Source organism: Eleutherodactylus coqui, chromosome 7 (assembly GCF_035609145.1).
Source record: "Eleutherodactylus coqui strain aEleCoq1 chromosome 7, aEleCoq1.hap1, whole genome shotgun sequence".
Classification (NCBI taxonomy): domain Eukaryota; kingdom Metazoa; phylum Chordata; class Amphibia; order Anura; family Eleutherodactylidae; genus Eleutherodactylus; species Eleutherodactylus coqui.
In genome coordinates, this window is record NC_089843.1 from 27,769,934 (window position 1) to 27,914,112 (window position 144,179).

The window sequence follows — 144,179 nt, forward strand, 5'->3', positions numbered from 1 at the left end:
AATGCTGTTTCATGTCTTTTACTGAATTTAGAAAGTTGAGAGGAGGGGCAGCAGGTGCAGACCATGACATTAAATAGCAGGCACATGATAATGATTGTCGGAAGATTAATGAAAAGAGAAACTAGGGGTCCTAACCATAATGTTGTAACTGCCATGATTAATGTAAATCTTGAGTTTTACCCATAGATGGTTCCAAATATTGTGAAAATGGACAAGCAAAACAGGCTATGCAGTGGTAACCGACAGAAAGAGGTAATTATACAAAAACCACTCTTTTCCTCCTGAGACACTCAGTTACTCAGGAAATAGAGGTGATGGCGCTCACTGAAATATGTAAGCTGGCTGCAGGTAAGACTGTTTGTGTCTGCACCGACTTAAGGTACACATTGGGAATCGTACACGATTTCACATCTTATATGGCACAGTGGAAGTTCCATGGTGTCCTTGAGTACGCCAATCCAGAATGCAGAAGCAGTGTCTTTGTTCTACCAGGTTTTAGCTCTTTCCGCACAGGTGACTTATCATCAGAGTCCAGGCTTATGCCACAGAGACAACTACTGAGGCTGGAAGGAACCAGAGAGCAGGCACCGCAGCACCCTGACTTCCCTTGAATGAGGTAACGGCTGGTAACCTGCTTGCACCTGAAACAGGTGTAGATATTTCTCTGTTGCTTGAATTACAGGAACAGGCCTCAAAAGAAGAAAAAGGAGGAGTGGAAAAGCGAGCGGAATGCTACTGGGGTCTGGCAGAAAGGTAAATGCCTGTGCCTCCCCTGCACGCTGTACTCCATGATGTCACACCTGATCCCTGAGCTAACCCATTCATCCAAGGAGGTAATGTGTGGTATGGTGTCTTCTGCTTGGCTTACCCCAGGGTTCAACACTGCTGCAATAGGGTTTGTACAGGGATGCACGATATGCGCCCGTTACAATCCAGGCCAATTGGTCAAGGTACCTTCTCGGTGCAAGCCAGACTATCTGTATCAGTGACTGCAGAATGATAGCATACAGCTACCACAGGTAGGTGTTTAGAGTTGTTGGTTTGCATAGACCTCTTTTCATGTTATTTGGAGGCGTGGCTTGAGAAATAAAAATAAATAAAATAAAAAAAAAATTGTTTAACACGCTTAAAATATGACCTAAGAATATGTATTATGAAAGTAATTTTGAATATTTGGGTACACCAGAAATAATAGTAAATAATAAAGGTAAACATTTTATTAGTCATCTACTTGGTTAGAACCACGCCTGATTGTAAAACTTAAGTTGAGTCCTTATAAACGTTTTGTTGCGTAGGGCTCCTGTAATAGGCCTATGCTTATTCCAGGCCAAAAAGGAGGGCCTTACCTCCCATGTGAGTGCCTAACATCAGGAGTTATATTATCTGTCACTCATAAATGTGTATTCTCCGTGTTTCCAGATCAAAATGCAAAGAATCCTTTCAAGTACTGTTAACCACTACGATCAAAGTGAAACCTCAAGAAAAGCTAATTTGGGTTCATGTCAGACATTGAATAAAGATAATCAAGGAAGGAGACAAATGTGGCCCATAATCCTTTGTTATATGTAGGACCCCTGCGGTCATTGGGCTGTCATTTCTCTTCTTCCTCATAAGGGATGTGGTAAATACATAACTACTGATGAAGAGGATCATGACAAATCTGGGAATATTGTGTTATAAAATTTGCTTAACTTGGTTCGCAGTGTTTGATAACGTGAAAAATAAGTAACTGTGCTGATGATGATATTGATAAATCTAAGATTATTGTATTGTAAACTTGATTGATTTGCAATGTTTGATATTATATTGTTTGTTTACATAGTAAGAATTCTTGAGTTATATGTCTACTGTATGTAGAAGGTATTTGTGCCGTAATGTAGGAAGATTAGGAATATTAAAAATATTCATTTGCTACAGCAGAAAACTCATCAGGTCCCTCTGGGCAGAGTTTGCTTTATTGATAAATTTGACCTACAGATTTTTGTTTCATCTATTTTTATGAAGGGGTGAAGAAAAGCACACAAGACCCCAGATTGTGATTTTGTTTTTGTTTTGTTTGATTTGCCATGGACTGAATTATTCTGGATCAAGTTTATTTGGGACTGAGTAAGTGTATGAACTGAGTTATTTCCACCAGGACATTGGGACTTTCTAAGTGTGATTTGAAATTTCATCTTCTCTAAGTGAATGCTGCACCTATCCACACGCTATGACTATTCAACTGAGCCTGAAGAACTGACAAGTGTGCCTGACTGCTGCTAAATTGCCACTGGGGTGATCCTCATACTCTGCATAATAACCGCCAGCAGATGACGTCAAAGGAGGGCAAAGCATCACAGCTCCTCCCTGAAGGCCTTGGGCAACAAAATGCTGTACAGAGGCAGCTGCTACATTGGAATAAAGGGACTCTATAGTCAGCTGTGGATACTTCTGGATATGGAGAATGGAGAAGATTGTTTGATATCAATGTAATGGGCAGGACAGATTCCTACTTAGGGTCTGTTCTTTGGCTAACCAGGGAAAGCAGTGAGGGCACAATAATCCCCCTGCTTCCCTGCATCGGAGATCCTATAGGTTTAGGCTCCAAAGAAGATCAAGAGAAGAAAAAACAATTTTACAGGAAGAGACATTTGTATTCAACATCTAACGGTTTTTGAATTTTTTGTTTTTCGTTATTTTCACGAGCCCAGATTTGACAAGATTGGTTTTATGTTGATAGCAAATGGATATATATAGGGAACAGGTATTTGGTTGTTTATGTAATATATTTCAGAAGTTGATTAATAGAACTTGAAGATCAAACCATGATATGTCAAAGTACATATTCCAACCCTAAATTGTATGCTAATTTTATGTATCTTGATGAAATAGTTGTATGGTGGCTACAAATAGCCAAAGGGTGGATTGTGGTGCAAATATAATTGGCTATTTGTAGCCCTCCATTTTGTCCTTCATCCTCCATTTTGTATTTTCCTTTATTCTCCATTTTGTATCTTACATACGAATAGCTATGAACATTCATGTGGACTTCAAACCTGTTTGGTGTAGGAAGCTTTGATGTAACTGTGAAATGTGTATGTGACTTGTTAGTTCTTTGTATAAGATAGAGGTCTAACATATGTATATTGGTCTTACTTATACAGAACAATGCTACCTGCTTTTACTACAATTCCATTTGTATAGGTTTGTTTGAGCTCTGTCCATATACATTGTATGGCCAGGAATCTGTTGTCTTGTTAATCCTGTGATACCATCATCATTGTCTAGGGAATTGAGTTGCTGATTCTGAACCTTTGATCAATGAAACTGGCTCCTTCAGATGGTGGGGGGGTCTCAGACTGATAACATCTTGGTTTGCAAAGCTTGGAGAATATGGCCTATGACTCAGCAAGTTATACTAGTATAAAGGACAGGAGAGGGTCTAGGGAGTAGGGGGAATGAAGGAGTAGAAGCTTTTAGAAACTAAGAAGGAGTAGCTTTTGGAATCTAGGAGGAGAAGCTCTTGGAATTTTTGATGGAAGGATGAGAAGCTTTGAGTAGTAGATGAGTATGTCATCTGCTGAACCCCTAGAAGTGAGGGAACCTTTGGTGATGGTTATATGTGATCTGTAATCTTTTAGGTAATAATGTAACTTGCTATCTTTATACTTTGTTATGTAACATCTGCAACCTTTATGTTTTGTACATAGCTATTATCACTTGTATATAGACATTATCCTTTGTGTATAGATCCAATAGTTGACAAACGTAGGACAATTAGTCACCACTATGCTCAATTATCATTTGGTTTTAATAAATTCTTATTGTTAGACCTTTTATAGTGTCTTACTCTTTTTAAAGCGTAATCTGAACTAAGTCTTGCTCCTTGCAGCAATACATAAATGGCGCTGTGAACAGGATTACGCAGAGAGTAATATACTAGTTTGTTTTAAAGGAAAATTGTGATAAACTCATATTTGAAGAATATCTGGCATAGTGTGAAAATGTTGCTGTTTAAAAAAAAAAAAAAAAAAATCCGCAATAGTACAAAAAAATGTCAATAGATACAATAAGGTAGCAGTAAGTGTACCAATGTTTCAGCCATATTGTGTAATCAGACCAATGTTAACATGTAACAAACAATATAACCTGAAATCACACTTGGAAAGCCAGTCACATTCAACATGTTGTATGTCATCTAAACTATGAACAAGGTGGCTTATGCAGAAAACGTGAAAAAGATCAATCTTTCAGGAGCCATCTACCTAGAATACCGTTGGGAAACTGTAACGTGTTGTGTGGTATTTTCCTTATCCTGGATATCACCCAGCAGTAGGCAGGAATAAGGAAGGTGACAGCTAGGGTCCCCTGTAGGTGGTAGGGAAAGGCCCGAGAACACAAATAGGAAGAAAAAAAAACATCCAGGAGAATGAAAATACGCACAACAAAGGAGGGAATTGTGGGAGATATCCTATATGTTCACCATTTTGTATGTATTTTCTGTTATCAACTGTGAATATACTGTATTTTGTCTATAATGGTCTGAACTTCTGGGGAAGGGAACATCACCTTCCCCCCCCCCCCCCCCCACCTCCACAAGAATTGGAGGAGCTAGTGCTGTGTGCTCAAGAACTGGAAAAACCAGTTCTAACTGGCCAAACCTTTTTAGGAGTGCTTTGTCTTGGACAGCAGAGAGGAGAAACAGGATGTTCTTCTCATGAAGCTAAATTCAAGAATGAACTGAGCGTGCTCACTGAAGTTCCTCCCAGATGGATGACATCACAAGCTACCTCACAAATACCTCCCTCTGAGAATGACCAATCGGCTCCCTAAATACTGTAACTGCTAAATTGCCTGACTTCCTGTGTTGAAACTTATTTAAGTTTTACGGGGGCATAATAAAGGAAGACTCTTTTGGGAACACATGATGTAGGCTTGTGATCTTTGAAAGGCCTCCAGGCCTGTACACATATTATTTAATTTGGAACACACGGTATAATAGCGAATTTTGCGCTAACAGTCTGACCAGGTGATGTCTCTTATTTCGCACTCTGTTACCATTGGTAAAAGCCATTTTGTTGTTAGAAACATATCGATGCGGGAGTAGGTGTTGTGTCTATTGGAGAAAAAGGTGAAATCTCTCTTTGATGCGTGTTTACATCTCCACACATCATACAGATCTTCTTTTCGAAGCCAATCGTAAAGGTAAGGGGGAGCTCTGTCTCTTTTTGATGTTGAGTCCAAGTCTGGGCTATCGATGGTATTAAAGTCCCCGCATATTATAAGTTTGCCTTTAATTATATGCGACATCTGTTTACACAAATCATTTAAAAACGCAAGTTGTGCAGTATTTGGGGCATAGACGTTTACTATAGTAAAGATCATGTTATTAATTTTACAAACCAAAGCCACATATCTTCCCCTCTCATCTAGAATCTCCTTTTGTAGCTGGAAAGCAACCGTTCTTTTTATTGCAATAAAAACGCCTGCTTTTTTCTTTGGGCCATTGGCGTAGAAGACTTGGGGAAAGTCCCTGTTAGTTAGTCTGATGGGGTCGCTTTTTTGAAAGTGGGACTCCTGAACGCAAACCACCTCCGCTTTTGATCTCTTAACCTCTCTCCACAAAAGAGATCTTTTGAACGGGCTATTCAATCCCTTTGCATTGAGAGATATAATTTTCAATGCCATCTTGGTTGAGGTGGTTCTGCGCTAAGGAAACCGTGCATAGACGACAACCTCTTCACACAGCAATAAACATTATCAAACGGCAACAAAGCTATGTAGTTTGTAAAGGATAAACAATTAGGTATCTTGTGGGAAATAACAAACATTTGGATAAGTAAAAGTAAGAGCAAAAACAGAATCGTGCAGTGGGTTAGACTGCGCAAACTTGGGGAAAGTCTGCAGAAATATGGTGGTATAACCTGTTCTTGTAGAGCCGGTGATCAGCGACGTGAGAATTCTAGGTTGCTTCTCTCCACTCCTGCGCAATCTTGGGAGATTGGTTGTTCCTCCTGGTCTGGGTTTGGTCCCTTTCCGTTGGACGAGGAATATTCCATTCCTCCAGTAGCTCAAGACCCTTGTCTAGTGTGGTAATGACATGGGTTTTTCCATTCTTTGTGACAATGATTTTTGTTGGGAAGCCCCATTTGTATCTTACTTCATGGTTGCGAAGCGCTGAAGTTATGGGAGACAATTTCTTCCTAGCTGCAATTGTTGCTTGGGAGAGGTCAGCGTAGAGTGTAATGTTCTGGAACGGGGCTGGTAGCGTAGTTATTTGTCTTGAGACTCGCATAAGTTGCTCTTTGATATGGAAGAAATGTATTCTTGCGATTGTGTCTCGCGGAAAGGATGGAGGAACGCATTGGGCTCTTGGTAGTCCGTGTGCCCGGTCTATTATGAGGTCCGAGGCTGAGCATTGTGGGATGATCGCTTGGATTAGTCTTTTCAGAAATGCAACCAGTTCAGAGGGAGGTGTTGATTCAGGAATACCTCTGAACTTGATATTGTTTCTACGATTTCTGTCCTCCATGTCCGCTAGTTTGTTACGTAGGGATTCTACTTCCTCCTCCAAGTTGTTATGAGAGTCCGCTAATGAGTTATGGGCTGCTGCAAATTCTCCCATTTTACGCTCTGTATGGTCCACTCTTTCTCCTAGTTCGTCCACAGTTGCAGTTATGCCCGCCAGGCTGTTGGCGATTTCTTTTTGTATTGAGGTCTGAAGCGCCAGCATTGCATCTTTCATGAATATTTCAGAAGCAGCATAGTTATGAGCTGGCATATCTTTTAGTGTCAGTTCAGTTGTGTGGTCAGAGTCAGATGAGTAGCGGGGTCGCTGCTTTTGCGGGCTAGAGGCGTTTGAATTGATCTCAATCCCTCTTGCGTCAAGTGAGGAGTGTTGGGCGCCCCTTTTGATACATGTTGTTGCTATGTCGGCAAGGGAAGTACTGTTTTGGCTCTCGCGAGTTTGGTCTAGGAGATTTTTGGTAGTCGGAGGAAGCCTTTTTAACGGAAGTTTGCTAGTGGGCAATGCCCGCGGGGAAGTACATGGGTCTGTGAGATCCTCATTATTTCCTGTATCGCTATGCAAGCTGGCAGTGCGAAAAAGATCTCTAGTGCCTTCTAGGATAGAACTCCCTGAGATAGTACGGGCTTCAGCCCTTGATTCTGGAGAGGCATTCTTTGGAGATTGATATCTGTCTTGTGGTGTGACATGGTGGAAGGGCTCCTTGGCAGCATGAGCCGAGGAGCTGGGGAGGAGCACCCACGGGTGCTTGGGGCATTGGATGCCTGGTCAGAGAGGATCTTAGCTGGGGCAGGGCATGGGAGAAGGGTTTCACCCACCTGTGAATTCTGTGCTGTTTTCTGCAGGGCATCAGCGCTTGTGATGAGGAGTGCAGGGAAGCGCTCCACAGGCAGCTCCATGAAAGCAGCGGAGCCGCGGTGAGCGCCGATCCAGCCTTCATCCTCCCCTCCTCTCCGCAGCACCGCCGGAGGTCCCTCAGATAAGTCTGCGTCGGCAGGGCAGGCTCCGGAGACCTCAGTCCGAGCGGTCCCCAGTAGCAGCGGTCGGGGCACTCTGCAGGGAGCCTGTGACAGGAGAAGCAGGTAAGCTCTGCGCTCTCCCGTTGCTTGTAGCGAGTAGTACAGGGGAGCGCTCCACAGCCGGCTCCACGGAAGCAGAGTAGCCGCGGTGAGCGCCGCTCCAGCCTTCTTTCCCCCTCTCTCCCCGCTGCGCCGTCGGAGGTCCCTCAGGTGAGCCTGGATCGGCTGAGCAGGCTCCGGGAACCCTGTCCGAACGGTCCCCCGCAACATCGATTGGAGCGCTCCGCAGGGAGCCTGTGGCAGAAGAGGCGGGTGAAGACCCGGAGCTCCGGCTCATGCGGTCAGCCGTGCCGTTACCTCGGGACAGGCTTGCAGGCAGCTTCCGTGGGGAATCAGCAGTAATGTTTCTTTTGCCCGTAGGCAGTTTAGGCAGGCTTCGTCCTCCGCCGCTGTTTCTGTCCTCTTCGGCTGCTTTCTCCCTCAAGCGTGGGAATGCAGGGCCGCCATCTTTTGACTCCTCTCCCCGGCCTCTTGTGGAGTAAAAGTCAGTTAGCTTTTTCGGGGACATCTTTCTCACCCTTCTGGGCATGCTGGTGTGTGTTCGCCTTCTTCAGGGGTGGAATGTAGTCTTTAGAGCTGATTTTTTTGCTGTTTTAGTTGTCGCTGTGCAGGTTAAGAGAGAAGCTGTACTAGGATGCGACCATCTAGCTCTCCTCCTTGGCCACGCCCCCTTCATAACAACTTTTGACACTGAATACTGGGTTAAATTATTCCCCAGGATTTATGCGTGAATGGGAAGTGTGAGACATTTATTGCATAGATAAGACCCCCATCAACAGTAATTCAGGGACCATAAACTTTCACTCCCTTATCAGTGTTTAGCTAAACATGTTTGTGCACCTCTTGTAGCATTTCTAGCCTGAAGACCCCCCCCCCTCCCCAATGGTAATTTAGGGACCATAAAACTTTCACTCCTCTATCAGTGCCTAGACAAAAAAGTTTGTTTGCTGTTGCAGAATGCCTTTTAAGTGCCAACCAATCACATCCATATATGTGCCTTGTCATAAGTATGTATGTTATAAGTATGTATACACATCCATGCCTCTTCAGACGGTTCGGAAGCTTGGCATTACATCATGTATTTTTGTTAGCCATTAAAAGGTATCATATCTACAAGATTACTTGGTTTCTCTTGCTGGGAACAATCACATTTTGCTTTACTGGCTAACACAGTACCAAACCTTTGTTTTCATTATACAGTTCACCTGTCATATGCGGAGCATGGTTTTCTCAAGGTGCCCATATTTTGAGGAAGAAAGCGTGAGAGAAATTTGACCGGCTAAGTAATTTCTCAAAATGGTAAATTTGATTTAATTTGTCTCTCCACATCTCTATGGATGGGGAGTTTGATCCTCCCCAGAAAAGGGGGATTAGTACTTTTGCTGCTGCAATCATGAATGACAGAAGCTTGTCTTTTTTGGGGTTGTATGACTCTTGTGGTCTATTTAGAATAACTTTATCGGGGGTTAGCTGTATTTTTCTTTGGAGGATCTTTTCCATTTCTCCCTTCACTTCCATCCAGAAGGGTCTGATTTTATTACAGTTCCACCAAATGTGTAGATACGAACCTGTTTGCTCTTGGCATCTCTAGCATTTGTCTGATTCTGCTAACTTATACGTAAATAGCCACTCAGGGGTTTTATACCATCTGGATAGTAATTTATAATGACTCTCCTGTAGACATACGCAAGGGGAGATCCCATATGAGGTTTTAAAAATCGTCTTGATTTCTGTGTCTGATATCTTTATCTTTAATTCCTTTTCCCAGGAGGATATGAAGGCAGGTCTGGTTAGAGCATAATGCGCCGTAAGCATTTTAGTCAGGTGAGATATTTTCCTGGTGGTTTTATTTTTGTTGATCATTAATTTTTCAAAATCAGTCATCAGCCTTGTAGACAGATGTTTTATTTTAAAGTTAGATATTACTGCCGAAAGATGTGCGATATGTAGATCCCGAAAATCTCTTTGCGGGACCAGAGTATGTATTACGGTGATGGGGTCCTTATGAATAATCCTCTGTATGTCCTGAATTGAATACTCCTCAAATATGTTCCATAGATTATCCGGTGTCCGAATCTCCTGCTGTTTGCTAATGAATGGGAGTAGGTTTAGAGGTGTATTTGATGAGGGTGTATGTGCTAATAGTTGATGAGCAGAGTCCCAGGTCTCGCAGATGCCCTGCAACAGGATGTTAAAGTCTCTAGAACTGTAAAATCCCCAACTTGGAAACCACATGTCCCTTAAAAAGTCTTTCCCATATGACAACTGTACTAATCTTCTCAATTTATGATTGTTTATCGAAAACATCAGATCAAGCCATCTATTTAAATTTATTGCTTTATAATATTCAGTGATATCTGGTAACCCCACCCCTCCTCACTATTTTCTTCTAGTCATTAGTGAGTACTCCAGCCTGGGTCATTTGTATTTCCAAAAGAAACCTGAAAGTAGTGAGTTACATTTTTTAAAGAAGGATTTTGGTATGTGAATTGGTAGCATTTGCAATTGATAAAGAATCTTGCGTAATATATAGGTTTTGATGAGATTCTTTCTGCCAAACCAAGCTATGATAGGGATGTTATAAGAAGATAGTAACATAGTAACATAGTAACATAGTATGTAAGGCCGAATGAAGACATTGTCCATCTAGTCCAGCCTGTCTATCCTACTGTGTTGATCCAGAGGAAGGCAAAAAACCCCAAGGCCAGAAGTCAATTAGCCCTTTTGGGGAAAAAATTCCTTCCCGACTCCCTAGTGGCAATCAGACTGTTCCCTGGATCAACCCCTAATAGTTCCTACCTGCCTATATTCCAGGATTGACACTTAACCTAATATTTATATCCTGTAATATCCTTCTTCTCCAGAAAGACATCAAGTCCCCTTTTAAACTCCTTTATGGATTTTGCCATCACCACTTCCTCCGGTAGAGAGTTCCACAGTCTAACTGCTCTTACAGTAAAGAACCCCTTTCTATGTTGGTGATGAAACCTACTTTCCTCTAATCGTAGCGGATGTCCTCTTGTTACCGTCGAGGTCCTGGGTGTAAACAGATCGCGGGAGAGATCCATGTGTTGTCCCCTCATGTACTTATACATGGTTATTTGGTCGCCTCTTAACCTTCTTTTTTCTAGAGTAAATAGTCCCAATTTGGATAGCCTCTCTGGGTATTCCAGTCCCGTCATTCCATGTATTAGTTTAGTCGCTCTTCTTTGAACCCCCTCAAGCACTGTGACATTTGTTTTTATTGACTTTGAGATTAGAATGACAGGCAAGCAGCATGGGTACCTTTTGCTGTGTGCCCAGCTGTCTCTTCCCCCTCCGCCTCCTACTCCAAAACGCGCTGAGATATAGACATGGGGGTAAAAGAACTGAAAGTTTCAGCAGCAATCCAAATAGCAGCAAAAGTCTTCACTTAGTCAGTCATTGCTTTAATGATCACAGGACATAGGTTACAACAGCAACGTTTCGATCCCAACATAAGGATCTTTTTCAAGACGTGAGGGTAGTCTGGCTATCAAGCGACATACTCTCATCCCCCATCTCCTCTTCCAACAGCAAAGCATCAGCCTTCATGCCTTGCAGCAAACTCCTCAGCAGGCATAGCAGCGGGATGCTTACGCTAATGATTGCAGTGTCGCCGCTCACTATCTGGGTAGACTCCTCAAAGTTTCCGAGGACCTGGCAGATGTCTGCCATCCAGGCCCACTCCTCGGTAAAGAATTGGGGAGGCTGACTACCACTACGCCGCCCATGTTGGAGTTGGTATACCACAAGTGCTCTACGCTACTCATAGAGCCTGGCCAACATGTGCAGCATAGAATTCCACCGTGTGGGCACATCGCACAGCAGTCGGTGCTTTGGCAGATTAAACCGATGTTGCAGGGTCCTCAGGGTGGCGGCATCCGTGGTGGACTTGTGGAAATGTGCACAGACGCGGCGCACCTTGCCGAGCAGGTCAGACAAGTGCGGGTAGTTTTTCAGAAACCGCTGAACCACCAGATTGAAGACATGGGCCAGAAATGGCACGTGTGTGAGGCTGCCAAGCTGCAGAGCTGCCACCAGTTTGCGGCCGTTGTCACAAACGACCCTGCCTGGTTGGAGGCTCAGCGGCGAAAGCCAGAGGTCGATCTGCTCTGTCGGACACTGCAACAGTTCGGGGGCATTGTGCCTCTTGTCACCCAGGCTGAGTAGTTTCAGCACGGCCTGCTGACGCTTGCCCACCGCTGTGCTGCCGCGCCGCGCCACACCGACTGCTGGCGACGTGCTGCTTACATTTCTTAATAGAGAGGTAGAGGTTGTGTAGGAGGAGGAGGAGGGGAGGGTTTAGAGGAGGTGGCATAGACCGCCGCAGATACCATAACCGAGGTAGGACCCGCTATTTTGGGTGTGGGTATGACGTATGCGGTCCCAGGCTCTGACCCGGTCCCAGCCTCCACCAAATTCACCCAATGTGCCGTCAGGGAGATATAGGGGCCCTGCCCGCCAGTACTTGTCACCGTGTCCGTGGTTAAGTGGACCTTCCCAGTAACCGTGTTGGTGAGGGCACGATTGATGTTGCGGGAAACGTGCTGGTGTAGGGCTGGGACGGCACATCCAGAAAAATAGTGGCGATTGGGGACCGAGTAGCGTGGGACCGCCTCCACCATAATGTTTTTGAAAGCCTCAGTTTCCACAAGCCTGTATGGCAGCATCTCCAGGCTGATCAATTTGGCAATGTGCACGTTTAAAGCTTGAGCGTGCGGGTGCGTGGCGGCGTATTTGCACTTGCCCTCTAATGCTTGCGCTAGCGACAGCTGGACGCTGCGCTGTGAGAAATTGCTGGATTGGGCCGAGGACATCGGAGGTGAGGGTGTGGGAGCAGGCCAGGAGGTGCTTGTGCCTGTGTCCTGAGAGGGGGGTTGGATCTGAGTGGCAGGTTGGGGCACAGGGGGAGAGGCAGTGGTACGACCTGGAGGTGGTGAACAGCCTTCGTCCCACCTTGTGGGGTGCTTGGCCATCATATGCCTCTGCATGCTGGTAGTGGTGAGGCTGGTACTGGTGGCTCCCCGGCTGATCTTGGAGCGACAAAGGTTGCACACCACTCTTCTTCGTCGTCTGTGCTCTCACTGAAAAACATCCACACCTTTGAAGACATAGACCTCTGCACGGTGGCTTGGCGCGAGGGGGTGCTTTGGGAAACAGTTGGGGGAGTCTTCACTCTGGCCCTGCCTCTACCCTTGGCCACCGCACTGCTTCTTCCAACCTGTGCTGCGGCTGCACTTGCATCCCCCTCTGAAGACCTGTCCTCAGTTGGCTTAGCGAACCAGGTGGGGTCAATTACATCATCTTCCTCTTAATCCTCTGTGCACTCCTCCCTCGGACTTACTGCCCTTACTACTACCTCACAGATAGACAACTGTGTCTCATCATCATCATCCTCTTCACCCACTGAAAGCTGTTGAGACAGTTGCCGTAAGTCCCCAGCCTCATCCCCCGGACCCAGGGAACTTTCCAAAGGTTGGGCATCGGTCACGACAAACTCCTCAGGTGGGAGAGGAACCATTTTTTCCCAATCAAGTCAGGGGCCTGAGAACAGTTCCTGGGAGTCTGTCTGCTCATCAGAATGTGTCTGTTACCATGCAGCGCGGCACGGGGTCCCGCGGTCGGCGCGTGGCACTCCGGCGTCGGCTCCGGCGGCCTGGAGCCCTGTGTCGGGGTTATTCCAGCGGCTTGGGGCGGCCGGTGGTCGGCGGCGTGGGCGTGTCCGCCCGTAGGGTGCCGCCCGCACCCCTTCGTTCTTCTTATACAGCAGTGGGTGGAGTGGCCTCCTCCCACTCTCCGCCCCTGGGCGGAGCCTTGTGGTTAAAAGACTGGCAGTGAATTGAGCTCACTGCCAGTTATTGGTTCTGCTTGCACCTAGCCAGTCTGTCTGCGGTTATCCTCAGCCAGTCCCTAGTTGCCGGTCAGCTCCTTCTGGTTCCCTATTGCTCTGTCTGTTCTTGTTGGTTCTGTTGGCCTCTAGTCTAGTCTGGCTCAGTCAGCACTAGTTGCTATCCAGTATCCTTCCAGTTTGCCTGTGAGCGCCATCTCCAGCCTTGTAAGTTTTGTTGGTCTGTTCCATCTGCCTCCCCTGTCGGCACTCTGTTCCCCCATTAGGTAGCTTTCTTCTTGTCAGTCGCCAGGTCCCTAGCTAGGGCAGGGACCGCCGTCCAGTTGTCCGCCTGGGGTTAGCCAGGGCCGAGGCAAGTAGGCAGGGACAGTGGGGTGCGGGAAGATCAGGGCACCCCACCTGGTGCTCGGGGGGCAGAGTGCCGTAACAGTGTCATTTTCATGCAGTGAGGAGGCTGGGAGGAAGGAGGAGCAGCAGCGAGAGGATTCAGAGTTGCAGCAGTGGACTGCGTAGAAGACTGGGTGGTCGATACATTGCTGGATGCATTTTCTGCCATCCACGACAGGACCTGCTCACACTGCTCGGTTTTTAATAAAGGTCTACGACGTGGACCCAAAAATTGTGATATGAAGCTGGGGACCCCAGAAACTTGCCTCTCTCCTAATCCCACAGCAGCCGGCTGCGATTCACCTGGACCAGGAACTTGGCCTATGCCCACACCCTCACTTCGACCTCTGCGTCCACGTCCTCTAGCCCTAACCCTACCCCTCAGCATGGTGAATTACGAATAGAGCAGACACAGAGCGGTGTGAATAATTATGGAAATATTAGCGTACACTTACACGCTGACAGCGGTTATGTAACGCTAACTCCAGGCAGAAACAAAGAATAACGAAGGCTGCAAACAGGCCTAGCCTTGCAATAGTGATTCACTACAACTCCCAGCAGCCAGGCTGTAAAATGCATACGGTCACAGGTAGCCGTAAGAAGGAGTTTTTTCTTAAATTTTATTGAAAAAGAATAAAGCTTATGTAGCGTGTATATGACTTTCCCCTCTATCAGGGGCTGTCGCCGCACGTTGTGCGTGAAGTTGACGGCACACACAGAGCGGTGTAAAAAATTATGCAATTATTGGCATGCAGTTGGAGGCTGACAGCGGTTATGTAATGCAAACTGCAGTCCGAAAAAAAATATAAGCAAGGCTGCAAAAAGGCCTAGCTGGGTAATAGTGAGGCACTACAACTCCCAGCAGCCAGGCAGTAAAATGCACTCAGTCACAGGTAGCCCTAAGAAGGACTGTTGGGGTTCTTGTAGACAGGATTCTACACTACCACTGTCCCTGCTTCACCAGTACTGCCCCTATACTCTGTATAATAGACTGCAGACTGAGAACGCTATAGCCTGCACAGCCCAAGATGAAAAAAAAAATTGTGCAAAACTGCTACCTGATTTTATATCAGGGCTCAGTCAGACGAACAGAGATCTGTGCGTTTTTCCACACGGAAGAAAACACACCGCATGTGCGGGAAAAAATCTGCATGACCACATGCATTGCCACCCCTATGTTCTATCCTAGGTAGGTGTGGATTTTCGCCCGTACATGCAGTGCATTTTTTTTTCCACGCGTATATCCGCTTGTCTAACTGAGCCCTCATGAAGATGATACCATTTTAACAAAAAACCTTTTTTAAACCAACAGACACAAATATTTATCTCAATTTTAAAAGTGTGCATAACAAAAAGTAGAAAACCGGGGGCGTGACCTGGCCGAGAGAGAAGATGGCGGCGTAATCTGCAAGCTCCGCTAACCTCAAACACCCACCGCTACTCCACAACAACTCCGGGGACCCTTACCGCTCCGAAACAGCTCCTCTACCTTCCCTGCATCTCGCCGCAGACCATCCCACTCGCAGCCGCGGCGCCAGGAGGAGTTTTTCTCGGCGCCCGAGATCCCGCGCGCTCACAGCCCGACCAGCTCAGCTACAACCGCGGAGGAAGAAGAACTTGCCAGCGCTCTTCCAGATCCGACGGCTGGCTCACCTCCGGAGAAGGGAGAAGAAGAAGGGGTGAGTGTACAACTGAACACCCAGACACATGGCCACATAGAACGGCTACTCCGCAGCGTACACTCACCTAATGTAAGCCCCAAGATGGCGACCCCTGCAGATCCTCGTGGTGAGGTTAGCAGCTCCCCATCAAAAAATAAAGCAGGAGAGAGGGCAGATGGTCACCCCGACGTCCTAACTCAGGGATACACAGGAGGGAAACGCCATAACCCACGCTCACCCTCAGCAATTCCTAAACTAGGATCCTCCTGCAATAGAGGTGCTCCCTCTCCATCAGATAGCCCTCTCAAACAAAAATCCAGAAAGGGAGATGTGAACCACTCACCCCCTCATACTCCATTTATGAAGGACTATATCAAAGCTTTACCGTCTTCAGCCCAGCCGGCATCTGAAGCTTTCATAAAGAAAATGATGGTGGCTCTAAGTGAATCAATCTATACTAGCTTTACCACTCTCAACTCCTCTCTCACAGCCACAATAGAGTCCATTGGAGAAAGAGTGGCTCATACAGAAAATAAAATGGGCGAACTCACACAATCTCATAACTCCCTTATAGATGCCCACTATGATTTGGCGGATGAAGTCACCCAACTTAGATCAAAACTGGCAGACTTAGAAGATAGAAGCAAGCGTAATAACATAAAGTTTCGTGGCATCCCAGAATCTATCACAACACCTGAAATCCCTAAATATTTAAACCAACTAATGCGTACACTTCTGCCGGAAGCTCCTTTACAAGATCTTATTACCGACAGGGCACACAGACTTCCGAGACCTAAATTTATTGCCGAGACGACTCCAAGGGATATAATAGCCCGAATCCACTTCTACCACACTAAGGATGCGCTCATGACCGCTGCCAGAAAATTAAAACAACTTCCATCTCCCTATTCAGACATACGTCTATATGCAGATTTATCTCAAACCACCATGTCTGAAAGAAGAAAATTCTCAGAAATTACTTCTGCACTGAGACAAGCCAATATCCCATACAGATGGGGATTTCCTATCAAACTCCTGATTCACAAAGATGGCTCTACCCATGCTTTGTTTAAACCAGAAGACGCAGCTCACCTACTAAAAACATGGGGAATTGGTATGCCTCCTGCTCCCCGTACGCAGAGAACCTCCAAAACTCCAAGAAAACATCCCAAAGATTGAATGCAGAGATGAACCTTACCCCCAGAATCACTCTCAAGGCTAAAATACATGGGTGAATGAGAGGACTTCCTCACAGGCGAACTTTTCGTCCCCCCTCCTTTACTAGACGAAACGGGTCTGACAATCCGTCACTCCTTCTGTTTCTCTACTTCACAGTTTTACCTATATGCGCTCAACAGTTTCTAAACTTCAACTGTTCATACCCCCCCTACCCCCCCCCCCCCGCACCAAGACCGAGCCATAAGAAAAAGTTAAAGGGGTTGTCCCGCGAAAGCAAGTGGGTCTATACACTTCTGTATGGCCATATTAATGCACTTTGTAATGTACATTGTGCATTAATTATGAGCCATACAGAAGTTATTAGAAGTTATTCACTTACCTGTTCCGTTGCTGGCATCCTCGTCTCCACGGTGCCGTCTAATTTTCAGCGTCTAATCGCCAGATTAGACGCGCTTGCGCAGTCCGGGTCTTCTTCTTTTCTGAATGGGGCCGCTCGTGCCGGAGAGCGGCTCCGTGTAGCTCTGCCCCGTCACGTGCCGATTCCAGCCAATCAGGAGGCTGGAATCGGCAATGGACCGCACAGAAGAGCTGCGGTCCACCGAGGGAGAAGATCCCGGCGGCCATCTTCAACCGGTAAGTAAGAAGTCACCGGAGCGCAGGGATTCAGGTAAGCGCTGTGCGGATTTTTTTTTAGGTCCCTGCATCGGGTTTGTCTCACGCCGAACGGGGGGGCTGTTGAAAAAAAAAAAAACCCGTTTCGGCGCGGGACAACCCCTTTAAGTCTACTGCAAGAGACAAATCTCAGTTCACCTCTGGTCTTGAAGCAAAACCTCCTGAAATCCAAGTTACTTCTTGTTGACCCAGAAACCTCCACAGATCCGTACTCCGACAAAAACCATCAGAATGACGACTAGAATATTGTCTTTGAACACCAACGGACTAAATGCACCGTATAAGAGATCCTCCTTGTGGAAAGAAGCCATGGGATCCAAAGCGGACATTATATGTGTTCAGGAGACCCACTTCGCATCTTCAGCCACCCCAAAACTAACCCACAAAAATTTTCCCAAAATTTTCTAGCCTCTTCAACTAAAAAACAAGCAGGTGTACTGATCGCTTTTAAAGATACAGTACAATTTGATATCAAACATCAAGAGACAGACTCGAAGGGCAGGTACTTGATATTGACTGGCCTTTTGAATCAAAAACCAACTATGCTGGTAAATCTATATACCCTCAATAGGGGCCAAATATGTTTCTTGAACAAAATAATCAAAAAGATTAGAAGATGCGAGGTGGGTAACCTTATTGTATGTGAGGACTTCAATAGCACTCCCGACAACTTACTAGACTCCACAAGGGGTTCCCTGAGATCGACTCCTCCCCTAGCGCCATGGCTACACAGAGAAGCACTACTAGACTCTTTTAGGTGTCTTAACGCCTCTTCTAGGGAATTTTCTTTTTATTCACACAGATATAGGTCATTTTCTAGAATAGACTTAATTCTAGTTAATAAATCTACAATTTCCTCGGTCAGAGCAGCCAAGATTGGCAAAATTACATGGTCTGACCATGCACCAGTTGAGATTACTATCTCACTAACCGAAATGCCACAACAACCCACAAAATGGAAAAACAACGTTTTTCTACTGAAAAATCCTAAATACTCCAGCATTATATCATCAGCTCTGGAAGACTATTTTAAAAACAACTACACTACTGATGTCTCTCCCTTAACTATCTGGAATGCCCACAAGGCAGTTATTAGGGGAATCCTAATTAAAATAAGCGCCCAACACAAAAAAGAAAAAAAATCTACTTATCAACAAGTTGATAAATCAAATAACCACCTTGGAATCTCAGATCATGGCAAACCCTTCTGACTCTTTACATAAACAACTATTTAACCTGAGACAATCTTTAAGACACACTCTAATAGATAACTATGATAATGAGTTAAGGTCCTCTCGAGCTACATTCTACGCCTCCAACAACAAACCATCCCGCATGCTGGCCAAAATGACAAAAAAAAGGGTACAAAAATCCAAAATTCCTTATATCCTAGATCCTCAAAACCCCTGAATTAAAATATCTCACCCCACTCAGATCGTAGACTCCTTTAGACAGTATTACGAAAATTTATACAATCTGAAAAATGACGAGTCAACCCCCCAACCTTCCACCGCCTCTATTGAAAATTTCTTGAAAGATATAGAACTCCCATCTCTCTCCCAAACCCACTTGAACTCCTTAAGTTCTCCAATACTCTACTCTGAAGTCATAAAAACCATCAAAACCCTTAAGCCACAAGAAGCTCCTGGACCCGATGGATTTTCAAATGACTATTATAAAATATTTTCTACCCTGCTTGCCCCCCATATGGCCCAAGCATTTAATCAAGGAATTGTGGAAGGCTTCTTCCCTAAAGAGACACTGGAAGCAACAATTGTAACAATCCCCAAACTGGGGAAAGAACCCACTACCCCATCCAATTTTAGACCCATCTCTCTTCTAAATTGTGACATTAAAATTTACGCCAAAACCTTAGCACAAAGACTCTTGGAGATCCTGCCAGAGATAATCCATTCTGACCAGGTCGGATTTACGAGGGGTAGGCAAGCCTTTGACGCAACCAGAAGAATTCTAAATCTTCTATACAAACTTGAACAGGATAGAAACCCGGCAGTATTGGTCACACTTGATGCTGAAAAAGCATTTGACCGTTTGCACTGGGAGTATGCATTTGCCACCCTCCGTAAATTTGGTTTCTCAGGGAACATTCTTAATGCAATCAAAGCGCTTTACACCAACCCATCGGCAAGGGTCTTGCTGGATGGCATGCTTTCTAACCCTTTCCCAATAACAAATGGAACTCGGCAGGGGTGTCCACTTTCCCTCCTATTATTCACACTAATAATGGAACCTCTAGCAGAAAAAATAAGAACTGAAACAAACATTTATGGCATCTCAGCAGCACATAGACAACACAAGATCAGTCTGTTTGCTGATGATCTACTTATACTAGCCAAACCCCTTCACTCACTAAGATCCACCCAAAGCATTCTGACCAAATTCGCACAAATCTCGTACTATAAACTAAACACAAGCAAATCCCAAATTCTTGGAATACATTTGAACGAAAACTTAAAAAAAGACATACAAACTGAATTCTCATTCCAATGGCAAACAAAAACCATCCCCTACCTAGGAATTAATCTCTCCTTTCCAATTTCAGAATTGATACAAGCTAACTTCCCCCAACTCCTTGCTGATATTCAAAAAGACCTAGATCAATACCAGTCATACTCGCTATCCTGGCTAGGAAGAGTTGCATTATATAAGATGATAATTCTACCAAAGATCCTCCACTACTTTCGCACACTCCCTATATCCATACCAAAGCAAACTCTACATAGCTTTCAGAAACAATTGTCAAAATATATTTGGCAAAACAAAAGACAGAGATTGGCTCTATCTATACTGACTCTAAACAGATATCAAGGAGGCCTGGGACTTCCTAATATAGAATCCTACCATAAATCCACTATACTAAGCCACCTGCTCCCATGGACAAGCCAAAATCCAAAACTTAGTTGGCTATCAATAGAAACGGAATTAAATAAACAAAAGCCATTAAGGTCACTCCTTATGGCAGCTACTATAGGCACCTATATACCCTCTCTGTCAGGGCCTTTGAAGACCTTGTCTATATCACCGCCAATGAAGGCTTCGGTGGAAGCATGGACAGACCTAATACGTAACATAAATCAAGACCCACAAAACAACTCTTTAAACATTCCCTTGGAAACCTTGGAATATTTTATTCCGAATTTAAACTTAAATTCATGGTTAAAAAACAATATAAAATACATCTCTGACCTATACTCAAAAAAAGAACTTCACACCTTCAACTCATTAGCGTCAAAATTCCAATTACCAAAAAGCGAACTTTTCAGGTTCACCCAAGTGACCTTCTTTTTACGTACTCAAAATCTCTTAAACTTTAAACTTCCTGAAGTGATATATTCATTCTTAAATCCCTCCAACAAAAAATTTCCAACTAGACTATTTTACGACAATTTTTCGGGTAACTTAAAAACCCCGGGAAAGTGTCACCTTATCAGCTGGGAGAAAGACTTAAAACAAAAAATTCCTATTGTAAACTGGCTACAAGCTTTCAGATGGGTGGGACGAGCCTCACAGGGAGTCTCACTGGTAGAAACACACATAAAAATTCTGACACGGTGGTACTATACCCCAACGACCCTAGCTAGAAGAGGCCTATCAACAAGTGATCTCTGCTGGAGAGGATGTGGAATGACAGGATCTATACTCCATATATTTTGGTCGTGCCCAATGATCAGCCCATTCTGGACAGACATATATAGTCTCATCCACAAGTTATCAGGCATCAAATTACCGTTCACACCAAAACTGGCCCTACTACTACTGGATCCAGGGGAAATACACCCACCTCTTAAAAAGCTCATAGGACACATATTACTAGGAGCCAAAAATCTAATAGCCAGAAGGTGGAAATCAACCACAACCCCAAATTTAACAGAATTGACCCAATTAATATCAGAACACAGTATGTTTGAAAAGATTCTGACACTTCGAAACAATGATATCCAACTTTACTACGATGTGTGGAGTCCGTGGTTAAATATGTTTCCATGTTAATCATTTATTCGACAATTATATAAAAAATGTTGGACCTCGTTAGGGTCCTACAATTTAGATTTTCTTCTGTAGAAAATGTACCCCCTCCACCCTCCCCCCTTTCACCCTATTCTTTTCCTAAATCTACCCCCCCTTCCTTACCAACCCCCTTCTTCCCTCTACAACCTTCCTCATCCCACTTTTCATTATGTTCTGTTCAATGTAAATCAAAAACTATGACATGTGCTTTTAGTTAAAATGTACTTCCTTCATCCTAATCTCAATCTACAAATCTGAATGTATAAGATCCACCTCCTTGGAAATGTATCTGGATGTTGATAATGAATGTACCTTAGCACATTTTCAATAAAAAAAAATCTAATGATTTAAAAAAAAAAAAAAAAAAAAAAGGAAAACCAACCTGTCTTAATTTAAACGACTGAAATGTAACTGTACAAGAATTGAGGAAATTATGAAAAGAAGCAATATTGTAAGAAAAAGATTAAGACAAAGGTTATCCTGCAGAGCTAATCTCCTAACCGTTAAATAGAGCAAAACAAGAAATCCAGGAAGAAGCATTAAAAAAGAGCACACGAACTTATCCAGATCCACCCAACCAATATTTTAACCTTAGTTTCATAACCACGTATAACTCCACACACTCCACCCTTAAAAAATATTGGCCCATCCGTCAGCAAGACCCCTATCTTGTGAAAATCATTATTTCGCTCAAATCTTTGATCAGATTCAGACAGGCACGGACCCTAAGGAACATTTTGGCACCGAGTAACCTAGAGAACCACCCAAAAACCCCAAACGTTTGTGATCATTTTTTATCCAAAAATCTGGAAAGTTTCAGGTGTAAAAATCCAAAATGTAAATGCTATTTGAACATGGAGAATAAGAAAATGGAATTTGTAAGCTCTGTCTCAAAAGAAACCTTCAAAATTTGCTCACACATTGATTGTTTCTAGACCTTCATTACATTCCTTCTACAATGTACTCGGCTTTTTTTTTTTTTTTCAAAATAAAGCAACACTTTCTTCTAAATATCCAAGCATGTGCACAATTTTCTAAAGAGGTGGTGGCACTCAATCAGCATCTGTTTCTTCTCTACCTATATGATGTGCATGCAAGTGTGATATGATGCTTACCACTGAGATCAATGGCAAACACATGCGATCCTTAGACGCCCGTGAAACATCTGCTTGAGAATCGCAACTTCCCAGAAGGGATGCAAGACATTTTTTAATCAAAACACTTCATGTAGATGAGAAAATGAGTTTCTCCACTTGATATTTTGCTCGCTCATGTGAATGTAGCCTCAGTTAAATAACTTGAGACAAATAAGGTCTCTTGTTGTCCTTCAGTTGTATGTCCATGTCCTTGTTATGCGTATTACACAGCCCCAGCGCCCACCAACGGACCCCCTAACACCTGCTCAAGCACATTATATAGTAAACAGTAGGTGGGTCCTTTATATGAGATCTTCATATATAGATAGCCATGAGAGATACATTTCCCGACTCCCCTTAGAGCCTTAGTGTACCAATATAGATATATGCATCACTAATGTGTGAAGTTAACCCTTTCACTTATCATTTTCATTACATTTCAAATAAATACATTTAACACAATTGTGGGAACAAGAATGCAGCTGCCAAAATAAAACCATTGCCTGCAGCTGTTATATATGGACCCCATGCTTATTACTGTGTGCAGCGACTTCATCAGCTTCACATGACAGATTTGATACAGAAGTTCCAATCCTTTCATCTAAATGTGGCACGCTCATGTAGAAACAATTCCATTCCACTCTATGGGAGAGATATTCATCTGCATCCTGTTCTACAACAAGTCTCCAGCATGTGAGCGCACTCTTAGGTCGGCTTATTTCGGGCATATTTGTGTGCGTAATTACAAACACAAAATTTGCACGAGGGATATGCAGTGACTAGATCCCATTCATTTCAATGTAACATATACATAGTAACATAGTTTGTAAGGCCGAATGAAGAAAATGTCCATCTAGTCCAGCCTGCTTTATCCTCCTGTGTTATTGATCCAGAGGAAGGCAAAAAAAACCCCCCAAAAGGCAGGAGCCAATTAGCCCTTTTGGGGGAAAATTCCTTCCCGACTCCCTAACGGCAATCAGACTAATCCCTGGATCAACCCCTAATAGTTCTGTTAAGGACCGCTGCCTGGTCACATAACCTTACAGGTCTTGAGCTCCAAATTAGCCTTGTACCAGGGTGCACCCCGGAAACCAAGAACTAGACACTGAGAGAGTTATCAGTTTCCTCAGATACGTAGAGAAAAGCCACAGCAGGTAACAAGTGACTCTCTCTGGGGAGGGCGAGCACGTATGTACTGAGCGTTTATTACCCTTCTGTAGTTTTTTTTATACAGGAAAGGAATGGTTGATAGTCACAACAAACATCTCATTGGATTAGGCAGAGATTATGAATCCTGCATTGTTCGGCAATCGCATAGCGTGAGAGTCTATGAAATGTCCTTCAAAGTATCTGTTTATTCCAGGTTGTCTAGTTCTCCCTTGTGATTTAGAGGGTCGTAGTGTCTTTGTCAGCACAGTCAGTTCTTTGTCCAAATCTCATGGCGTGGGTGAGCTTCTTCTGATAACAATTGTACATCAGGCACCCAGACTTGGTTTCTCGGAAGAAATATAAACAAATCATTGGACACTGTACTGTACCTGCTGCTCTAAACTTATTTCTGCTTTGAATTGTTGTTTTACTAAACACAAGCTTATTTACATCTTATAATGCTCCATTTTGTATCTAGCATCCATTTTGTACCTAGCGGCCATTTTGAGACAGATTCTTCCATATTATGAGCATGTACCTTCTCACCCCCCACCCCCACCCCCTAGAAACTGTCTCAAAATAAACAATACCTTTATAACTTCTACAGGACGGGTAAGGTTTGCTTTCCCTATTTTTAACTTATGATTAGAGATGAGCGAGTGCACTCGTCCGAGCTTGATGCTCGTTCGAGTATTAGGGTGTTCGAGATGCTCATTACTCGAGGCGAGCACCACGCAGCACTCGACTCCATTAAATTTCCTTCCCAGAGAAATTTGCGCCCTTTTCTGGCCAATTGAAAGACAGGGAAGGCATTACAACTTCCTCCTGTGATGTTCCAGCCCTATCCCACCCCCCTGCAGTGAGTGGCTGGCGAGATCAAGTGACCCCCGAGTATTTAAATCAGCCCCGCCCGCGGCTCGCCACAGTCACACACTAAGAGAGATCAGGGAAAGTGCTGCTGATGCTGCTGCTGCTATAGGGACAGTGTTAGCGTCTTCAAGAACCACAACGGCCCTTCCTAGGGCCACAGCTCACCTAGTGCATTACTGTTTGTGGCTGCTGTGAGCAGTTTTGCACTTTTTTTTTTAATGTATATCGGGCGTGCAGGCTGTAGCGTTCTCAGGCTGCAGTCTGTACTTCAGTATAGGGGCACTATTGGTCAGGCAGGGACAGTGGTAGTGTAGAATCCTGTCTACAAGTACCCCAACGGTTCTTCTTAGGGCAACCTGCGACCGTGTGCATTGAACTCCGTGGTTGCTGGGAGTTGTAGTACATCTTAATTGCACAGCCTAGCCTGTGTGCAGCCTTAATTTAGAAATATTTTTCTGTCCGCACTTCGCGTAGTCATTGCAGTCTGCCTCTGTACGCCAAGAAACCGCACATTTTCTACAACGCTCTGTTATACGTGTGCTGTCTCAGACGTTCACGGTCTGCCCGACGCCCATAGATTGAAAGTGCAATACACACTGCCTAGCCTCAGCCTGCATTGCAGAGTAAAATAAGGAGATTTTAAAAAAATTCCTTTTTACGGCTAATGGTTACCCAGTGCTTGTGCCTGCGTGGCCTGTGGGACTTTACGTCCATCCAAACTGCATAATTTACAGCCTAGCCTGCGTGCAGCCTTCATTTAGAAATATTTTTCTGTCCGCACTTCGCGTAGCGTCACTGCAGTCTGCCTCTGTACGCCAAGAAACTGCACTTTTTCTACAACGCTCTGTTATACGTGTGCTGTCTTAGACGTTCACGGTCTGCCCGACGCCCATAGATTGAAAGTGCAATACACACTGCATAGCCTCAGGCTGCATTGCAGAGTAAAATAAGGAGATTTAAACAAAAATTCCTTTTTACGGCTACCGGTGACCCAGTGCATTTGCCTGCGTGGCCTGTGGGACTTCATGCCCATCCAAACTTTATAGTTCACAGCCTAGCCTGCGTGCAGCCTTCCTTATAATTTATCTCTGGCTTCATTTAGCATTATATTACCACTGGCAGCCAGCAACTCCGCGGCAATAATTCGCAAACATTTTTACACCGCTCTGTCTCTGCACGATTCTTAATCCAGCATGCTGAGGGGTAGGGGCAGAGGACGCGGTCGCGGTCGAGGACGTGGAGTCCCAAGTGAGGGTGTGGGCACAGGACGAGTTCCTGGTCCAGGTGAATCGCAGCCGGCTGCTGCGGGAGTAGGAGAGAGGACAGTTTCTGGGGTCCCCAGCTTCATATCGCAATTTTTGGGTCCACGTCGTAGACCTTTATTAAAAACCGAGCAGTGTGAGCAGGTCCTGTCGTGGATGGCAGAAAGTGCATCCAGCAATCTATAGACCACCCAGTCTTCTACGCCGTCCACTGCTGCAACTCTGAATCCTCTGGCTGCTGCTCCTCCTTCCTCCCAGCCTCCTCACTCCATGACAATGACACATTCTGAGGAGCAGGCAGACTCCCAGGAACTGTTCTCGGGCCCCTGCCCAGATTGGGCAGCAATGGTTCCTCTCCCACCGGAGGAGTTTGTCGTGACCGATGCCCAACCTTTGGAAAGTTCCCGGGGTCCGGGGGATGAGGCTGGGGACTTCTGGCAACTGTCTCAAGAGCTTTCAGTGGGTGAGGAGGACGATGACGATGAGACAAAGTTGTCTATCAGTGACGTAGTAGTAAGGGCAGTAAGTCCGAGGGAGGAGCGCACAGAGGATTCGGAGGAAGAGCCGCTGGATGATGAGGTGACTGACCCCACCTGGTGTGATAAGCCAACTGAGGACCGGTCTTCAGAGGGGAAGGCAATTGCAGCCACAGGACAGGTTGGAAGAGGCAGTGGGGTGGCCAGGGGTAGAGGCAGGGCACGAGCGAATAATGCACCAGCTATTTCCCAAAGCACCCCCTCGCGCCTAGCCACCGTGCAGAGGCCAAGCTGCTCTAAGGTGTGGCAGTTTTTCACGGAGACGCCGGACGACCGACGAACAGTGGTGTGCAACCTTTGTCGCGCCAAGATCAGCCAGGGAGCCACCACCACCAGCATGCGCAGGGATATGATGGCCAAGCACCCCACAAGGTGGGACATGGGCCGTTCACCGCCTCAAGCTTGCGCCACTGCCTCTCCCCCGGGGCCCCAACCTGCCACTGAGATCCAACCCCCCTCTCAGGACACAGGCACGACCGTCTCCTGGCCTGGACCCACACCCTCACCTCCGCTGTCCTCGGCCCCATCCAGCAATGTCTCTCAACGCAGAGTCCAGCTGTCGCTAAGAGAATCGTTGGAGCAAAAGCGCAAATACGCCGCCACGCACCCGCACGCTCAAGCTTTAAATGTCCACATAGCCAAATTGATCAGCCTGGAGATGCTCCCCTACAGGCTGGTGGAAACTGAGGCGTTCAAAAACATGATGGCGGCGGCTGCCCCGCGCTACTCTGTCCCCAGTCGCCACTATTTTTCACGGTGTGCCGTCCCAGCCCTGCACGACCACGTCTCACGCAACATCGTACGCGCCCTCACCTACTCGGTTACTGCCAAGGTCCACTTTACAACGGACAGGTGGACAAGCACAGGCGGGCAGGGCCACTATATCTCCCTGATGGCACATTGGGTAAATTTAGTGGAGGCTGGGACCGAGTCAGAGCCTGGGACCGCTCATGTACTACCCACCCCCAGAATTGCGGGCCCCAGATCAGTGCTGGTATCTGCGACGGTGTATGCCACCTCCACTAAACCTTCCTCCGCCGCCTCCTCCTCCAACGCAAGCGCTACCTCGCAATCAAGACTTGTCAGCAGCAGCACGTTGCCAGCAGTCGGTGTCGCGCGGCAGCACAGCGGTGGGCTAGCGTCAGCAGGCCGTGCTGAAACTACTCAGCTTAGGAGAGAAGAGGCACACGGGCCACGAACTGTTGCACGGTCTGACAGAGCAGACCGCCTGCTGGCTTTCGCCACTGAGCCTCCAACCGGGCATGGTCGTGTGTGACAACGGCCGTAACCTGGTGGCGGCTCTGCAGCTCGGCAGCCTCATGTCTGGCCCACGTCTTTAATTTGGTGGTTCAGCGGTTTCTGAAAGGCTAGCCACACTTGTCAGACCTCCTGGGCAAGGTGCGCCGGGTCAGCGCACATTTCCGCAAGTCCAACACGGACGCTGCCACCCTGCGCACCCTGCAACATCGGTTTAATCTGCCAGTGCACCGACTGCTTTGAGATGTCCCCACATGGTGGAACTCTACTCTTCACATGTCCCGGCTGTATGAGCATCGTAGAGCTATAGTGAAATACCAACTCCAACATGGGCGGCGAAGTGGGAGTCAGCCTCCTCAATTCTTTACAGAGGAGTGGGCCTGGATGGCAGATATCTGCCAGGTCCTTGGAAACTTTGAGGAGTCCACCCTGATGGTGAGCAGCGCTGCTGCAATCATTAGCGTCACCATTCCCCTGCTATGCCTGTTGAGAAGTTCCCTGCAAAGCATAAAGGCTGATGCTTTGCGGGCGGAAACGGAGGCGTGGGAAGACAGTATGTCGCTGGATAGTCAGAGCACCCTCATGTCTATATCTCAGCGCGTGGAGGAGGAGGAGGAGGGGGAGGAGCCTGAGGAGGAAGAGACAGCTGGGCCCACTGCAGAGGGTACCATGCTGCTTGCCTCTCATCCATTCAGCGTGTATGGCCTGAGGAGGAGGAGGATACTCAAAGTGATCGTCCTAGTGAGGACAGCCATATGTTGCGTACAGGTACCCTGGCACAAATGGCTGACTTTATGTTAGCATGCCTTTCTCGTGACCTTCGTGTTAGATGCATTCTGGCCACTACTGATTACTGGGTGTACACACTGCTTGACCCACGGTATAAGGAGAACCTTTCCACTCTCATTCCCGAAGAGGAAAGGGGTTTGAGAGTGATCCAATACCACAGGGCCCTGGTGGACAAGCTGATGGTAAACTTCCCATCTGACAGTGCTAGTGGCAGAAGGCGCAGTTCCGAGGGCCACATAGAAGGAGAGGCGCGGAGATCAGGCAGCATGTTCAGCGCAGGCAGGGGAACACTCTCCAAGGCCTTTGCCAGCTTTATGGCTCCCCAGCAAGACTGTCTCACACCTCCCCAGTCCAGGCTGAGTCAGAGGGAGTACTGTAAGAAGATGGTGAGGGAGTATGCAGCCGATCGTACCACCGTCCACTGTGACGCCTCTGCTCCATACAACTACTGGGTGTCAAAGCTGGACACGTGGCCCGAACTCGCGCTGTAGGCCCTGGAGGTGTTGGCGTGCCCTGCCGCTAGCGTCTTGTCAGAGCGGGTGTTTAGTGCAGCTGGGGGAATCAAGGACAAGCATACCCGCCTGTCAACTGACAGCGCCGACAGGCTTACACTCATAAAGATGAACAAAGCCTGGATTTCCCCAGACTTCTCTTCTCCACCAGCGGACAGCAGCGCTACCTAAAGAACTTTGTCAATCTGTGTATGGTATTCGTCCTCCTCCTCCGGCTCCTCCTCCTGAAACCTCTCGTAATCACCACGAATGGGCAATTTTTCTGTGGGCCAAAAGGCTCATATAACTTTTTTAAATAATATTTATCTGTTTCAATTCTCATTAAAGCATGGAAACTTCCACCTGAACCAATTAATTTTTAGACTGGGCTGCCTCCAGGCCTAGTTAAAAATTAAGCCACAGTACGCTAAGCGATTAATGGGTTTCACCTGCCCTCTGTGTTGGGCATGGGCAATTTTTCTGGGGTACATTTGTACTGTCGGTACAACAATTTTTTGGGCCCTTGCCTACAATGTAATCCAAGTAATTTTTATGGGCTTCACTTGCACTCATGGTACACCACTGTGTCTGGGGTTGGCCTACACATTTGCTACAGAAATGTAACTCTGTTCTGCCTACCTATACTTCTGCCACAGTAATACTACAGGGGTCTGACTATACTTCAGCAACAGAAATGTTACTTCGGTCTGCCGATACTTCTGCTCCTGAAATTTTACCTTGGTTGGTGTATATTGTTACTACTGTAATTTTACTAATACTGGGCTCTGCCCATAATGCTTCAACGGAAATGTTACTGGGGCAGGTCTATACTGCTATAACAGAAATGTAACTAATTATGGGCTTTGCCCATACTGCTTCTACGTTACTGTTGCTGGGGCCTGTCTATACTCCTACTACTGAAATCCTACCAATACTACACTCTCCCTACACTGCTGCCAGGGAAATGTGAATCTGCTGCTTTGTCTCTACTGCTTCAACGTTACTGTTACTGGGGCCTGTCTATACTCCTACTACTGAAATCTTACCAATACTATGCTCTCCCTACACTGCTGCAAGGGAAATGTTTTTCTGCTGCTTTGCCCATACTGCTTCAACGTTACTGTTGCTGGGGCCTGACTATACTCCTACTACTACTGAAATCTTACCAATACTATGCTCTCCCTACACTGCTGCCAGGGAAATGTGAATCTGCTGCTTTGCCCATACTGCTTCTATGTTACTGTTACTGGGGTCTGTCTATACTGATACTACTGAAATGTTACTGGGGTCTGTGTATGCTGCTGCAAATGAAATGTTAGTGGGGATCTGTTGTCACTGATGCCAATGAAATGTTACAGGGGTTTGTGCATACTCTTACCGCTGAAATGTTACTAATTCTCGGCTCTGCCTATACTGCTGCTACTGCAATATTACAGGGTGGTGGAAACGGAGGCTTCCCAAAGACATGATGGTGGCGAGGCCATGCTACTAGGTTCCACAGGCGCGACAACTTTTCAGCGACACAGTCACTGGGAAGGTGCATATAACCACGGACACTGGGACAGGACACGTACTGCCTCAAAAACTTTCCCGTCCTCCTCCTCCAACAATGAAAACATTCTTGGCCGAAGCTCACCTGCATTTAATCTGACGTTACCTCAGCTGTGCTGGGCAATGCAATAGGATTTATTTCTGTACCGCCGGTGGCTTCCTGGGACCCACCCATGCTGTCGGTCCACACGGAATTGTAACTGCATGTGTCTATTTATAAAGAACCCCAGACTGACTGGGGCATGCAGTGTGGGCCGAAGCCCACCTGCATTAAATCTGACGTTACCTCAGCTGTGCTGGGCAATGCAATAGGATTTATTTATGTACCGCCGGTGGCTTCCTGGGACCCACCCATGCTGTCAGTCCACACGGAGTTGTAACTGCATGTGTCTACTTATAAAAAAACACAGTCTGACTGGGGCATGCAGTGTGGGCTGAAGCCTACCTGTATTTAATCAGACGTTAGCTCTGCTGTCCAGGGCACTGCAATGGGATTTACTTATGTACCGCCGGTGGGTTCCAGGGAGCCACCCATGCTGTCGGTCCACACGGACTTCACATTAGCAAGTTGTACCTGCCTGTGTCTATGTATTAAAAACCCCGGTCAGGCTGGGGCATGCAGTGTGGGCCGAAGCCCATCTGCATTTAATCTGACGTTACCTCAGCTGTGCTGGGCAATGCAATGGGATTTATTTATGTACCGCCGGTGGGTTCCAGGGAGCCACCCATGCTGTCGGTCCACAGGGACTTCACATAGGGGATTTGTACCTGCCTGTGTCTATGAATTAAAAACCTCGGTCAGGTTGGGGCATGCAGTGTGGGCCGAAGCCCACCTGCATTTAATCTGACGTTACCTCAGCTGTGCGGGGCACTGCAATGGGATTTGTTTATGTACCGCCGGTGGCTTCATGGGACCCACCCATGCTGTTGGTCCACACGAACTTCAGAATAGAGAGTTGTACCTGCCTGTGTCTACTTATAAAAAAACGCAGTCTGACTGGGGCATGCAGTGTGGGCCGAAGCCCACCTGCATAAAATCTGACGTTACCTCAGCTCTGCTGGGCACTGCAATGGAATATATTTATGTACCGCCGGTGGGTTCCAGGGAGCCACCCATGCTGTGGGTGCACATGGAATTCCCATTGCGGAGTTGTACATGCCTATGACTATTTATAAAAAACCCCGGTCAGACTGGGACGTGCAGTGTGGGCCGAAGCCCACCTGTATTTAATCTTACGTTAGCTCTAATATCCATGGCACTGCAATGGGACAAACTACAGGAGCAATACACGCTAATGAGACATGCACAGCTACGCTAGCATAGGAGTCCGCTGTAGGCCCGCGATTGCTGAGGGTTTGTGCAGAGGCCTATGTCCTGGGTGCAGTGAAAGTCCGCTTCCTACCTAGGATTGCTGAAGCTGTGGGCCGAGGCCTATGTTGTGGGCGCGGTGCAAGTCTGCCATGTTTGGCAGCTCAGATCAATTTTTTTGTTTATATCTTGGGGTTCCTAGGACCCACCTATGCTGTTGGTGCAAACTTAGTTCCCATCGCGGTGTTTGACCTGTCTGGCACAAAGACACTGACTGACTTGGGTAGAGGGCAGAGCGCTGACGGCTTTCCCCTTGCAGTGTGGATTGAGCTATGCAACACCTTGACAGAATGAATACTGTGTGGCACATGGATTCCCCATTGTTATGCCCACGTGTGCAGCTCCTGACGGAGGTGGCACAGGATTGGATGTCTCATTGCTTCTGTACAGCATTGTGGGCTATTGCCCCGCCCCTTTTAAAGAGGGTCGCTGCCTGGCCCTGCAAACCCTCTGCAGTGTGTGCCTCTGGTTCCTCCTCATGGCTGACACACTTATACATAGATATGAGAGTGGTGTGGCTATGAGGCCAGCGTGTGGCATGAGGGCAGCTGAAGGCTGCGCAGGGACACTTTGATGTGCGCTGTGGACACTGGGTCGTGCGGGGGGGGGGGGGGGGGTTGGGCAGCATGTAACCCAGGGGAAGAGGCAGGGGTGTGTCCCGCAGGCAGTGCTTGTGCTTAGTTGGAGGTAGTGTGGTGCTTAGCTAAGGTGTGCCTTGCTAATGAGGGTTTGTCCAAAGTAAAAATTTGTTAGGGGGGGGGCACTCTTGCCGCTATTGTGGCTGAATAGTGGGACCTGGGAACCTGAAATGCAGCCCAGCATGTTGCTCCTCGCCTGCCCTATCCGTTTCTGTGTCTTTTCTATCACTTTCTTGGGTTTTGCATATTTTCACCAATGAAAACCTTAGAGAGCATCGGCGATATACAAAAATGCTCGAGTCGCCCATTGACATCAATGGGGTTCGTTACTCGAAACGAACCCTCGAGCATCGCTTAAAGTTCGACTCGAGCAACGAGCACCTGAGCATTTTGGTGCTCGCTCATCTCTACTTATGATCTATGCCCTACCTATCATTGTTGGTCAGCTATTCAAAGGCCAATCCCTTCCCCCACAACTAATCCTAACTAACTAAACGCGAAGACCTGATGGACACAGAATGGATCTACAACACAAATGCTATTCTATTCTAATGGCTGGGAGACTAGAGTGGTCACCCCTGTTTCTGTTGAGACAGATCCATAAGGGGGTACATTGCTCTGTTGTATTATAGGCATGTAAAGGATATGCAGGAGCATGAGTTCTGTGCTCCGGGACCCAGGGCCTTTTTGCAGTACGAAGTGTGGATCCAAGTTGGCTTTCCTTCGAGCTTGAATGCAGTTGGTGTGGTAAGCAACATCTGGTAGGGACCTTCAAACTGGGTTTCTCTCTCAAACCTTTTCACATAGACCCTGTCACCTGGTTTCAGATTGTGACACTCGTCTGTAGGACCTGGGAGAGAAGCAGAGACTGCAGAATGCGTTATTGACAATTCCTTGGAGAGACCTATGACAAAATTAACAAGAGAATCATTTCCCAAACTAGGCTACTGTGGTATATACCCTCCTGAGGAAAAACTAATGGAAGACACTCAATTCAACCTTTGCCCATTTCCTCCATTGCGATTTGGATCTACTTTCCCACTACTCTGTGGATGGTAGAGTGTGTAAAAGGCCTGGCATATACCCAGAGCAGACATGATGTATTGCATTATTATTTCACCTGTGAAGTGTGTACCTTTGTTTGACTCAATCACTTCCGGTACCCCGTACCTGCAGATTACCTCATTCATGAGCTTCTGTGCGGTTACCTGCTTATTTACTTTGGTAACAGAGTACAACAACAACAACAACAACAAGCACATATTCACACTTCCCAGCAAGTGGGAGCTGAATGTAGTCAATTTGCAATCCCTGAAATGGGTAGAGTGGCCCCAGCAAGTGTTATGGGGCAAATTTACTTCTGCCCTGTGGCTCAAGGCAAAGATCATGCAAAATTGGACAAATGATGCAGCAGCTACAGAAAACCCAGGAGCCCCCCGTCCTTCTTCAAGCGCCGACATCATTGCTGCTTTGATAACTGCGTCTTTCCGTGCATCAGCTGGGCCATCATGGGGCACAGGGACGGTGGTAGGCAAGTTCTGTTGACTGTTCGCCATACACCGTCCTGTTTCTGCTGCTCCCATATTTAGTCCATTTTTCTTTTTCTTCCTTGCTGGCTTGTAACTGTAAACTCTTTAGCATATCAAAATCCAAGTTTTTCAAAGTTTTGTCAATGTCCAAAATTTAGTCAATGTCTAAAGTTTTTGTCAATGTCTTCTTTTCTTCCACGGCTTGAGGGCCGCTGCCTTTGCTGTGTGGTCTGCGAGGGCGTTGCCTCTTGCTTCTCCAGTGTAGGAATTGGTGTGAGCTCTCCACTTTCTCAGGTAGAAGTAGGGTCTTCATGAGACTCTGCACCACTCAAACCATTCTTAATTGGCTGTCCTGCTGAAGTGAGAAACTGTCCTGCTGAAGTGAGAAACTGTAATCATGAGCTATGCCAAATGCATACCGGGAATCAGTGTAAATGTTTGCTGTCTTACCTTCTGCCTCTCTACACGCCTCAGTGAAGGCCTTCAGTTCCGCTTCTTGTGCAGAGACATGCGGAGGCAGAGCTTTTGCTTTTAGGACATCTTGTTGTGTGACCACTGCATATCCGGTGTGGAGTCGTCAATCACCCTGGGACCATCTACAAAAGGCTCAAAATATGCATTGTTAACAAGGGGTTTCAGTAACTTTTTTAAAACTTAAATTTTCTTGTTGCATCACTGCTAGACAATCATGCTGATATTCTCTTTCAAATAGATCTGAATCTTTGCTGGAAAAAAATTTAAAATAGCTGATCTGCAATACCTAGATCACCTATGCCTTCCCCTCCCCCCTTTGAACCAGGATACTCAATTGGAGAAGAGTAGCCGGGTTCAAAGTAGTAGCAACATCTAGTAAGAATTTGATGGATACAGATAAGGCCTGTAGCATGTTAGCGCCAATAACAGAGACATGAGTTACATCAGGGCAGAATAATCTACAAACATCTATTAATATTTGAAATGTGATATTGTTTAATTCATTATTTATCTGATCCTGCCTACAATGTCTCATCAAATTTGAGGAAGCAAAAAACTTTTACTTCCTGCTCAAGATTCTCACCCCCTCCTTTGTGGACAAGAGAGGGATGACCCATTATGTATTTTTACATTGTCTAGATCCACCCCTTCGATACTGGCCGTTTGCGTCTTTCTTCACACTTTCATTCAAACTCCATAGTCTGCCCATTCACATCACAGACAAATAAAGTCCCATGCAGAGGGGGAAGGAACACTTCTATCCCCAGTCAATATCTACATCACACATTTTACATTCATCACAGTCCGAACACGGGTCACTAACTCTCATCCATCCATGCGGTCAAGTCTGGCTCTCTCATTCAAATGTTAATAAGCCTATGATTCACCACACACACAATATTTACGCTGTTACAGAGTTCAGGAAAATGTGGATACATTGCACTAACCAGACCATCTGAAAACAGTCCCTGAACAGTTAGTAGCCGACTCCTCAGATAGATGGACTTTAGACAGAGAAAGTGGAACTGACCCTTGGCTGCAGAGAGAATGGCAGACCCCCTACCTGTAAGCAGAGTGACCACCCTCATAACAGCAGCCCTGCGCTGGAACCTTGGGTCTGACTAACACACATATATAGACAAAACTGGTGACCATGCCAGCTCAAAAAGCCTATAGGAGAAGCTGAGACAAAGTATGGCATAGTTCACACAGGACACAGTAGGATGCACATCGTTCACACCAGGACATAACGCGTATGGTGCAACTGTCCTCATCTTGCATACAAATGCATTCAATCGCTACCACCTCTCTCTGGAATCAATCAAACTTTAACTTTTTGTAATACTAGAGATGTACAACAGATTCCACAGCAACCACGATGTCCCTAATATTTTCCCATAAAAGTAACACACATTTAGCAATTACACACACGTGCAACCAATCACAGAACTGACATTTAGGCCGTCTGCACACGGGCGGAAATCCCGCGGTGGTATTTCCCGCAGGATTTCCGCCACTGAAAGACTGCATAGGAGTGCATTACAATACGCAGATGGCCGCGGTTTGGCCGCGCAAAATGTCGCGCGGCAAACAAACCGCAGCATGTCCTATTTCTGTGCGGGGCTCGCCGGCTCCGGTCTGCGCATGCGCCGGCTGCCCGGCAGCTGGCACATGAAAGAGCCGGGGCCGCCAAGCGCGGGTGAGTACATGCTCGTCCCTGCAGGCGCTGGGGTCGGGTCCCGCGGCGAGAATTCTCGCCGCCGGAACCGATCCGCCCGTCTGCAGGCAGCCTTACACAAATAACAGCAAGAATATAGCTTAAAATTCCTATCTTTCCTATTTTTAAGACAGTATGATTCACTGGATTCATTACGGGTTCTATTCAAATCACGCAATCAGATGCAAAATTTAGAGTCAGTCTCAAACACTAGCCTTTGTGCTGGCTATCTTATCTATGCAGCACGCATTCCTTCTCTGCAAAAGCAAGGATTCGCTTCAATCTCACTAAACTCTGTTCACTATACCCCCCTTCAGAGACAAGGGGGGAAACTTGCAGCTTCGGCTTTTCACAGATCAAGCACTAACCCTTAATCTATTCCTATATATATATATCTATTACCACGTATTGACCCTCTCCCTCTTCTCTGTAAGTTTTTCTACTGCCATCTGCGATCCTAGCACCTATAGTGACCTTTCTCCTCAGCAGTATCTGACTAATGAGGAATGGACAACACATCAACGACACAGTGTTAGGACATTAAAATATACAGGACAAACAGTATGGTGGTTAATTGTCACATAGTTGTTCACAGATTCTGCATGAACTTGAACAAGGGGGGATTTGAATGTTTCTATGCAAAATTCAGAAAAGGCACTCATCATTGCAGCGCAAAGAATTGGTATGCCAGGTAAAAACATACATAGACGGGAGATGAGAAGCCAGCTCATTTCTGCTGAGGAGCTAAGATGACGCCTGAGTGGCAACTGAAGGTATTGTTACAGCAGATGCTAAAATGGCCGCTGGGCCATGGCTGGCACTGAAATGGCCACCAAAGGTGTGGCCTGACTGGGCCATGGTGACGGGAGGGTCCAGGAATACTACATACTAGACAAGTATCAAGATATACCAACTGGTATTGGACCCAATAACAACACGGCCGTCTAGGGGCAGGGCAAAAGGGAGAAAAACATCATCCATGACAAGGCCAGGGCGGTGCCCTCAGATGGTGAAGAAGGGCTGGCCTTCCTTTGTCTTCAACTCAAAACACATGAACAAAAGCCATCTTGTAACTGTAACTATCTTACTTCAACTTTACGTCACTTTACTGAACCAGGATCCAAAGACCATAATCTACAGTCTTCTTCTTTAAAAAAATAAATAAATAAACATTGTGTATCACGACGGCCTAATTAACTCTATCAAACTACTTATACACCTGAGACGGCAGTCTCTAGTCCGACAGGAACAATTATTGGACTCGTCTAGTAACGCTGTATATGGATACACACCTAGGATACTTGTCCCTAGTCCGACAGGAACTATTACTAGGAATATCCAACAACGCTGTATACAGAAAATTTGCACATCCTAAAAGGACCTAATTACTTTTACAACTCACATACCTTGGACGGCCGACCTCAGCCCGACAGGAACTATTATCACGTCTGATAATGCTGTATACGGGTGACTTAACAACAATCCTGTCTAGTTAATAATATACACAAAACACTCAAGACCTGAGGTAAACGTCTCTATCAACGGTAACTTAATAACAGGACATCAGACACCTGACTGACCAGAAAGACTGACAATCAACTGCGCCAGAACAGACCAGCGGTAGACATCATATAATAAATATGACACTTACCGGGCTGTGTGTATGGGTGATCAGTTCTTGATTCTAGCACAATGGATATAAGAATTCCTCGTCCAACGTCACTGTCCAATATCTGTTAATAGTCCCGACTGATAAAGATCCTGCCGACTACACCAATTGTTAAGGACCGCTGCCCGGTCACATAACCTTTCAGGTCTTGAAATTAGCTCCAAATTAGCCTCGTATCAAGGTGCATCTCGGAAACCAAGAACTAGACACTGAGACAGTTATCAGTTTCCTCAGATACGTAGAGAAAAGCCACGGCAGGTAACAAGTGACTCTCTCTGGGGAGGGCGAGCACGTACGTACTGAGCGTTTATTACCCTTGTATAGTTTTTTATACAGGAAAGGAATGGTTGATTAGTCACAACAAACATCTCATTGGATTAGGCAGAGATTATGAATTATGCATTGTTCGGCAATCGCATAGCGTGAGAGTCTATGAAATGTCCTTCAAAGTATCTGTTTATTCCAGGTGGTCTGGTTCTCCCTTGTGATTTAGAGGGTCGTAGTGTCTTTGTCAGCACAGTCAGTTTTTTGTCCAAACCTCATGGCATGGGTGAGCTTCTTCTGATAACAATTGTACATCAGGCACCCAGACTTGGTTTCTCTGAAGAAATAGAAACAAATCATTAGACACTGTACCGTACCTCCTGCTCTAAACTTATTTCTGCTTTGAATTAGTGTTTTACTACACACAAGCTTATTTACATCTTATAATGCTCCATTTTGTATCTAGCGACCATTTTGAGACAGATTCTTCCATATTATGAGCCTGTACCTTCTCAGTTCCTACCTGCCTGTATACCCGGATTAACAATTAACCTAAGATTTATATCCTGTAATATCCTTCCTCTCCAGAAAGACATCAAGTCCCCTTTTAAACTCCTCTATGGATTTTGCCATCACCACATCCTCAGGCAGAGTTCCACAGTCTCACTGCTCTTACAGTAAAAACACCTTTCAGTGTTGGTAATGAAACCTGCTTTCCTCTAGCTGTAGCGGATGCGCTCTCGTTACCGTCGCAGCCCTGGGTATAAACAGATCATGGGAGAGATCCTTGTATTGTCCCCTCATGTATTTATACAGAGTTATTTGATCACCCCTTAGCCGTCTTGTTTCTAGAGTAAATAATCCCAAATTTGATAGCCTCTCCAGTCCCTTTATTCCATGTATTAGTTTAGTTTCCCTTCTTTGAACCCCCTCCAGCACTGTAACGTCTTTCCTGAGCACCAGTGACCAGAACTGTGCGCAGTATTCCATGTGAGGCCTGACAAGTTGCTTATATAGTGGGAGGACAATTTTCTCATCCCTCGCCCCCATACCTCTTTTAATGCACCCCAAGACTTTATTAGCCTTTGCAGCAGCTGACTGGCATTGGTTACTCCAGTTTAGTCTACAGTCCACTAGTACCCCCAAGTCTTTTTCCACCTCACTTATCCCTAGCAGTAACCCGTTTAGTGTTCATTGGTGAGATCCATTTCTCCTGCCCATGTGCATAACCTTACATTTTTCAACATTGAACTTCATTTGCCATTTTCTGCCCAAGCCCTCAGCTTATCTAGGTCCGTTTGTAGCCATACATTGTCCTCCATTGCATTAATTATATTGTATAATTTTGTGTCATCTGGAAATATTGATATTTTACTGTGCAGTCCCTCTATCAGGTCGTTAATAAATATATATTGAACAGAATGGGGCCTAATACTGAACCCTGTGGCACCCCACTAGCGACAGTGGCCCAATCAGAGTATGAACCATTCATTACCACCCTCTGCTTTCTATCTTTGAGCCAATTCTTTACCCAGATACACACGTTTTCACCCAATCCGAGCTGTCTCATTTTATATAGAAGCCTATTATGCGGCACAAATGGGTTCGTTCACATGCACATTTCGGTGGCGCAATCAAAAACAAAAATTTAGCATTCTCTATATTCTTGCGCATTTGCTCACCAAAAGTCCCCATAGAAGTCAGTAGGAATACACAAATAAAAGTACAATACGCTGGGTGATGCGTGAAACAATGTGGCATTGCACAGAAAAAAGAACACATCTTGAACTTATTAGACTGTAGCATCTGTGATATTTTTTTCGGGGGTCAGAAGCGCTCTTTTCTCCTTAGGGAGAGCAACTATATACTATAAACTAAGTGAGGAGACTCAAATGGCCACGCACGCTCCTCTGGGTAATATGCAAATAAGGGAGATGGAATAAATCCTCCACAGTGCCACCTATTGAATAGGTGGCACTGTGGAGGATTTATTCCATCTCCCTTATTTGATATTTTTTTTGCATGCACAAATGCACATGCCTGCAGGATATACAGTAATGCACATGCAAAAAAGCATTATTAATTCCACAAACACGCGGTGCTCATGCGCACACAAATAGGTTTGCGTTCATGTGAATCTGCACTTAAGCTGCCTTAACAGGGGTTGTATATGCTGCAGAATTACCAGAGTGGCTTTGACTGCAGATTTTCTGCACCATTTAGGTGGGTTTCAAACAGGACAGGTTTGCAGTGGGATTTCTGTGCTGACCCTTCGCACGGAAATTCTGCGGCATTTACAGTAGCAGCAAAGTAGATAACATTCCGAAACTCTTATCCACAAATAACCCGCAGAAAAACAATTCTGCAGCATGTCTGTTTTATTGCCGTTTCCACTGTGGAATTCACCTCTCCTCAGGGCTCAGTCAGACTGTCGTTTGTTTGCTGCAGATTCTTTTGCACAGAACGCAACTGCACAAAAATTTGCGTCACCGAAGCAGGCTGTGTTTATACGCACATAAAGTATGCTGCCCGCAATCCCCTGCTACGGCTGTGACAGCTACAGCTTGCATATGAAACCCTTGGTTCCTGTCACATTCAGGGCTTTCACCTTGTGGTGAATATGGCCATCAGCAGCAGCGGCGGCCCCGTTGACATACAGAGAAAAATGCAATCCTCTGCCACAGCTGTGGCAGAGAACCATAATGCTATCCCATTTAATTCAATGGAGCCGCAGTGATATTCGGGGAAGGACTTTAAGTATAAGCTCTTCCGGAAAAATCATCCCCAAAATGTGTAAAAAAAAATAAATAAATTAAAAAAAAAAAAAAAAAATATATATATATATATATATATATATATATATATATATATATACTCACCTCCCAACTTGATTATTTATATCTAAGCACAAAAGAATTAGCGTCCAAATTTTACGTACGGAATCTAATTCTCTCACTTCCCGATGTCATAGAAAAATGAAATTTGGCACAAGCATTGATTATATCATAAATAGGAAAAGCTAATGGGTCTCGACTAGAGATGAGCGAACCTACTCGTTTCGAGTAATTACTCGATCGAGCACCGCGATTTTCGAGTACTTCAGTACTCGGGTGAAAAGATTCGGGGGGTGCCGGGGGGCGGGGGGAGGCGTGGCGGAGCGGGGGTTAGCAGCGGGGAACAGGGGGGAGACCTCTCTCTCTCCCTCTCCCCCCACTCCCCGCTGCAACCCCCCACTCACCCACGGCGCCCCCCGAATCTTTTCGCCCGAGTACGGAAGTACTCGAAAATCGCGGTGCTCGGGCGAAAAAGGGGCGTGGCCAAGTAGGCTCGCTCATCTCTAGTCCCAACTCAATTATTCAATTCTAGCGAAAAAGAATTGGCATCCAAATTTTGCATAAGTAATCTAATTCTCTCACTTCTCAATGTCATAGAAACTTGAAATTTGGCACAGGCATTGATTATGTCATAAGTAGGAAAATTAATGGGTCCCAATTCGATTATTCAATTCTAAGCGCAAAAGAATTAGCGTCCAAATTTTACGTACGTAATCTAATTCTCTTACTTCCCGATGTCATAGAAGTTTGAAATTTGGCACGAGCATTGATTATGTCATAAATAGGAAAAGTTAATGGGTCCCAACTCAATTATTTAATTCTAAACGCAAAAGAATAAGCGTCCAAATTTTATGTACTTAATTTAATTCTCTCACTTCCTGATGTCATTTTATATAAAGGAAACGTCGCATGGTTACCTCCACGTGGTGTTTCCTGGGTAACGCAAAGAACCATGCAAAATGGTGAACATATTTTTTTCCTCGGTATCTCTGAAGTAACCACGACTTCATTCGATTTTCTGTGTGAACACCAGATAAACACCAGTACCAAATTAACTTGGAGAAGGCGGGTATATCAGATTGTCTAAATATATAAAGACGTAAGCCCCCACTCACTGACTCACTGACTGACTGACTTGCCACTAATTCTCCAACTTCCCAATGTCGTAGAAACGTGAAATTTAGCCAAGCATAGATTATATCCAAAACAGGAAAAGTAGATGGGTCCCAACTCGATTATTGAATTCTAGCACAAAAGAACTAGCGTCCAAATTTTACGTACGTAATCTAATTCTCTCTCTTCCCGATGTCGTAGAAACATGAAATTTGGCATGAACATAGATTATGTCCATAATGGGAAAAGTAAAGGGATCCCAACTCGATTATTCAGTTCTAGCGTAAAAGAATTAGCAACCAAATTTTGCATACATAATCTAATTCTTTCACTTCCCGATGTCATAGAAACTTAAAATTTGGCACAACCATTGATTATATCATGAATAGGAAAAGCTAATGGGTCCCAACTCGATTATTTAATTTTTGTGCAAAAGAATTAGTGTCCAAATTTTACGTACGGAATCTAATTCTCACATTTCCCGATGTCATAGAAAAATGAAATTTGGCACAAGCATTGAATATGTTAAAAATAAATAGGAAAAGCTAATGGGTCCCAACTAGGGATGAGCGAACGTACTCGTCCGAGCTTGATACTCGTTCGAGTATTAGCGTGTTCGAGATGCTCGTTACACGTAACGAGTACCACGCGATGTTCGGGTTACTTTCACTTTCATCTCTGAGACGTTAGCGCACTTTTCTGGCCAATAGAAAGACAGGGAAGGCATTACAACTTCCCCCTGTGACGTTCAAGCCGTATACCACCCCCCTGCAGTGAGTGGCTGGCGAGATCAGGTGTCACCCGAGTATAAAAATCGGCCCCTCCCGCGGCTCGCCACAGATGCGTTCTGACATAGAGGAGGGAAAGTGGTATCTTGGTGGAGCTGCTATAGGGAGAGTGTTAGGAGTATTTTAGGCTTCAAGAACCCCAACGTTCCTTCTTAGGGCCACATCTAACCGTGTGCAGTACTGTGGAGGCTGTTTTTTGCAGTGTTGCACTTTTTTTTTTTTTGGTATATCGGCCGTGCAGAGCATTGCACCCTGCAGTAATACTCCAGGGCCAGAAGCGCTTAGGCAGGGACAGAAGACATATTGATTTAATATAGGCAGTGGGCCTTTGCAAAAAAAATTGGGGAAAAAAATCTATTTGGGCTGCCTGTAACTGTCCTCAGTGTTCTGGGTCTGTGCTGGGTGTAGTAGTTCTCCAAATTCATACGCAGCCAGCTAAGTGTTACAGCAGGCTTGCGCAAAATTATTTCCTGGCTCTGTCTGGGCTGTGAAATCACCGCTGTATTGCAGTTCACAGTGCAACACTCTGCAGTTCTTTGACATACTCCAGGGCCAGAAGCGCTTAGGCAGGGACAGAAGACATATATTGATTGAATATAGGCAGTGGGCCTTTGCAAAAAAATTTGGGGAAAAAAATCTATTTGGGCTGCCTGTGACTGTCCTCAGTGTTCTGGGTCTGTGCTGGGTGTAGTAGTTCTCCAAATTCATACGCAGCCAGCTAAGTGTTACAGCAGGCTTGCGCAAAATTATTTCCTGGCGTTCCGTAAGCGAAGTCAGCCTCCAACCACAGGCCAATAAGCGGCACATTTAATTACAGCGTTCTGTTTCTGCATTACTGGTAATACAGCATGCTGAGGGGTAGGGGTAGGCCTAGAGGACGTGGACGTGGCCGAGGACGCGGAGGCCCAAGTCAGGGTGTGGGCACAGGCCGAGCTCTTGATCCAGGTGTATCGCAGCCGACTTCTGCGGGATTAGGAGAGAGGCACGTTTCTGGCGTCCCCACATTCATCGCACAATTAATGGGTCCACGCGGTAGACCTTTATTAGAAAATGAGCAGTGTGAGCAGGTCCTGTCGTGGATGGCAGAAAGTGCATCCAGCAATCTATCGTCCACCCACACTTCTGCGCTGTCCACTGCTGCAACTCAGAATCCTCTGGCTGCTGCTCCTCCTTCCTCCCAGCCTCCTCACTCCATTACAATGAGACATTCTGAGGAGCGGGCAGACTCCCAGGAACTGTTCTCGGGCCCCTGCTCAGATTGGGCAGCAGTGGTTCCTCTCCCACCAGAGGAGTTTATCATGACTGATGCCCAACCATTGAAAAGTTCTCGGGATCCGGGGGATGAGGCTGGGGACTTCCGGCAACTGTCTCAAGACCTTTCAGTGGGTGAAAAGGACAATGACGTTGAGACACAGTTGTCTATCAGTGAGGTAGTAGTAAGGGCAGTAAGTTCGAGGGAGGAGCGCACAGAGGATTCGGAGGAAGAGCAGCAGGACAATGAGGTGACTGACCCCACCTGGTTTGCTACGCCTACTGAGGACAGGTCTTCAGAGGGGGAGGCAAGGGCAGCAGCAGGGCAGGTTGCAAGAGGCAGTGCGGTGTCCAGGGGTAGAGGCAGGGCCAGACCGAATAATCCACCAACTGTTTCCCAAAGCGCCCCCTCGCGCCATGCCACCCTGCAGAGGCCGAGGTGCTCTAAGGTCTGGCAGTTTTTCACTGAGAGTGCAGACGACCGACGAACAGTGGTGTGCAACCTTTGTCGCGCCAAGATCAGCCAGGGAGCCACCACCACCAGCCTCACCACCACCAGCATGCGCAGGCATATGATGGCCAAGCACCCCACAAGGTGGGATGAAGGTCGTTCACCGCCTCCGGTTTGCACCGCTGCCTCTCCCCCTGTGCCCCAACCTGCCACTGAGATCCAACCCCCCTCTCAGGGCACTGGCACTACCGTCTCCTGGCCTGCACCCACACCCTCACCTCCGCTGTCCTCGGCCCCATCCAGCAATGTCTCTCAGCGCACCATCCAGCCGTCGCAAGCGCAAGTACGCCGCCACGCACCGGCACGCTCAAGCGTTAAACGTGCACATAGCCAAATTTATCAGCCTGGAGATGCTGCCGTATAGGGTTGTGGAAACGGAGTCTTTCAAAAGTATGATTGCGGCGGCGGCCCCGCGCTACTCAGTTCCCAGTCGCCACTACTTTTCCCGATGTGCTGTCCCAGCCCTGCACGACCACGTCTCCCGCAACATTGTACGCGCCCTCACCAACGCGGTTACTGGCAAGGTCCACTTAACAACGGACACGTGGACAAGCACAGGCGGACAGGGCCACTACATCTCCCTGACGGCACATTAGGTGAATTTAGTGGAGGCTGGGACCGAGTCAGAGCCTGGGACCGCTCACGTCCTACCCACCCCCAGAATTGCGGGCCCCAGCTCGGTGGTGGTATCTGCGGTGGTGTATGCTTCCTCCACTAAAGCACCCTCCTCCTCCTCCTCCAACGCAACCTCTGTCTCGCCATCAAGATGAGTCAGCAGCAGCACGTCGCCAGCAGTCAGTGTCGCGCGGCGTAGCAGCACAGCGGTGGGAAAGCGTCAGCAGGCCATGCTGAAACTACTCAGCTTAGGAGATAAGAGGCACACGGCCCACGAACTGCTGCAGGGTCTGACACAGCAGACCGACCGCTGGCTTGCGCCGCTGAGCCTCCAACCGGGCATGGTCGTGTGTGACAACGGCCGTAACCTGGTGGCGGCTCTGCAGCTCGGCAGCCTCACGCACGTGCCATGCCTGGCCCACATCTTTAATTTGGTGGTTCAGCGCTTTCTGAAAAGCTACCCACGCTTGTCAGACCTGCTCGGAAAGGTGCGCCGGCTCTGCGCACATTTCCGCAAGTCCCACACGGACGCTGCCACCCTGCGCACCCTGCAACATCGGTTTAATCTGCCAGTGCACCGACTGCTGTGCGACGTGCCCACACGGTGGAACTCTACGCTCCACATGTTGGTCAGGCTCTATGAGCAGCGTAGAGCTATAGTGGAATACCAACTCCAACATGGGCGGCGCAGTGGGAGTCAGCCTCCTCAATTCTTTTCTGAAGAGTGGGCCTGGTTGGCAGACATCTGCCAGGTACTTGGAAATTTTGAGGAGTCTACCCAGGTGGTGAGCGGCGATGCTGCAATCATTAGCGTCAGCATTCCTCTGCTATGCCTCTTGAGAAGTTCCCTGCAAAGCATGAAGGCAGACGCTTTGCGCTTGGAAACAGAGCCGGGGGAAGACAGTATGTCGCTGGATAGTCAGAGCACCCTCCTGTCTATATCTCAGCGCGGTGAGGAGGAGGAGGAGGATGAGGAGGAGGGGGAAGAGACAGCTTGGCCCACTGCTGAGGGTACACATGCTGCTTGCGTGTCATCCTTTCAGCGTGTATGGCCTGAGGAGGAGGAGGAGGAGGAGGATCCTGAAAGTGATCTTCCTAGTGAGGACAGCCATGTGTTGCGTACAGGTACCCTGGCACACATGGCTGACTTCATGTTAGGATGCCTTTCTCGTGACCCTCGCGTTACACGCATTCTGGCCACTACGGATTACTGGGTGTACACACTGCTTGACCCATGGTATAAGGATAACCTTTCCACTCCCATACCCGAAGAGGAAAGGGGTTCGAGAGTGATGCTATACCATAGGACCCTGGCGGACAAACTGATGGTAAAATTCCCATCCGACAGCGCTAGTGGCCGAAGGCGCAGTTCCGAGGGCCAGGTAGCAGGGGAGGCGCGGAGATCGAGCAGCATGTACAGCACAGGCAGGGGAACACTCTCTAACGCCCTTGACAGCTTTATGGCTCCCCAGCAAGACTGTGTCACCGCTCCCCAGTCAAGGCTGAGTCGGCGGGAGCACTGTAAAAGGATGGTGAGGGAGTACGTAGCCGATCGCACGACCGTCCTCCGTGACGCCTCTGCCCCCCACAACTACTGGGTGTCGAAGCTGGACACGTGGCCTGAACTCGCGCTGTATGCCCTGGAGGTGCTTGCTTGTCCTGCGGCTAGCGTCTTGTCAGAGAGGGTGTTTAGTGCGGCTGGGGGAATCATCACGGATAAGCCTACCCGCCTGTCAACCGACAGTGCTGACAGGCTTACACTCATCAAGATGAACAAAGCCTGGATTTCCCCAGACTTCTCTTCTCCACCAGCGGACAGCAGCGATACCTAAGCAATATGTTGGCTGCACCCGCGGATGGAAACATCGTTCTCTATCCCCATCAAAAGCGGGGACCTTTTTGCTTCATCAATCTGTGTATAATATTCCTCCTCCTGCTCCTCCTCCTGAAACCTCACATAATCACGCCGAACGGGCAATTTTTCTTAGGCCCACAAGGCTCAGTCATATAATTTTTGTAAACAATTTTTATACGTTTCAATGCTCATTAAAGCGTTGAAACTTTCACCTCAACCAATTTTTATTTTAACTGGGCTGCCTCCAGGCCTAGTTACCAATTAAGCCACATTAACCAAAGCGATTAATGGGTTTAACCTGCCCTCTTGGTTGGGCATGGGCAATTTTTCTCAAGTACATTAGTACTGTTGGTACACCAATTTTGGGGGGCCCTCGCCTACAGTGTAATCAAATTAATTTTTAGCCCACCTGCATTACAGCTGACGTTTCATCAGCTGTGTTGGGCACTGCAATGGGATATATTTATATACCGCCGGTGGGTTCCAGGGAGCCACCCATGCTGTGGGTCCACAGGGAGTTGTAACTGCATGTGTCCACTTCTAAAGAACCCCAGTCTGACTGGGGCATGCAGTGTGGGCCGAAGCCCACCTGCATTACACATGACATTACCTCATCTGTGATGGGCAATGCAATGGGATATATTTATGTACCGCCTGTGGCTTCCTGGCACCCACCCATGCTGTCGGTCCACAGGGACTTCACAATATGGAGTTGTACCTGCCTGTGTCTATGAATAAAAAACCCCGGTCAGGTTGGGGCATGCAGTGTGGGCCGAAGCCCACCTGCATTTAATCTGACGTTAGCTCTGCTGTCCAGAGCACTGCAATGGGATACATTTATGTACAGCCGGTGGGTTCCAGGGATCCACCCATGCTGTGGGTGCACACGGAATTCCCATTGCGGAGTTGTACCTGCCTGTGACTATTTATAAAAAAACGCTGTCTGACAGGGGCATGCAGACACCTTGACAGAATGAATAGTGTGTGGCACATAGGTTCCCCATTGCTATGCCCATGTGTGCAGCTCCAGATGGAGGTGGCACAGGATTGGATTTCTCATTGCTTCTGTACAGCATTGTGGACTATCGCCCCGCCCCTTTTAAAGAGGGTCGCTGCCTGTCCGTGCCAACCCTCTGCAGTGTGTGCCTGCTTTTCCTCTGGCAGACGCACTTATAAATAGACATGAGGGTGGTGTGGAATGAGGGCAGCTGAAGGCTGGGCATGGACAGTTTGGTGTGCGCTGTGGACACTGGGTCGTGCGGGGGGGGGGGTTGGGGAGCATGTAACCCAGGAGAAGTGGCAGCGGAGTGTCATGCAGGCAGTGATTGTGCTTTGTTGGAGGTAGTGTGGTGCTTAGCTAAGGTATGCATTGCTAATGAGGGCTTTTCAGAAGTAAAAGTTATTGGGAGGGGGGGGCACTCTTGCCGCTATTGTGGCTTAATATTGGGACCTGGGAACTTGAGATGCAGCCCAACATGTAGCCCCTCGCCTGCCCTATCTGTTGCTGTGTCGTTCCCATCACTTTCTTGAATTGCCCAGATTTTCACAAACGAAAACCTTAGCAAGCATCGGCGATATACAAAAATGCTCGGGTCGCCCATTGACTTCAATGGGGTTCGTTACTCGAAACGAACCCTCGAGCATCGCGAAAAGTTCGTTTCGAGTAACGAGCACCCGAGCATTTTGGTGCTCGCTCATCTCTAGTCCCAACTCAATTATTCAATTCTAGCGAAAAAGAATTAGCGTCCAAATTTTACATATGTAATCTAATTCTCTCACTTCACGGTGTCATAAAAACTTGAAATTTGGCACGGGCATTGATTATGTCATAAATAGGAAAAGTTAATGGGTCCCGACTTGATTATTTAATTCTAAGTGCAAAAGAATTAGCGCCCAAATTTATGTACGGAATTTAAATCACTCACTTCCCGATGTCATAGAAACTTGAAATTTGGCACGAGCATTGATTGTGTCATCAATAGGAAAAGATAATGGGTCCCAACTCGATTATTTAATTCTAGCGCAAAAGAATTAGCGTCCAAATTTTATGTATGGAATCTAATTCTTTCACTTCCCGATGTTATAAAAACTTGAAATTTGGCACAAGCATTGATTGTGTAGTAATTAGGAAAAAATTAATGGGTCCCAACTCGATTATTCAATTCTAAGCGCAAAAGAATTAGTGTCCAAATTTTATGTACGGAATCTAATTCTCTCACTTCCCGATGTCACAGAAGCTTTAAATTTGGCACGAGCATTGATTGTGTCATAAATAGAAAAATTTAATGTGCCCCAACTCGATTATTCAATTCTAAGCGCAAAAGAATTAGTGTTCAAATTTTATGTACGGAATCTAATTCTCTCACTTCCTGATGCAACAAATAATTACACACATTTTTATTGCACAAATGTGAAATTTGCCATGGCCATTCTTTGCGTACTAAATATTGGTAATTTAAAGGTTTGCAACCTGATTATGTAATTTAACTAATAACACACATCTGTATAGCACAAACTTGAAATTTGGCATGACCATTCCTATGGTATGTAACTAATAACATATCTGTACCCCGTAATATATGAGACAGTTATCTTTTCAGCAAAACAAAACGCATTTAGAAATATGAGTATATAGTGACAGGAATAAAACTGACTGTCGTATGTATTGAAAGGCTGTAAAGTACAAAAGGAAGTGGACATGGACTGCTGGGATGGAGTATGCCTTTATGTATAACAAATTTGAATAAAAAGGGGTGTTACCTTTCAGGGTAAAAATGAGGAGAGTGTGTGAGGTGGCACATTCTATGGGGTGACATTTTCACATACAGTCTGAGATAAATCTCTCTTCTATCTGCCTATACACTGAGAGGAATCTGTCTGATCTGTGTGTTATGAGCAGCATGTGAGAGGTGGACATTCTGTGGGGTGACATTTTTACATACAGTCTGAGACTAATCTCTCTCCTATCTGCCTGTGCACTGAGAGGAATCTATCTGATCTGTGTGTTATTAGCAGCGTGTGTGAGGTGGACATTCTGTGGGGTGACATTTTCACATACAGTCTGAGACTAATCTCTCTCCTATCTGCCTATACACTGAGAGGAATCTATCTGATCTGTGTGTTATGAGCAGCGTGTGTGAGGTGGCACATTCTGTGGGGTGACATTTTCACATACAGTCTGAGATAAATCTCTCTCCTATCTGTCTATACACTGAGAGGAATCTATCTGATCTGTGTGTTATGAGCAGCGTGTGTGAGGTGGCACATTCTGTGTAGTTTTTCGTGTGAACACCAGATAAACACCAGTACCCAATTAACTCGGGCGAAGCCAGGTATATTAGCTAGTATATATATATATATATATATATATATATATATATATATACGCAATAGTAATTATTAGGACATTTTAGCACATGTTTCTGGTGGCACAATGCATCACTTACTCATATGATACAGTGAAAGGGATTGGAGTTGGTCACCGATCCTCAGCAGCTGTGTGCTTACAAGACCTGTGATAATGTCACCGTCATGTGAAATCAGCAGCCACATACTGACACGTGACAATTTGCGGTCAATGGAAACCTTTTGTGGTGATGATTGCTGCCATATGCGGATATACAATTTATTAAATTCAAGGGTTCACTTATTTGTTCTGCCTGTACTGTAAATGTTTCCTTAGTAAAATACATGAGTAGTACAGCTGTGTGTTATTAGTTACATTTTGTTGGTCTAGATGTGTGACCGCCTTGTATTAGTAACCAGTGCAAAGAATTCCAAAGGGTTCACTTACTTTTTTGCAACTGTATAATAGGACAATAATGATCCTATAATTGTCCTTACACATAATTATATCCTTAGTGATAGACTGCCAGCGATCATCAACAACTGCCCCATAAGCATGCCTGCAGATTCAGCAAGGGTGGGAGGTAATTTGTGATGCTACTTAAAGGGGTTGTGCAGTTGTAAAACTATTGATGGCTCTTCCACAGGATAGCAGATCAACAGACGATGTAGGCAGTAACTCTGCTGATAGGCGTACGCTGGCTCAGTGCACTGATGTGTGCAGGAAGTAGACAGCTCTGTTCTCACTGGGATGGCCAGGACTGGTAACACTATATAAAATAACTACAAAAACCCATTTAAGAAATCCGCTTTACATGAGTCTAGGGGACAGGCCTATCTCTGAACAATTCCAAGGGGAGGAGCTTACAGGCTTGTTTAGGGATGCATTTGACAGTTTCAGTTGGAAATGCTCATTCTGACAAGCGATCATCAAATAATAAAAAACTGGTAAGTATTGTCTGACCCTCTAATGGATATTCATGATGAACCATTTGGATTAAAGGAGATTTCCAGCTGTATTTAATGATTTACGGTCAGTCGCTGATCGGTGGAGGCCACCGACCGTGGTTATCTGATAACTGGTTGATTTTTAGCACTTTTCTGTGTCTCTGGATGTAGTAACATAGGAAAGGGGGGTGCTACAGGTGCTATCACTGACGGGGCAACAAAAAATGCTCCGCACCACCTGACATTGAAGATCAGAATATAAAAACTAAATAATGTTTCAAACTTCTCTTCTTTCCTCTGTTATCCTGAATTAGGGCTACTGCAGATGAGCGTAAGCACAAAAACGCTCGCTCCTGCACAATGTATTGTGCAGTGAAGGAGTCTTTTTGCATCCTGTTCAAGACCTGTGTGCATTTGCGCAGACATCGCTCGTTTACATGGGCGGAGGAACCACTCTTGCCCTGATTTAAAAGGCCAATTAGCCGGTGCCGGTGTTTGCGGATATGCACAGTGTTTTGCGCATACCCGAGAGTAAATATGTGCATATTTTCCCACTTCCAGTCTTCTATGGGAACCTTTGGGGCAGAAGTGTGCACCAAAATAGAACATGTCATGTTTTTTTTCTGATAGCAAAATGCATTCACAAAAAAGAACCGTGAGAATGAACCCATTGCTATCAATCAGTTCTACTAACTGCATATTGCATGAGCAAAAATTTCCTATGTAAATACACCCTTGTGGGGCTGCCCAAAGGCCATATTCATGCTGGTGATATTTTCACGCAAATTCTGCCCATGACCGACACGGACAGATCTCACACGGAAAATGAACCCATTCCTTTGACTGAGCTCATTCACAGGAGCAAATTTTTTTTTTTTGCTCAGACCAAGAGTCTCAGTTGGAAAATCGCTACATGTCCTATCTTTGTGTGAATCTCGCAAGACAATAGGACATGTAATGTACGATTTCTGCAGATCGCACAGCACAGAGACGGGGTGTCCATGTGCCATGTGATGCCTTCTGCATCCGAGACTCTCGGGCACAACCTTCTGTAGCACATCAAAATACAGCCGAACAGAATGGGTTTTGTATGTGGAATTTTGGATCCCCGATCACGTCCTACTAACTAACTGACTGAGAACAGTCTGTACAAAATTATCTTAGTTTTCTTCTGTGTTTTGCAGATCAGCTATGGAGCCTCCGACCCCTCATTATCTGATAGACTCCTCTATCCACATGTTTTCAGAATGGTCCAGAATATCCACATCCACAATATGGTGATCACCGAACTGCTGGAGCACTTTGGCTGGACCTGGGTTGGGATTTTAGTATCGGAGGATGAAACTGGAGAGAATGAGCTGCAGATACTAACAAAGTACATGAGAGAGCGCGGGATCTGTGCTGCCTTCACCATAACACTTAGAAATAAAAATTATAATAGGATTTTACAAGCTATAAACAATCCACAAATCACCATCATTATAATGTGTGGGACCTTCTTTCCTCATATAATTGTTTTAATGACAAAATATGAATTTATATTTTTAGACACCACCTTCATACTTTCACCATCCTGGATCTCTACTGCTCCCGAAGACTATATTAAAGACCTAATGGTATATAATGGAAGTTTAGCAGTGAAGTTTTCGGCATTTTTTCCAGGTCTGGAGGATTTTAAAAAAATATACAGAAAACATGTTGAGATGAACCAAAAAAAGTCTTACTGGAAATTGCTAGATGATCTAGCTAGGTTTAATGATATAGATTACTTCATATCAGACTATGTCATCAATAAAGAGCACAACTACACTCAGAACTATACTGTACCAAATCTGAGGGATAGCCTTTCATCGGGGGTCGGCCCAAGACTGTATTCTGCAGTAGAAGCTCTGGCAAAAGCTCTACATGAAATGTTCTTATTTATAAAGGACAAATATGAAGAAAACTCAATAACTGGATTTTTATATCACAGACAGAAGTTACAGCGCTACATAGAAATGATGGAGTCCTCACCGGATCCAATGAGACCTTCATATTACTTTAATGAACAGGGAGAAACCTCACATCAATATAAGATAATAAACTGGTTATATATAGGAGGGGCCATACGTGAGGTTGAAGTAGGAAATTTTACTCCGTGGGCCGTCAGTGGTGAAAAGCTTCACATAAATCGGCAGTCTATAACATGGAAACACACAAAGGGGGTGAGAAGAGTTATATTATGTAGGTGATTATGTAAATCTTGTCCGCTCTATAACATCATTATATGGTTTATATCCTCTTATCATACATGTGTGTTTTATCTTTATAGTAGAGGTTCTTGTCTTTTCTTACAGATCCCAGTATCCCGCTGCTCCGACCAATGTTCACCTGGAAGCAGGAAAAAGACAGGACAAACAATCCATGCCTGCTGCTATGACTGCGTCCCGTGTGCAGAAGGGGAAATATCCAATATAACCGGTATCTGGTAGTATGAGCAGTAGGTGATGATGACAGTGATGTACCAAAAGGATGTACATATGAAAGAAAACATAAGTGAATCCTTTGGAATTACCTGTATTTCTACAATCATTACTAATAAAATGTGTCAGCTCCATCAAAAGTTTAGACAAATAGAAAAGCATAATCAAACTAAACTGAAAGCAAAGATGTTCTGCCATTCATATATTTTATTATACACATTAAATAATCATCCAGAATGCATGGAGAAAAAAGTGTGAACCTACAAATTTAAAGCAAACCTGTCACCTCCTTACAGCACCATAAAGTAAGTCTTGGTCCTGTTAGGGAGGTGACAGGGAGTCGGGTGATATATGCTTTATACTCACCTGCTCCAGGGTTCCTGCATTGTTTGCCACTAAAGTCACACAGTGAACTAAAATCTCTTTTCAGACTGCCGTGTGTGCGCTCTCCTATAGATGTCTATGGGAGAGCGCACGGACAGCAACCTTAAAAGAGTCTGATATTTGTGTGCCGCATTGCCGTCAGTAGCAGAAACCAGGGAGCGAGTGTGTATAAAAAAAAATTACCTGGCTCTATGTCACATGCCTTAACAGTTTTAAAGCCCTGCAGCCTGTGACAGCTCCCTGCTGTCAGTTATTGGAAGTAGCTGACATTCTGTACCAGTCATGGGAGGCCACAGGAAGCCCTTCCTTGTCACACGATCGCTGGTATCCAGTGGATACCGGCGATCACATTAAAGTGAATAAGTAAAATAAAAGTACAAGTTTCAGCTCCCCTTACGGATCAGAAACGTAAGGCGAGCTGTGAATACTAATTCCCATTCTACATGATGTCCCGTGGCATTGTGGTCCTCCAGGACCTGACACCGGTATTCTGCGCATGTGTGCCAGGCATCATTACAACACGCACATGCGCAGAAGCCAAGGAGGTCTGGGAAATTTTAAAACCCCCTGCTCCAGGCTAGTAGCTGAAAGCAGAAAGCTGCCACCAGGGACAACTGTATGAAGTTCCCAGTCGCATGATCGCTGCTATCCAAGCACAAGCTTGTTCATACGGTCTACACTAAGGATAGACCTTTTAGTGCAGTCTTTGTTGCTCCCCCCCCCCCCAAAAAAAAAGGGTAATTTCCTCTGTTTGGGGTGTTCCAACTTCCATAATATGGTTAAAGCCAACTCATTTACTCATGCACGTACTTGGAGGCAATATCCCGTTAGAGGCAGGTAGATTTGCAATACCTCATACGTTATTTATGTTATTTCATGCCCGTGTGGACTAATATATGTTGGGGAAACCACTACTGAATGTAGATGTCGTATATACAAACACCAAAGTACGATACATACTGAAAGGACTGACATACCAGAAGCCAAACACTTTTTAGAAAAACACCACACCATTAGTCAACTAAGGTTCCATATTATTGACTATGAGCCACCTAATGCACGAGGAGGCAACAGAGAGAAAAGATTAAAACTGAAAGAGGTGCGCTGGATTTTTGAACTTGATGCATTACAGCCAAATGGTTTGAAGTGGTTATCTGCCTATGGTGTGTGTGCGCAGAAGGAATTGCTGTGTTTCATCACGCAAGAAGAAAGCAGATCTCACACATGCGCGCCTGTGGCATCGGTATTCTAGTCTGTTTGCGTGACTCTGTGTAGCCCTATTCGGAGCACAGCCGGCACATGCGCTTATAGTGTATGGGACGCTATTGTGGACAAACGTGTGTACTACTATTTTGCCAACATGGAGGATCTGGAGTGGGTGTGGTCCGGTTCTTGTGGCAGCCCAGTGGATTACAGCCTGCAGATGTAAGTGGGGGTGTTTTAATCAATTTATGTGTGGTGATTGGTGAAGGGTGTATATATATTATGTGCATTTGTCTTATAATGGTGACTTGAAAAAGACCCCTGCATGGATTGAAACATCGTACCGCTTTTATAATGGAGTAAATAAAGGAGCATTAACTTGGATGTAATTTCAAGAAGGCACTTGTTTTGAACATTTCTATTTAGTAGTAGGGAACACAGGAAATACATTACAGTTATATTGCAACAGAATAATTTTGAGGGCTTTCGTCCCCCTTATATGCTCAACATGTTCCTGTTCCTCCATACAAATTTTGATACGTTTTTATTCAAGAGCTTATCTTAAATGACATTTATAAAAAAAAAAAAAAAAGTTTAATAACATAAAAACAGAGCATAACTTTAAACTGCTCTCATTCATTTAATTCGGACAGTGTGTGAGTCAGATGTGCCACGTTTTCTCGTATTTGTGCAGGGTGTTGGATCTCATTGCCATGAATTTCTCCATAGTGGCGTGGGCATGAAGTTTATTGTGGAGGCCACTCCCTTTGGGTGGTAATTAGGCCCTTCCAATTCTTGGCAATTAAATTTGCAGCTGACATAAGAATGTAGGCTAGTATTTTTTTATGTCTATTTGATAATTTCTAGGCCTAGTAGAAGTAGTGCTAATTCAGGTCTTCTGGGCACCTGAGAATGTTATTTTATTTAACATATCATAAACCTCCTCCCAGTAGGGTATCACTCGTGAACATTCCCAAAAAAACATGGAGAAGTGTCTCTGAGTGGCCACATGCTTTCCAGCATTGGTTGTCGTCACTTAATACTCTATTTTTAGGAACTCTCAACGTAAGATACCAGCGGGTCACTATTTTCGTGAAAGTTTCAAGTATTGCTGCTCCTTTTGTGGCTCGTGAAACCAACCTGTGGGGTGATTACCAGCTATCCATAGTAAACGCCTTCCCAGGTCCTTTTCCCAATTCAACAAGTGGATTTTTTTTGCTGAGTTCATAATTCCCTGTTAAACAATCATAAATATTCCTAGTGAATGAACAGTTTAAGAGATCTTCTTTCTGTAAATATTGTAGTAATAATCTAGGAATTCTTATTTCGCCCATTTTAGAGGAATTTAGTAGGGAGCGGACTTGGAAATAGCGCAATCTTTCACTCTCTCCTAATCCAAATTGGACCTGTAGATCTTGAAATGATTTGACTCTGTCATTTTCTATTAAGTCCTTAATGTAGGTGATCCCTTTGGTTTTCCAAGAGCTAGTTGATATATCATTAATGAAATGTTCTATCACCTCTTGAGGTATTTTTGGTGTTAATCGGTGGGATGATGTGTTTTGGTTTTCAAGGAAAGTATGCCAAGAGTCCAGAGAGGCTAGCATAGTTAGAGGCAGTACCAGATTAGTGGTACTTAAGGTTTGTCCTTTTTGATAATGGCACAAAGAGGTCACCCATAACAATGTTCCCAGAGGTTTTGGGTTAATTATTGTGTTTTCTATTCTGTGCAATGTATGCGGTCCTTGATCAGCCGATCGAGGGTGCATACTGTTGCGCAAGATGCATGCACGGCGCACATTTAGAAGCCCAAATTCTGGATCTAAATGAGCAACTGGCAACACTGAGAGCCATTAACAACATGGAAAGGAGTTTGCTGCTCACTGAGCAGACACTCGCTGGGGTAGAGGTTGGGGCAGATGGTGCTATGGAAGAGCAGGGGGAGCAGGCAGTCAGCTGGGTGACAGAAGGAGGGGTAGAGGGAATAGATCCAGGGAGGCTGGTCCTGGACTGGCACAACCCAACATGTCTGCAACGTTGGCAGATGAGGGCGATGCCATTACAGAGCCAGCACCGCTGCAGCACGACATGCCCTCTGAACGCCAGGGGGATGACTGCTCCGGTGATACGGGGACGGGGAGTGCAGGGCAGGCTAGACAGGTTCTAGTAATGGGGGACTCAATTATTAGGGGGACAGATAGGGCAATCTGCCATAAAGACCGGGATCGTCGAACGGTGTGTTGTCTTCCTGGCGCTCGAGTTCGACACATCACAAATCGGATTGACATATTACTGGGAGGGGCTGGTGAGGATCCAGTGGTCATGATGCACGTTGGCACCAATGAACGAATTAGAGGTCAATGGGGGGCCCTCAAAAATGATTTCAGGGACCTAGGGTCCAAGCTTAGGGCGAGGACCTCCAGGGTAGTTTTCTCGGAAATACTACCTGTACCTAAAGCCACACTAGAAAGGCAGCAGTGTCTTAGGGAGGTAAACAAGTGGCTCCGGAGTTGGTGTAAGAAGGAGGGATTTGGGTTCCTGGAGAACTGGGCTGACTTTGCTGTCGGCTACAGGCTCTACCGTAGGGACGGGCTGCATCTTAATGGGGAGGGTGCAGCTGTGCTGGGGATAAGATGGCTAGAAGGCTGGAGGAGTGTTTAAACTAGGGACTGGGGGGGGGAGGGTAACATGAGAAATAGTGGGGTAGCCAGTGTAACTAGCGATCCAGGTCCAAGCAAAGGGAATGGGGGTCGAGCAGGGGGTGGGGTTAGTACAGTTAGAACTGATAGATCAGCCATAAGTACGAATAGCAACAAAACAAATTTAAAAAACAAAAAACATGATATAAATTGTATGACCACGAATGCAAGAAGTCTGATTGGTAAAGTGGGTGAGCTTGAAGCGAGAATGACTGATGAAAATTATGATATAGTCGGAATTACGGAAACATGGCTTGATGATAAGTGCGATTGGGCGGTGAATTTGCAGGGGTACAATCTCTTCAGAAGGGACCGAAGGAACCAGAAAGGGGGAGGGGTATGTCTGTACGTCAAATCGAACATGAAGCCGAGACTACGGGAGGATATAGGGGTAGGAGATGAACAGGAATCTCCGTGGGTAGAAATACAGGGAGGAAAAAATAACAAAATCCTGATAGGGGTCTTCTATAGACCACCAAAAGCAACAGAAGAAACTGAAAACTTACTACTAAGGCAGATAGAAGAGGTGTCAAAGAGCAGCAAAGTAATTATCATGGGGGACTTTAATTATCCAGATATAACATGGGAGAACGAAACCTGCAAATCTCTAAGCTGGACCAGGGAGAATCTATAGATCTCGTATATCTGGACTTCTCTAAAGCCTTTGACACTGTGCCACATAATAGGCTAATATACAAAATGAGACAGCTTGGATTGGGTGAAAACGTGTGTAATTGGGTTAAAAATTGGCTCAATGATAGAAAGCAGAGGGTGGTAATAAATGGTTCGTACTCTGATTGGACCACAGTCGCTAGCGGGGTGCCACAGGGTTCAGTATTAGGCCCCACTCTGTTCAACATATTTATCAATGACCTGATAGAGGGGCTGCACAGCAAAATATCAATATTTGCAAATGACACAAAATTATACAATATAATTAATGCAACGGAGGACAATGTGCGGCTACAAATGGACCTAGATAAGCTGGGGGCTTGGGCAGGAAAATGGCAAATGAAGTTCAATGTTGAAAAATGTAAGACTATGCACATGGGCAGGAGAAACGGATGTCACCAATATTCACTTAATGGGGTACCACTAGGGAAAAGTGATTTGGAAAAGGATCTGGGGGTATTAGTGGATAGTAGACTAAACTGGAGTAACCAATGCCAGTCAGCTGCTGCAAAGGCAAATAAAGTCTTGGGGTGCATTAAATGAGGTATAGGGGCGAAGGATGAGAACATTATCCTTCCATTATATAAGGTACTTGTCAGGCCTCACATGGAATACTGCGTACAATTCTGGTCACCGGTGCTCAGGAAAGATGTCACAGTGCTTGAGGGGATTCAAAGAAGGGCAACTAAACTAATAGATGGAATGACGGGACTGGAATACCCAGAGAGGCTATCCAAATTGAGATTATTTACTCTAGAAAAAAGACGGCTAAGGGGTGATCAAATAACTATGTATAAATACATGAGGGGACAATACAAGGATCTCTCCCAAGATCTGTTTACACCCAGAACCACGACGGTAACAAGAGGACATCTGCTACGATTAGAGGAAAGTAGGTTTCATCACCAACATAGAAGGGGATTCTTTACTGTAAGAGCATTGAGACGGTGGAACTCTCTGCCGGAGGACGTAGTGATGGCAAAATCCATAGAGGAGTTTAAAAGGGGACTTGATGTCTTTCTGGAGAGAAAGGACATTGTAGGATATAAATCTTAGGTTAATTGTCAATCCGGGTATACAGGCAGGTAGGAACTATTAGGGGTTGATCCAGGGAACAGTCTGATTGCCATTAGGGAGTCGGGAAGGATTTTTTTTCCCCAAAAGGGCTAATTGGCTTCTGCCCTTGGGGTTTTTTGCCTTCCTCTGGATCAACACAGGAGGATAGACAGGCTGGACTAGATGGACATTGTCTTCATTCAGCCTTACATACTATGTTACAATGTCTTCACCCTAGGGCTGGTGTTGCTATTGTCCATTGTTTGGTCTGGTTTATGATTATGGCCTTGTAATAAGCTTCCAGTTTGGGAATTCCCACTCCCCCTTTGCCTAATCTTAGTGTCAGTATGTTTGCTGCTATCCTGGGTCTTTTGCCCTGCCAGACAAAGTTGGAAATTTGCCTTTGGAGTTTGTTAAGAATTTGTTTAGGGACAATGACTGGCAGGGCCCTGAATACATACAAAATCTTGGGTAGAGTGATCATTTTATATACCATTATTCTGCTTAACCAAGATAGTTCTTGAGTTTTATGGGAGTTAATGTCCTTTTGCAGCAAAGAGGCTTATTTTATGCTGGCGAAGGCCTGCCGTAATTCTCATTATCTCTGGGTTAATCTGTAACGCTTCGGCTAGTGCTTCTATAGTCATTGTGAATATTAGTGGAGATAATGGGCAACCTTGCCTTACACCATTAGTAATTTGGAAGGGTTCTGACAGGGTACCATCCACCAAAACTCTTGCGAAGGGTTGGCATATAAGGTTTTAATTAAGTTTATAGAGTTTTCACTTAGTCCAAATTCCTTTAGAGTTAAGAAGGCATAGCCCCAATGAACCCTGTCAAACGCCTTCTCTACATCCAAGGCGAGCAATATAGTAGGGGTTGGGGTTTTTTCAATGCAGTGTAGCAGGTCAATAATTCTCCGGGTCCCGTCCGAAGTCTGTCTACCCTTAACAAAGCCTACTCAGTCCGAATGAATTATGTTAGGTAGAATGTCTAGAAATATTTTGGCAAAGATTTTCGCAAATATTTTTGCATCCGTATTGAGCAAAGAAATTGGGCGGAAGTTTTCTGGTGAGTTGGGGGGGGGGGGTTACCTTGTTTGGGAAGGGTTACTATTGTGGCCTGTAGAAATTCCTCTGGAAAGTGACCAATACTGGAGGCTGAATTACCTGCTTTTAATAAATGTGGGGAGAGTTGGGTTGAGAATGATTTAAAATACTCAGCAGCGTAACCATCAGGTCCAGGCACTTTGGTGGATTTTAGTTTAGTTATTGCCTCTACTATTTCCATTAATGTTATTGGGGCTGCTAATCTCTCATCCTCTTCTCTAGATATTTTTGGAATGGGGATTTTTTGAAGGAAATCCAATATGTTTTGGTTAGTGGGTTGGGAAATATTTGGGTCTTTTTTTTAGGTTATATAATTTTTCATAGTATCCCCTAAATACGTCCACCATCTGTTGTGGGTGAGATGAGATATCTTATGACCTTTTCCCCCGGTATCCCAGACAAAGGGAATTTTTGTTCTAGCTTCCTTCCTTTTTGCTTGGTTTGCTAACCATTTGGATGGCTTGCCTAATGAAGCATACATATTTGTTCTCAGATTTGTTAACTCTTTATCATAGTCAATGAGTAAAGCATTTCTCAAGCTTTCTCGGAGTTTATAGAGTTGTTTGTGGGTTGTGTATGATTGGGAAGATCTTATATTACCTTCTGCTACTATAATCTGTTTTAGAAGTTCATCCATTGTTGAGGCTTTCTCTTTTTTTGTAGCGCGAACCCATTTTGATCAGAATTCCCCAGATGTAGGCCTTATGTGTGTCTTACCTGCTCAAGATTTTGGCAATTTTTTTAACCTCATTAACATACCCGTTAAGCACACAGTCTGAGGTAAGACAAATATAAAACACAAGTTTATTTACTCTTTAGTATATGTAAGTAAAATAGTTAATTAACATATAGGCATTGAGATCACATGGGTAACAAAGATAAGCATCAATACATCACCGGATATTGTAGCATCACTCCGCAATCGGGGGATCTCCAGGTACGATTGGTAGGAGGAATCCGAGTGTACGTCGATACGTCTATCGACCACAGCAAAACGAGTCCCAACCCCTCCCTGAAGATCACCCTTATTTATGCTGTTCTTACATTACGTGGCATATCTGCTTCTGCGCAGTTATGGATATATACGTCATTCTAATATGGCTATTCAGGTTCTAGACATGCGTAGTAGATGATTGGCAACAAAATATATTAAATATTTTGTCCATGAAGTTATCGACATCTGTGTTATATTATGAGTCATTCTTGCTGTTCTTACCATATATGTTCAAAATATTCTGCTTTTGAACAAATGTTAGCAGAATATTCAGACGGGTCATTAGTTCATTGAAGTTCTGGTTAACTCATACGGCAACTAGTTATTTGATTACCTTAATTTCCCTGCCTCTGACACAATCATCCAGTTCAATCGTATCCCATACGTGTCACAATCGGTCCTTAATCATTCACTATTTGCCGTATGATACCATTAAAACTTTTGGTTTTCTACAGAATACCTTATATGCCATGAAACAATTCCATAGCGATAAAAGTATTACAACTATGGCCAATACCAAAACAGGATGTATTAGCCAATTAAGGGTGGTTTGTGCAGATGATGAATAACCCATAAAGATGTCATACCAATGGTGTGACGTGGCATCAGCAATAGCCGATCCCATCTTTACAATTTTGCCAGCTATTACAGTTGTACTTACAATATGCGTTGCCAAAGATCTATTAAGCAATTTAATATGTTGCTGTACTTCTTCTGTGTCTTCTAACAACTTTTTGAATTTGGTCAAATTTAGATCCCAATTTGACACATTTAAAGGCAGTGGTTGCCAATTGACAGCCACTGTCTTGTCTTGTTCAGGTAATAACACAAAGGTCTCATTTTCCCAAACAAGTGCAGATACGTTTCGCAAGCATCCTGAAAATGGGACAACCATCCCAGGTACAACAGGATGATTACTTGCCAAACATACCTCCTGTGGGGCTATTTCAACCATCATCTTAAAAGTGAGTGGCAGCACAGTCCATTCACATACATTGATCGTATTTTGTAATAAGCATGGTTCATAAACAGCCGATTGGACCTTGCATATGGTCCCTTCTAATGTATCATCACACAATGATAAATCATGAGTTCTATTTTGGTCATCAATGTAAATCCCGTTAAATCTAGGTACCCAGAAATGCATATCTTCTGGAACACCTATAAGTAAGGGGAGAACTACAAACTTACACATCACATTCTTTTTAGTAACATTGTATATGAATATGGTCCCTTTACATAATATATCATTGCAAACCATTTTCTGCGCCTCCAACTGTATCCAATCAGTCTCAGTTATAGTCTGATTGAACACGGTCCTCCACACCTGCTCATTGCCAGTCATGAGCATAGTTTGAAGTGTGTTCTTTTGTTGTTGCTGATAAATGGTCTGCAAGGTACATATTGACCAATTAACATAGTTAGATATGTTAGAATTTATTTCATATGAAAACCTATTAGATGCATCTTGCAAATCAAGCATTATTGTGTCCACATCCGTTTGCATACTAAAGGGCTGCCATATAGTGGGCATCCAGTTAGCCTGCAATGTGAGCACATCTTTAATACCACTTCCCGCATTATGCATTCGATTAGCTAAAGTCTCTATATCAAAACCATTAATAGTCCCAGAAAGCGCTCCGTAGCCTCCGAGTAAGGTATCATACCAAGCTCGACGGAAACGCTTGGTAGGACAAGTCCTTGAGGGTGGAAACTGCACGGAGGCTTGTATAACAGTCTTTTGAGCATCTCGTCCCACCAGGCGACAGGTGGATGGAACCCTTTTTATATGTCCAGGATCTATTTTAGAAGCATTAATGTTCACGAATACCAGGAACTGGCCCCACATGGCCCGATTCTCGATCTCCGTTGCATTCCCACACGTAATTACTTCTGTCTCATTTAAGGGAAATGAAAACTGCACTCCCGTATTTGTACAATTCTGAACATATTGTATCACCAGGGAGTAATTGAGATATGGCAACTCTTTTGGTCTCTGACAGCAGGACACTTTCACAAGTGACGTAATGTTTATTTGTCCCGTTGCCTTATGCAGTGCATATGAAGGACGGTAGGTCGAACTTATATGCGATAATGGATTTCCACTCCAGATAGTCCCATCAAAGGTAATATTCACGATATAACATTTCTGGTTGGCTTCACAAGTGAAGTTGTCTTGCTTCCTGGTTCGGGTTGAATTCCTCCAGCCCCACGAATAATCATTCCTTCCGGTGTCATTGACGCGGATCCCTGGCGTCCACGCATCACCTACTGCGAACACCGAACACATGACGCCAAGGATTCCAAAAATGACAATGTGATTCTAGAGAAGGCAAGGAAACAAGCATTATTCCCGCAAATAGCACTTTTCTTGTGGGACATATTCCCATTTCTCTACTCCGGGTCGCATAATAAGCAAAGTTCGATCTTTCCCCACAGCAATAACTTCTGCTGGGGAGGGCGGTCCTTGGTGATTCTGAACCCATATTTTGGCCCCTACATTAGTAACATTAGTTGAGCCAAAGCCTTTATCTCCTCTTACAGTAAGTTCAGTGGGAGCCGCCCCTTCTTCCACTTGTGTCAGATACACTGGTATCAATAGCAGCTGTGCCATGCGCTCCTTTTTTCCTATTATCAGAGGATCTGTTCCTAAATTTATCATGATTACTTTAATTTCCCCCTGATAATCTGCATCTATGACTCCTCCTAGGACTACTGCACCTCTCAGAGCAAAACTTGATCTAGTAGCTATCTGCCCGAAGTGATTCTCCGGGACCTTGCATCCTATCCCTGTGGGAATAGTACTCACCTTTCCCGGGGCTATCACCACCGTATCAAGAGCGTATAGATCCAACCCTGCAGCGGCAGGAGTGGCTCTATACGGTGCCTGCGCATCTGGATTAATTTTCCAGTACAAGATTGTCTCTACCTTAGCTACATCTATACTGAGATTGGGTGTTAGCATGCGCATTAAGGGTGTCATAGAATCAGTGATGGGCCTGTTGTTGATAATCTGTAAAGCAGCAGTCAGATTATCTCTCCATTGACCATATTTGTCGGTCTCAGTGAGCTTCTTTAGGGTAGATTTTAATAACCCATTCATTCGTTCCACCAGGCCCGCGGCCTGTGGATAGTAGGGCATATGATATACCCACTCTATGTTGTTTTTACTGGCATACTCTTTTACCTGATTTCCGGTAAAATGTGAACCATTGTCGGTCTGGATCTGCAGGGGAGTCCCATAATACTGGGTAATAACTTCCAGAGTACGTAAAGTACTCCATTGTGTTGCTGTTTTACATGGGAATCCCACCATCAGACCTGAGAATGTATCTACTGCTGTACAAATATACTTACATCCTCTGCTCTCAGGGAGGGGCCCTACAAAATCCATCTGCCAAATCTGCGCTGGCAACTGGCCTCTCCCTATGTGTCCCATTACTGTATGAGGCACTTCTCGTTTTTGAACATGTTGACATACTGGACATTGCGCGATTACTTGTTTGATCATGTCCACTGTCAATGGGATACCTCTTTCTTGTGCCCACCTGTAAGTGGCCTTCTCTCCCAAGTGTCCACTTTTTTGGTGAGCCCAAACAGCTGTACCTTGAAGCCATGCTTCCTTTTCCTTGTCAGGTTCTTGTACGGCAACAGAAATCGATGCTGCCGCATCTGCTTGAGAATTAAATAAACGTTCCAATGAGTCAAGAGGGACATGAGCATCAACATGAAACACAGTACTTTTGGTACTCCTAATGAATTCCTCTATATCTTGCCAAAGCTCCTTCCCCCACAATTCCTTACCATGAATGTTCCAGTCGTTCTTCTTCCATCCCATGATCCAAGTGGCCAAACCATTGGCAACTGACCATGAGTCCGTATACAAATGACATTCTTGCCCTTGTTCCTGCTTCAGAGCTAAGAATACTGCACAAAGTTCTGCATATTGACTACTCTTACCCTCTCCCTCCATGACCAACGTCTTGTCTAATTTTGGATTAAAGGCTACACTTTTCCATCTACGCCTTCCACTGATATACTTGGCCGAACCATCCGTGAACCAAGCATGCTCTTTTTGGGAGTCTGTCAACTCAGAGTAAGGTATTCCCCACTTTACTGGGGATTCCTCCATTTGTGCTACTGGTGTAACCTGACCATCTGGAGGGATATCAGCTATCTTTTCATGCAGGGCAGCTATCCCCCCTTCACCTTTTTTCGCTCTTTCTGAGATGTACCATTTCCACTTAATGATACTCTGCTCCTGGGCATGTCCTATCCGGTTGGACTTTGGATTAGATAATACCCAGCTCATGATGGGAATCTGCGGCCTCAGAAGGACTATGTGTCCTGTTGTCAATTGTTCAGTATCCACCAGGGCCCAATAACATGCCAACAGCTGTTGCTCCAGTGGAGTGTATTTTTCTCCTGCATCTGGTAATTTTCGATTCCAGAAGCCCAGTGGCACTCTTTTGCCCCCTTGCTTCTGCCACAATGACCAGTTTGCATACATATGCTGAACTGATACATGAAGTTCTATCTCACCATCTTGTAAAGGCCATAAATCTACAGCCTGTTGTATGGCTTCTTTTACTGCCTCAAATGCAACCTGTTGCTCTTCTCCCCACGTGAACTCGTACTTCTTGCGAGTCACCTTGTAAAGAGGAGCAAGAAGCTGCCCCAGATGCGGAATGTGTTGTCTCCAGAATCCAAACAATCCTATGTAGGATTGTGTTTCCTTCTTGTCTTTCGGAGTGGGAAAATGTAAGATTTTCTGCCTTGCCTTAGGGAGAATCTCCCTATGGCCCTTATTCCATTGAATTCCTAAGAATTTCACCGTCTGAGAGGGGCCCTGCACCTTGCTATCATTTATTTCCCATGCTTTTTCTCGCAGATGATGTAACAATCCGTCCAATTGTTTCTTTACAGATTGTTCATCCGGTCCCTGAATCATTATATCATCGATATAATGTGAAAACTGCATTTCTGATGGTAAATCAAACTCATCCAAATGTTCTGCCACCGTCCGGTGACAGATGGTTGGACTATGTATCCAACCTTGTGGCAATCGAGTGAACGTATATTGACGTCCTTGCCACGTAAAGGCAAACTGATCTTGTGCCTTTTCTTCTATTGGAATTGTGAAGAACGCTTGTGCGATATCAATCACAGCGTACCATTGTCCACTGTGACTTTGGATCTGCTCCACAATTGTAATGGTGTCTGGGACAGCTGCCGTCAAGGGAGGTGTTTGTTTATTCAATTCCCTGTAATCGACAGTCATCCTCCAAGACCCATCACTCTTCTTCACAGGCCATACCGGATTGTTCCATGCTGTGGTTGCAGGCCTCACAACCCCAGCATCGACCAAATCCTTAATGGTTTCTCCTATTTCCTTGTGACCTCCAGGAATTCTGTATTGCTTCATAGCAACCAGTTTTCCTGCAGGAGGGATATGTACGGGTGGCATTTTGACCTTTCCCACCGTAACTGGACAAGCTTTTATCCCTATTTTCCTTACGCCAAAGGCAAACTTACCATCTTCAAGGTGTAGTGTCAATCCTTTCAGAATATCTATGCCAATTATATATTCCGGAATAGGTACTACTAACACCGTGTATTTACGTAAGGGCAAATTGCCCAATTTCAAAGTTACCTGTGTCTGTACTCCTTCGGTAACTTTTCCTCCCAATCCTGAAATATTAACTTTTGGACCTTTAAACTTTTTGGGATTTCCATAAATCAGAGTAGCCTCCGCCCCTGTATCTACTAAAGCTGGGACCCTTTGGACATTACCCCCTTTCCAATGTATGGCTAGCGGGACGTAGGGTCTGTCGTCCCGCCTAACCCAGACAGGGGCTTGGCTTGCTACCTATGCGGAATCAGAATCTGATTCCTCCAGGAGCGGAGCAGATGGCTTCAAATGGTCCTGCACTTGGGTAGCTACCATTGCAGCCATCTCCTTCCATGGATAGATCTTTTGAAAGTCCTCCCATTCTAATTTCTTAGGTTCTAAATTAGTGACCTGCTTCTCTCTCTTTTTAGAAGCTTTTGGGGCCACTGAATCTTCCCTTTTATCCACCTTTTTGTTGGATAATACCTTCTGTTTATAAAGACGCCACAAATCACCTGTATCTTTTCCATCAATGGCGTCCTTGGAGACTCCAGCTTTCAGGAGAGCCTGAAACATATCTCTACGAGATACCCTTGGCACTCCTGAATCACCAGTCCCCTGGGAACTAGGATTCCTAGACCTATCACGATCTGTTCGCTTTTCCTCTCTATCCCAGTTTCCCATATCTTGCAATTCCCGCATTCTAGCCACGACCGCAGACATTGGCTCATTAGTCATGGATAGAAGTAGGGTCATCATCACGGCTTTATAAGCCGGAGGTGCAGTCTTAATTAAACGATTTCTAACTCCTGCTGTCAGCCGAGTCTCCAAATAATCTTCCATATGCTCGATGATAATTAATGAGACCCTCATAGCTTCCTCCTTCAACCTTTCAATGCCATCCCTGATAGTGTACCAAGGTTTGTCATTGATTGGAATGTCTGCCTCTGTTGGGAATTTATTAAGAAACCCATTGGTTACTATATTAAACAGGGAAATAGCACTTTCTCCTTGATGATTAGGAAAATATTCTCTAAAATTTCTACTGATTACTGGATCTCTAGTTAGAGTAACAAATCTCATTGCATCTTTTGGATCCAACATTACCCCAGTCGCCCCGTGCTCAAATAGACGGACCAACCATGGTATGTCAGATTCCCCAGGCCTTTGCCTAAATCTACTCAGTATATCATCAACTTCTGACTGAGAAAAATCCTCTAGGGTAAGCCTGGTGCGCCTATGTGGCACCAATTCTTCTTGCACCAACAGTCTCCCATCGGCATCGTACATATAGTTTCCCTGATCGTCATACCTGGGCAACCTTTGCCCATCATGACCTACGATAGGCTGGGTATCGGGTCCATATTCAGTAGTTTCCTTCCTTCTGCTAATGGGCTGGGCACGTTTTAAAGCAGGTGGATCAATTATTGGATTGGGTGGGTCTTCCCAATCCCCCTTATGCCAGTCCTCCTCCCCCGAAGAAGATGAGGAATCCCATAAGTCTCCATCCCACTTATCTGGGTCCCAGTTCACAGAAGCAGAAGCTATAGCTTTCGATACCTTTCGCTTATCAACTTTACCTTTACGCCCCTTATATTTATTCTGAGCAACTTTTACAACAGCCTTTTCTGCAATATTCTGGTAATGTTCTATTTTTTCCTTTATCAGCCTTTGGTTACATTCCAACACCACTCTCTTTCCTTCAGATTCTGCTAACTTTTGTTCCGTCTGATTAAGTTTTCTTATTAGTTGGGACTTCTTCTTATGGATATTCCTATAGGCTGAGGCCAATACCCAATTTCTCCTACCCAACTGAACTGCGTCACCTGCCTTGGCAGGGGTCTCCTCGAGTACCTTAACGACATCGAGGGGCTCTGAATCTTTTAGCTTACTATCCCATGATTCTGCAAGCCCACTATGCATCAACTCCTGAGCTAATATATCATAGGGACCCTCGGACCAGCCGGGGATGTCTATTTTCTGAACGATTTTAGTTTTATCTTTCTTGGTTCTTTTTCTAAACATATTGTTGTCTTATTGGCAAAATGCCAATTGGTGAAACTTTTTGCGCAGAGTTCCCCCTTACAGAACTCACAAAATTTTGGCAACTTGCCAATTGGTGAAACTTTGCACAGAGGTCCCCTTTACTACGAGAAACCACCCTGCAAATTGGCACCGATTTCCCGAGTCCTGTCTCAAAGTTACAGAACTCCGAAAGTTTTGGCAACGTGCCAATTTGGTGAAACTCTGCACAGAGTTCCCCTTTACAAAATTTTGGCAACGTGCCAATCTGGTGAAACTTTGCACAGAGGTCCCCCTTACGGCGAGGCACCACCCTGCAAACTGGCACCGATTTCCCGAGTCCTGTCTCAAAGTTACAGAACTCCGAAAGTTTTGGCAACGTGCCAATTTGGTGAAACTCTGCACAGAGTTCCCCTTTACAAAATTTTGGCAACGTGCCAATCTGGTGAAACTTTGCACAGAGGTCCCCCTTACGGCGAGGCACCACCCTGCAAACTGGCACCGATTTCCCGAGTCCTGTCTCAAAGTTACAGAACTCCGAAAATTTTGGCAACGTGCCAATTGGTGAAATTTTGCACAAAGGTCCCGCTTATTGCTAGACACAACCGTGCAAACTGGCACCAATCTCCCAAGTCCTGTCTCAAAGTTACAGAACTTATAAAATTTTGGCAGTATGCCAATGGGTTCAACAGGGACTACTTACTGCGACTATCAATTTGTATTTACTATTATTACTCTATCACCTATCAAAGCAAAGTTATAACCATTTGAACCCCTTGGCAATGGGCCAAAAATCTAATATGGCGACAGCAACCCCCCGTGCACTGAGAAGCACTGTCACAATACCAAATTATACAGTAATATAACCTTACCAAAGACAACAATATCCTGCCAGACTACGCCAATTTATGTCTTACCTGCTCAAGATTTTGGCAATTTTTTTAACCTCATTAACATACCCGTTAAGCACACAGTCTGAGGTAAGACAAATATAAAACACAAGTTTATTTACTCTTTAGTATATGTAAGTAAAATAGTTAATTAACATATAGGCATTGAGATCACATGGGTAACAAAGATAAGCATCAATACATCACCGGATATTGTAGCATCACTCCGCAATCGGGGGATCTCCAGGTACGATTGGTAGGAGGAATCCGAGTGTACGTCGATACGTCTATCGACCACAGCAAAACGAGTCCCAACCCCTCCCTGAAGATCACCCTTATTTATGCTGTTCTTACATTACGTGGCATATCTGCTTCTGCGCAGTTATGGATATATACGTCATTCTAATATGGCTATTCAGGTTCTAGACATGCGTAGTAGATGATTGGCAACAAAATATATTAAATATTTTGTCCATGAAGTTATCGACATCTGTGTTATATTATGAGTCATTCTTGCTGTTCTTACCATATATGTTCAAAATATTCTGCTTTTGAACAAATGTTAGCAGAATATTCAGACGGGTCATTAGTTCATTGAAGTTCTGGTTAACTCATACGGCAACTAGTTATTTGATTACCTTAATTTCCCTGCCTCTGACACAATCATCCAGTTCAATCGTATCCCATACGTGTCACAATGTGCTAACCATATAGACATTGAGTTAAACCCTTCCATGTTATTCCATTTAAAATAATTTTCTAGTTCTTCCGCAATTAATCTGTTGTATTGGGGGATTTTTAGTAGGAAGGTATTTATTTTCCAATCGCAGGGGGGTGCAGGGCGCGTGGTCCGACCAAGTAGACGCTCCAATTTTTGAGGATGACAGACTAAAAAGTAGAGATCTATTCACAAGACAAAGGTCAATCCTTGTGAATGTTTGGTGACGAGCTGAATAGAAGGAGTATTCCTTAGATGAGGCATTTTTACAACGAAATGTATCATATAGCGCCTCTGTTTGAAGCCAGTTTTTCAGATTAGGCGCATGTCTGTTACTACTTCCTGTAGTATCTATGACTTTATCGGGTGCCACATTGAAATCTCTGCATAAAATTATATTGCCTTTTGATAGTTCCGCACCTTTTTCATCACTCTGTTTAGAGATTTGATTTGATTAGAATTCGGAACATATATGTTCACCAGCGTCACAGGAGAGGAGTCAATGGTACATAATAGAATTATAAAGCGGCTTTTAGGATCTATGATTTGATCATTAACTTAGAAATGTAGGGAATCTGTAATGGCTATCATAACTCCAGCTTGCTTCTTGCTGGAGTTAGCAAAGAATGTTACCGGGAATTTTGCGTGTGACATTTTGGGGGGTGCGGAGGCCATGAAGTTCGTTTCCTGAAAGCACAATATGTCGGCCCTGGACTTCAATGCCTCCCTCCATGCAGACCTTCTTCTGAAGGGGGAGTTTAGACCATTCACATTGAGCGACAGTATATTAACAGCCATTGAGGGGTGATGGTGTTTTGCTGATGATTAGGAGTATCTGGTTTGTCAGTGGTAAGCTAGTGACAGAGAACATCTGGCATTTTGGAAGAGAGAGCATGAAATTAAACAGTATAACAAAAACAGTAACGACTGTAGAATTAACATTTTGTCTGAGACCCAATACGACCCCTAGTAAAGGAGCCCCCGCAAGATCTGAGGCACCCCCACGGAAGACACATTGGACCCCCGGCCTACATGAATGCACTATTAACATTGCAGGATACGACCTGCATTGGTTCAGCGTGGAAAGTCTTACAGGAACAGTGAACAAACGTTCACTTAAAAGTAAGTCTTTAGACAGCAACAATCCCTACCAAATGCATTCTTGTCGTTGCCTTAGTGTTTGGAAGGATGAGGGTGATGATTATTTCTGTCAGTGGATTACACAGAGTATTTTTATTTTTTTAAACAATCTCTTTTATTTATTTCACATTAAAGGAGAACAGCAATACAATATCTTGCAAACGTGGATAATTATGCAGTTGAAAGATAACTAAGGTAGGCCACGCAGGGCGTCTAGTACAGAGTAAAACGTAGAGTTACATAGACTGATGAGACCAGGAAAAGAAAACAAAGCAATATTACTATTGGTCTATGCTGCTGTGTGTCTGATGCCAGTCGGGCATATAGAACACATAGGTATGTGTGCAGTTGATATTGAGTAACAGAGATATCTTTCGGTTTGCTAATAAGGAGTTGATGAAAGATTGTTAACTTAAACAGAAAAAAAATAACATAGAATAAAATAGAGTATAAAATAAAGTAAAAAAATAAAGTAATGCCGAGATGTCAGGTTTTGTGTTAAGAGAGGTAGTGATGATCGAGGTCGGAGTTTAGTGGTGAACAAGTTTTAAAGAGTGGAGCTGGATCTTTATTGGGTTGCTGCGAAATAGTGGATCCAAGGGTTCCAAACTGTCAGAAAACTCTCCCTATTTGCTGTCTCCCAAGCTACCAGTTCCTCAAATCTGTAGATCTGGAAAACTTTGTCTCTCCAGAGGTCTAGGGTGGGAGTCAACTTTTCTCTCCATAGGAGGGGATAATTAGTTTAGCTGCTGACAGAAGTATCCTGGGTAAGTGTTTCTTAGAAGGTGTGAATTGTGGAGTGGGCTTCCACATGAGGACCTCTTCTGGGGTAAAAGTATATGAACTTTTGCATATTTTATTTATTTAGTCGGTAATTTTTTCCCAAAAGGGTTTTTTAGCAGGGCATTGCCACCAGATGTGTAGTAGAGAGCCTCTGTCGGCTTCACATCTCCAGCAATTATTGTTTGGTGATAGGTTTGCTTTGTATAGGGAGTCAGGTGTTTTATACCATCTAGTGAGAATTTTAAAAGAGTTTTCCTGAATCCGGACACACTTGGAAAATCCATGTGAGTTGCTGAGAATTTTCTGGGTCTCTTTCTTGTTTAGGGAGATTTTTAGTTCGTTTTCCCATTCCCTAATAAACCAAGGTTTTTCTGGGGCTTGGTTAAGTAACAGGCCCTTATACAGGAGGGTCATATTTTTCTTTGGAAGGGGTGTAAAGGATAGGTAAGCTTCAAACCAGAGGGGATCTCTTGTTCGGTTACAAAAGATTGTTTGAAATCTTTTAATGGAGTTGTATATGTCTAGGCTTTCTATGAAGTTGACTGGTTTGTCTGGGATTACTTTTTTGATTTGGGATGGGTTAGTAAATCGGCTATTTTTTAATATCTCGGCTATAGTCGTTGAGCTGAGGTGTGTCCAGGCTCTGGTCACCTCCATTGGTTTATTTGCTAGTATTGCCGGGATTAGCGAGCCTGGAGTCATTGGGGGTAGTTTTGCTGGGGGTTCTGAGGCTGATCGCAGGGAGCATACAACCTTGATGGTACCTCTTGTGGTCGGGGTGAGATTTGAAAATGTGGTTGTGAGAGGGCCGACTGACCAGAGATGATATTGGTCTTTAGACTGTAGGACGCTTTTTTTGAGCTTTGTGTCTGGTGGGTTTTTATCCAGGTTAGATAATGATAGCCATCTGGCTAAGTGTATGGCTTTGTAGTAGAGTAGAACATTGGGGAGGTTAAAGCCGCCTTGCACTTTTTTCTGGGTTAGATAAGTGAGAGCTAAGTGAGGTTTACGTTTATTCCAAATAAAAAGACAAAAAGCTTGGTTAAGTTTAGTGAAGAAACGTAGTGGTATTTCTATTGGTACTGTCTGTAAGGTGTAAAGAATGTAGGGGAGGATGTAGGTAGAGATTAAATTTTTCCTGCCCATCCAAGAGAGGTATGGCACGTTTAATTGCTGGAGTTGAGAGTGGACTTTCCTAGGGAGAGGGACATAATTGGCTTTGAATAGGTGGGATGGATTTGGGGTCAATATGATACCTAAGTGTTTTAAGCCTGAGGAGGGCCATATGATGGGGTGTTGTTTTTTGAGTGTGTTTATTATGTTGTTTGGGGATGAAATTTTTAGGGCTTCAGATTTGCTGTAATTTATTCCCAAAATTTTCCTGAATAGTTCAAAGATTTCTAGGCTTTTGGGGAGTGCTTCTTTAGGGTTGGACATTAAAATGAGGAGGTCATCTGCGAATGCAGCTGTGGTGTGAATGCTGTTTCCTACTTTTAGTCCTTTGATGTCTGGATTTTTTCTGATCTTTTGTAGTAGAGTTTCCATAACTAGTATAAAAAGGGTTGGTGACGGTGGACAGCCCTGCCTAGTGCCGTTATTTATAGGGAAGGGGTTCGATAGTGAGCCATTTACTCGCATTCTGGCTGATGGTTTAGAGTATAATGTTAGAATCGCTGTTATAAATTGTGCCGGAAAGCCAAATTTTGTCAGTGTGTGGGTCATAAAAGGCCACCTCACTCTACCAAATGCCTTTTCGGCGTCAGTGCTAAGTAGAGTGAGTGGGACTCCATTAGATTTGGCGTAGTGGATGGCGTTGATAATGCGTGTTGTATTAAATTTACCTGCTCGGCCTGGGGCAAATCCCATTTGGTCTGGGTGAATGAGTCTGGGGATTACTGGGGCAATGCGTTGTGCAACAAGTTTTGCCCCCCATTTGAGGTCTGTGTTTAATAATGAAATAGGGCGATAGTTACCACAGATTTCTGAATCTTTGCCCTCTTTTGGGATTAAGGTGATAAAGGCCTCGAGTGCTTGTTTAGGAAGTTCTGCACCTTGGAGTAGTGAGTTGCACAGGTTCGTGAAATGTCGTAGAAGTGTTTGAGAATTTTTTTATAATAGAGAGTTGGGAGGCCGCCTGGGCCGGGGCTTTTCCTGGTAAGGATGGAAGATAGGATGTCGAGTACCTCCAATGGAGTAAATGGGCGCAGCAATTGGGAGCGCTCCTCTTCATTTAACATAGGGTGATTAAGAGAGTTGAGGAAGGAGATTATTTCTGTCGATTCTGTGTTCTGTTGGTTACTAGTAGTTGGGTTGTTAAGGTTATACAGGGATGTGTAATATTTTTCGAATTCTTTTGCTATTTCTGCTGTGGAGGTAGCTATGTTGCCAGAGGGAGATTTTATTTTGTAGATGAAGGCTTTTTCTTTTTGTTTCTTGATTAGGTTTGACATGAGCTTAGAGCCTTTGTCTCCATGTGAATAAATTTTATATCTGGAAATAAGGTGAGCTTTTGCTATCTTTGTATTCAATGTGTTCCTTAGCTTAATCCTGGTGTTTTTTAGTTCGCTTAGGACTTTGGGATCCTGTGAGTGTTTGTGTGATAATTCTAGGTTAGAAATTTGGGTCAGAAGGTCATTAATCTTTTTCTTTTTGTTTCTTTAATTTTGTGCTGAGGGCTATTAGTTCACCTCTAACAAAGGCTTTGTGATTTTCCCACAGGATCGGTTGTGATATTTCAGGAGTATTGTTAAAATTGAAGAATTCTTCTAGTTTACTTGTTAATATCTTGTTTTTATCTTCATGGTCTATTAATGTGGGGTTTAGCTGCCATGTCCATTCCCTCACCGGGAGGCTATCAAGAGTAAGTTTTAAAGAGACTGGGGTGTGGTCTGATATTGAGATGGGCCCAATGTCCACTGCCTTGATAGCTTGTACATGTGTCCCTGACATTAGAACATAGTCTAACCTATAGTATGTGGCATGGACTTGGGAGAAATAGGTGAAGTCTCTTGTCTCGGGATTTAGCAATCTCCAGACATCTTGTAGGTTTAAATCTGAGAGGGTGCTTTTAAGCTTGCAAAGTTGTTTATATTGGATCGAGGAAGAGTGGGTCGAGGTGTCTATTTCTGGATCTATTGCTAGGTTAAGATCTCCTCCTATGATTATTATACCCTCTGCAAAGTCTGCCAGTTCGTTCAGGGTGTGAATTAGCCATGGAATTTGATTTTTGTTAGGGGCGTACAGATTTGCAAATGAAATTTTTTTTGTGCGCTATCGTGCCCTTTAGAAACAGAAATCTGCCATAAGGATCTGCTTTTTATGAGGGTTGTATTAAATGGGATATTATTTCCTATTGCTATAAAGACTCCTCGCGAAGCTGAGATGTGGGTGCTATGGAACCATTTATTATAGTGATAGGTTGGGAGTTTGGGAAGGTGGTTGTGTCTATGGTGGGTTTCCTGTAGGAACACTATTTCGGACTTCAGCCTTTTAAGTATGATAAAGATCTGGCTTCGTTTTTGAGGGGTATTCATCCCTCTAACATTGAAAGATGTACATTTAATATCTGCCATTGGATTTGTAAGGGAGGTAGGTAGTGTCAAGCAATATTATAAGCTTCATCGCTTTTAGTTGAAGAATCATCTCGTCAAAATAGAACATGTGAACAGGGCCCACTGTGTTACGTAGTGCGCAACGAAATTGAAATATGCCCGGGTGAGAGTGAGACCCAAAAAAGGTGTCAGCTCGGCTCCGACCATCATATAGTGTACGGAGTAAGTAGACTTGTTGGGTCTCCCCTACACAGCCGCGCGTGTGGGGGTTTAGAGCAAACGTGTCCACAAGGAGGGGGGGGGGAGTTGGGGAGGAGAGCAAGGGGTGAGTCACAGTGAATCAAAGTGCAACCTTTGCCAATCACGTCTCGCCGCCACAACGCTTCCGGTCCTCCATTGGGGGGGAGTAGGTAGGAGCCGCGTATCGGCCGGAGGAGAGCGGCGTCAGTCAAACCTAACATGACAAACATGGAGAACGACGTGTTCAAGTGCGACTGCTTCTCCCAGGTGTCACCAGTGTGTTATTGCGAGTATTCACCATAAGTTTCACAATGTGTTTGGTGTGTAGCTTGTAAGCTATATTTCCCTCTACCCAGATGGGAGGGTTCTTCAGGGCACCAGGTGGCTATCTGCCAGAGGCTGCGCCTGCCCCACCGCCCAACCCCCGGAAAAGTCAGCCGCAGTGGGTGACAAGGGCGGTATAGTCGGAGGGGGGCCTCCAACCGAGGCTAGGGTGGCTAGATCACCAACAAATGTAAGGTAACCTTAGAGGAGTTAACAACTCACGAGTCCCAATTAGGTGAAATCGCCAGAGTCCCGATCGGCTGGAGTCCATAGCGCGCTGTGTGCATGGGCCAGAGTTCACCTGGGGAGGGAAACAAAGTAGAGGGGAGGATGACAACTGTCAAGTTCTGTGAATTATAGATCAGCAGTCGGTTTGCTGCTGGAATTTTTGAGCTTTGTAGTGAGCTTCCATCCATCTGGTCTCGCGAGCTGTGGTATCTGGTGCTGCAGCTGGACCGGAAGCCACGAAGGGATGTCGATTGGTGGAATCTCTAGTTTTAGCCAAGCTTCTTTGAGGTCTTCTGGCGATCTAATGGAGATTTGTTGGCCCTCTTTAAAGGTGGTAAGACCAAAAGGGAAGAGCCATTTTATTGGGAGCTTTTTTGCTCTCAAGGCATCTGTTAGGGCTTTTAGGATCCGTCTCTTCGCAAGTGTGCTTGAAGCTAGTTCCTGGAAAAATAAGATCTTGGAGTTTTCTAGGGAGACATTCTGAGTTTCTCGTGCTTTTTGGAGGATGATTGAAGTGTCCACATAACTGAGTAGGCCACATATACATCCCTTGGCGGATCTGTGGGAGAGGGCTTTGGGCGCAGAGCTCTGTGTATGCGTTCTATTTTTATGTCTTTTGCACGTTCTTCTCCAAGAAGTGTCTGAAAAATCTGCGAGGCTGTGGACTCGAGCACTTCTCTGGCAATGGACTCGGGGATCCCTCTGAAGCGGATGTTTTTGTGTCTGCTTCTATTTTCTTGGTCCTCGAACAGTAGCATAGCCTGATTTAGCTGGTGTTGTTGTGCTGTTAGGTTGTCCTGCAGCGCAATGCTGTGGAGAATAGCCTGTTGAGTGCTTTCTAGCTCTTCGACTCTGTGTCCTATGTGTTTCACTTCAGTTTTGATGTCAGCTAACTCCTTTAGGACAGGCGAGATAGCTTGTGTTAGGAATTGCTTGAAGAAGGTTTTTGAGATTGCTCCTTGATCTTGGGCCTCGTTGTGATCTGAGGTAATCGATGCAGTGTCTGCGTCAGAGTCCTCTATATCTAGGTCTGGCTGTGCGTTAATTATGGCTTTATTTTTCTCTGCAGCTGGAGAGCTGTGTTTTTTCTTGAGTTATTTATCCATTTCGTTTTGGTTTTTATTTGATCTTGGTGTTCCCATCTGATCTCTACTCCTATCCCTATTGGTCTTTACTAGAGATGAGCGAGCGTACTCGGAAAAGCACTACTCGCTCGAGTAATGTGCTTTATCCGAGTATCGCTGTGCTCGGGTCTGAAGATTCGGGTGCCGCTGCGGCTGACAGGTGAGTCGCAGCGTGGAGCAGGGGAGAGCGGGCGGGAGAGAAAGATCTCCCCTCCATTCCTCCCCGCTCTCCCCTGCCGCTCCCCGTTCCGTGCCGGCACCCGAATCTTCAGACCCGAGCACAGCGATACTCGGATAAAGCAAATTACTCGAGCGAGTAGTGCTTTTCCGAGTACGCTCGCTCATCTCTAGTCTTTACCATTTTTTGTGCTTAGTTTTCAATCTTGAAGATAAAAGAGGTCTGTGCTGAGGTCTTGTGGAAGCTCGCCCTGCATTAATTCAAGTTATGCATATGTGTGTTGCATTGTTCCTCGTAGGGAACGCCAGGTTTTAATTAGTAGTTTTTACCCCTCGTTTGTATGGGGTGGAACCCCGATGTGTACCTCCCAGCGGGGGTCGGGATGGGGCCTGATTGTCTGCGTAAGTTTGCAGTGGCTGTCAGACCGTAGTTTTCTTTTAAGGCCACTTAGTGGTGGTAGTCTGTGGTATGATTGGCTCTTTTGCGTAGTGGCAGGTTTTTTTTTTTTTATGTTTTTGAATTATAACTCTGTGTAATAGAGAGAAGATGGTGTACTGGATCAGTTTAGAGGCTTTGGTTTGCAGTTTATGAGGGAGGAGGAGGGTTTAGCTGTGGAGGTTTGTGGAGTTTCTTCTGCAAGGGTCCAGCTAAACTCCTCAAGGCCGCAGGGGGTTAATAATGGGCTCAGCTGAATAGAGTTTCCCCACTGTTAAAGGTGGGTAGTGTGGTGGCTGTTTTATAGGGGCCTCTGTCAGAGCCTTTAGGTGTGGGAAATGAAGGTTGGGGATCTTCTGCAGGGTGCTCTATGTCTCTAGAGGCAGAGTGAGGCGCTATTGTGGCACCGCTAAATGTCCGGCGCTCACGGACCGGAAGTGGAGTCTCGCCGGGATCAGTGCTCTAGGGGAGACCACAGGTCTTATGGTACTGTCTTGGTGTCCCAGTGAGCGCCCCTCACATACCTCTGCTCTCTTGGTGCACCCGGCAGAAGCTGGAGCTAAGCGTTGGATCCCCCGCCGAGTAAGGAGGCTGCAGTGTTACTCTGGAGCAGTTCCACTCCGCATCTTCACTCTCTTTGAGCTCGGGCTATGGATCTTCGGCAGCTTCAGGTCGGTTGCTGTTGGGGCGAGCTTCGTTGTTTCTTTTAGCTTGTTCTTTAATTGTGTCTGCGGAGCACGGAGCTCCAAAATTTAGCCCCTGGCTTTTCTCCGGCGCTAGGCCTCAAATTTAAAGTATCGCTCGGACGGTCGTGGAGAGCTCTATTTGTGCCCGGTCCTGCAGGAATGGTGATGGGGTGCAGGGTAAGGCGATAGGGGATTTGGAAGAGCCAAAAATTGCTGGTTTCTCTCTCGTAGTTGAGGAGCTCTGGGTCTGCACGTCTGCTCGGTCTGTAGGTCAGCACACACAGTATTTTTAGACAGCGACCTTGTACTTAACGTGTGGTTTTCTTATGCGGCCAATTTCTTCCTTGTTTGGAGGGGATTAGGGGTCTGTGGACGGCTAGATGATGTAAGCAACGGGATCCCCAATGATTTGAGAATCTCTTCTCCAGATGATGGATTAATAATTAAGTAGAATTTACCATCTCTATTAAGTAACAGCTTTGTGGGGAAGCCCCATTTGTACTTGACGCCCGCCTGTCTGAGTGACGAAGTAATTGGAAGAAATGTGCGCCTCGCTTGTATTGTTGTTTGTGAAAGATCTGTAAATATTTGTAAATCTGAGAAGGGAATTGGGAGACGGTCCATATTTATTGTTGCGAACATTAAAGGGGTTGTCCCGCGAAGCAAAGTTGGGGTATACACTTCTGTATGGCCATATTAATGCACTTTGTAATGTACATTGTGCATTATGAGCCATACAGAAGTTATTCACTTACCTGTTCTGTTGCTAGCGTCCCCGTCTCCATGGTGCCGTCTAATTTTCAGCATCTAATCGCCCGATTAGACGCGCTTGCGCAGTCCGGTCTTCTCCGTGTTGAATGGGGCTGCTCGTGCTGGAGAGCTGCTCCTCGTAGCTCCACCCAGTCACGTGTGCCGATTCCAGCCAATCAGGAGGCTGGAATCGGCAATGGACCGCACAGAAGACCTGCGGTCCACCGAGGGTGAAGATCCCGGCGGCCATCTTCGCAAGGTAAGTAAGAAGTCACCGGAGCGCGGGGATTCGGGTAAGTACTATCCGTTTTTTTTTTCCAACACATGCATCGGGTTTGTCTCGCGCCGAACGGGGGGGCTATTGAAAAAAAAAAAAAAACGTTTCGGCGCGGGACAACCCCTTTAAGGCATCTTTAATATGGGAAAAATGGATGCGAGCGATTATGTCTCTGGGTGTTTTTCAGCGATGAAGCTGGGTCTGGGCAGTCTATGGGCTCTGTCTATACTGAGCTCGTTTGAACGAGTGTCGGGTAGGATTTTTATAATAAACGTTTTAAATATTCCTGAATTTCTTGATTGGGGACAGATTCTGGAATTCCCCGGATTTTTATATTGTTCCTTCTGCTTCTGTCCTCAATGTTTGTGAGTTTGGTTTTTAATTGCTGCACTTCCTCCTCTAAGGTATAATGCGCATCAATCAATTTTTTGTGTGATTTGACCACTTCACCCATCTTTAGTTCAGTATGTTCCTCTCTGTTGCTCAGGTCTTGTATAGAGGAATTACCTGAGTTAGACAGACTTCTCATTTCAGATTGTAAAGCATCTCTCAGAGCCATGACAGTGTCTTTGATGAAGTTATCGGTGGCTGGTTGATTAGTAGTGTGAAGCTGCTCTATAGGGTCACCAGCAGCAGAGTCTGCTAGCTCAGGGCCTGTAAGGCAGGGTTCACACAGGGCGGATTCCCGTCGGAAATCTCGCGGTTTGGCCGCAGCAAAAACCACGAGATTTCCGCCGGGAGAACAGCTGCGGTTTAAGCCGTGGCGGCTTTGAAGCGGCTCGGCCGCATGTTTTCCCATTGCAGCCGGCTCTCCTATAGAGGAGAGCGCGGCCGTGACATAAATAAACAAAAAAACGAAAGTAAACAGACATGCTCAATCTTTGGAAACCGCGGCTGCAGCCGCCGCAGCCACGGTTTCAATCGGATTTACCGCTGCGGATTAGCCGTCCCGTGTGGACGAGGTTTCTGAGAAACTTCGTCCACATGGCTGGCTAATCCCGAGATTAGCGGTCGTGGGCGGTTTTGCCGCGGGCGGATCTGCTGCGGCAGAACCGCGGCAAATCCGCCCTGCGTGAATGCAGCCTTAGGGTTAACAGTTCACATTGTCTCTCTGCTGTTGTGCACAGTGCTGGGCCACAAGCCTGCTCACCATCAGACACTGCAGGGTGCTGTGAAATCTCCTCCAGAAGCCCTGGTGATTTTGCTCCATGTAACTGCTTGTTTGCAGTTATGGGTGGGGCCTCACTAGCTTGTACTTTCATCACTGGGGCTAGCTTGTGGGAATCCCCCAGGCCACCCACACTGCCTGCTTTCACTGATGCTCTAGCAGAGGCTGGCAGGCTAGTAGATGCCAGTGCTGACTGTACTTTAATTCTTAGCTAAGGTGTGATGTGCTGAACTTAGTGCCTGTACATTGTTAGAAGAGGCAAGGGTGTGTGGCTTTGGTGATGCTGTATTAGTGGGCGGAGCTTTGTGAGGCTGTTCAATGCTAGCTGTAGGAGGGAGGTGTGGCTTTGATTATGTCATCCTAGTGGGCAGAGCCTCGCGGGCTCATCCTCTCCTCACTGGCTCTATCTTGTGGGAATTCCCCGGCCACCTACACTGCCTGCTTTCGCTGATGCTCCACCAGAAGTTGACAGGCCAGGAGATGCCAGTGCTCACTGCACTGTGACCTCTGCTGAGGTGAGATGTGCTGTACTTTGTTAGCTGGGATGAGGGTGTGTGGCTTCGATGATGCTGTATTAGTGGGAGTGGCTACCCCAGCCTGCCGTCCATCATCGCCATCTTGCTTGCACTTCCCATGCTGTGCACTCCTACTGTGCCCACTAATGAACAGTCCTCTCTCCCTGACAGTGTGGTCTCTGGCTGAGAGCACACCGAGCCCCCGTCCTCCTCTGTAATAGCAGAAGCTGCTGCGCTCACCCACGTGGCTGGCTCCATCCTGGAGATCTCGGTGCCTGCCCTCCCCACACACACTGATTCTTCTGCTCCCACCGCTTCCATCAATAGGGCAACCTCTTCATCTGTTTGTCCTCTGTGACTCTGATAAGAAGCACACCGAGCCCCCATCCTCCTCCTCTGTAATAGCAGAAGCTGCTGCGCTCACCCATGTGGCTTGCTCCATGAGATCTCGGTGCCTGCCCTCCCCACACACACTGATTCTTCTGCTCCCACCGCTTCCATCAATAGGGCAGTCCTCCTGTGACTCTGATAAGAGGCACACAGAGCCTCCATCCTCTTCCTCCTGTGTAATAGCAGCAGTCACTGCACTCGGCCGCCGGGCAGGTGCCATCTTGGATGTATCCTCCAGTGCTGGGACAAACTCCTCCAGCTTGTGTGGGGGAAGCTTGGGCTGCTTCTTTGGTGGCATTATGATCCTCACTCCTTCCAGTCACTAATGTGAGAGATTCAGCCATCTAAATGCTGCTGTGCAGTAGCTGATGAGCGTCGTTCATGGAAGAGCTCTCTCTCAAACCTCTATCTTGGTCCCTGGTTAGGCCACGCCCCCCCCCCCTCAAGAAGACACTTGTGACGCTGCTCTGCTTTATCTCTACATTGGATAATGTCCCAGAGGGAGCACGCTCCCTCTGTGAACCCTTCTCATGTAAAGCTTATATGTAAAGCCCTTCCCTGAAAAATAATGTAGGGAGTCGACAGACCATTGTTTTCAATGAAGCCATCGGCAGCAGCAGCTGTGGCTCCATTGAAAACAATGCATGCATTCCCAATGGTGCACACATGTCATATCTTTGCAGGCACACGCCTGTAAAGCATGGGCATGTGCACACACCATAGGGAATGCAATGTTGCAATTAGAAGCGTGTTTTTGTGTGTGCGGATGCATGCACAAAAACACGCCCATGTAAAGCCACCCTTATCTAGGTCTTTTTGTAGCAGTACATTATCCTCCTTTGTATTATTTGTCTTCTATAATTTTGTGTCATCTGCAAATATCGATATTTTACTGTGCAGACCCTCTATCAGGTCATTGATAAATATATTGAACAGAATGGGGCCCAATACTGAACCCTGTGGCACCCCACTAGCAACAGTGGCCCAATCTGAGTATGAACCATTTATTCCCACCACTGCTTTCCTTGCCCAGATACACACTTTTTCGCCCAGACCGAGCTGTCTCATTTTACATACCAACCAATTATGCGGCCCAGTGTTAAATACTTTAGCGAAATCCAGATATATGAGATCAAAAGACTCTCCCAGGTCCAGCCTAGAACTTACTTCATCGTAGAAGCTGATTAAATTGGTCTGACTTGATTGATCCCTCCTTAACCCTCCTTGTTGTTGTTTTTCTTTGGGTAGTCGAGGATGACATATCTCAGAAACACCTCAATTTTTTTCCAATTATTGAAGTGAGACATACCGGCCTGTAGTTACCAGGCTTTTTTTAAGACCCATTTTTGTATATTGGAACCACTTTGGCAATGCGCTAATCTAGAGATACAACCCAGGGTCTTAATATTATCCATAAATATAAGAAATAGCGGTCTAGCTATCACGTCCCTTAGTTCCCTTATAATCCTTGGGTATATTTCATTCAGGCCCTGTGATTTATGATTTTGATCCTCTTTAGCCGATTCTGCACTTCCTCTTGTGTTCGGCATGCAATATTTAGCTTGGGGTTCATTTTATTCACCTGCATCTTATGTTGCATTTCATTTTCATTCGTGAATAAACTTGAAAAGAAACTATTGAATAGGTTTGCCTTCCCCCATCATCTTCTATGGTTTCTTCTGCATTATTTGTTAGGTGCTCTCAGTGCAAATCCTTTTACTGTTTATATAATTGAAGAATAGTTTAGCATTATTTTGCCCTCTTTGGAGATCAGTCTTTCTGCTTCCTCCTTAGCAATTTTGATCTTTTCTTTCCATGATTTGTTTTTTTTTTCCCTGTACGATTTTATTGCTTCTTCGCTGCCTTCTTGCTTTAGTAGTTTGAACGCTTTCTTTTTTTCGTTTATTGCCCCTCTTACCGTCTTGTCAAGCCACATTGGTTTCCTTTTAGTTGAGATTCTTTTATTTTTATAGGGAATGAACTGCTCACATGAGGTGATTAGGATGCTTTTAAACTTTTTCCATTTGTCCTCTGTACTGATATTTTTGAGGATGCTGTCCCATTTAATGTTACCGGTAGTATTTCTAAGCAGTAGGTTATTGTTTCTGGCCCTATGCAGGGTCAATCCAATCTACCAGTCTCTGTGCGCAGTGAATTAGCCCCAGTTCTCAGCGCTATACAGTGGGTTAATTTTTCTGGCCCTGTGCAGAGTCTATCCAATCTACCAGTCTCTGTGGGCGAGGAATTAGCCGCAGTTCTCAGCGCTATACAATGGGTTAATTTTTTTATGGGCGGTGAATTAGCCTCAGTACTCAGCACTGTACAGTGGGTTATTTTTTCCTGGGCAGTGAATTAGAACCAGTTCTCAGCGCTATACAGTGGGTTAATTTTTTCTGGGCGGTTAATTAGCCCCAGTTCTCAGCGCTATACAGTAGTTTATTTTTTCTGGCCCTGTGCAGGGTCTATCCAATCTACTCTGTGTGCAGTGAATTAACCCCAGTTCTCAGTGCTATACAGTGGGTTATTTTTTTTCTGGCCCTGTGCAGAGTTTATTTAATCTACCAGTCTCTGTATGCGGTGAATTAGCCCCTGTTCTCAGCGCTGTACAGTGGGTTAATTTTTCTGGCCCTGCGCAGAGTCTATCCAATCTACCAGTCTCTGGGCGGTAAATTAGCTGTAGTTCTCAGTGCTATACAATGGGTTAATTTTTATGGGCAGTGAATTAGCCCCAGTTCTCAGCGCTATACAGCGGATTAATGTTTTCTGGGCGGTGAATTAACGCCAGTTCTCAGCGCTATACAGTAGGTTATTTTTTTCTGGCCCTGCGCAGAGTTTATTCAATCTACCAGTCTCTACATGCGGTGAATTAGCCCCAGTTCTCAGTGCTATACAGTGGGTTAATTTTTTCTGGCCCTACGCAGAGTCTATCCAATCTACCAGTCTTTGTGTGTGGTGAATTAGCTCCAGTTCTCAGTGCTATACAGTGGGTTAATTTTTTCTGGGCAGTGAATTAGTCCCAGTTCTCAGCGCTATACAGTGGATTAATTTTTTATGGCCCTGCAAAGATTCTATCCAATCTACCAGTTTCTGTGGGAGGTGAATTAGCCCCATTTCTCACAGCTATACAGTGGGTTAATTTTTTCTGGGAGGTGAATAAGCCCCAGTTCTCAGCGCTATACAGTGGGTTAACCCCTTAGTGACCAGGCTTTTTTGCTTTTTTCCATTTTTGTTTTTTCCTACTCCCTTTTAAAAAATCGTAGCTCCTTTATTTATCCATCGAAGTCGCTGTATGAGGGCTTGTTTTTTGCGGGACGAGTTTTATTTGTCAATGGCACTATTTATTGTACCATATAATGTACTGAAAAACTTTTTAAAAATTCTTAGCGGAGAGAAATGGAAAAAAAAAACGACATTCCACAGTCTTTCGGTGCGTCCTGTTTCTACGACGCACAAACAGCAACAAAAACAACCTGATATTTTTATTCTATGGGTCAGTATGATTACTACGATACCAAACTTATATAGTATTGTTTTTGCTGTAGTACTTGTATTTTTTTTTAAGATATTACATTTTTTTCAATTATTTTCTGGGGTCATTTTGTGCGCGCGATAACTTTTTTATTTTTCTGTTGACGTAGTTGTGCCAGGGCTCATTTTTTGAGGGATGTCCTGTAGTTTCCGATAGTATCAATTTAGAATACATACGACCTTTTGATCGCTTTTTATTGCGTTTTTTCTGGGAGGCAGGGTAACTAAAAAAATGCATTTCTGGCGTTCTTTATTTTTTTTTCGGACGACGTTCACCGTGCAGAAAAAATAATGCACTACTTTGATAGATCGGACTTTTACGGACGCGGCAATATCAAATGCATATTTTTATTTTATGATTTAGATTTTTTAATAATAGATATGGCAAAAGGGGGGTGATTTAACCTTTTATAACTTTTTTTTTTTTTACAATTTAAAAAACTTTATTGATCTTTTTTTTACTTTACTTTGAAGTCCCTGGGGGACTTTAACATGCGATGCTTTGATCGCTCCTGCAGTATGATGTAATGCTATAGCATTACATCATACTGCTTTTTTACAGGCAGTCTATGAAGCCACCCTGTGTGGATGGCTTGATAGGCAGTCTGCTAAGGTAGCCCTGGGGCCATTCATTAGGCCCCCGGCTGCCATGACACCTGCACGGATCCCCTGATCTCACCGCGGGGGGGGGGTCGTGCGGGACCCCCAAACAGCGTTCGGGGGATTTAAATGCCGCTGTCAGAATTGACAGCGGCATTTAAAGGGTTAATAGCCGCGATCGGCCGAACGGCCGAACGTGGCTATTGCCCGAGGGTGTCAGCTGTAATAAACAGCTGACGCCCACACTGTATGGAGGGAGATAGCTGCGCTACCTCCCTCCATACACGTCCTGCAGCTGCAGGACGTAAAAACACTATGGCCCGGTCGTTAAGGGGTTAATTTTTGGGGGGCAGCTCTATCCTTTATCCTACATGATGAAGAGTAGGGGTAAGGGTCGAGGTAGAAAATGTGGATGCAGGCTTCCGAATAAGGGTGTGGGCAGAGGCCGAGGTAAAATAGTGCATGCTGTTGAGGGATTAGTAGAGCGCCGCGTATCTCTGCTCCCCAGCTTCAGCTCACATTTTGGAGGTCTGCGTGGTAGACCTTTATTACAAGCACAACAGTGCAATGAGGTGCTGACGTGGATAGCGGATAACGCGTTCAGTAATTTATCCAACACACAGTCTTCCACGCAGTCCACTCATGCCGGCCAAGGGACTGCACCTCTGAATCCTCAGGCTGCTCCTCCTTCCTTTCAGTCTGGTCACTCCAGGAAAAAGAGAGATTCTGAACAGGCATACTCCCTGGAACTTTTCTCGGGTCCCTGCTCTGAGTCGGAAAAAAATGTTCATCTGCTACGTGAGGAGTTTGTTGTGACTGATGCCCAAAATTTGAAACTTTCCCAGAGTCAGGGTGTTGAACCTGGGGACTTCCAAGAACTGTCTCAAGAGCTTTTTGTGGATGAGGATGATGAGACAAAATTGTCTGTTAGTAAGGTTTTTGGTAGGGCAGTAAGTTTTTCCGCAACAGACATTCCGCAACATGATGGCGGCAGCAGTTCCGTGCTACTCGGTCCCCAGTCGCCAATATTTTTCCCAGTGCGCCATCCCTGCTCTACACCAGCACGTTTCACGAAACATAAACCGTGCCCTCACCAACGCGGTTACTGGGAAGGTCCACCTAACGATGGACACGTGGACAAGTGCTGTCGGGCAGAGACAATACATCTCCCTGACGGCACATTGGGTGAAATTGGTGGAGGCTGGGACCAGAACGGACCCTGGGACCGCTCACGTGCCACCCACACCGAGGATTGCTGGTCCTACCTTGATGATGGTTTCTTTGGCGTATTATGCCACCTCCTCCAACCCCCCCCACCTCCACCTCCGTCACTTCCACCTCTCAATTAACAAGTGTGAGCACGTCGCCTGTAGTCGGTAGCTCAAGGGGCAGCAGCACTGCGATGGGGAAGCGTTAGCAGGTCGTGCTGAAACTACTCAGCTTAGGTGACAAGAGGCACACCACCGAAGAGCTGTTACAGGGTTTGATGAAGCAGACCGATCTCTGGTTTTCACCCCTGAACCTCCAACGGGGCATGGTCGTGTGAGACAATGGGCATCGCAACAGCTGCCAGAGCACCGACTGCTGTGAGACATGCCCATGCGCTGGAATTCTGCGCTGCACATGTTGGCCAGGCTGTATGAGCAGCAAAGAACCATTGTAGAATACCAGCTGCAACATAGCCATCGGAGTGGTAGTCGGCCTCTGCACTTCACAGAGGAGTGAGCATGGATGGCAGATATCTGCCAGGTCCTTGGAAACTTTGAGGAGGCTACACAAATGGTGAGCGGCGATGCAGCCATTATCAGCGTAACCATCCCACTGCTTTACCTGCTGAGAAGTTTGCTGCTAAGCATAAAGGCTGATGCTTTGCAGTTTAGAACAGGAGATCGGGGATGACAGTATATCGCTTGATAGCCAGACCACTCTCACGTCAGTTTCTCAGCACGTATTGGAGTAGGAGGAGGGGAGGAGGATGAGGAGGGGGAGGGGGAGGGGGAAGAGACTGCTGCCCACACTGCAGAGGGTACCCATGCTGCTTACCTCACAACTCTTCAGCGTGTATGGGCTGAAGAGGAGGAGGAGAAGACTGAGAGTCATCCTCCTAGTGAGGGCAGCGATGTGTTGTGTACTGGGACTCTGGCACACATGGTTGACTTCATGTTAGGCTGCCTTTTCCGTGACCCTCACGTTAAACGCATTCTGGCCAACACGGATTACTGGGTGTTCACCCTTCTAGACCCAGGGTATAAGGAGAACCTTTCCACTCTCATTCCCGAAGAGGAAAGGAGTATGAGAGTGATGCAATACCACAAGGCCATGGTGGAAAAACTGCTACTTAAGTTCCCATCTGACGGGAGTACACATGATGGTGAGGGAGTACATAGCCGACCATACCAATGTCCTGCGTGATCTCTCTGCTTCATACAACTATTGAGTGTCAAAGCTGGAAACGTGACACTAACTTGCGCTGTACGTCTTGGAGGTGCTGGCCTGCCCTGCTGCTAGCGTCTTATCAGAGAGGGTGTTTAGTGCTGCTGGGGGGATCATCACAGTTAAGCGTACCCGCCTGTCAACTGACAGCGCCAACAGGCTTACACTCATTAAGATGAAAAAAGACTGGATTTCCCCAGAGTTCTCTTTGCCACCAGGGGAAAGCAGCGAAACATAAAGATTCTTTCAGCTGGAACAGGATAACCACGCATCCTTTATCACCCCACAAAAGGTGAGAAGTTGCTTGGTCTATCCCTCTCCTTCTCCTCCTTAACTAGCATGTCAGCATGGTGAACAACCAATTTTTCAGAGGGCCTAAAGGCAATGGTAAAACTATTTTTTTTTGGAGGGCTTCATCCAGGCTATGTTAACAAATTAAGCAACTATGAGCTCTATTTTTAAAAAATGTTTCTCGGTTTCACCTGCACTGTGGGTAAACCAATTTTTTAGGGGTACACCGGTACTCTTGGTACACACATTTTTCCGCGCTTTGCCTTCACTCAGAGCTAACCAATTTTTCCTGGCTTCGTCCAAACTCATAGCAAATACATTTTTCCGGCCTTTGCCTATACAACCACCAAACCAATTTTTCAGGCCTTCGCCTATACTCATAGCAAACCAATTTTTCAGGGCCTTCGCCTATACTCTTAGTAAATAAAATTTTCAGGTGTTTGCCTGTACTCTCAGTACACCAATTTCTCAGGGGTTTACCTAAACTCTTGTTACACAATTTTTCTGTAAGTCGGCTATACTCGTACAGAAAGGTTTCAGGGGTTTGCCTATACTCTTGCTACAGAAGTGTTTTAGGGGTTCGCCTATACTCTTGCTACTGAAATGTTTCAGGGGTTCGCCAATACTTTTGCTACAGAAAGGTTTCAGGGGTTCGTCTATACTCCTGCTACAGAATTGTTTCAGCTGTTCGCCTATACTCTTGGTACAGAAAGGTTTCAGGGGTTCGCCCATACTCTTGACACACAAATCTTTTCTTGGGGTCACCTATACTCTTGGTACAGAAATGTTTAAGGGGTTTGCCTATACTCTTGCTACAGAAAGGTTTTAGGGGTGCGCCTATACTCTTGCTACAGAATTGTTTCAGCTGTTCGCCTATACTCTTGCTAGAGAAAGGGTTTTAGGGGGCGGGGGCAGAGCCTGACCGCTGAGCCTGATTGTTGCTTGAGCAGGGAGCTTCGTCAGCGTGGCACCTTCAGCGGACCTTATTGGCGGCAAGCAGTGGCAGATCATGAGGAAAAGTAGCAGGAAGTGAGCACCTGGGAACCCCTCATCCGCATAAAGGACAAACTGATATACAGCGCTACTTCAAGGAGCGAGGCGCCCGCTCACCACATGCTGCATCCAAGATGGCGCCGGCCCACGGGGCTGCACCTACTCACATTAAGGAGCGGAGGAGGAGGCCTCCTCTGATGGAGAAGAGAGGGAGCATATCTCCAGGGGATTCATGAAGGATCTTATAAGGAATTCACTTCAACCTGTAATGGCAGATCTAGCAGAGATTAAAGAGAACATTAAGCATATGGGGCACGGGGGGGAGGATCTTGAGTCATCTTCTGCTTCTATCACTTCGCATTCCTTTGCTATGGCCAAAGTACTGAGAGTTCAACACGACCACCTAAACCGAGCCCTGATCATGCAGGAGGATTTAGAGAACCGCAACAGGCGTTGCAATGTCCGCATGAAGGGGCTTGCTGAATCTTGACTGGTGGACTACTTATTCAAAGTAGCTGGCGAGATCTTTGAGCAACTGTTGGGAGCGGACAGGGAGGCCTACATCTCCATTGAGAGCATTCATAGGGCGCTCAGACCCCTCCTCTGCTGCTGAACCGCCGAGAGACGTAATCTGCAAACTCCTATCCTTCCAGGACGCCTTTGCCATATTGAAAGCTGCAAGAACCTGAAAGAATCTCAGATATGGGGACTCCTCCCTACAAATCTATTAGGACTTGGCTCCATCTACCCTGGCAAAACGCCGCCTCTTACAACCACTATTGGAAGTTCTGAGAGCTAAGGACATAAGATACTCCTGGCTTTTTTCCTTTGGCTTAGGAATTACGCATGAAGGATGTAGACTCATTATCTGTTCCCCTGAGGACCTACAAAGCTGCTGGGCCCACCTGGAGCTGGACCCAATTGACCTCCCTTACTGGCTCCCTCTCCCGGAATTTCTTAAATTCCCGAAGCTGACATCTCCAGAGGCCTGGCAACAAGAGAGTAATTCCAAGTCGCCGAGAGGCAAGAAGAAAAAGAACAAAGACGCTGCAATGAGCACCAATACTTGACTCGGGAGGCTCCCTATACTGCTCATCCTTTAAGGCTCTCCTTTGGGGATTCTGGTTCTGTTCTTACCCCGAGGAGGCGTGGATGGACGAAGGAGACTTTACTTTCTGGGATACTGCTCCCCCGGTCGCCCGACCTTGTTCCTGTCCCCTGGAAGGTTTTCTCCTAGACCTTTATATTCTATATTTACGCAATATTCGTTTTTTTTTCCTGAAAAGGTTATACTGTTATACAACTTTGCCCTCAGCTATGAAGAGGTCCCAGATGGTGCCTGACAGACCAAGCTGTGTGCATAGTTAACTGTACCCTGCTACTTGGCAGTTCTGTTAGCTCGCCCTTCACCTGTAGGCAAACTCGAGGTTTCGGATATTGCCTACATCAGTTATTAAGACATATTGTTTTCTCTTCCTTCATAGGAAAGTGTGCTTGTCTATTCCTTTCCTCTTGTTTCTTCTCCTCCCCTACCTTGTAGTCTCCCCTCTCCCACCCTTTAACCGCTTACAGATTCACTATCATGAGGTGCATCAAGATACCCTTATTGTCTTTCGATTTCCTCTTTATATTTAACACTTTTTCTTTTTTCTGTTTAACCGACAGTCTTTCTGCTGCCTCAACTGCTCTACCGATATGTATGATTTTCTCCGTCTCACCTCGTTTACTGTAAGGGGCCTGAACTCGCCCTCCAAGAGACACCACATAGCGCTCCTACTAAAAAGGTATGGTACCAAGATCGCTTTCTTACAGGAGACACACTTTAAGGGGAGTAGATATCTGTCCCTTCCGGGTAAACAGTTCACGCAGGGGTTTCACAGTTCTCATCCAACGTCAGCCTCTAAGGGAGTAAAAATTCTGTTCCACAAATCTATCACCTTCTCTTGTGAAGCCCAGTTTGCCAATGAGGAAAGCAAAGTCTTGTTCCTTAGCGGCTTATTAAATAATGTTAAATTGACCTTCGCAAATGTGTATGCTCCGAATGCTGATTAAGTGCCCTGGTTGACTAAGCAGCTGGATGTTCTTAAGCATTTTGCTACATACTTGGGGCCCATACTTCTAGGTGGGGATATAAATGTCACTCTTAGCTTAACTCATCCATGGGTAAATCTCAGGTTTTGCAGGTGAAACTGAGGAGGCTTGGTTGTAGTCTGTTGGAGCTGGGAGTCGTGGATGCGTGGCGATGTCTATCCCCTTCTGTTAAAGATTATACATACTTCTCCTCAGTCCATTCCTCATTCCAGCAACTGGACTATGTTTTTGTCTCCTCCGACCTCCTACCATCCTTAGCCAGAGCTAGTATTGATCCCATAGTGATTTCTGACCATGCTCTAGTGCACGTTGACTTACGCCTGCTTTTGTTTTCTCCTCGAGAGTGGAGATAGAGACTTGATGCCTCCCTACTAGACACGGAAGGCGATAGACCACAGTTAAATACTCTTATAGACAAATACTTTCAACTCAATAAAGCTAAAGGTCAGACAATTCCACGGGTATGGGAAGCACATAAGGCGTTCGTAAGAGGCCTGTTGATCGCTCCAGAGTTAAGATTGTTCCAGAGTTAAGAAAAGGCAACAGAAGGAGATCAATGAGAAATTACTCCAAATTGCTAAACTTGAACATGCTGCAAAATCCTCTCAAAATAATGCTATGTTAGACAAATTAATTTCTCTCAGAAAAGATCTTAGGCTTTGCCTAGAAGCCAAATATAACAAGAAAGACTTCTATCTTAAACACGTAGTCTATGCACAAGGCAATAAAGACAGTAAAATGTCTGCACTTATTAAAAAGGCCTGCTCCAGAAACTGTATAAACTCTATTAAGACACAGTCTGGTTCCTTGGCCACTTCATCCTAAGAGCCCATGCCCGGATGGCCTTCCACTAATCTATTATAAATCCTTTAAAACAACTTTAGTTCCCCAGCTTACCGAGCTCTTTAATTCCTTGTTACAAGGAATTCCACTTCCAAAGCCAGCTCAAGAAGCTCACATTACTTTAGTGCGGAAGGAGAATAAGGACACAGAGATGTGTGGAAGCTATAGACCCATATCTCCAATTAATTTTGATATGAAGCTCTGGGTTAAACTCCTTGCTTAAAGACTTGAGAAACACATCCCTAATTTGATAAACCTAGAACAGGCGGGCTTCGTAAAAGAGAGGGAGGGCAAGGATAATTGTCTTCGGTTATGCGGCGAGATATGCTCAAACTCATAATATCCCCTTAGCTTTAGTAGGTACTGACGCCGAAAAAGCATTTGACAGGGTGGATCGGCTATACATACTATATATAACATTCCCTCGGGGTTTGTTTCAGCTATTTTTTCCTTGTATGCTACGCCCTACGCCAGTCTTGAAATTAATAACTTTTTGTCTCTACCCTTTAATATTAATAATTGCACACGTCAGGGTTGCCCACTCTCGCTCGCCCTTTTCACCTTGCATTGAAACCCTTTTAACAAAAAGTTAGGTTAGATCCTGCGATCCAGCAGGAGCTCTCTGTTGCGGCCTTTGCAGCTGACATTGTTTTCTTGATAACGAACACTGAGGAGGGCTTACCAAGACTTACCAATCTTTTAGAGGAGTTTGAAGTCCTTTCCAATTTTAAAATCAATTTTGCGAAATCTACGGTTCTCAGCATTTCTATTCCACTAGCTCGCTGCAGAGCCTTAAGGGCTGATTCCTCTTTTGCTTGGTCTGAAACTGATATTGATTTTTTTTTTTAGGCTTTAAGCTTACTAAAAAAGCAGATGATTTATATACTGCAATTTTTTTGCCCCTTCTTGCTAAGGTGAAGAGCCTCTTGTGATCATACGACCTTCCATTTATGTCGAGGTGAGGTAGGAAAAATTTCATGAAATCCTATGTGCTTCCTATTATTCTGTATAAGAGTTGTCGTCTCCCCATATACCTTCCAGCAAGTTTTTTCCAAAGCCCTCCGTGTGGCGTTTTCAGGATACGTGTGGAGGTGGAGGAGACCGAGACTGGCTTATAGCCTTTTGGTGAAGAGAGGCAATGAGGGGGGTATTGACTTGTCTTGTGTCCGCAACTTCTATCTTGCCTCCCAATTGAGCTACTGGATGGAATTGAACCATCCGAATAGAGACCGCCTTATTCATTTATTGGCCGAGGTATCCTATGGTCCGACCCTCCTGGAAGACTTGTGGTTCCCCAGTACTAGCATACTTAGGGGCGTAGGCGTGAACCCCCCTTCTTAAGGGACCCCTTGAGACGTAGGATAACCTGGGAGAGACTTTAGCACCAAGACCTTCTCCCTCCACTCCACTTCGTGCAATATATAAACTCCTAGATCTCCACTTAGACCCTTGCACAGCCAGCATCTGGAGAATTTTCACGGGCAAAAGAATTAGTGATGTACAGTCACAGGCTCATAAACCTTCCTCTAATATAGTACAGGGCCTTCTTCCCAACCAGTCACTTTCTTTGCTGCAATTTACCCATGTGGCAAGAGTGCTTGGAGACCTCCTTAGCTTACACAAATCTTCTGAGCCCTCGACCCCATTTGAGATAGCTTTAAAGGGGAGTACCTTACCTACTAGGAAAATTGCGTTTTTTACGTAAAAACTTTATTTCTCCCCCTGTGACATTGAAACCTGCCTTCCTTATATCATGAGAGAAGGAGTTACGTACATCTCTATCTTTGAAAGATACTAAACTCATTCTGAAAACAGCCTTTGGCCTATCCCCCTGTATCACTTCACAGGAGAGCCATTCTAAACTTCTAGTGAGATGGTACAGGACGCTGCAGTGGCTGTTTGACCATAAACTGGCCCAGCATGGCAGGTGTTGGAGATGTGATGCAGGCATAGGCTCCTATTTACATTTCTGGTGGGAATGCCCGCTTTTGGCCCCCTTCTGGCATGACGTTAGGAGAGTTCTGAAAAAGTTAGCCCCGAATCGAATTATTACTCCCGAAGTGGTTTTCCTGTGGAAGCCTTCTGCCTCCTTTCACCCTATTAAACATAAGCTTGTGGCTTTCTTGCTTGATGTGGCCAAGGCCCTCATCTCATTATTCTGACGATAGCGGGACTCCCCCTCCTTGACCCTTTGAAGGGATAACGTGGACCTCCTGAAGAATCTGGAGGAATTGTCCAGTTGGGCTAATGTAACCATGATAACTTTCTGAAAATTTGGAGCCCATGGCGTTCTCTGTGGGGTGAGTTCCATTAGAGCCTCTCAGATGTTGGTGTTGCGTGTTTGACATAAGACATGAAGCCCCTCAGTAGGAAGTTTTACTCTTTTTGTCTTGTCGAACCAATTACTTCTCAACCTATTCTTTTAGGGATCTTACCTTACTCACGACACAACCCTGAGAAAACGCTTCTATAGGCGTTCTCTTGATGTGCCTCAGGAGGGGTTTTTTTCCTCCCTAGCCCCAGTTCCCTCTCTCACCCAAAAGCCCACTACTCCTATCCCTCCCCTGCGTTTGTTCCCTTTGTCTCCCTTGTATGGTCGTTGTTGTTTTCTATTTTTCTGTTTCTATGCTTTTTGGAGAGACTCCGGTAGTTTTAATAGTCACGATTCAACTTCATCCGAGCCTTTTCAGATTATTTTAATTCAAGGCCGTTATGTCAATGGTTTTTTATCTGGAGCTCAAACTTTAAGCCTAAGTCGATGGTAACTTTTTGTAACAAAGATATTATTCTGTCTTTTGGATTATGCTTTGTTTGTCTTGGATATAACGTGAAAAATTTCAATAACCATTGATTTAAAAAAAATAAATGTTTCAGGGGTTCGCCTATACTCTGGGTACACAAATGCTTCCCAGCACGGTGTTCAGCTATCTTTTTTTTTTTTAAACAATAAGTTTTTATTGGTTTTTGAAGAGAAAGTTACAGAGGAAAATTTCACGCTGTGTATATGAGAAGTTTTCTCAAGATCATATACATATAGTTCTTGTTTTAAGCATGAAGATATAACATATCTAGAGACTATCATGAAACAGTTCAGTATAAACTGAAAAGGAAATGTTCAGTGTTATCATAAAAGAGTTGAATAAGCGTGAGAAGGTAAAGGAAAGGAAGGGGAAAAAGTGTGTGTGGGGGGGGATAGTAGGATATAGCAGAAGATTAGGGAAGACGTAGAGTCTTAAAATATTAATGCAAGGTCCACCAAATTTACTGGTTTAGCAAGGAAATAGAGTTGTCCAGGGCTTCCACATCATGTCAAATCTCAAAATATCGTTTCTAAGGGCTAGAATCTTTTCGTACAGCTATGTTCCGATACTAGGTGAGTGAGTTCTAACACGGTCTGCACTGTCTCAGATTTCCATCGTCTGGCTATCAAGGATTTAGCCGTCAGCAGTATATGGCCTGTTAGTTTCTTTAGCAGAGGGTAGATTTTGTCCGTGGTCAGGAACAATAAGGCAAGGTCAGGGGAGAAGGGAAGATTGAGGGATGTGACCTTATGGATAAGTTTATAGACATCTCTCCAAAAGGGGGCTAGGAGTGGGCATGACCAGAAAATATGGATAAGGGAGCCCTGATTTTTACAATTTCTTCAACATCTGTCGCTATCGGCCAAGCCTCTTCTAGCCAAAACTGATAGGGTGTAGTACCAGCGTGTAAGGAGTTTTTAGTGTGTTTCAATCACACTAGCACCCTGCAAGGATTGTCCAGCCCATTTAAAAGCCTTAAGCCACTGGTCGGAGGGTCTTTTTTGCCTATGTCTTTACCCTAATTTATGAGATGGCATTTCCCTGATGGTTTCAGATTACCTGAGAAAATATCATAAAACAGTCGGGTGTGTATTTTAACTTGCGGAGCATCTAAAAAAGAGGAGATTATCTCTGGGACCTTAATATCTTCCAGATGGTAACAATGCAAGAAAGAGGATATTTGAAAATATTTGTAAATATCTGAGTTTGTGAGGTGGAAATTGGCTGTCAGATCGCGGAAGGAAAGGAGTCCGGTCGGAGAGAAAAGGTCAGATATACATCTTAGGCCCTGTCTAGACCATGGCTTCATGCATAGCTTGGGAATAAAAAATTCTAGAGTTTCAAGGGGTATTTTTAGAGAGAAATGTGTTGTGCTTCTGTCGGAGTTACGGGCTAGGTCAATCCAGGCTTCTACAGATGCTCTCATTGGGGGAGAGAGATGCGGATTATTCAAGGATTTCATGAGTAGAGGATGGGAAGCTCCAATAATGGAGGCAATTAGTAAGTGTTTTAAAGGCTTTTGATTGTTGAAATCCAATTCTAGTGAGGGCCAACTTATTTTTGAATTGTGTCGCGTCCAAGCTTCTAGATTGCTGAGGACAGTAGATTTGCGGTAGGATTCTAGGTTGGGAAGACCCAGGCTTCCTTGGTATCTGTTTAATGTTAGAGTAGATAGTGCAATTCTTGTTTTTTTGTTCTGCCATATAAAAATGGACAGCTGTCTTTGAAAGCTGTTTAGAGAAAGTTTTGGAATAGGTATTGGTAGGGTGCAAAAGTAGTGCAAGATTTTTGGTAGGATCAACATTTTATATATTGCGACTCGGCCTAGCCATGAGAGAGGGCAAGAATAAAAGGTGTCTATCTCTTTTTGAATATCTGCTAGTAGTGAGGGGAAATTTACTGAGATGAGATGTGAGGTGGGAAAGCTTAAATTTATACCTAGGTATGGAATGCTCCTAGACTGCCACTGGAAGGGGAATTCTTTTTGTATAGCTTTTTTCAAGTCTTCTTGAATTTCTATGCATAGAATTTAGTGATTTAGTGATATATTTAATTTGTAGTAGCTGTATAGTTTGTATAGGAGATTAAGTATTCTTCTAGTACCGTCTGAAGCTTGTCTCCCTTTTATGAAACCCACCTGGTCTGAATGGACTATATTGGGACGGATGTTTAGAAGTCTTTGTGCTAGTGCTTTAGTGTACATTTTTATATCGCAATTTAGTAAAGATATGGGTCTAAAGTTGGAGGGAGAAGCAGGTTCTTTTCCTGGCTTGGGGATTGTTATTATTGTGACCTCTAACATTTCAGTGGGGAAGGAACCAGCTTCAATTCCTTGATTAAATGCACAAGTTAAATGTGGGGTAAGATGTGCTGGAAAAAGTTTGTAGTAGTCATTGGAGAAGCCGTCAGGGCCGGGGGCTTTGTGGGGTTTTAAAGATTTGATAGTATCTATAATTTCAATAGTTGTTAAAGGAGTGTTGAGAAAATTAAGTTGGGATTTTGTGAGAGAAGGGAGGTCCACACCTCTAAGGAAGTGCTCAATATTAGCAGTATTTGGTTGAGTGGTGGAGGGTGTCATCTTTTAGGTTGTATAATTTTTTGTAGTATTGATGAAAGATTTCTATGATATGTGAGGGGTGGTATATTTTATTTGTTTGGTTACGGGGGTCAAGTAGTTAGGGAATTTTTGATTTTAGGATTCTTTTTTTTACCAGATTTGCCATCATAGACGAGGGTTTGTTTTTGATATATAATATGTTGCTTGCGTGGATCTCATTTCTTTATCGTAGTTGTCGATAAGTTGGTTTCTGAGCTTTTGTCTTAGTTTAGGTAGTTCATTGTGAAGAGAGTCAGAGGGGGATCTAGAGAGTTGGTCCTCTTTTTCAGAAATTTGTGATAGAAGGTTGTTTATTTGCTGAGCTTTTTCTCTTTTGTATCGAGCGCTAATTTTGATTAGGACTAGAGATGAGCGAGCATACTCGTCCGAGCTTCATGCTCGTTCGAGTATTAGGGTGCTCGAGATGCTCGTTACTCGAGACGAGCACCACGCGGTACTCGTCTCGATTAAACGAGCACTGACCATTGATTTCAATGGAGCCGGCAATACAGCGGGCTCTTTTGAAAGCAATGGGCTGCCGGCGAGCGCGGGATGAATTTTCGGGAAGGGCTTAAAAATATAAGCCCTTACCTGAAAATCATCCTAAGATGTGTAAAAATAAAAATAAAAAATTATGTCAGCATTAAGATCGTTCTCCTCTGCCACAGCTGTAACAGCTGTGGCAGAGAAGAACGATGTTAGCTCATTGAATTCAATGGAGCCGGCAATACAGCCGGCTCCCTTGAAAGCAATTGGCTGCCGGCGAGCGCGGGATGAATTTTCGGGAAGGGCTTAAAAATATAAGCCTTTACCTGAAAATCATCCTTAAGGGTGCGTGCAGACGAGCGTGTTTTGGTGCGTGCAAATGCACGCACAAAAACACGCTTGTATGTACAACACTGCATTCCCTATAGTGTGTGCACATGTCCGTACTTTGCAGGTGCGTGCCTGCAAAGATAGGACATGCGTGCTGCCGGCGGCTCCATTGAAAACAATGGCCTGCTGGCTCCCTGCATTCCTTTTCAGGGAAGGACTTTACATATAAGCCCTTCCCTGAAAAAGCAAGATTTTAGTGTAAAAAAGAATAAAAATGCAGGCATTCTCTTCAATGGAGCCGCATGAATGGGTGTGAGTGAGAGCTGCCTCTGATTGGTGAGGCTGTGACCAATCAGAGGCAGCTCATTCAGCAGGCAGGGATTTTAAATCCCCGGCTGCTGAATACTACTCAGTGCAGTTCAGAAGAACTGCCGACCAGACGCGGCTGAACTCCGGCTGCAGCGGAAAGGTGAGTATTCCTTTTTTTTTTAATTTTTACACATTTTAGGATGATTTTCAGGTTAGGGCTTATATTTTTAAGCGCTTCCCGAAAATTCATCCCGCGCTCGCCGCAGCCCATTGCTTTCAATGGAGCCGGCTGTATTGCCGGCTCCATTGAATTCAATGGGCTAACATCGTTCTTCTCTGCCACAGCTGTTACAGCTGTGGCAGAGGAGAATGATCTTAATGCTGACATAATTTTTTATTTTTTTTATTTTTATTTTTACACATTTTAGAATAATTTTCAGGTAAGGGCTTATATTTTTAAGCCCTTCCCGAAAATTCATCCCGCGCTCGCCGGCAGCCCATTGCTTTCAATGGAGCCGGCTGTATTGCCGACTCCATTGAATTCAATGGGCTAACATCGTTCTTCTCATCGTCCCGAAATGCAGCCCTGCATGTTGCTCCTCGCCTGCCCTATCCATTTCTCTGTTTTTTACATGACTTTGGTGATTTGCTAAGATTTTCACAAATGAAAACCTTATTGGAGCACCAGTCATATACAAAAATGCTCGAGTCGCCCATGGACTTCAATGGGGTTCGTTACTCAAAACAAACTCTCGAGCATCACTGAAAGTTCGACTTGAGTAACGAGCACTCGAGCATTTTGGTGCTCGCTCATCTCTAATTAGGACCCCTCTGATAAAGGCTTTATGGGCGTTCCCATTGGTGATAGGAGACACTTCAGGGGTTGTGTTGTATTTGAAATATTCTTCTATATCCGTTGATATAGCGGCCTGATTTTTGGGTAGTTTTAATGAGAAATACATTGTTTCTCCAGGATCTTGGTTTCACTTCCGCTTCCCCAAGGAGGATAGAGATTGAAACAGGTGCATGGTCAGACCACGTGGCAATCCACGAGCCCACCTGGGCTGATTTAATGTGTGGGGGGGGGGGGCTGTTCTGTTAACTAAAATTAGTTCTATTCTCGACCAATATTTATGTCTTGAGGAGTAAAAGGAGAACTCTTTAGATGACGCATTTAGGCATCTGAAAGTATCAAAGAGTCCAGCAGTTTGTCTGGTACAGCGTTGAAATCACCGCACATTATTCGGGTACCCACTTCGCATTTCCTTATTTTTTTAATGATCTTGTTTAAGAAGCGTAGTTGGGCATTATTTGGGGCATAGATGTTGACAAGTGTGAAAGGCTTAAAGTTAAGAGAGCCTGTTAGAATCAAATATCTGCCCTTGGTGTCTGCTTCTTGATGAGTTATGTCCATTTTTAGAGATTTTTTAAAGGCTATTAAGACTCCGGCTTGCTTTTTAGGGGAGCATGCCTAAAAGATTTTAGAAAAATTTTTGTGTGAGAAATTTGGGCAGGCATCGGAAGCGAAGTGGGTCTCCTGAGCACAGATGATTTCAGCCTCTGAAGCAAGCGCCTCCGTCCATAAAGATGACCTTTTATATGGTGAATTTAGCCCATTGACATTTAAAGACAATATCTTGACTGACATTGCGATAACTTGAGCACAGGTTTAGAGACACGTGGAAGTCCTGGAGATTTCAGTAGGACAAGATTAAAGGGGTAAACATCAACAAGAGAAAATGCTACACCTACATTACGTATGGGGTAGGTTTTTCTATCAATCATATAGAATTAGATTTTCGATAACATTGTAATGTAGGGAGGTACAAAACTTAAACAGAAAGAGCAGCAAAAATAGCAATATTTCTATTTTAAGCTTGAAAAGAACGTAGAGCACGTTAATTTAACAGACTGTTCAGGCCTGTTAAATAGGTGGGGGACAGGAAAGTTTGCCTGCTGGGGAGCTGTCCAGAAGACAACCACCTTGAAGGTTGTTGTGTAAGGCTAACAGTTCCGCTTGAAGTTTCAGGTTTGGATCCAGTCTTGAGGTTGCTTTCTTGGTTTTCTTGGGGATGGTTGAGAGCTTTGTGGAGCTGGGACTTTCACACCCCAGGACTTTGGTAGTTGATAGACATCCTCCGGTTTTGTAGAACATGGGTGGAATCATCTTTGCGAATTAGAATTTTAGTTGGGAACCCCCATCTGTAGAGAATCTTAGCTTGACGCAAGGCTGCGGTGATTGGCAGGAATTTTTTCCTTTCATTCATAGTGGCTTGCGATAGATCTGCGTAAAGTCGTATATAATAGTAGGGGGCGAGAAGCTGGTTTAATTTGCGAGCCGCTGTCATTAAAGCTTCTTTTGTGTGGTAGAAGTGAATTCTAGCTATAGTTTCTCTTGGAGTAGAGTCAGATATGAATTTTGGCCTGGGGAGCCTGTGCGCGCTGTCGATAATTAAATCTTGTGGAGTAGCCTCCGGAAGGAGTGATGACATCAGTTTTTTTAGGTAGTTGGAGATTTCAGATGTTGTAATAGATTCGGGTATACCACGGAATTTTATATTATTGCGTCTATTTCTATCTTCCATATCCGCAAGTTTAGTTTTGAGCTGGATTATTTCCTCTACCAGATCAGAGTGTGCGTCAATTAGAGCATTATGGGATTGCGTGATTTCTTCCATTTTATTTTCAGTATGGGACACTCTCTCTCTGATGGATTCAATGGTGTTTTTGAGGGAAGAGTTGAGTGTTTTGAAGCTGGCTTGAAAAGAGTCAGTTAAAGCGACCACCATGTCTTTAATGAAAGCTTCTGAAGCTAATTGAGAAGACGATGGTAGGGAGGCTAAAAAGTTTCTCAGATATGTTGGATGGTTGTCTGGGGGGCCCTCTTCATCAGTTCTGGGGTGTTGTTTGAGTGGGCTAGCTGAAGGAGAGGGGCCTTGTTTTGCTTGAGCTGGGGTAGTCGCCGCCATTTTGGCATGCGTGTGAGAGCGGGGATTTGGTCTTTTTCCCGGTTTGGCTGTGTGGTGGGGTGCTGGGACGTTTACTCACCAGTCCCTGCGTCGTTTGGTCCAATGGGCAGCATTCAGTATGCTCTGGATCAGAGCCGGCGGTCTCGTCATATTTTCTGTCCGATTGTGATGCCGGAGAGGTCGGGAGGCTATCTGATCAGGCGTGCGGGGCTTCTGAAGGCTGGAAGAAGTCGTCTAGGTGCCGCGATTGAGAGCAGGAGAGTCGTCGACGGGACATCGCTGCAGAGAGGAGAGACGGAGGATGTCTTCAGCCACAGGAGGTAAGTGGGAAGCTGCTGTGCAGATGCTATAAGGTAATTTTGGCACGGAGCACAAAGATTATGCCGCCATCTTCTAGCTCATCCAGGCTTGCCCCCGGTGTTCAGCTATTTTACACATACACAGAATGAATTGTCTTGCTTTGCCCACTCAAATTTCTTCACGATACATGCAGTCTTTGGATCGATCAAAGGAACTGTAACTGATTTAATGTGACTTTCACACTTTCACTGCGTACCTGTGGTGGAAAATTATGTGACACCTCCAGCTTCCAGCCAATCTTTTGTTTTAGAATGGGCTGTTGAATTGAGCAGATGGGTAGTAGTACTAGCATCGGCTTTATGCCCACGTTTGTGGCTCCTGACAATGTTGTCACGGAGGTGGCACGGGGTTGCAATTCATAACAGCACTGTATAACCAGACAGAACTCCTTGTACACTGCATATTTTAGGATAAAAGCGGACGTTAAATACGCTGAGTGGTAAATTGCCGGTTTGGTCTGGGTCTGATAGACGCACGCCTCCTTGGGGGTCAGCGCTGGTCGCCAAGTATTATCTTTCGTGTTACCACAGTTATCTGAGACACCAATCAAAAGAAGCATAACTGATTTAATGAGACTTTCACAGGGTCACTGTTTACCTGTGGTGGCTAATTTTGCGACATCTCTTGCTTCAAGCCAATCTTTGGTTTTAGAATGAGTTGCTGTACTGTGGAGATGTGTACAAGTACTGGCATCCGAGTCCCCTTTTGGGCCACGTTTGTGGCACCTGGCAATTTTGGGACGAAGGTGGCATGTGATTGGAAATATGATCGCACGTTTATTTATCAGCAATTCTCATCAGCATTGTTGGCTATTGCCCACAATTTCAACTGGGGTCGCTGCCAGGCCCTGCCAACCCTCTACGTGTGTGTCTCCTGTTCCTCCTCATCCAATAGGCACTTATAAATAGACATGAGGGTGGAGTGGCTATCAAGCGACCATGTGGCATGAGGGCAGCTGAATGCTGCGCTGGGAAAAATTTGAGTACGCTGTGGATGCAGGCTCCTGCAGGGGATTGGACAGCAATGCCAGCATGTAACACAGGAGAAGAGGCAGTGGGCTCACCTGCAGGTGGTGATTGGCCTTGGTTGCACCTAGTATGGTGCTTTGCTAAGATGTGCCTTGCTGATTATGGTCTGGCCCAAGTGAATTGTTAGGGCGGTGACTACCAGGCTCTTGCCCTCAATGTGGCTTAATAGTGCGACCTGGGAGCCTCAGTTGCATCCATGCATGCTGCCCCTGCCGTTTCCTATCCGTTTCTGTGGTGTTTTTTTATCACTTTCTGATGTTTTCAGGTGATTCACACAACCTCCCCTATGCGGAGCATCAATCGCCTTGAAAAATGCTCGAGTCTCCCATTGACTTCAATGGGGTTTGTTACTTGAAACGAGCTTCCGAGCATTCAAAAAAGTTTGACTCGAGTAATAAGCTCCCAAACATTTTGGTGCTCGCTCATCTCTAATTGCTGCATGTTTGAAAAAGAGGCTTGAGAATTCCCTAAAATTATATAGGACTAACACATTAAATATTTTGTTCAGCGCCATATTCAGAAAACTGGATGCAGTCCCACAATAACACAGTTGCCATTTATTTTTTCTATTATGACAAAGCATGAATGAACGTTGTATGATGTTAGCAACATATCTCAATCATTTTTCAGCAAGATTCCACTTACATGCAGAGACCAACCGTACAACAGTACAAGTATCTAATAGAGTACAATTCATAAATATCCATGTAATTACACTTGCATAAACAAACTCGCTATAGAAACTAACATTTTCAAACACATAGAAATGCATGAAATCTTCCTATTATACCTTGAAAAGGAACAGGAGGAAAAAAGTGTATATATATTATCAAGTGTATAGAAATGTATGAAATCTTCCTATTACACTTTTCAAGCACATATAAATGCATGAGATCCTCCAAGTACATTTTGAGGGGTCAGTCAGACGGGCGCTTTTTTTCGTACGTGGATGTGCGCAAAATAAATGTACTGCACGGATATGGAAAATGCACGTGACCGAAGCTCTGTGCTCTTTTTGAACATGTGCACAAAGTGTTGTGTTCACACAATCTAATTATGTGTGTCTATCAGCACAGCCGCACATAATACTCTGAACCAACAAATTAGCTGGATATTATTCTCTGAGCAGCCGGATCTTCATTCCTGATGGTTGAATCTTTGCCCTCCCCACTGCCAGCTGCAATAAAATGAAGCCAATTAAGGCTGCGCTTCATTCAACTTCTGGCTTGCAAGACTGTGACTGGACTTGGAGACATGTCATCGTGAGATGATATACTTTTTGGCTGATTACTGTTGAGCGCATTTGGTGACTCGCCTGAGACACCAGAAGAGGTGCCTAGTGACCTTCCTAATGACCAACCTGGTACTAGTAATAGTGCTGGGCCGGTCAGGAAGAGTAGGAGGTCTAGGAGGTTCTGGATTCATCCAATGGTGGCCCAGCATAACCGTATTGGGCAGTTTTACTCCCTTTAAGCGCACTTGAGGTGCCACCCAGACAAATTAATTACCCTCTGTTGTTTGTCGGTCATTATGTTCGATGAACATCTGGAGGTGGTGCGTTCCGGGATTAGGCACACAGATACTGTTATGCAGGAGAGTATCTGTGCTGATCACAGACTCCCGGTTACTCTGCGGTGTTTTTTAACAGCCATGTTCCATGTTTTTTTATGTCTTTTCTGTACCTAATATTTTGTGTTAGTGTATTTGTTAATGTTTTCACCATATGTTGTGCTCAAAGTTTCACTGTACCACACTAATTGTGGCCACTTTTTTGTGGTTTTTTCTCTGCTCTTGCGACACAAACTGTGTGAATGGTGGTCTAATGCTTCAATTTGTGTAGATGAGGAGGAAAAAGAGGGGTGGAGCAAAACTTGTACAATTGTGTTTGTTGTGAACAATGATACTACATACGTGGAGAGTGAAGTGGTAACTTCAATAGTGGAGATGCTGCCTGACCAGATGACCCACCACCTGGGTGGGCGTGACAGAGCAAGAGAATAGGACTAAAAAACTGGCAGTGGAGAAGGCGCAGCACTCCAGGTAAAACAAGTAGGAAATGACCAGAGGTGTGGAAAACTTCTCCTTTTATTTAACCCTTTCCAATCCACGGTCTGACATCTGAAGACATTCTGATTGAAGGCTGTACAGCTCGAATATCGGAAGAAATCTGTCAGGGTATTCTTACTGTATATTACTGGCCGCTCTGTTGTCGGGGGCCTCTCCAGCATGTCCTATACCACACTACTGGCTCTAGCCAGCAGACCGCGCCATTGTAAAATGGCAGAAAGAGAATGCCCCCTAGGAAACCCTGAATCTAAAATTGGATTGCAAAGGGTTAATAAAGTACGTGATTTTTGGGAAAACCCCTTCATCAGTTCAGCTGGTGTTTAAAACATACAAGCTATACAAGCAATTGGTGGGTCCCAAAAGGGTTAATAATCAGATCCTGTTTGCCTGTGTAGGGAGGGACAGCCAGGGCAGGAGCAGGAGAAGTTCTCCTGTGACGTCATCTGACAGCGTCTGTTACCTTTAGTGATGGCTCCCCCCTCTCATTGAGAGTGGATGGACGTCGCTAAGGGATTTATGGATGCTGCACAGTTTCCCAATTGCATCGGGGCACTGGACGGGAAGCATATTCATGTCCAAAAGTCACCAAACTCAGCGTCCCTGTTTTTCAATTATTGGCAGTTCTTTTTGGTGGTTCTTATGCCAGTTGCAGATAGTAACTATTCTTTCCTACTTGCTGATATTGGGGCCTTTGGAAGTGCTAGGGATGCTCGCATTGTCCGGGCTTCCAGAATAGGTCGGTGGTGGAAGGCCGATGAGCTCTCCATTCCGGGGCCCCGGAACCTTCCTGGGTTGTCTGGACCAGAAGCACCATTTGTCTTTGTGGCAGATGAGGCTTTTGGGCTAGAAACACGTTGCTTACAGACACATGGACACTAAGTCGCAGGTGTTTAATTACCGCCTCACATGTGCCCAGTGTTATGTGGAGTACGCATTTGGGATACTAGCCAATTGCTGGAGAATTCTGCTTAGTCCCATTCAGCTGGCTCCGGAGAATATGTGTGTGGTAATTGGCGCCTGTGTGGTTCTCCGTAATTTTTGCCGGCAGCAAAATATAGTTAGGTGCAGACTCTCGATTCCAAACAACTTTTGGGGAGGAAGTCATTGAGGATCCGCATGTGTATGGTAGGCCTACAAATTCGGCTGTCCGTTGCTGGGACATCTTTGTGGATTACTTCCTGACACATCAAGCAGCATAACCATAGCAGGTGGGCCATGAGCAAGGAGGCAGATACCAGCTGGTCTCCCCAGATAGTATTTTTTTTTTATGCTGGCTGTGGCTTTTTTTTCCTTAGTTAGATACTTATTAGCACGTTTATAGTTGCGGACTTGAAAAACCGGTGACCCTTGACATGGGTTTGCAAGCTTGCACTAAAGTGGTCACCTCCAACCTTAACCCTTTCCAATCCAATTTGTATCCTGGTTTTCATAAGGGGCTTACTCTTTTTCTGCCTTTCTACAACGGCGCTATCTGCTCGTTAAAGCCAGTACTGCATGAGGTAACACGTTGGATAGGCTCTGACAGCAGAGAGGCTGGCAATATACAGTAAGAGAACCCCAACGGACATCTTCCAACATCGGAACTGTATAGCCTTAAATCATAGTGTCTTCAGACGTCAGACAGTGGATTGGAAAGGGTTAAGAGCTAACTGTGCTACAGTATTTGTACTTGGCTCATGGTTATTCAAACAGGAGCAGAAGGCGGCTCTAAGGGTGAATACTAACTTGTGTTTTTCTTGCACATTTTTTTTACGCAATATCACTGCTTTTTTTTAACACGATTGTCAATGGATCTTTCTAATGTTAAAAAACATTGCACAAAAATTGCAAACGTTTGTCCATCAGCTGGTTTCTCCATAGAAGTCCATCCCCAATTTTTGGCTGGGAACGTCAATTGCCACCCTTCGTCCAACAATTTATTGACAGAATTTTGAAAAAGCTGCACTACAGATAACAGCGTGTCTATCACCTTTGAACGCCCACAGACATGTTGTGTTCCTCGTGAAGGGTCGGGTGCCTAGTATCATTCCATCTTCTGTGTGTGCGTTATGTTACTTCACTTCTATTACCTGTGTATGTATATTTTCCCTTTTGTTCAAAATCCAATCTTTATGGACAGCTTTGGGACAGACCCAACCTGGGCTTGTTGAAAATTTGTTTTGTGGACAAACTTTGTTAATTGGGAAACAAAAAGGAAAACAATTCAAGTCTGCTTTAGACTCTGTGGTAGAAAACCCTTATATTGTGTGCCTCAAAGTATTGTCAGCAGCACAGCAACTTCCTACTTTTAAGCAGATTACCCCTCAGAAGACTCTAAAAGCTGCCTATGTGTCCTTGCGCACACATGTGAACTGCTTTCAAATTGTTCAGAACGTCCTTTGTGTGGGGGCATATTACCCTTTTCAGCCGCAGTTCTCCGGCACGGCGCATTCAGCCAATCAGCTGGCTGGAATCGGCACCACGTGACTACACCGTGCACGCGGATTGCTTTCAGCAGCCATGTGCACTACACACTACAGTTAAGCAGACATGTACTACACACTACAGTTAAGCAGTGTCGGGGGTCCTTCCAAGGGGGACCAAATGCTAATGTCGCCTGGGTCCAAATTGGTACAAGCAATTAACGAGCTCGGAGAAGTCACGCTGACCAAGCAGACAGAGTGTGATCAAAATGGCTTCTGGTTTATTGAAGCAAAAACATCAAATTAAATAGACCATAGACCACTGCCCAGACAGGAGGGGCTTTTGGTCAGCAAATAACTGCAAGGATACATTTCTTTTTAATGAGAAAGCAAAAGAAGGACAGTATAGCTTGTTCATTAGATAAGACAGAGGGAGAGACCTTGAAGACTTCTGTGAAGTCTTCTCAGGCACCTGTTTCCCTAACCAAAACACATTTTGTATTTCTTACTATTTATTTGTATTTTGATAGCCTAGCAACTAAATTAACCCTCTACAGCAGCACGAGGTTAGGGTTTAGGGTTAGGTTTAGGGTTAGTGGGGTTAGATTTATGGTTAGGGTTAGGTTTAGGTAAACCCTAAACCTAACCCCGTGCTGCTTAAGTGTAGTGTGTAGTGCACACAGCTGCTGAAGGCAATCCGCATGCACGCTGTGTAGTCACAGGGTGCCGAGTCCAGCCAGCTGATTGGCTGAATGCGCCGCGCCGGAGAACTGCGGCTGAAAAGGGAAATTTGCTGTGTGGGGGCTGCTGTTGTCTGCTGTTAAAATGGGTCTAAAATACAGTCAAACTACATGATCCTTCAAGTTGTTTAGGCCGTTTTTTTTATTTTTTGGTAACCTTTAAATATTGACATTAAGACATTTGCCTACTTCAAAACCAGCCACTCCCCCCACCAGCCCAGGAGTTTTTGACACACAACCAGTTCCCTTGAAAGCTTTCAGCCTTCCCGTGTGGCTAATTATTGTCTGGTGTAAATTTCGTTTTGTTAAAAAATAAATAAATGACTACCGTTTTGAATGATTATATTAAAACAGATTTGTAAAAGATAGAGTGCTAAACAGCCATAAATATGGTGAACTTGCAAAAGAGCCATAAAAACACGTCTTTTGGATCAAGATGCTGGACCAGCAGAAGATAACAGCAAAGCATGGCCTCCTCTGCATCTCAACAGCCATGATTCATTGTGATATGGATAGATCAATGGGTGATGACGTTGGCTGTGCATAGCTGGGAGCTGGGTGGAGCGACCTTGGATCCATTGTCAGGAAGTAGTTCTCTCCCCACTGGATCAGGGTGGCCAGGCACCTGCAGATATCATCCAGCCCACTCTCTTTGTGGAGCGCATCTCCACAAAGAACCAGGCCATCCTTTCACTAGGGGGAACATCTCGCCACTCTGTGCGGGGAAAGAGAGTAAGTGTTAAAAGCATTTTCTCAATGTCCACACTTCCACAAACTAATTATAAACAAATAGAGCCTGAGGAAAAGGCATCCAGTCCAAAATACGCTACCAATATTCTGTATACATTGGGCAGCTTGATGTTACAAGCAACAATAAGTAGTGTGACCTTGGCAACACAACCCTGCTTAAGGCATGCTTGCTTCAGGTGGCTCAGCAGTTTCAGCGCACGCGGCTGGTCTGACTTCACAATATGAAGTCTAACATAACATAAGGAAGCTAACCCAAAAAGCGGCAGGACATTATGCAACTATTCACCAGCATAGCAGTTAGACCTGCCATGCAAGTGGTGTGCTGGTCTGGTTGTTTGGCCTATCTGGAGCTGCAGCCTAATCTTACAAGCCTCCAAAAGGGGGATGACGATCGCTCAAGGCCTTACTCTTGCTAAGCAAATTGTTTGAAGAAGTTAGGATGGCTGGCAAGAATCCAACATGTCAGACGCCACATCTCTCAAAGGAGTCAAAATCAACAAAAGCTGCTGGCAGCCATATTGGCCTCCCCCGCAGCTCGGCCCCCTACATTACTGTAATGGCTATAAAGGAGTGTATGCAGACAAATGTGGGCAATTAAAAAAATTGACTTTTTTTTTTAATCCCATTTTAAATTTTACTCCTTAGTTTTTTGGGGGAGGGGAATTTTGCGTGCTTTATATCTTGCTTAAGTTAACCACTTTATGTAGCATACAACGGGCCAACACATATACCTGACATTTACCTGTGACATGGCAGGACCCCTTCAGCTGTGGGCCTGACACCTTCACCACTGGCTGGGGTGACCTCCGAGGAGGAGCCCCCTCAGGGGAACCCTCCAGTTCAAGGAAGAAATCGGCCGGGGGCTCGTCTCTTTGAAAAGACATAATACCATAGTTGTTGTTATCTTTCATGTAAATGTTAATTCCTGCCATTTGGGGTGGGGGGTGGGGCATCAGATACATACCAGATGGCTCCAAGAGGCCTGTGGTGTAGTGGGTGGATGTGGGGCCATCCTCTGCCTCCGCCCTGTCACAGTGTTCCTTGTCTGCTTGGAGAGAAAAAAAAAACAGGGGTTACATTTTCTACTCACTGCATGCTTTTCTCCTAATACGGTTAGGAAATTTGAAAGGAGTGTTTTTGAAACAAACCAAAAAATGGCAACGACTCTAGACAGTCAAATTTGGTGTTTTCCGAAGCTAGTTGTGGCGGAATGGGGAAATCATTGTCCAAAATTAGCCTCATTTTCTAAAATGAATGACTTCCCAAATATCAAAAGGGTCATTCAACACAACGGGTGGGCCATCTCCCAGGCATAGGTGCCAGGTTAGTGCCTGTTGGCATCCATTTGTATTTCTTCTGCCATAGTCCTTTTATTTTTTGGCTAACAAACTACATGTGTCATCTCCATACTTTTTCTAATACCATGTTAGCTGACAGGCCCAAATATAAGCATGTCTATGTGACCTGAGCACAGGCATCATTTAGCTGAACAAAGTGTCGCCCAGCCACATTAATTAAGTGCCTTTCATCGCGCACACAAACGGGTAAATGGCTGCCGTTAGACATGCCACAAATAACATGCACATAAAACCTTGCGCTTCTCCGCACACACTATCGCCTTACGTCTTTCCTGATAACGGCTCTTGGGCTTGATGCGCCTCGGGCGATGATGGTCCTTGGCCTTATGGTCGCTCCACCATTTCTGGAGCTGCTGCTGGCTATGCACAGTCCCATATTTCTTCGCCATCGCCCGCATGATCCTGCAAAGGATGGCTTTTTTATGGCTGTTGGGATGCAGGTAAGGGCCATGCTTCCTATCATACCCTGCTTGTCCATCATCTGGACCACCAGGCATCTTTTGCACTGTCCAAGGGGTGATGAGCGGCCAGTCATTTCTGTTTTTTTGCACTTCTAAATGACAACTTGTTTTGCCAAATGTGCCTAACAGGCATGCAGGGGACATGCGCCAGTGCATAGGGATAGCCATGTACAGCTGACACGACATGCACAGTAGACTCCTTCTCTGGTCTTTGACACAAACAGACTCTGTGCAACCATGGCAATTTGGAAAATATTTTCATTTGCTGGTGCCCCAGCACTATTGTAGGCGTCCATTCAGAGAATTTTCAAGCCAACAAGTATACGAACTGCCTTGGCACACCATATGATGGCATCGTTATATGGCAGGAACCCACAAAATCGACAAAAATTCACCGTTTGACCTTGTGCTGCATATGCGCCTATTTTGGCACCTGGTTTTTAGGAGTCACTTAGAGGCGCGCATTCCCGACAAATCGCAATGGGCCTGTTACCTTCACAATAATAAAAATATATTGCAGCAAGCAACCATTACGGATAATGTGTGTTTTGTGTCGGCAACACAAAGGATAGAGGTAGTGCAGAGAAGTGGCTCATGAATGTTATAACTCCATAAGAGGTATTCACCCACCCAACATCAAGCATGTGTGTTAAAGAGGACCCATTTGGCTTTTCAAACCAGAGAGGCCACAAAAGAAGGGCCTATAATTGGGACACACATTATGTAGGTTTGCAGTACCAAAACCCAGTATAAAGCTTTTCTGAATTTGCATAGGCCAAACACTTAAAATGCCACGTTTGCAGCCCCATAAATGTTGTCCCTTCTAGTGATTGTGTCCGAAACAGCACTTTAAAAACCATGGCTTGTCCCTGAGGCAGGGCATTAGAAGAGAACTACTCTGTCAGTTTTTTAAACTCAAGCCATTGTCACTCCAGCCCTGCCTGTCACCCATAAAAGACTGCAGAGCTAGTAGTAATGGGCCACACAGCGTTGGTGGTGTAGGCCACCGGCTGACGAGGCATACGCTATGTTGTTTACATAAAATGTAAAAAGCTTAGGATTAGAACACCTGATACAAAAACACAAAGCAATATGTGATACCACAATGTGGCAGCCTATCCCCTTGGGTTTGCTCTGTGATCAAGTGTGCGCAACCTTGCCGTGCACCAGTGTTTGGGGTTGTGGGGGAAAATAACTTCTTTATCCTTGCGAGTGGAGAAAGGCCCTGCCCCGGGATAACAATGGGTCATCGGGGCCTAATGGTAAAGGCAAGCATTTGTCACATCTCACTCCTACTAGATGTTGCCAGTGCTAACCTTAGCATAATTACCGATGCCTCCAACCACGCAAAAATGTGCTTTGCAGAAATACATTGAACCAAGTTAGAAATGTACATCACCTTTTAAAATAAATGGCACAAAGATTAAGACAATTAAAGATCAAAATTAAAATTCACAACTAGAGATGAGCAAGCATACTCACTAAGGGCAATTACTCGAGCGAGTATTGCCCTTAGTGAGTACCTGCCTGCTCGGAAGAAAAGATTCGGGTGCCAGCGCGGGTGAGCGGTGAGTTGCGGGAGTGAGCAGGGGGAAGAGAGAGATCTCCCCTCCGTACCCCCCCCCCCCACGCTCTCCCCCGCCCCCTGCCGGCACCCAAATCTTTTTTTCCGAGCGGGCAGGTACTCGCTAAGGGCAATACTAGCTCGAGTAATTGCCCTTAGCGAGTATGCTCGCTCATCTCTATTCACAGCCCAAAAAGGGACAGCTACATAGGACTGGCAGTGTAGCTGTGGAGAATGGCGGTCCACAGGGGCCGTAGCCCATGCTGTCTTTTTGGGGTGGCCCCATGGCCTCCTTGCTGATGGCCTTGCCGATGGAGAGAGGTCATGTGGCTCACCCAAAGGGCCCTACCCTTCCTGCCTCTCCAATGCTCCATATCCTTGACTTCGCCCCAGTGTGAAGGCAGACCACAGAGATGGCTCTGCAGGCCCCAGATGGTCTTGCTCATGTTCACCATCATGAACTCCTGGGAGGTGCCACGGTTGCTGTTGGGGAAGTTGTTATTCCAAGGGAGTTAGCATTGTCTATTCAAACTGTATGGCAGTAGAGGGCTCAGGGGGATCCTTTCTTGGCCGAAGATAGGGACGAGGCTGACCTTGGAAGGATGGACCTGGCAGCACATTGGTGCAGAAATACATGGCCACCAGTGCAGTCAGGACTGCACTAATTGGGATGGTCCTGGAAGGACTGGAGAAGGCATGGTGCAGACACAGGATGGGAGGAGTGGGAGTTAGTTTATTGCAACATTTCAAAATATATAACTAAGCATTGAAGGGCATTTTTAAAGCTAAAAAAGGGGAAAACCTTTGGAGACTGTAGGATACATGCTTTAGCAATTGCAAACTCATGAGTGCTAAGAAGTGCTTTTTTAACGCAACCTCCCCCAACACTTTCACACAAGTGCCCAAGTAATGCCTATACTTACAGGTTTAGCTCCAGTACAGGTCGCAGGAAGCCAAGCACATGTGCAAATTTGTAATGCAAAGGCTCCATGAAGGGCATGCCAGAACAGCCTTGACAGGCCAGCACCCTCCGGATATGGTCTCTGATTGACCACCACAATGTTCGAACTTTGTTCACTATAGGGTGGGAGATTTGGGTCATAACACCCAAGAAGACAATTACTTAAAAGAAACATCAAGGACTATAAAAAACAGCGTGCCTAATAAACATGAGCTAAATAATAAAGAAACTAAAAGAGGGGAGGGGGTAATATTCCAATGGCATGCAGGTGTTCTAGGGCAGTAGTCTACAAAACAAACAGGGTACAGGAGCATGGCCCACATACAGGGGCCACAAATGGCACATAAAAGGGGGCCAAAAGCAGCCACACAAATAGCATTTAGAACAAAATGTGCTGCAGCCCAGGTCATTAGCAGATATACGTATTGAGCATTAGCACAGAGGCAGTGTGATCCAGTCCATTTAATGAGTCCAAAATAAACTCTCCGTTAGCCAGCTGGTTTCTTGGGCTTAATGCTTGCAACCACAGCTGCCTGAAGGACAATTGGGCAACCTCTACCCACAACTGGTCCTTCTGTCCTTTATTCTTGTAGCCGTTGCAACCGATATCCCATAATTCTTAACGGCTGCAATAAGTGCAAGCTTATTCATCTTTCTTCTTGGAAATTTTTAAACAAATGCCAATATACATGTCAAAAAAATGCTCGCATGGCTTAGACAGTGTTCTTTTCTGCATAGATGTTAGCTTTTGTGGAGATCTGGCTGCCAAGGGAGCGGAAATGGTTAGCACTTTCCAATGTTACATTATTAAGCTGTATTTCTGGCATTGCAGAAAGATTAGTTAGTGCCTGCTGATAGAACACTTCGGCTTTCTCGATGTTCAGTGAGAGGCCAAGCTTTTCATATGCTTCTATAAAGATGTTTAAAGTGCTCTTTCTAACATTGTGCAATTGATTTTTTTCTCATTTAGAAGCTTGGTTCCCTCTGATTTATATAGGGGTTTATGCCATGATTTTTTGACCCATAGTTAACCTTTGGGGCTTTAAAGAAACCATGTGCATCAGGAATATCTGCAAAATGTAAGATATTTTGAGCCTTTTTGTCCACCAGATGTTCTTGAGTTCTGTAGTCCTTCTTTGGACCTCAGCTTTTGCACTAGTGTAGATCTTTTCATAGCAACACAGTTTGTGTATCTTTGCCATATTTGGAAGGCTTTCCTTTTCTTATTAATTAGTTGTCAGATCTCATTATCATTTTCATCAAAACGGTCTTAATGTTTCTTAGCTTGGTATCCAATGATTTCTTCACAGGCTGTAATAATGGTGATCTTCAGTTTATTCTAATGTTTGTCAACATTTTCAGGGTATTTCATGGATAGATGATCTTTGAGTATTGTTTGGAGAATGGATCGTTTAGAGGGCTCTTGAAATGCTTGGAAGTTCGGAGTCTACATTTGAGGACAATCTTGATGGCCATCGTAGATGGAATTAACCTGTGGCCTGTCCAGCAAACATCAGCCCCTGTCATGGCTCTTGTTAGAAGTACATTGCAGCGGTCTCTAGCATGTATAGTTAGATAGTCTAAGAGATGCCAATGATTTGACCGGGGGTGCTTCCATAATGTCTTAAATTTATTTTTCTGGCGGAAGAGCGTGTTAGTGATAACAAGGTTATGTTCTGCACATTTGGAAAGTAGTAGGATGCCATTCATGTTGATGTTTTTAACTCCATTTTTTCCTGCAGTCCCTGGCCACAGTTTGAAGTTTCCTCCAGTTTTTGCAGTAAAATTACTGAGGAGGATAACTTTGTTCTTCTTGGGTATCTCTGATAGGATGGTGTCCAGCTAACAGTGAAATATTTACTTGATGTCTTCGTCAGCATCTAAAGTTGGTGCATAGGCACTTATGATAGTTGCCTGTTGGGTTTTGGCAAGATTAATTCGGAGAGTCAAGAGTCGTTCGTTGATGCTGATGGGTGTTTCAGATAGATTCTTCCCCAGTTTTTTTTTTTTATTACAAAGCCAACCCAGAGATTTCTAAATTCTTGTTCAGGCATGCCCTCCCAAAAAGAGGTGTAGCATCCTTTTTATTCCTTCAGCTGTCCCTCTCCTGCTCTCTGGGTTTCTTGAAGTGCTGCTATATCGATGTTAAAGCGCTTCAGCTCCCCTTATACAATAGTAGTTCTGCGCTCGGGGCATTTATTGTCCATATTGTCCAATAGTGTCCGAATGTTCAATTTGAACAGTGCACAGGCAACGCAGCGGATTTTTGCCGCGAGTTACGCGGCGGAGATCCGTTCGTGGTAAGGAGGCCACAGACATAGAATATTATGGAAAGGCCCCACTAACTCTGGGCCACTACAATAGATCAACTGAATCCATAGCTAGCACACATGTGGCAGTCTGTGGCTAGGGGCTTCCAGATTTCACAGTCCTGCCGTCGTCGTCACTCGCTGATCGCCATGTTATAACCTGGGTATCTCCTACATATAATTATGTATGCACAGCTGCTATAAGTTATGCAACTCCCTGTATATAGTAATATGTACCATGCTAGTATAACCAGGGTACCTCCTGCATATGATGTCACACTTTATATACAATTAAAAAATGCATAAAAACCTGCATGAAGTATTGTTTAAATCTACATGCCATTTTCAATAGAGTATGCAGTTTCTTGAAAATGCATGTAGTTTTTAAATACTGCATGCAGTATTTTTGACATATTTTTTAATTGTGGTTCAAAAATGCAACAAAAACATGACAACAGCCTAAAGGGCTACAAATAACTTTTCATGTCCAGGAAATTAGTCATCTTGGGAAAGCTTATGCCAAGGATAGATAGATGTAACATTTAATGTGTTATGAAATATTCCTACAGATGCTGAGGACTGTATTCAATGCCAAAGTGATGAATGGCCAAATGAGAAAAGAGACCGATGCCTGCCCAAAGTCCTGGACTTCATCTCTTACCAGAATGACACAATGGCTTCTGTATTTTCCGGCGTCTCGGTCTTCGGATGTCTTGTGACTGGCTTCATATTTGGAATATTTATCTTCTACCGAGACACTCCTATTGTTAAAGCTAATAACCGGAACCTGAGTTATCTCCTCCTGGTTTCCATCATCCTCAGCTTCCTCTCTGTCTTCTTGTTTCTTGGTCGTCCCAGTGATGTAACTTGTAGATTACGGGAAACTAGTTTTGGGATTTTTTTCTCAATAGCCGTCTCTTCACTTCTCGCCAAGACTGCTATGGTTTGTGTTGCTTTTAAATCCACCAAGCCTGGAAGCCCCTGGAGAAAATGGTTGAATGCGAAGCTGCCCTATACCATAGTGCTGTTATGCTCATCTATTCAAGTTCTCATCTGTGTCATCTGGTTGTCTATTTTTCCCCCATTCCAGGACCTGGACACTCAGTCTTATCCTGGGAAGATCATCATTCAGTGTAATGAAGGATCAAATATCTGCTTCTACTCCATGCTGGGTTATATGGGGCTCCTGGCAGTGGTGAGCTTTATTCTGGCTTTCATGGTGAGGACATTACCGGACAGTTTTAATGAAGCCAAGTACATCACCTTCAGCATGCTGCTGTTCTGCAGTGTCTGGATCTCCATGATCCCGGCTTATCTGAGCACCAGAGGGAAATATATGGTCGTGGTGGAGATATTTGCAGTAATGGCATCTAGTGCTGGACTTTTAGGTTGTGTATTTCTCCCAAAATGTTTTATAATTTTGTTCAAATCTGAAATGAATAGAAAAATTGATCTGCTGGGGAAAAGAAAGTAATGATAGCAAAATATTACCACCTGATAATATAAAGTAGTATAGTATGTACATGTCTTGTCAAACCACCCATTCCCAGGAAAAGACCTGTACCAACCCACTTATATCTCGTCAAAGTATTTCCTCACTCCATGTAATAGTGCAGGTGGCCCCACCCATAAGTACAGCTGATCAGTCCAACCCCATCTCTGGAGTAGTGAGGGCCCAATCTATCACTCAATGAGTTTCTCCTGACACAGGAGTTAGTCATTTTTCCACACTTGAGCCTTCCTTATTCTTTCCACCACCCTCAATTGTTACTATATTAGCAGCCAACTAAAAATTTACAGAGAACACTATTAAAGTGTTTAAAGTCTTTATTGAACAATCACAAGTATACAACAGACATATAAAAGCGTGACAAACTACACATAATAAGATTTTCTTTTGACGATACATTGGTTGGAACACAAACATCATATAATGTTAGATCTGAGAATAACAGCGTCCTTGTAATTAAATTTGCTTTAATCATTCCATGTTGTAATTTTTCTGCTCTGCAACAGTCTGTTTTTTCAAACAGTGTGTTTGGTCGATAGGCTGTAGAACAAAACTGATTTCATCATATAATGTGTTCTCCATATCTTTTGGTTGTCCCTTTATACCCTTTCTAGCTCAATTTTGGTTAAGCCTGATATTGCAGAGAGGACTTCGTGTGATGCCGATCGGCATAGAAATATGGATGTGTAATGCCTATGAGTGGAAAAAGAGGTCCAATACACAAAAGTACCTCTAAGAGCTAGTTTATAGGCTGTGGGTCGACATCCATTGCGGTCAAAAATCATGTGAACGGGAGGCAGCCATGACCAAGATGCGGTTGCATCTCCCGTTTAAACACGCGCTCAGATGGACCGAGTGCGGTGTATATTTGCTGCAGCCTGGAATCCTGTCAGCAGGAGGTAAAGAGTTTAGCTCTGCAAAACTCCCTCCCCCTCTCTGCCCCTTTGTTGTCTGCCAGCAAAAGGAAGGGGCATGACAGGGCTGGAGCTAGTGTTCTAATCTCCTGCCCTGTCTTGCCCCCTCGCCTTGCTGGCAGGCAGCAAGGTGTGGAGAGGGAAGCAGGAGGGTGTTTAGCAGAGCCTTGCAGGGAGTTTCATACATAGAACGCTGATACATGCTAGCAAAAGGTGTATCAGCAGTCATCAAGAGGTTAAATAAAACAGAAAGAAAACTAACCAGGGAAACAGCAAACACACTGTATAAAAGTAATTCAAATTTGCCAGTCCCGCCACTACAAATTATTTGATGGCCTTACACAAACATCTGCAAAACTACAAAAATAGCTGGTGAGTTACTTTAAACTACAATAAAAAGGAAACAAACCTAAATAAAAAGGAAACCTGAATAAAGCAATGGGTAGGAGATATGTCAGTGATGGTAGTGGAGTGGTAGATGCCAGGCTTAGTTGACACTTCAAGTGGCTTCTACTGAATCAACATGTTCACAATTTTACAGAATGCAAGGCAAGCCCACTGGAATTCCTTAGAGGTGGCTACATCTGAAAGATGCAGATCAGATCATAGAGTGTATGACACAGGATGTCTTAAATACCACCACCTCCTCCTCCCTGTCACAAGAACACAGCAGTCAGTCTGAACCAGTTGGCCATTAACATCACTCCTCTACTTTAGCCATACCAAATCCCCCAGACTCTTCACGGCAATTCACATACATCAATCTGAGGAGCTGTTTGAGTCATTTTTGTCATCCAGGCAGTCCAAACAACCAGAGACAGAAAGACCAAGACATTGAATGCACTAATGTTCAACCATTTTTTTTTCCTCTGAAGAGAGAGATGAGGATGGGTCAATACATGGGGTGAGCCCTTTATAGGCAATGTGTGCTCAGGGGGATGTTCAAACATTTGTGACCGCTCCCGGTGCTCACTGTGATATAGCATCCACTGAGGAAAAGATGGACCATGTTAAAGGGGTTGTCCCGCGCCGAAACGGGTTTTTTTTTTTCAACCCCCCCCCCCCCCCCCCGTTCGGCGCGAGACAACCCCAATGCAGGGACGTAAAAAAAAAAAACCGCTCAGCGCTTACCTTAATCCCCGCGCTCCGGTGACTTCTATACTTACCGGTGAAGATGGCCGCCGGGATCCTCTTCCTCCGTGGACCGCAGCTCTTCTGTGCGGTTCATTGCCGATTCCAGCCTCCTGATTGGCTGGAATCGGCACGTGACGGGGCGGAGCTACACGGAGCCGGCATTCTGCACGAGCGGCCCCATTGAAGACAGGAGAAGACCCGGTCTGCGCAAGCGCGGCTAATTTGGCCATCGGAGGCCGAAAATTAGTCGGCACCATGGAGACGAGGACGCCAGCAACGGAGCAGGTAAGTATAAAACTTTTGATAACTTCTGTATGGCTCATAATTAATGCACAATGTACATTACAAAGTGCATTAATATGGCCATACAGAAGTGTATAGACCCACTTGCTGCCGCGGGACAACCCCTTTAAGGAAAAACTCCCGTTAGTATGTCATCCGGCGTCCAAATTGAAATGAGTACTCATCATTGTTTAAGTAATACCGATCGGCAGGAAGAGAGACCGTACATGTGCATGGAATGTACAATTCATCTACTTCGAGTTTATTGGTCATTGCAAGTTCTTTTTATAGACATATCACATATTTAAAGTGACGTTGATTCTGAGCCAACCATTACATATTTTGTTTACATCATTCAGTAATGCCACATGTTCAATCAAAGTCCATTCGTGATACCTAATATTTTCCATTCTTCAGAGGTTTTGCTATATTCTTATGAGAGACTAAACATTTAACATTTAGCATTTCATAATGATTCAGCATATTTGTTTATTCGTGTGTTTACTTTTTATTGCTTTTTTTTAAGGTAAAATTATTGGTTGTATCAGCTGCACCCTGGTATGATTTGCTTCTTATCAATTTATATCTGTACTTCACCCATCTCCTGACTAGTCACCAGTTATGGTTTATTGCTGGTGAAGCCAGGCTGACATTCTAGCAAAGCCTAGGGTTCATACATAGTGATTCTAATACAAGAAATGATTTCTCTGAAACAGTAGAATCTAAAATAATATCCCAAAAGCTGGGGTCCTGGGTAATTTCCCCCACAATTCCTCCCTTTTTAAAATAGTCCATGCGAGGAGACGTTGTGGTACTTCAAGAGGGTGGAGCTCTCCGAGCCGGACTTTTTTCCAATTTTCTCTTCTTTCTTCGGGCCGGGTTCCCACCGATACGGCTCCTCGATCTGACTGTTTTTAAATTCATTGAAGATTATGATGGAATCGTAAGTCCTTCATTGTTTTCTTTGCGATGCTCAAGATGGTTTTCTTTTAATTCGTGTATATTCGTGTTTTGCATTACTTGATTCCTCAGATATGAACAAACACAAGCATTAGTTCTTATATAAATGTGACATTTCTATGTTATTCCCATAATAGGATGGTCTTCTTTTTGGTACATACTTCAGACATATAGTCACCAAATTTGGAATACATTGTATACAACAGTAGATCAATATTAATCCCACAGCTATTATTGCAAATATCAAAAATATTTTCTTTATCCAGCTCAGGCCTAACCATGAAAATAACCAACGGAACCATCCCTGATCCACATCTTGTTTTATGCTATTGGATATTTCTTTCAAAGTGTTAATCTTCTGATGTATTGATTCTGAATGGTCAGAGAGGCTGAAACAACACATCCCCTCGAACTCTTCACAATCATGATTTAGTGTCAACAATAGGTAATCTATAGTGACTCTATTTTGTAGGGCGGCCTTTCTTACTCCTTGCACATCTAATAGGAGGAGGTCTAAAGCTTGAGAGGTTGTATTTAAACCTTTTTCTAAATCACAAGCTATACCATTTACAACTTTCCCATTATATGCAACTAGCCCCCAGACTCCTACTATAGAAAATCCTAACACCTTTATTTCTGTGTCGCTGAGAAGGGTTGGTGGACCCTCACAGCTCTCATCTATCCCTTTTATTTCCCTTGTTTCTTTGTTACGTTCTTCTAGTTTCTAGTACATAAAAATACTCAATCGGGACAGTGTACATGGTTCTCCTGTAACATTTGCTGGAATATATGTATAAGTGAGATTTCCACATGATAAAACCCAACCAGTTGGTAATTTAACATGTCGAAAATGATTGGAGCTTCTAACAATCACTTTTCAACGCATTTCATTTGTTACCTTCTTACATTGATTTACCGTACGATTACAGGGTATTTGAGAATCATCAGTAGCTTATTCGGGGTGTGCTTCAATTTGCCGACATTTCCCAATTTCCCCAGGGTCACAAGTGAAATTATAACACACCTCGGCTTCAGCTACGTTCTTAACTTGAAACTTAGTCACATTAGTCCATTCAGTATTTTCTGCTTCCCTACAGTCTGGACAATATTCATTTACATTTAGGAAAGTATTCATGCTAGTTACATCAGATTCATTTACTAAACTATCATTATGTTTTGCTGTAAATATATTTCTGAGCACTTTCACAGGTGTAGGAACTGATAACAAACATGTAAAATATAATTTCCACTTCTCAGATTAGGCATACACATACTTGAAATATTTAATACATCTCTTGCCAAATATTCCCACATATTGGGACGCCCTTCTGTCCATACGGACCACCTCCTTCCCACCTTTGTTAAGACAAATTGCAATACACACCAAGAAACTAAGATACGCATACTTCCCCTGGTATCTGGACCTTTTTACAGTGTGAAGCGTGCATCCAATTTGGTTTCCTTCTAGTTTTACTGAAGTAGAGGTGGTCAGGAGAACTTGGAAAGGACCATCAAATCGTGGTTCCAATGCTTTTCTCACGTGTCTTTTTATCACTACCCAATCAACAGGCTGCAATTCATGTGTACCTTCGAGACAGTTTGGATCTGGAATGGAAGAGAATACTGGGTCGTGTGTTACTTTCAGTTTCTTACTTAGCATGATAACATAATTTCTTAGGGTGCCATACTGCAGTTGTTGTGGAAAACTTCCAAACAAAATTTCATAAGGAGACAAGCCTGTTTTCTTGTTAGGGACATATCTTACAGAGAAAAGGGCCAAAGGCAAACACTCAGTCCAGGGTGCCATTCAGCCTTTCCACTTTACCACTACTCTGTGGGTGGTATGGAGTGTGAAAGGCCTGAGTGATGCCCAAAGCTGACATTATATGTTTCATTATATCTCCTGTGAAATGGGTACCTCTATCTGATTCGATCACCTCAGGTACCCTATATCTGCAGATTATCTCATTCATCAGTGTCTTTGCGGTCACTCAGTTGCCGAATTGACCGGATAGCCTCACACCACCCCAACATGTCCACATATACTAACACAAATTCATACTTGCCTTTGCGGGGCAGTTATATGTAGTCAATTTGCAGTCTCTGAAACGGGTAGAGTGGTCTAGGTGCGTGTTTCTGGGGTACTTTGACTTTTTGCCCAGGATTGCTTTACGGCACAAATCATATAAAATTGGACAAATGATGCGGCAGCTAGAGAAAAACCAGGGGCCAACCAGAATTTCTCTAACGTTGCGACCATTGCTGTTCTTGATAGATGCGTTCTTCCATGAATCAGCTGGGCCATCATAGGGAACAAGGCACGTGGGAGGCAAGTTCTGGTAACAGTTCTCCATATGCCGTCATCTTCCTTGGCCCCAGCTTTCGTCCACTTGTCTTTTTCTTCTCTGCTGGCTTGTATTAAGAAAGTCTTAATAATGTCCATATCAGATGAAACAGGTTTCCCTGTCTCTGCTTTAGAACAAAATGTCTCTGTATCTGTATCAGAACAAAATGTCTCTCTTGTGACTGGGTCGGGGTCTGTATGCTGCGTAGCAAAAAACCCCTTTTCTTCTTTCTTTTTCCATGGTTGCATTGCAGCATTCTTTGCTGTTGTGCTTTGATCTTTAGTACTGCTATCTTATCGTGCCATAGCAGGGCCTCCATTAATTCTTTCACTGCAGCACCATTCTTAATAGGTTGTCCAGCAGAGGTTAAAAATTGTCTGCCTTCCATATGGGCCGTAATCATGAGCAATGCCGAAAGCATACCTGGAGTCAGTGTACACATTAGCTGTTTTACCTGTGGCCACTCTACACGCCTCTGTGAGTGCTTTTAATTCCGCTTCTTGTGCTGAGACATGCGGAGGCAGATACTCTGCTTTTACCGTGTCATGTTGTGTAACGACTGCATAACCGGATTGGAATCAGCCATCTTCCCCCTGATAATGAGAACCCTCTACAAAAAGTTCAAAATCAGGATTATCTAATGATTTTTCAACAACATTTTCAAAACCTGCTGTTTCTTGTTGCATCAATTCTATGCAATCATGCTCGTGTGTGTCATCATCAAATGTGTCATCATCAATTTCTGTATTTTCCCCTTCTCCCCCTCCTCCCTCCCCCCTTTTGGAATCCGGATAATCCACTAGCAATAGAGTAGCCGAATTCAAGGTAGTACATCTTTGAAAGGTAATGTTAGGAGGCATGAGGAGTGCACATTGCAAGCAGATCTGTCTGGCTGAATAGTAGGCCACAGGCCGTGGCCTGCCACCATGTTGTTGGCAAAGTACTGCTGTAGCATGTCCAGATAGTTTTGTGCAGTAAAGTCGGAAAGGAAGTTGGTAGTTGGTAGACCCAGTGCAGGAGAAGAAGTGATAGCCTGTTTTAGCAAATGAAAGTTAGTGATTGCTTCTTCAGAAAAAAAAAGTGAAGGGCGTGGTAGTAAGAGCCTAAAAAGGGTCGAAGCTTTGCAGCAGAATTTGAGAGAGGCAAATTTTGAATAGCCTTTTTCCTTTCTTCCGTCAAATGCCTGGTTCCTTGTAACAGGCAGTGACCAAGAAAGATTACCTTCTACTTACATAACTGAAGCTTGTCTTTTAAAGCTTTACATCTATTATCTGCTAGCAAATGGAGCAGCGAGATTGATGCCTGCTGGCAGATTTAGCGATTGTCAGCACATAGTAACAAATCATCCACATATTGTAGCAAGACAACCCCTTGTGGCCAGGGCCAGGCCTGCAGAACGGTTTGTAGGGCCTGTGTGTGCATATTTGGAGAATTCTGCGCTCCTTGTGGCAGAACTGTCCAAGTGTACTGTTTTCCCCTGAAAGTGAATGCAAAGAGATATTGTGAATCGGGGTGCAATACAACTGACATAAAGGCTGACATAAATTGCTAAGGTTAATCACTGTAAACTAGGTGGCGCTAGCAGGTACTTGTGCCTTGAGGATTTTCCTTTAAACCCCTGTCTCTGCATTATCATGACAGCTCTAGGGTTTGTAACCCGTTCAGATCTTTCATTTAATTCCATTCCTTTTTCTGTCTGCAACAGATTCTTATATTCAGTCTGCCGCCATTTAGGCTTGTATTCCTGTAATTTCTTGCGAATGGAGGGTTTAAGACCTTCCACAAAAGATAATGCTAACACAGAAGTCCCAATGTTACCATCAGTTATGTCGCTATACCCAAGGTCGGCCCACCTATTATATAGCTTTGCCGCATAAGTTTCCACACTCTCACCCTTTTCCTGTATCACAGTGGACAGGGAAACGGAAGATTCCCGTAGCCTTTCACTAGCCCACTTTTGGGGACCCTCACAGTATTCTTTTCCCGGACTGTATGCTTTTTCTATCTCTATAGACTGTACTATTTAAATCCACTGCTTCATTAATGATTTTTTTTTTTCCCGTAGCAGCTTCCCTTAGATTTGATTCTGCTATATTTTTCTAGTAATTACAGGGTAAAGTCCTTTAGGCATGGGGACCAAAGGTTCTTCACCTGCTACTTCCTGCTTACAGACGCACTGAGAAAAAAAGTTATTGCTGTGCTTTTGAGACAGCCATCTGCCTGTCCAGTAAGGACCTTTTTTCTTCCGTGAGTAACTTTTTATTAGTATCATAGGGCGGTGGATTTTGTATTTTAAGAGCATAATACATTATACTTTTGTACTCTTTATTGATAACTCATATCTTCGCTTGTTTTACTTATTTTTATCCTGCTTTTTATTATCCCATACAGGTTTTAAGCTACAATCCACCCCCCCCCCCCCCCCCTTGGCAATTCCTGAATTCTTCCCAAAAGGAAGATTTAAGAATTCCAGCTTCTCCTAAACCTGCTTCTTCTTAGTAACTTAATACATCTACATTTTCCTACTGCCCTTTGTCCTTTTATGTCTTTTTACTATTTCTTTAGCGGTTTTCCATTGATTACCGCTTATTTGGGTGTGTGTTTCCCGTTTTATTTTTGCCTGTACTTCCTCCCGCTTCTTCCCACTGACCTTAATTCCTACCCCTTACCTTAAGAAGGCTGTATCCCTGACTAGTTATATAAATAAATATATATATAGTCTATATAAAATAGCCTTTTTGCTATTTTATTTCCCAAGGCTCAGTGAAGGGGATCTTTGTACCAAAGGGCTATAAAACATTTCCTGTCTACAGGATTCTGTAATCATACACACCCAAATTAAGAGGACAAAGTACAGTAGTAAGCTTAGCAGCGCTCTAGTATATGCTGAAGGGAATCATTATAAAACGTAAAACATGGGACGCAACATTCTCACCCGCCAAAATGACATACCAGATCCCTTTTACAGGTTCTTTGAAAATCAGGCTTTTAAAGGAGATAAAAACACTTACCCACTTAGCTCCGGACGGAAAGAGGAGAATTCCAGAAAAGCACAGATTGTATGGTAAGATAAAAATCTCTTACCTTTTTACAGCGCTGTTTTTAAATCTGTGGTTTCCGGGTATCCTCGCTCCTCCACTGCTAGGTCCGGGGTCCAAGGGGAAAGATCTCCTGCCTTGATAAGGGTTTTCAGCACCAAGTTTGTTAGGGAAAAACTCCCGTTAGTATGTCATCCGGCGTCCAAATTGAAATGAGTACTCATTAGAAATGAGCGAACGTACTCGTCCGAGCTTGATACTCGTTCGAGTATTAGCGTGTTCGAGATGCTTGTTACTCGTAACGAGTACCACGCGATGTTCGAGTTACTTTCACTTTCCTCTGTGAGACGTTAGCGCGCTTTTCTGGCCAATTGAAAGACAGGGAAGGCATTACAACTTCCTCCTGCGACGTTCAAGCCCTATACCACCCCCCTGCAGTGAGTGGCTGGGGAGATCAGGTGTCACCCGAGTATAAAAATTGGCCCCTCCCGCAGCTCGCCTCAGATGTGTTATGACTTAGCTGAGGGACAGTGGTATCGTGTTGGAGCTGCTGTAGGGAGAGTGTTAGGAGTTAGTGTAGGCTTCAAGAACCCCAACGGTCCTTCTTAGGGCCACATCTAACCGTGTGCAGTACTGTGGAGGCTGCTTTTAGCAGTGTTGCACTTTTTTTTTTTTGGTATATCGGCCGTGCAGAGCATTGCGCCCTGCAGTAATACTCCAGGGATAGAATTGTGTAGGCAGGGCCAGAAGACATATTAGATTGAATATACGCAGTGGCCCTTTTGAAAAAAAAGATTTTAAAAAAATCTATTTGGCCTGCCTGTCACTCTGCTCAGTGTTCTGGGTCCGTGTCTGCTGGGGGTACTATTTCTCAAAATAAATACGCAGGCAGCTAAGTGTTACAGCAGGGTTGCACCGAATTATTTCCTGTCGTTCCGTAAGCGAACTCAGCCTCCAACCACAGGCCAATAAGCGGCACATTTAATTACAGTGTTGTGTTTCTGCATTCCTGGTAATACAGCATGCTGAGGGGTAGGGGTAGGCCTAGAGGACGTGGGCGCGGCCGCGGAGGCCCTAGTCCGGGTGTGGGCACAGGCCGAGCTCCTGATCCAGGTGTATCGCAGCCGACTGCTGCGGGATTAGGAGAGAGGCACGTTTCTGGCGTCCCCACATTCATAGCACATTTAATGGGTCCACGCGGTAGACCTTTATTAGAAAATGAGCAGTGTGAGCAAGTCCTGTGGTGGATGGCAGAAAGTGCTTCCAGCAACCTATCGTCCACTTAGAGTTCTGCGCCGTCCACTGCTGCAACTCAGAATCCTCTGGCTGCTGCTCCTCCTTCCTCCCAGCCTCCTCACTCCATGAAAATGAGACATTCTGAGGAGCGGGCAGACTCCCAGGAACTGTTCTCGGGCCCCTGCCCAGATTGGGCAGCAGTGGTTCCTCTCCCACCAGAGGAGTTTATCGTCACTGATGCCCAACCATTGGAAAGTTCCCGGGGTCCGGGGGATGAGGCTGGGGACTTCCGGCAACTGTCTCAAGACCTTTCAGTGGGTGAGGAGGCCGATGCCGATGAGACACAGTTGTCTATCAGTGAGGTAGTAGTAAGGGCATTAAGTCCGAGGGAGGAGCGCACAGAGGATTCTGAGGAAGAGCAGCAGGACGATGAGGTGACTGACCCCACCTGGTTTGCTACGCCTACTGAGGACAGGTCTTCAGAGGGGGAGGAAAGGGCAGCAGCAGGGCAGGTTGCAAGAGGCAGTGCGGTGTCCAGGGGTAGAGGCAGGGCCAGACCGAATAATCTACCAACTGTTTCCCAAAGCGCCCCCTCGTGCCATGCCACCCTGCAGAAGCCGAGGTGCTCAAAGGTCTGGCAGTTTTTCACTGAGAGTGCAGACGACCGACGAACAGTGGTGTGCAACCTTTGTCGCGCCAAGATCAGCCGGGGAGCCACCACCACCAGCCTCACCACCACCAGCATGCGCAGACATATGATGGCCAAGCACCCCACAAGGTGGGACGAAGGCCGTTCACCGCCTCCGGTTTGCAATGCTGCCTCTCCCCCTGTGCCCCAACCTGCCACTGAGATCCAACCCCGCTCTGAGGACACAGGCACTACCGTCTCCTGGCCTGCACCCACACCCTCACCTCCGCTGTCCTCGGCCCCATCCACCAATGTCTCTCAGTGCAACGTCCAGCCGTCGCTAGCGCAAGTGTTTGAGCGCAAGCGCAAGTGCGCCGCCACGCACCCGCACGCTCAAGCGTTAAACGTGCACGTTGCCAAATTTATCAGCCTGGAGATGCTGCCGTATAGGGTTGTGGAAACGGAGTCCTTCAAAAGTATGATGGCGGTGGCGGCCCCGCGATACTCAGTACCCAGTCGCCACTATTTTTCCCGATGTGCCGTCCCAGCCCTGCATGACCACGTCTCCCGCAACATTGTACGTGCCCTCACCAACGCGGTTACTGCCAAGGTCCACTTAACAACAGACACGTGGACAAGCACAGGCGGGCAGGGCCACTATATCTCCCTGACGGCACATTGGGTGAACTTAGTGGAGGCTGGGACAGAGTCAGAGCCTGGGACCGCTCACGTCCTTCCCACCCCCAGAATTGCGGGTCCCAGCTCGGTGGTGGTATCTGCGGCGGTATATGCTTCCTCCACTAAAGCACCCTCCTCCTCCTCCTCCAACGCAACCAATGTCTCGCAATCAAGATGTGTCAGCAGCAGCAGCACGACTCCAGCAGTCGGTGTCGCGCGTCGTGGCAGCACAGCGGTGGGCAAGCGTCAGCAGGCCGTGCTGAAACTACTCAGCTTAGGAGATAGGAGGCACACGGCCCACGAACTGCTGCAGGGTCTGACAGAGCAGACCAACCGCTGGCTTGCGCCGCTGAGCCTCCAACCGGGCATGGTCGTGTGTGACAACGGCCGTAACCTGGTGGCGGCTCTGCAGCTCGGCAGCCTCACGCACGTGCCATGCCTGGCCCACGTCTTTAATTTGGTGGTTCAGCGCTTTCTGAAAAGCTACCCACGCTTGTCAGACCTGCTCGGAAAGGTGCGCCGGCTCTGCGCACATTTCCGCAAGTCCCACACGGACGCTGCCACCCTGCGCACCCTGCAACATCGGTTTAATCTGCCAGTGCACCGACTGCTGTGCGACGTGCCCACACGGTAGAACTCTACGCTCCACATGTTGGCCAGGCTCTATGAGCAGCGTAGAGCTATAGTGGAATACCAACTCCAACATGGGCGGCGCAGTGGGAGTCAGCCTCCTCAATTATTTTCAGAAGAGTGGGCCTGGTTGGCAGACATCTGCCAGGTCCTTCGAAACTTTGAGGAGTCTACCCAGGTGGCGAGCGGCGATGCTGCAATCATTAGCGTCACCATTCCTCTTTTATGCCTCTTGAGAAGTTCCCTGCAAACCATAAAGGCAGACGCTTTGCACTCGGAAACAGAGCCGGGAGAAGACAGTATGTCGCTGGATAGTCAGAGCACCCTCCTGTCTATATCTCAGCGCGGTGAGGAGGAGGAGGAGGAGGAAGATTAGGAGGAGGGGGAAGACACAGCTTGGCCCACTGGTGAGGGTACACATGCTGCTGGCCTGTCATCCTTTCAGCGTGTATGGCCGGAGGAGGAGGAGGATCCTGAAAGTGATCTTCCTAGTGAGGACAGCCATGTGTTGCGTACAGGTACCATGGCACACATGGCTGACTTCATGTTAGGATGCCTTTCTCGTGACCCTCGTGTTACACGCATTCTGGCCACTACGGATTACTGGGTGTACACACTGCTCGACCCACGGTATAAGGAGAACCTTTCCACTCTCATACCCGAAGAGGAAAGGGGTTCGAGAGTGTTGCTATGCCACAGGACCCTGGCGGACAAACTGATGGTAAAATTCCCATACGACAGCGCTAGTGGCCGAAGGCGCAGTTCCGAGGGCCAGGTAGCAGGGGAGGCGCGGAGATCAGGCAGCATGTACAGCACAGGCAGGGCAACACTCTTTAAGGCCCTTGACTGCTTTATGGCTCCCCAGCAAGACTGTGTCACCGCTCCCCAGTCACGGCTGAGTCGGCGGGAGCACTGTAAAAGGACTGTGAGGGAGTACGTAGCCGATCGCACGACCGTCCTCCGTGACGCCTCTGCCCCCTACAACTACTGGGTGTCGAAGCTGGACACGTGGCCTGAACTCGCGCTGTATGCCCTGGAGGTGCTTGCTTGTCCTGCGGCTAGCGTCTTGTCAGAGAGTGTGTTTAGTGCGGCTGGGGGAATCATCACAGATAAGCGTACCCGCCTGTCAACCGACAGTGCCCACAGGCTAACACTCATCAAGATGAACAAAGTCTGGATTTCCCCAGACTTCTCTTCTCCACCAGCGGACAGCAGCGATACCTAAGCAATACGTAGGCTGCACCCGCGGATGGAAGCATCGTTCTGTATCCCCATCAAAAACGAGGACCTTTTCGCTTCATCAATCTGTGTATAATATTCCTCCTCCTCCTCCTGCTCCTCCTCCTGAAACCTCACATAATCACGCCGAACGGGCAATTTTTCTTAGGCCCACAAGGCTCAGTCATAATTTTTCTAAACAATTTTTATACGTTTCAATGCTCATTAAAGCGTTGAAACTTTCACCTCAACCAATTTTTATTTTAACTGGGCTGCCTCCTGGCCTAGTTACTAATTAAGCCACATTAACCAAAGCGATTAATGGGTTTCACCTGCCCTCTTGGTTGGCCATGGGCAATTTTTCTGATGTACATTAGTACTGTTGATACAGCAATTTTTGTGGGCCCTCGCCTACAGTGTAATCAAATAAATTTTTAGCCCACCTGCATTACAGCTGACGTTACATCAGCTGTGTTGGGCACTGCAATGGGATAATTTTATGTACCGCCGGTGGCTTCCTGGCACCCACCCATGCTGTGGGTCCACAGGGAGTTGTAAATGCATTTGTTTCCACTTCTAAAGAACCCCAGTCTGACTGGGGCATGCAGTGTGGGCCGAAGCCCACCTGCATTAAACATGACATTACTACCTCAGCTGTGATGGGCACTGCAATGGGATACATTTATGTACAGCCGGTGGGTTCTATGGAGCCACCCATGCTGTGGGTGCACACGGAATTCCCATTGCGGAGTTGTACCTGCCTGTGACTATTTATAAAAAACGCGGTCTGACTGGGGCATGCAGACACCTTGACAGAATGAATAGTGTGTGGCACATAGGTTCCCCATTGCTATGCCCACGTGTGTAGCTCCAGATGGAGGTGGCACAGGATTGGATTTCTCATTGCTTCTGTACAGCATTGTGGACTATCGCCCCGCCCCTTTTAAAGAGGGTCGCTGCCTTGCCGTGCCAACCCTCTGCAGTGTGTGCCTGCGGTTCCTCTGGCAGACGCACTTATAAATAGACATGAGTGTGGCGTGGCATGAGGGCAGCTGAAGGCTGCGCAGGGACACTTTGGTGTGCGCTGTGGACACTGGGTCGTGCGGGGGGTTGGGCAGCATGTAACCCAGGAGAAGTGGCAGCGGAGTGTCATGCAGGCAGTGATTGTGCTTTGTTGGAGGTAGTGTGGTGCTTAGCTAAGGTATGCATTGCTAAGGAGGGTTTTTCAGAAGTAAAAATTGTTGGGAGGGGGGGGGGGGGAACTCTTGCCGCTATTGTGGCTTAATAGTGGGACCTGGGAACTTGAGATGCAGCCCAACATGTAGCCCCTCGCCTGCCCTATCCGTTGCTGTGTCGTTCCCATCACTTTCTTGAATTGCCCCGATTTTCACCAATGAAAACCTTAGCGAGCATCGGCGATATACAAAAATGCTCGGGTCGCCCATTGACTTCAATGGGGTTCGTTACCCGAAACGAACCCTCGAGCATCGCGAACAGTTCGTCTCGAGTAACAAGCACCCGAGCATTTTGGTGCTCGCTCATCTCTAGTCTTTATGACATGGGATGATCGTCTTGTGTTTAACGGGTGCGATTACCATCTGACACTGTTATTATTTGGTTTTGTATGTTTTTTGAGATTGCCATTTACTCTGAACCTTGGATGGATCGGATATTGTGAACAGGGATCGCTTGCAATTTCAACAATGCAACATGCGGTGAACGACATGCAGTTGTTTTGTGGCCCATAGTTATAAAAATGATATGATTGATGGGGAGGTGGCAATATTGTGATTTACTACATGACCACTAATAAAGCAATTATCCTTGCATGAGACTCCCTCTGGTGGTTGGCTTTTCTTTATACTCTAGTGATCTTCTGAAGGTGTATTTTGGACATTACAGGCCTCCACATGAGATAATACACTATATTAGATTCTTATTATGATTTGCGGTGTTGTTGTTGGCTCAGCGCATGATCTATGCATTGGGGTCTTTATCACCAGTTGGTTACCATGGGATTAAGGCTGGAGGTGCTAGAGTGATATAATTTATCTCCATAAATTTTTTTGGGGGGGACTGCTGTACCAGGATGGCTCTTTGATTAGCGCCTGGAGTGGTTAGATAGGGCATCCCACAGATATATGAGATTTGGTCTACGTGCGTATCAGTAGGAGATTGTGGGCCCGAATTGCAGTGCAAGATGCAGGCGCAGTAAGGTTGATGAGAACCGCTCGGATATGGGCGAACCTGGATACATGCGGGGTTTGTATTGGTGCTTGGAGTGGGATGATTTTATATATATGTTACACCTGTCTGTATATGCAGTAGCTTGAGAAAGACCGCAGTTGTGGTTGAAATGTCGCTATGTGAGATGGGCACAATAAAGAGGTGTTCACCTTCCAGGATTTGAGTGGGATTTCATTTATTTGGTACCCCTGACTACTGTTCCACTATGTACAGGATTACCGTCATGTGATTAGGGGTGGGGCATGCAAGTCATTTACTCGGGATGAGTATCACCATCATGTGACCAGGGGCGGAACATGACTGTGATGTCATCAAAGTTCCTTCATCTCCACTGCTGTGCTGCTTCTGATCCCTGTTGAATTGGATGAACAATGTATCAGAGCTGTGTGTGTGATGGATGCATGTAGAAGAGCACTAAGTTTGTGATGCACGCATGTAGCAGAGGTGTTTGTGTGATGCACGCACGTAGCAGAACTGTGAGCGTGCATGACACCTGCAGGTAGCAGAGCTGTATGTGTGTGTGTGAGATCCGAGCATGCAGCAATTTTGTGTGTGCGACATGCACATCTAGCAGAGCTGTGTGTGTGACGCATGGAGGTAGCAGAGCTCTGTGTTTGTGTCATGCATGCATCTAGCAGAGCTAGGTCTGTGTGTGATGTGTGTATGTAGCAGAGCTGTGTGTTCGTGTAATATGCAGCAGTAGCAGAGTGAACTTTGCCTAAGTGTTGCAAAGCTTTATTAAGTGGAAGTTTTTCGTTTTTTTTTTAGATGAAGGTTTATGAGGAGTGATATCGGCCTCAGACATTTGACTTTGTTTTTTCTGGTTACATAGCTACATGAGGGTTGCTTTTTGCGGGATGAGTTGTATTTGTCAATGGTACTATTTAACATACCATATAATGTGCTAGAAGAATTTAAGAACTTGTGAGGAGAAATATAAAAAAATGCAATTGCACATATTGGGGAGTGCTTTTACAATGTTCACGGTGCAGTAAGAATGACATGAGATCTTTATTCTGTGGGTCAGTACAACAACGATACAAAAATTATATATACAGTGTATATATATATATATATATATTAGAGATGAGCGAATATACTCGTTTCGAGTAATTACTCGATCGAGCACCGCGATTTTTGAGTACTTTCGTACTCGGGTGAAAAGATTCGGGGGGGGGGGGGGGGCGGCGTGACGGAGCGGGGGTAGCAGCGGGGAACAGGGGCGAGCCCTCTCTCTCTCCCCCCCCCCCCCCACTCACCCACGGCGCCCCCCGAATCTTTTCACCCGAGTACAGAAGTACTCGAAAATCGCGGCGCTCGGGCGAAAAAGGGGCGTGGCCGAGTAGGTTCGCTCATCTCTAATATATATATATATATATATATTATATATTATACACACATATACAATGTTATATAGTACAATTTTCTGTTAACATCTTTGGCCCCCATAATTTTAATCTTTTCGTTGATTGGCTTTGTGAGGGCTCCCACACACTTGCGTTTTGTTGCGTTGCGTTTTAACATTAGAAAGTCCCATTGACAGTCGTGTTTTTAAAAAAAATGCAGCGTTAAAAAAAACGCAAGCGTGTGGGAGCCCTGAGGCACATTTTGCACAATGACCTGTAGTTTTTATTAACACTATTGTGCGGACTTTTGGATCTCTTTTTATTCAATTTCTTTTTCTTGGCTATGGGGTGACCAAAACACAGTTGTGGGATTGCATTTTTTCTCAAGGCATTCATCATGTAGAATTTGCTCTTGCAATATTTTGGATTTTTGCCGATGCTGTGATACCATATATATATTTTTTTTTTTATAAGAAAACTAGGGAAAATCAGTTTGTTTTTTTACGTTTTCAATCTTTTATTTGTAAATCGATTTTCTTTATTTTATGTTCTATTATTTCTCACAGGGGACTTTAACTTGCAATCCTTTGATCATTCATACAGTGTAATGCAATACCATAGTATTGCATAAAGTTCCATTTACACAGGGCAAACTGTTGGGCAGAGAACAGCCAGCCAGGCAGCGGGCCGGCTGGGGAGCATTCTCCTCCATTCACCTCCATTCGCTGTAAGCAGGCAGTCGTTCAGAGCTGACCAACTGCTGTTTACACTGATGCTAGCTCTGTTTTGAACAATTCTGAATGACAACACTGTGCAACACAATTTTTGTAACAGATAAGCAGATAGGCGGCTTATAGTAACTTTAGTGGGCTGAATTCAAATATGATATGTTTTTTTTTCTGCACATGTTTTCCAGTTATGGTGAATAATGTAATCCATGTTTTCCAGTTATGGTGAATAATGAAATCTGCCTATACGATTAATCCAGCAGGCTCACCATTAACCTTGCTTAATAAAAAGAACAAACGTTATTGCACAACTATTTTGCAATCACTATCAGGGTGGCTTCAGACGACCGTATACCACGCCTTGTTGCCTATTTGCAATGGGGGGGGGGGGTGGAGCTTAGTGTTAGGACTTAGCTCTGTCCTGTCCAGCCCCCTCCCATTGCAATTAGTGCTCCCGACTCTTCCAGTCCCTCACCCCCCCCCCCTGTCTTGCAGAGAGGGACACCGTATATCGGCTGGGTGTGAACACCTGGCCGATATACTGTTGTCTGAATAAGCCCTTACACACAACAGGCTGACTGAACAATATAAGGGTGTGGTAGGTAACATATAGGGTATGTTTCCTTGTGGCATAAACACTACGGATCATCCACCAGTAAATTGTAATTAATGAGCTGTGTTTTTACAGGTCATTGGTTTGACTAAATAAAAGAATCAAAATCATAAAACAAAAATACATGTTTAGTATCACTGTGTCTGTAAAAGTCTGATCTATGAAAGTAACATATTATTTACCCCGCACGGTGAACGTCGTCTGAAAAACAAATTAAGAACTCCAGGAATGCACTTCTTTGGTCATTTTGTCTCCAAGAAAAAAAATGCTATAAAAAGTGAACAAAAATGGGGGGCAGAACATGCCATTGGAGGAGTAAGACACGCTAGAAGAGGGCTCTGGCAAATACAGCCATAAAAAGAGACTTACCGACCCACTACACCAGCAAGGAAGGAGATTATGGGATGCAGGAGAGCCCACGGCATCTCGGGCTATCTGTCCGGTCCTCAGAAGGGGAGAATAGAGCATTTCCTGTGCCCACAGATGGACGCGTCCGGCGGGCGCTGAAGAACAAAGATGGCGCCAGCGGGAAGTAAAGAACGGCAGAGCGGGCAGCGAGGAGACTCCGGGAGTGACTAACTTCGAGAAGAGGAGACGAGACCAGGTACTGCACCCACAGACAGCCGCGGCCAATGACAGCGGAGGTCCCGAGATGGAGCCGGCAGGAAGGGAAGAGCAGCAGCGTGGCAACATGTCCGGGGAGGAGAACCCTGATGGGGCAGACAGCAGCAAGGGCTCTCTGGAGGAGCTGAACCAGGAGCCTGGAGCAGCAGAGGGGGACCAGCTTCCACCCAGGGGATCCACAGCCAGTATGGCAAGGGAACGCCTGAGCCATAGAAAGTACTGCACCATCTCCCACCTCACACCACCTAATACAGCAGGCTTAGTGAGTGAGGGACAGGCTCATACCCCAGTGAGGCAGAGGAAAGAACCAGAGGAGACCCTCAGCCCATCAAGCACCCCCACGGCACAGTCCCCGGTAGCAGGCTCAAAAACACATTCACAGACAAACTCCCCAAAGCTGCCTGACAATAGAGAGGAATGGGACTGGAGGGATCACTTACGCTCCATGCCCACCAAGAGAGACTTAGACGGCTCACTGCATAAATTGGAGTTGTCGCACAAAAAAGATATAACAGCCCTGCAAAAAGATATCATACACGTGGGCCAGCGCCTAGTGGAGGTGGAGGACATATAGGAAAAGCTGCTAGATACAGTGGAATCCCACAGAAAGGTTATTAAAACCCAGTCCACACAAATATCAGAACTGTTCCTCCACCTAGACGATCTGGAGAATCGCCATAGGAGGAACAACCTTTGAATAAGAGGTCTGGAGGAAAGCGTAGAACATAACCAGCTGAGAACATGGGCTCAGAAATTCTTCAATGGCCTTCTAAAGAGATCTCTGGACGAGCCAATTTAAATTGACAGAATCCATCATACGCTGGGCCCTAGGGCCACAAACCCTGCAGAGCCACGCGATGTGGTCCGCAGGATTCATTTCTTTCAAGAAAAAGAACTGATTATGTGCAAAGCCAGAGAGGCAGGAAACCTGTCTCACCAGGGATCCCCTATTCTCATCCTCCAAGATCTTTCCAAACGCACGCTACAATTGAGAAGAGCCCTGAAACCGCTATTGACGGCACTGAAAGAAAAATAAATCCAGTATCAATGGGGGTACCACTTTCAACTACAGGCGCGTAAAGGAAATAAAAGGGCCTCCCTCAGGAACTCCCAATGATCGCCCTACCCGATTGGCCTCAACGAGAGGGGGCGTTGGCCCCAGTCATAAGCTCCTCATGGCAAAGAGACGGTAGAAGAACCAAGAGCTGAACAAATGTCTAGCTCCTTGCGTCTATGCAACGCTCTCAAGCAATGCATATAGGTCTGCAATTTTCTTCATTTATTTCGTTCCCAGGTTCATTTAAGACTCGTTCCTCGCACAGTCAAAGAACAATGTCGGTAAAACAGTATTTAGCTTGTTGTTTTCATAGCTCTGCCGGGGCCATCTATAGGTGTGGCCTCGCCTTCGGATATCTGTACCCCCAAGTAGGGTGTGCAGCCAGTAAGCTGCTTCGAAATTTGTTTCACAAAAGGAGTTCTATAATGTTTGAAGGCACTAGGCCTCTTGTCTCTTTAGTTTCTTTTTTCTCTCTTTCTCTCGGTCCCCCCCCCCTCCCCTCCCTGTCCTAGGTTCCGTAGAGGTCCAGGAGTTGGGTACTATTATGCAAATCCGTACCTACGTAAATATGGGTAATGTAACTGCATGTTCATACAATGTCAAGGGGATGAACACCCCCGAAAAAGGAAGCAGGTTTTATATCACCTACACAAGAAAGGGATTATGGTGGCCATGCTACAAGAGACTCGCTTCAAGGCAGATAACATTCCACGCTTTTCATGCAGATTCTATACTACATGGTTTCACGGTCCCCACCCCACAAAAAAGCAGGAGAAGTCTCGGTAGCATTGCACAGGTCTCTTCAACATAAAGTTATCGACCAGTTGGTGGACCCATTCGGTCGATACATTTTCTTAAAACTGGAAATAATGGGGTCGGTATTGTCATTCGCTAACATCTATTTCCCCAACCAGGATCAAGTCGCCTTCGGGGTGAACACTCTTCGAAAGCTGTCCAATTTCGCTAACGCTACAAGCGTGATCCTGGGAGGGGACCTTAACATGGTGATGGACCCAGTGGTGGACCCGGAGGTGGACTCGTCGGCAGCTAAGTCCCCCATCTCCCACACAGCACGCCGCACACTGAGAAGAGAGCTAGAGAGACTACAGCTTGTAGACATGTGGAGAATCTTACATCCAGGCGTCAGGGACTACAGTTTTTACTCAGTGGCCCACAATAGCTACAGCCGAATAGACCACCTCTTCATCTCACACAGGCTACTAGATTCCAACCCAGCATGCTCTATAGGCCCATTTTTATGGTCTGACCACCCACCAATATACAGGGAACTCACCAGTGCTGGTAGGACCCCCAAAATAAATCAGGGGAGACTGAATGAGGATCTCCTCAACAGCGCACTTTGCGTAAGCGATATTAAAAAACAAAACGATCGAGACATTCGAATAAATCCACAGGGAGGATTCAACCAGTTCCCCAGTCAAATGGGAAACTCTTAAGTGCGTCTTGAGAGGGGTCTTTATATCCCATGGGGCCCGCCTCAAGAAAGACAGGTCGGCAAAATTGAAAAGACTACTAAGTGAGCTTCACGCCAAAGAGCAAAAACACAAGGGCCACCAAGCGGAAACGACAAAAGCGGAAATTTCTACAATACAACACCAAATATTGTCTATTCTGGATCAGAGGTCAATGGGGTTCAGAGACAGAATGTGGAGATGCACCTTCGAATACGGAGATAAATGTGGGAGATGGCTGGCCAGAGCCCTGCACCCCAAAACTCCACTGACCCACATCCCTAAGATCCAGAAACAGGACGGGGGAGTCATACACACAACCTCTGAGATTCTAGAGGTCTTCCACAAATACTACAAAAACCTGTATTATATAGAGCGTAATCCCACCCCGGCACAGGGAAGGGAGGGGAGTACTTAGACAGCTACGCACCTGGCCCGGTTAACTCAGAGGAATCTGCCAACGTGGAGGAGAATTTCTCGAATTTAGAACTTTCGGGATTGATAAAAGGAACTTAGAACAGGAAAAAGCCAGGGCCCTGATGGGCTCACCCCCAAATTCTACAAACTCTTCAGAGAGGGATTGTCCCCAATGCTCCTGAAAGCCTTTAATGCTATAAATAGGGGATGCCCCTTTCCAGACCAGGCGCTCCAAGCGCACTTGGTCGTACTTCCCAAGCCGGGGAGAGATCCCACAGCATGCGGAAATTACAGACCCATCTCGCTCTTAAACTTAGACGTAAAAATATTTGCGAAACTGATAGCAACTTGACTACAGCCCTGTATTCCAAAACTAATACATAGGGATCAGGTTAGATTTGTCCCAGGGAGGGAGGGTAGGGACAGCATAATAAAATCTATGTCATTAATGTCATGCGCCCGCAATGCGGGGTCCCTGCTCTGCCTCATGGCTGTAGACGCAGAGAAGGTTTTTGATAGAGTCGGATGGAGGTTCCTAGAAGCCACCCTGTGGAGGGTGTGGCTGGGGCCCCGCATGAGGGACTGGATCATGGCCCTATACCAAAACCCCTCAGCCAGGGTAAGGGTTAATGGTATTCTATCAGATAATATTCCCATAAAAAAATGGAAAGGGACAGGGATGCCCACTGTCGCCATTCTTGTACATCCTAACAATGGAATCCCTGGCTAATGCCATCAGAAGGAACGACTCAATTAGGTGCGTTAGAGTGGGACAAGCAGATTATAAACTCTCCTTATTCACGGATCACATCCTCATATACCTGCCCAGCCCGAACGTGGGAATTGCAGTCCTGCTACGAGAGTTTGGCAGATTCAGCGCAGCGAGTAACTTTAAAATTAATTTACAGAAAACAGAAATACTAAACATATCCCTCCCGCGAAAGGAGATGCGGTCTCTACAGGGGCAAGTTAACTCCATTAAATACTTGGGGGTTCAGCTCCCAGCAGACCCGGCAGATGTGATCAAACTGAACTATAAACAACTCGTAACTAACCTAGAAAGAGACCTAAGCAAATGGAGTCCACTTTTCCTGTCCTGGGTGGGAAGAATCAACTCCGTAAAGATGGATGCCCTCCCAAAATTTTTATACATTTGCCAGGCTTTCCCAGTCAAGCTACCTAGGTCCTATTTGATGCACATCCACTCTTTAATTACAAAATTGGTATGGCGAGGCCGTAGATCCAGACTAAAATTTAACATGCTAATTAGAACTAAGGAGAAGGGAGGCCTGGGACTTCCAGACTTCTCATTATATTACAAAGCCTACAAAGGAAATTGCATGCTGAACCTCCTAAAACACTGAGTTCAAGCTGTGGGTCAAGATCGAACATGAGCTAGACCCCAGATTTGACGCAGGGTGCGTTCTGGATACCGGGCGGCCTGATTAGACGCTCTCCTAAACTATCTCCCCTGTTGAGACAACTGACAGAGGCTTGGTCAGACCTAATGAGAGGATACCCGCTGGTCTCGGTCCCTGGCCCACTCACTCCACTATTAGCAAACCCCCAATTTAAAGCTTTCGAACAGCGAAAATCCCTGTTAATTACACCCATGATTATAATACTGCACCTGAGAGACATGTGGGGGCAGACAGGGCTAAAGCCACTACTAGAGCTCTTCACAGAGAGACTAGTTCATCCAGGGGCATGGATGGAATATCTGAAGCTGAGGGGCTCACTGGACTCCCTGACGCCTGGACCAAATCCAGCAAAAGAGCTCACTCCCCTTGAAAAAATTAGCATGTCCACTGGCTCGCTCAGACACTCAATTTATCTACTCTATAAGATGCTGCTGGAGTGGGAGATAGGGAATGCCCAGCCGGGGTACACAGTAGCCTGGGAAGAGGAACTGGGCAGAGGGCCTTTGCTCTGACACATAAAGGGTTGGTTTATTCCAGATTACAGGAATTAAACTACAAGATTGTATCACACTGGTACAGAACCCCGGAGCGTCTGCACAGAATGTTCCCCCAGGCCGCACCCACATGCTGGAGATGCCCGGACGCAAGGGGAAGTATGTCGCACATCTGGTGGGAATGCCCGCCGACAGCCGCCCTGTGGGAGGACATATCCGGGTTACATAATCGCCTATGCAGAAGGGAAATGCGACTCACATTAGAAATAGCAGTGTTATCCATGTTTCCGGGATCCATTCCAGGAACCGAGAAGGGCTTGCTCCGCTTCTTTGTCCAGGCAGGCAGACAAGTCATCCCAAGGTTTTGGCGGTCCGCGGACCACCCCACCAGGAGACACTGGGTGGAGGCGGTCAATGATCTGGCAAGGTTTGAGGAGATGAGAGCAGAGGAAGACATGACTGTCGAAAAGTTTTACGCGATTTGGCAGCCATGGTTAGACTTTAGGTCATCCCCTGGGGCCGCAGATTGGATAGCTCAAGGGCTGGTGCCGCCCTAGGTGCGCCACTAGGCCACCTGGGCTTGAGAAAGAAAGAAGCGTGAGACATCCGCACCGAGCATTTGAAATGATATGACCCCCGGTGGGGTTGGATTAGCCCCTGTATACTCCAACATATGGTAATGCAAGCTTTAACATTGAGGTATGCTAACAGCCCATCACCCCCCCTACCCCCCCCCCTCTCACCATTCTCTGTCTTGACATCTTTTCTGCTTTCTTCTGTTGCTACTTTCTTAGTATCTCACTGATACTATCTTTTGCTCTAAGTCTATACCAAAGTTTTTTAGTTAGGTTTTAGTAAAGGAAAATCTAAGGACAATGAAATTCAGATGACATCCAAATGGTGTTCACTGCAATACAGCACGAAATGTTATGCATATGTAACGTATTTTGTCCTAATAAAAACTTTTTGAACCAAAAAGTGAACAAAAAGTCGTATTATTCCAAAATGGTACTAACTAGAGATGAGCGAACACCAAAATGTTCGGGTGTTCGTTATTCGGAACGAACTTCCCGGGATGCTCGAGGGTTCATTTCGAACAACGAACCCCATTGAAGTCAATGGGCGACCAGAACATTTTTGTATTTCGCCGATGCTCGCTAAGGTTTTCATGTGTGAAAATCTGGGCAATTCAACAAAGTGATGGGAACGACACAGAAACGGATAGGGCAGGCGAGGGGCTACATGTTGGGCTGCATCTCAAGTTCCCAGGTCCCACTATTAAGCCACAATACCGGCAAGAGTGGGCCCCCCCCCCTCCCAACAACTTTTACTTCTGAAAAGCCCTCATTAGCATGGCATACCTTTGCTAAGCACCACACTACCTCCAACAAAGCACAATCACTGCCTGCATGACACTCCACTGACACTTCTCCTGGGTTACATGCTGCCCAACCGCCCCCCCTCCCCCCCCACAGCGCACACCAAAGTGTCCCTGGGAAGCCTTCAGCTGCCCTCATGCCACACCACGCTCATGTCTATTTAGAATTGCGTCTGCCATGACGAGGGACCACAGGCACACACTGCAGAGGTTGGCACGGCTAGGCAGCGACCCTCTTTACAAGTGGCGGAGCGATAGCCCACAATGCTGTACAGAAGCAATGAGAAATAGAATCCTGTGCCACCGCCATCAGGAGCTGCACACGTGGGCATAGCAATGGGGAACCTATGTGCCACACACTATTCATTCTGTCAAGGTGTCTGCATGCCCCAGTCAGACCGGGCTTTTTAATTCATAGACACAGGCAGGTACAACTCCCTATTGTGAAGTCCCTGTCGACCCACAGCATGGGTGGCTCCCTGGAACCCACCGGCGGTACACAGAAATATCCCATTGCATTGCCCAACACAGCTGAGGTAGTAATGTCGTGCTTAATGCAGGTGGGCTTCGGCCCACACTGCATGCCCC

At 45.3% G+C, this 144,179-nt stretch overlaps 1 protein-coding gene across 1 annotated transcript; it reads left to right on the plus strand.

The window, feature by feature from the left end:
• The first annotated feature begins 18,546 nt into the window (after nucleotides 1-18,546).
• Nucleotides 18,547-118,695, plus strand: LOC136573455 (vomeronasal type-2 receptor 26-like). The gene is made up of 5 exons (XM_066574744.1): nucleotides 18,547-18,714; nucleotides 18,787-19,497; nucleotides 52,527-53,546; nucleotides 53,679-53,802; nucleotides 117,791-118,695. The coding sequence occupies exons 1-5, from the start codon at nucleotides 18,547-18,549 to the stop codon at nucleotides 118,693-118,695; spliced, it is 2,928 nt and encodes a 975-aa protein (XP_066430841.1).
• Nucleotides 118,696-144,179: the final 25,484 nt, after the last annotated feature.

Bases quoted from the DNA above. Each gene is read 5' to 3' on its own strand.
- LOC136573455 (XM_066574744.1), top strand. From the start codon at position 18,547: ATGGCAAACCCTTCTGACTCTTTACATAAACAACTATTTAACCTGAGA. The intron at 19,498-52,526 runs GCAAGGGTCTTG...TGTGTTTTGCAG, and splicing joins CGCTTTACACCAACCCATCG to ATCAGCTATGGAGCCTCCGA. The intron at 53,803-117,790 runs GTATCTGGTAGT...ATATTCCTACAG, and splicing joins GGAAATATCCAATATAACCG to ATGCTGAGGACTGTATTCAA.